General features: G+C 45.3%; 2 protein-coding genes and 1 pseudogene across 2 annotated transcripts; 1 reads left to right on the top strand and 2 right to left on the bottom strand.

Annotated features, from left to right (window-relative positions):
• Positions 1–4,754: 4,754 nt before the first annotated feature.
• Positions 4,755–17,048, bottom strand: LOC140720369 (uncharacterized). The gene is made up of 3 exons (XM_073035243.1): positions 16,894–17,048; positions 15,332–15,479; positions 4,755–7,977 (listed from the first exon to the last, which is right to left on the bottom strand). Exon 3 carries the CDS (start codon positions 7,572–7,574, stop codon positions 6,684–6,686), a length of 891 nt encoding a protein of 296 aa, XP_072891344.1. The 5' UTR covers positions 7,575–7,977; positions 15,332–15,479; positions 16,894–17,048; the 3' UTR covers positions 4,755–6,683.
• Positions 17,049–27,771: 10,723 nt separating this feature from the next.
• LOC140720323 (uncharacterized) lies at positions 27,772–84,741 on the top strand. The gene is made up of 2 exons (XM_073035186.1): positions 27,772–28,488; positions 82,793–84,741. Exons 1-2 carry the CDS (start codon positions 28,066–28,068, stop codon positions 83,954–83,956), a joined length of 1,587 nt encoding a protein of 528 aa, XP_072891287.1. The 5' UTR covers positions 27,772–28,065; the 3' UTR covers positions 83,957–84,741.
• Positions 84,742–107,218: 22,477 nt separating this feature from the next.
• LOC140720322 (uncharacterized) lies at positions 107,219–114,675 on the bottom strand (annotated as a pseudogene).
• Positions 114,676–118,634: the final 3,959 nt, after the last annotated feature.

Raw genomic sequence — 118,634 nt, 5'->3', positions numbered from 1 at the left:
GATGTTGAAAATGATCATTTCATGATAAGGAATGGCTACAAGTGGCGGATGCAACTTGTTCATTATCTGATCCAGAAACACGTAATGCCCAGATTGAAAAAGAATTGCTCAGCATTATGTTTCCTTGTGAGACATTTCATCAGTTTGTGTCAGGGCAATCTTTTGATGTTGAAAATGATCATAAACCTCTGATTGCATTGTTTTATGCGGGGGGTGGAGTGGGAGTGTGGTTTTTCTCTCTGATAGATGCTGCCCGGCCGGCTGAGTTCGGCCAGCGTTTTGTTTGTGTTGCTTTGGATTTCCAGCATCTGCAGACTTTGTCGTGTTTGTGATTTACCTCTCCGTTGTCCCTCCCGCCTCCGGTCACTGGTCCCTCTGTAGGGACCTCCGGCCACGGCTGGTGCAGCCCAGAACCTCCTGCTAAACGCAGGCGCAGTGCCGACTGGAGCTGTCGCCGGCGGTTCTTCTGTTCAGGCGTCCGTGAAGAAGGGTCTGATCTCGGGTTTGTGGAAATCGGGGGCCGGTTGCCGTCGAATCACAACTTTGTGGGCCGAAGGGCCTGTATCGTGCTGTAGGTTTTCTATGTTTCTATGAAAAGTGCCGGGAACGAGCTCTGCCGGACGGCTGGAGGCTCCGGGCTCTCCGGTCCTGTAGCCCCGGTTTTAGCTTTGCGCCCGAGCCCGGGCTGTGGGATCAGTTAGTTGTGGTTCCCAGGCTGGGAGGGGTTAGGGGTGAGGAGGATCTGTCTGTGTGTGTGTGTGGGTAGAGGTTATGGGTGTAGTCGGGGGGGTGGGGATGGGGGGTGTGGTTGCTGTTGTGAGAAAGTGGGATGATCGGACGTTCCGTGACCCGGGTCAAATAAAGTTGTGAACGGGGGAGGATCTGCTCCGTTGTATCGGACGCTCGAGTGTCCTTTCAGGAAGCAGCAATTATCTCTTCAAACGAATTACTGTCTAATCTTGCTGTTAACATTGTGTTTGTTACAAAGCCCCAGTGTCTGGAAGAGCTGTCACCGTCATGGGCTGTTGGTGCAGACTGGGATGGCGGTGGGGTGTCAGTGACCTCTGTATCAGAGAACAACACGGGTTTCTACATCCTCCTGTGAGATATAAATGTCCTCACAGTGGATTCGGATCAGCTGGCATAGCTGGAGTTTGCAGAGGGAAAGGGAATAGTGAAGGGTCTGAGGAGAGAGTGTTTTAGTCAGCAAACAATCGTCCGGGATGGAGGGGTACAGGAGTTGTCTGATAGATCGTTTTACAGTAATTGTATTTTTATATAATCTCACAGACGGTGACTGAGGAAGAAGCTTGTTGAGGGAGGATACCCGGAGGTGAGCAGGTCAGACACGGTATCAGGAGAGTGACGGAGATGTGATTTCCTGTGTCACTGGTACAGACAGTCGTCTCCAGTGAGGAGTTTGTGTGGAGATGCAGCTTCCCTGGAGGTGGAGGAAAGAGGACACACCAACAGGTGGAACCAGCTGTGGGAAGACATGGTTTGTCAGGTCTGACGACGAGCTGAATGTACCATAACCTTCAGACTGAATCAGAAAACCATTCTGAGGGTATTTGAAATGTCAGAAGCAGAGGAGATGTGATCCCATGTCTCCATCAGACCCTCAGTGAGATGGTTCCAGTTATAACGTGCAGGGGTGAAAGCACAGTGTTTGGGGTCTGATTTAATCACTGATTCTGACACAGTGAGAGGGTTAGTTTTGCTGTAAGGCAGCAACATTAATGGAAGACACAGAAACTTCATCAATTGCCAGTTGTTTAGCAAAAGTGATCAATCTCTATGCTACCTTGACAGAAACAGATATTTCCAGTGGTGACAAGAGGGTGCAGTCTGGTTTATTTCAGGTTGGAGAGGGGTGTGGAGTTTTGAAATCAATGCCTTGCGGTGCCACCATCGTTAATTTAGCATGTCCGGAGTGGTGGATCACACAGCACGGAAACAGGCCTTTGGCCGGCCATACCTGTTCTGACCATCCACTCACTGTCTACACTGGTCCCATTTATCAGCACTTGGTTCATAGCCGACTGTATATCGGCAGTTTCAATGCTCATCCTCTTCGTAAATGTTGTGAAGGGACCTGCCTCCACCACCACCTCGGGCAGTGTGTTCCAGATTTCAGCTACCCTCTGAGTGAGAAATCTCTTCCTCAGATCCCTCTAAACCTCTTCATCCTCTGCTTAAATCCATGCCCTCTGATCTGTGACACCTCTGTCCCAGGATCGGGGCCGATCTGGGCATCAGTGAGGCCTTTGATAAGGTTCACATGGTAAGTTGCTGTGGAAAGTCAGATCACACGGGATCCAGGGAGAGCTGGCTCACTGGATACACAGTTGTCTTGATGGTAGGAAGCAGAGAGTGATGGTGGGAAGCTATTTATTGGACTCGAGGCCCTGGCCTAGTGAGTTTCCCCAGGGTTACACCCCATTGCTCTCATTATTCATTGATATTTAATTATATTTGCATTTGCACAGTTGATTGAATTCTGTGCTCTACTTGATCTTTCATTGATCCTGTTATTATTCTAAAGATTTGCTAAGTCTTCCTGTAGGAAAAACTATCTCAGGGTTTATGTGGTATGTGACTATATAAAATTTATGTACTCTGATAATAAAATTTACTTTGAACATCAACCATTGCTACTTGTCATCTCGATCAATAATCTGGTTAAGAATATACAGGATATGGGGAGTAGGTTTGCAGCAAGTTCAAACAATTAGTTTTTCTCAAAAATATTAAGTATAAACACTTCGCTCTGTTTCCCTCTCCGCACTCGACCACCCCTCCCCTTACTGTCTTCCCTCTCTGCCCCGTCCTCCCTCTCACCCTGACATTGGACATAAGTTCAGGGTGAAAGTGAATTATCTGAGGGGAATCTGAAGGGGAATTCTTCACTCGGAGGTTGGTGAGAGTGTGGAATGAGCTGCCTGTGGAAGTGGAGGATGTGGGTTTGATTTAGACACTAAAGAGGAATTTGGGTGAGGACGTGGATGGGAGGTGTATGGAGGCTCTGGTGCAGGTAGCTGGAAATGGGCAGTAACAACAAAAACAGGTCGGCATTGACTAGAAGGGCTGATGGGCCTGTTTCATTGCTGCTTGGCTCTGTGATTCTAATAATATTGTGATTTGTAATTTCCACAGTAAGTACATTGCTACTAATGTCTGAACCCAGAAATCTGCCCAAACAAGAATTGAAAGACTCTTGGCTGGCTACAAAAAGTGTCTACAAGCTGTGATACTTGCCAAAGGGGGTGCTACTGAACATGTAGGGTGCCTAAACATTTGCTTCTGGCCCTTTTCCTTTTGTTGTTATTTTGAAACTGTAATAGATTGAAATAAAAATGTAATCTTCCTTAAATATTAAAGAAATGTGTCATCTCTAACCTTATGCCTTTTGGAAATCAGGTCGTCTTTTACTCGCTGATCTATTGACAGTAGCAGAAATTTTGACAAGGGGTCAAAATCAAGGAAAATCATTGGGAATATCAGATCGCTACTGGAAGAGTGGATTGGGAAAATCAGGTCGGCAATGGATCTCAAGAGAGAGAATTTCTAGAATGTCTACGAGACGGCTTTTTAGAACAGCTTGTTGTTGAGCCCACTAGGGGATTGTCTGTACTGGATTGGGTATTGTGTAATGAAACAGAGGTAATTAGAGAGATGGAAGTGAAGGAACCCTTATTGATGACAACATGATTGAGTTCACTGTGAAATTTGAGAAAGAGAAGCCGAAATCAGATGTGTCGGTATTTCAGTGGAGTAAAGGAAATTACAGTGGCATGAGAGAGGAACTGGCCAAGGTTGACTGGAAAGGGACACTAGCAGGAAGGACGGCAGAGCAGCAGTGGCTGGAGTTTATGTGAGAAGTGAGGAAAGTGCAAGACAGAAATATTCCAAAGAAAAAGAAGTTTTCGAATGGATAAAGGATGTAACCGTGGCTGACAAGAGAAGTCAAAGCCAAAGTAAAAGCAAAGCAGAGGGCATACAAGGAAGCAAAACTTAGTGTGAAGACAGAGGATTGGGAAGTTTTTTAAAAAACTTATGAAAGGAAAGTATGAAGGTCATTAATAGAGAAAAGAAGAACTATGAAAGAAAGTTAGCAAATGATATCAAAAAGGATACTAAAAGCTTTTTCAAGTATATAAAGAGTAAAAGACAGGTGAGAGTAGATATAGGACCAAAAGAAAATGATGCTGGAGAAATTGTAAATGGAGATAAGGATATGGCGGAGGAACTGAGCTGACTCCATGTGTGTATATGCAATTATGATAAGAAATACAGACCAGAAAACTTAAATGAAAAGCTGGCTCAGAAGAATAAATCATCACTCTGGAAGAAAACATTAACCAGTGAAATGAGTATGACCCTCCATGGGAGACATCCCAATGATCTGAGCAGATAAGATGGTGACAAGGAAGCATCGAGCACCTAACTGAGTGTTGACCTCTTCCCAAAAACAGAGGAGTTTCTTGAGGAAATACAGGATGAAGTGGGTAACAAAAGTAAAACAAATCGAAACTTCATGAAATACAAACAAACAAGGCAGTAAGTGCAGAAAAGGCCAAGAGAAACCAGATACAATCCAACACATTCCAGGATCCTGCAGCAGTTTAACTCAATCTGATTACTTACGCAGGTACAATCAAGTGGCAAATATCATTCACCAAAATCTATCTTTAAAATACAAACGGATGAATGACCACAGTAACTTCATTAAGGCACCATAAATTCAAGCCTGATTCAGTTAAGGACATAATCCACCAATTTATATGATAATCAATACATTATTTCAGTTAGGATCATCTCAAATAACCATTTGGATATAATATTACAGGATAAACAGGCAGGAATAACTCCCTCAATAGGTATAACCATTCTCAACACACACATGTGCCCCCACCACAGGCATTGTTCGTCAGTCAGATAGCCAAATTATTTCGTCTGCCAATTAGTGTCCAAATACAAGACAAAGTAGTTAACAAAAGAAAAAAAATGCGGAATACTTGAAATATAAACAAACAAGGCAGTAAGTGCAGAAAAGGCCAAGTGAAACCAGACACAATCCAACACTTTCCAGGATCCTGCAGCAGTTTAACTCAATCTGATTACTTACAAAGGTACAATCAAGTGGCAAATATCATTCACCAAAATCTTGCTTTAAAACACAAACTCACGAATGCCCTCCATCACCTCATGAAGGCACCATAAATTCAAGCCTGATCCAGTTTCAGAGTCAAAATCTTACAAGTTATATGATCATCAATACATTATTTCAGATAGGTCAATCCATCTGGTTATATTACAGGATAAACAAGCAGGAGCAACTCCCCCAATAGATAAAACCATTCCCAACACACATGTTCCTCAACCAGTGGAGCACCTCACCACAGGTAGTGTTTGTGTCATCAGTCAGATAACCTAATTACTTTCTCTGTCAATCTGCTTCCAAATCTCATTGGTTGGCATGCCCTGTTGCTGAATCCCTTCTCCTCATCATACGTTCTTACCCCGACCATCGTCCAGGGCCCGAACCTCTGCTCTGTGCAGACCTGCCTCTGGTTTCTGACCCAGCTTCGTTGAAAATCCAATTGATGGTTTCCCACTCTGCTTTCAGTCTTTAGAGGACAGTGATGTTCGCTAACAACACTTTAGAAGTGGGGAAAGTGACCCATAATGTGGACATGAGTCATGATTGAGGAGGTTAACTCCCAATGTCATTCTTCCTCAGCCCAGAGATTAGAGGGGCAAAAAACATCTCAGACAGATGTGCAGTCAGCTCCACTTCTTCAGTCTGCAGGAAATTCAAGGGAAACCTCTTCGCCCACACAGTGGTGACTATTTGGACCTCATCCCAGGGAGAGTGAGAGGTGAACAACAGGGGAGAATTTGAAAGATCTGTTGTGGAACAGAATCACTGGCAGGGTTCAGCCGGCCTGAGTTGACTCTCTACTGTACACTAAGTGTGTTATAAATTCACTAAGTACCAGAGACAGTGTTTAAGATAGAACTGATTCATTTGACACAGATCGAGTCCCATTAAAGGTGAATATGCAGCAGAAGAAACTCCTCCCATGCCTGGTGAGCAGCAGCAATAATTGCAGAGTTCATCACCTACAGTCACTCTCGAAATTGCATTCAGCAACGGTGATGGACAAATATCCAGCATGCAGCTCATTGAAACTTTCTCCCCTGTGTGAACCTGGTAGTGAGTTGTAAGTGTAACACGCTGTAAGGTTTCACTGTTGATTTAATGGCCTCTCTGTAATGTTTCACTGCTGAGGTAATGGTTTCTCTGTAGCAGAAATGTCTAGTTTACAACTAGAGATAACAGGGTTTTGGAGTGCTGGGCTATCCAATGACAGAAATGTTCTTTCTTGTGAGTCTGGATGAGAGAATTTCATGGGCTTTTTCTGGGGAGAGATGAGAAGCCACGAATGGGGAGAGTGGGCCCTGTTTTTTTTACTTTACTAACCCTATAGTCAAAGTAAGAATTATGAATCACATATTGTGTACTGTTTGTTATTTTGGGGTATTGATTTGTAACAGGGGACACGGCACAGCATCCACCCACATTTGGCCGAGCTAGGGGGCTATCACCCCCTATATTAAGCTGCTAGCTGGAGTGAGAGTTACATAAGGTTAGATGACTGAGTGAATACATTCCCACATTAACAGGAGGTGAACGGCCTCTCCCCAGTGTGAACTGACTGGTGTGTCAGTAGGCGAGATGACCGAGTGAATCCCTTCCCACAGTCTGAGCAGGTGAATGGCCTCTCCCCAGTGTGAATTCGCTCATGTACCTTCAATTGAGATGATTGAGTGAATCCCTTCCCACAGAATGTGCAGGCGAATGGCCTCTCCCCAGTGTGAACTCGTTGATGGACCTTCAGTTGAGATGACGAAGTGAATCCCTTCCCACAATCCGAGCAGGTGAATGGCCTCTCCCCAGTGTGAACTCGCTGATGTACCTTCAGTTGAGATGACCGAGTGAATCCCTTCCCACAGTCTGAGCAGGTGAATGGCCACTCTCCAGTGTGAACTGACTGGTGTGTCAGTAGGCAAAATGACAGAGTGAATCCCTTCCCACAGTCTAAGCAGGTGAACGGCCTCTCGCCAGTGTGAACTGACTGGTGTGCTTGCAGGCTAGATAACTGTGTGAATCCCTTCCCACAGTCTGAGCAGATGAACGGCCTCTCCCCAGTGTGAACTGACTGGTGTGCTTGCAGGCCAGATAACTGTGTGAATCCCTTCCCACAGTCTGAGCAGATGAACGGCCTCTCCCCAGTGTGAACTCGCTGATGTACCTTCAGTTGAGATGACGAAGTGAATCCCTTCCCACAGTCTGAGCAAGTGAACGGCCTCTCCCCAGTGTGAACTGAATGGTGTGCTTGTAGGCCAGCTAATTGTGTGAATCCCTTCCCACAGTCTGAGCAGGTGAATGGCCTCTCCCCAGTGTGAACTCGCTGATGTATCTTCAGTTGGGATGAGTAGGTGAATCCCTTCCCACATTCCGAGCAGGTGAACGGCCTTTCCCCAGTGTGAACTCGCTGGTGAGCCATTAGGTCAGAAGACTGATTGAATCCTGCCCCACAACTTCAGCAGATGACCAGCCTCTGCCCAGTGTGAACTGACTGGTGTGTCCACAGGTGGGAAGACAACTGAATCCCTTCTCACCCACAGAACAGGTGAATGGCCTTGTCCAGTGTGAACTTGCTGATGTACATTCAGTTGAGAAGATCCATTGAATCCATTCTCACAGTCTCAGCAGATGAACGGCCTCTCCCCTGTGTAAAATGACCGCTGTGCCAGTGGGTCAGATGACCAAGTGAATCCCTCCCCACAGTCTGAGCAGGAAGGATGATCAAGTGAATCCCTTGCTCCACTTATTAAATATCTGGACAGAGACAGCAAAATTGGCGTGTTGTGTTCGAGATTCCCGTAGATAAATTCCTTGTTTTTAGCCTGTAAAAAGATTTACAAAATCCATCAATGTGTGTAGGACAACTTTTCATATGAGATCACTTGAGTTGTCAAGGTGTGATCTGGCATCACACTCTTACAGTGAAGTTCAACCCAAGTTGGAGAGAGAAATCATCTAACTGGGCACAGTGCTGGTATCTGGAATGACCATCAAACTCTCTGATGCTCTTCCTCTCTCTATAAGAATGGGGCATCTCTGCCATCTCCAATCTGTGACCTGGCTCAGTTTGACTCTCGCCATTGGTATTAGTCCCTGTTCCCACTGAGCAGCACGGGCTCCTGGCCTCACAGTAACTGAAATACTCTCACACAAATAGCCTGCAGTGCATTCCACGCACCCACCACTCTCTGGGTAAAAATCTTACCCCTGACATCCCCTCGGTATCTATTTCCAAGCACCATAAAACTATGCCCCCTCGTGTTAGCCATTTCAGCCCTGGGAATAAACCTCTGGCTATCCACACGATCAATGCGCCTCATCATCTTATACACGTAAAAAAGGCTCTAAACATAAACAAGGAAATTATACATTGCTTTGGGAAATTGTTAGAAGTATACAAGATTATGAGGGTATAGATAGGGTAAATACAAGCAGCTTTTTCCACTGAGGTTGGGTGGGACGACAACCATAGGTCATGGGTAAGTGGGGAAGTGAAAATTTAATGAGAACATTTGGAAAAACTCTTTACTGAAATGGTCGTGAGAGTGTGGAATGACATGTCAGCACAAGTGGTGAATATGAGCTCGGTTTCACCATTTCAAAGAGGTTTTGAAGGAAGCCTGGATGGTAGGGGTATGGAGGGCGATGGTCTCGGTGCAGGTACTTGCAATAGACAGCTTAAGTGTTTTTTTGGCATTGACTAGATGGGCCAAACGGCCTGTTTCCATATTGAACGTCTCCATGATTCTATGACAGAGAAGCTGGACAAACTTGTTTGGAAGGGAAAAGGTTGGAGTGACAATGAAGCAGCAATGGCTGGAGTTTCTGGGAGCAATTCGGGAGCTGAGCGATCGATACATCCCAAAGAAATGGAAGCATTGGAAAGGCAGGAGGACACAACAGTGGCTGTAATGAGGAGCCAAAGCCAACATAAAAGCCAAAGAGAGGGCAAACAAAAATGCAAAAGCTATTGGGAAGCTAGAAACCAACAGACAACAATGAAAGAAAAAGTTCAGATGAGCTCAGAGCATGGATGATGATTAATGAGTCTTGGTAGCACTCAAATGTCTGAGGCATTTAAAAGAACAAAATATCCAGGGCTTCAATATCTCCTGAAAGCCAAGGTTCCCTGCACCAGTTACATTTCAACTTTTACATTGTTAGGCACATAGAAACTCTACACCCTCAAAATTTCACTTTTGAAGGCCTCCCACTTACAAAGTACTCCTTTATCAGAAAACAGCCTGTCCCAAACCACACCTATCAGATCCTTTCTGACACCATCAAAATTGACCTCTCTCCAATTTAGAATCTAAACTCATGGTCCAGACCTCTCTTTTTCCATCTTTATTTTGAATTTCTTGGCATTATGATCACTAATTTCTGTCGCCAGCCCTGATCATTGCCTAACAGCTTATTGCACACTTCTACATCGGGAATTTTACGTACCGATTCAGGGCACATTTGACAAACTCTATCCTATCTAGTCCTTTTACAGTATGGGAGTCCCAGTCAACACATGGAAAGTTAAAATCACTTACTGAATCAACTTTTGTTTCTTGGGATGGTCTGCAATCTCTCTACAAATTTGTTCCCCTGAATCCCTCAGACTGTTGGGTGCCACCACATCCCAATGATGTCTACAAATTCCCTTTCCTGAACTCATCTGGCTTTCCTACGATGCTTCTTGCATTGTCACATATGGAGCTCAGCACATTCATCGCACCATGCTCAACCATTTGATTGCTGACTCTGTCTGAAGTCTGAACAACATCTGACTGGTATGTGTAGAGATAACATCTGAAGTTTGTGTAGAGATAGCAGGAGCTCTGACGGAGATCTTTCAGGTGTCATTAGAAATGTGGATTGTGCCGGAGGATTGGCGTATTGCTCATGTGGTTCCATTGTTTAAAAAGGGTTCTAGAAGTAAGCCTGGCAATTATAGACCTGTCAGTTTGACATCAGTGGTGGATAAATTAATGGAAAGTATTCTTAGAGATAGTATTTATAATTATCTGGATCGACAGGATCTGATTAGGAGTAGCCAGCATGGATTTGTGTGTGGAAGGTCATGTTTGACAAACCTTATTGAATTTTTTGAAGAAGTTACGAGGAATGTTGACGAGGGTAAGGCAGTGGATGTAGTCTATACGGACTTCAGCAAGGCCTTTGACAAAGTTCCACATGGAAGGTTAGTTAAGAAGGTTCAGTCGTTAGGTATTAATGCTGGAGTAATAAAATGGATTCAACAGTGGCTAGATGGGAGATGCCAGAGAGTAGTGGTGGATAATTGTTTATCGGGATGGAGGCCGGTGACTAGCGGAGTGCCTCAGGGATCTGTTTTGGGCCCAATGTAGTTTGTAATATAAATAAATGATCTGGATGATGGGGTGGTAAATTGGATTAGTAAGTATGCTGATGATGCTAAGGTAGGAGGTGTTGTGGATAATGAGGTGAGTTTTCAAAGCTTGCAGGGAGATTTATGCCAGTTAGAAGAATGGGCTGAACGTTGGCAGATGGAGTTTAATGCTGAGAATTGTGATGTTCTACATTTTGGCAGGAATAATCCAAATAGAACATACAGGGTAAATGGTAGGGCATTGAGGAATGCAGTGGAACAGAGAGATCTAGGAATAACAGTGAATAGTTCCCTGAAGGTGGCGTCTCATGTAGATAGGGTGGTGAAGAAGGCTTTTGGAACGCTGGCCTTTAAAAATCAGAGCATTGAGTACAGAAGTTGGGATGTAATGTTAAAATTGTACAAGGCATTCGTAAGGCCAAATTTGGAATATTGTGTACAGTTCTGGTCACCGAATTATAGGAAAGATATCAATAAATTAGACAGTGCAGAGACGACTTACTAGGATGTTACCTGGGTTTCAGCACTTAAGTTACAGAGAAAGGTTGAACAAGTTAGGTCTCTATTCATTGGAGCGTAGAAGGTTGAGGGGGGATTTGATCGAGGTATTTAAAATGTTGAGAGGGATAGATAGAGTTGACGTGAATAGGCTGTTTCCATTGAGAGTAGGGGAGATTCAAACGAGAGGACATGATTTGAGAGTTAGGGGGCAAAAGTTTAGGGGAAACACGAGGGGGTATTTCTTTACTCAGAGAGTGATAGCTGTGTGGAATGAGCTTCCTGTAGAAGTAGCAGAGGCCAGTTCAGTTGTGTCATTTAAGGTAAAATTGGATAGGTATATGGACAGGAAAGGAGTGGAGGGTTATGGGCTGAGTGCGGGTAGGTGGGACTAGGTGAGATTAAGAGTTCGGCACGGTCTAGGAGGGCCGAGATGGCCTGTTTCTGTGCTGTGATTGTTATATGGTATCAAGAAAACAAACTCTCCCTCATTGTCACAAAAACAAAGGAGCTGATTGTGGAGGACAGGGGGAAAGGAGAGACAGACAATGCTGTCACCCTGTGACAGGTGAACAACCGACAGCTTCCCCAGTTTCCGAATCCCCAGTGGTGGGCACTTAATCTGGACTCCACCGTGTTTGAACCCCTTCTGCCAGCGGCCGACCCCTACGTGACTCTGTGCTATGACCCTACGGGGTGCTCAACTGAGGAAAGCCAATATCATGCACCCCACGAGGGACAGAAGTTCCCAGTCATGGTGATTGGACAGGATTAAGGAGGAGAGGGCAGTGCATTACTGGCCGAAGTTCCGGATTTCCTTTGGCGACAGACAGGACTGGTGGCTCCCCATACCATCGTTAGGGTTTGCCCTGGGTTCAAGCCAAAGAGCCTAGAGTTCCTTGCCTACACCCTGATGAAACAAGCCTCCAGCAACAAGGGAGACTGGCAAGACTTGGCCGCAGGCCAACTCTGATACTGGAAGGAGTCTGAGGTGAAGACAGGACATCTGCTAAGAAAATCTTTTAATATTGACCGAACCCAAGACATTGCACATAATCTCTGCTCAATTTCAGACAATGAAGTTGACAGCACCAAGTGCCCCCCATCCAGATCACCATGAAAGAAGGACAGACTCTCCCATCCCTTCCTCAATATCCCCTCAAGCCTGAGGCAACATTTTCTGAGGATGGAAGCTCTTTTGTGGATCCAGCAGGGAAACGATGCGATAGTGATGGACAGTGAAGTAATTGAACAGGCCTCTTTTGAAGCAGCTGTCTCCGCCCAGAAGGCTGAGCTGTTTGCTCTGACTCGTGCCTGTATCCCAGCAACTGACTAAAGTGGGAATGTTTATACAGACTCTGTTATGCATTTGGAATTGTACATGACTACGGGGATCTCTGGGAACATAGGGATTCCTGACTTCCTCTGGCCACCCCATTAGTAATGCCACCTTTGTAAACAACTTACTCACCGCTCTACAGCTACCTCACGTTTTGGTTGTTATTAAATGACCAGCCCACACCCACATATCCGAATGAGTCACTAAATACAATGCTTTAGCGGATGAGACAGCGAAAAGTGCGGCACAATCCTCGGTAGTTGTAGTCCCCTCGGGTTCCCGTCAAGCATCCCTCTGTGACTTAAGAAGAACAGGTTTGCCAGACATGAGGGAGGTACGTACTTTTCAGGGGGACGTCTCTGAGGAGGAGCGCAAATTGTGGTCCCAGATGGGATGCCAGAAAGAACCCAACCTAGCTTTTTGGATCACCCAACAGGACAGGTTTGTGTTCCTACACAATTTTTACCGATATTGGTCGATCATATACACAATTGTACACCCCTGGGAAAGGAGGGAATGGTTGGTAACCTGTACCCTGCACACCGGGTATGTCTCCCTTGCCAGGTGGATCTTTTTGTGTCTACAAGTTGATTTTATTGAATTGCCTTGAGTACATTGCTATAGATACTGCTTAGTTATTATCTGCTTAGTAGGTGGATTGAAGCTATTCCAACTACCAATAATACTGCTATGACAGCTATGAAGATATTATTACGGGAAATAATTCCCAGGTACGGCCTGCCAGAGATGCAGAGCTCTCACAATGGCCCACACTTTGTGGTGAAAGTAAACAAAGGGGTACGTAACGAACTAGCTATCAAGCAACAATTCCGCTGTGTATACCACCCACGGGCCACTGGCAGAGTGGGAAGAACCAATGGCACTCTGAAGAGTAAACTAGCCAGACTAACAGCAGAGACTGGACTCACTTGGTTGAAGGTCCGACCATTAGCCCGATTCCACATGAGGGTTACCCCACAGGGGAAAACAGGGTTGTCGCCAGCTGAAATCATTTCTGGATGGCCCATGAGGACACCCTGGGAACAAAGTCTCAGGATTAAAGGCAAAGTGAATAAGAATAAGGGACCTTGGTTCTTGAGGGATATTGGAACTCGGATAAAGAAGAGAGAGATGTATGACATGTATAAGAAACAGGGAGCAAAGAAGGTACTTGAGTAGTATAAAAAGTGCAAACAAATACTTAAGGAAGAAATCAGGAGGGCTGAAAGAAGACATGAGGTAGCGTTGGCAGTCAAGGTGAAGGATAGTAAGAGCTTCCACAGGTATATTAATAGCAAAAGGATAGTTATGGGATAAAATTGATCCTCTTGAAGATCAGAGCGGTTGGCTATGCATGGAACCAAAAGAAATTGGGGAGATGTGATATGGTTTTTTTGTGTCTGAATTTCCTCGGGAAACTGGCATGGAGTCAATGGAAATAAGGCAAACAAGTATTGAGATCATGGAACCTATACAGAGAGAAGAGGAGGAGGTGCTTGCTATCTTGAGGTGAGTAGATAAATCTCCAGGACCTGACAGGATATTCCCTTGGACCTTGAAGGAGACTAGTGTTGAAATTGCAGGGGCCCTGGCAGATATATTTAAAAGTCGTTATCTACGGGTGAGGTGCCAGAGATTTGGAGGATAGCTCATGTTGTTCCGTTGTTTAAAGCAGGCTCTAAAAGTAATCTGGGAAATTATAGGCTGGCAAGTTTGATGACGGTCATGGGTAAATTATTGGAAGGAGTACTAAGAGATAGGATTGACAATTATTTAGATAGACAGGGACTTATTAGGGAGAGTCAACATGGCTTTGTGCCATGTTTAACAAATATATTAGAGAGTTTCGAGGAGGTTACAAGGAAAGTGGATGAAGGCAAGGCAGTGGTTGTTGTCTACATGGACTTCAGTAAGGCCTTTGACAAGGTCCCGCATGGGAGGTTAGTTAGGAAGATTCAGTCACAAGGTATACATGGTGAGGTAGTAAATTTGATTGGGAATTGAGAATGGGAGAAGTCAGAGAGTGGTAGTGGAGGATTGCTACTCTGAGTGGAGGCCTGTGACTAGTGGTGTACCACAGGGATCAATGCTGGGTCCATTGTTATTTGTCATCTATATCAATGATCTGGATAATAATTTGGTAAATTGGATCAGCAAATTTGTTGATGATACAAAGATTGGAGGTGTAGTGCACAGTGAATAAGGATTTCAAAGCTTGCAGAGGGATCCGTACAAGCTGGAAAAATGACAGATGGAGTTTAATACAGACAAGTGTGAGGTATTGCACTTTGGAAAGTCAAACCAAGGTAGAACATACAAGGTAAATGGTAGGGTACTGAGGAGGGCACTAGAACAGAGGGATCTAGGAATACAGATACAAAATTCCCTAAAAGTGTCATCACATGTAGATAGGGTAGTAAAGAGAGCTTTTGGTACATTGGCCTTTATAAATCAAAGTACTGAGTATAAGAGTTGGAATGTAATGGTGAGGTTGTATATTGCATTAGTGAGGGGGAATTTGGAGTAGTGTGTGCAATTTTGGTCACCGAATTACAGGAAGAATATTAATAAGGTCGAAAGAGTGCAGAGAAGGTTTACAAGGATGTTGCCGGGACTTGAGAAACTGAGTTACAGAGAAAGGTTGAATAGGTTAGGACTTTATTCCCTGGAGCGTAGGAGAATGAGGGTGATTTGATAGAGATGTATAAAATTATGATGGGTATAGATAGAGTGAATGCAAGCAGGCTTTTTCCACTGAGGCTGGGGGAGAAAAAAACCAGAGGACATGGGTTAAGGGTGAAGGGTGAAAAGTTTAAAGGGAATATTGCAGGGGGGGGAGCTTCTTCACAACTGGGTCTGACTGGTACTGGCATAACTGGTTCTTCTGGGCACATTCTGTCTCACTCACAACTATTTCCTACCTTCCTTTGTACAGGTATGTAATGTCTAAAGGACCAGTGTTTGAGTAAATGAGACTCACCAAACTTTCTCCTGACTGAATCACTGGAATCTCCCGAGTCAGATGGGTTCTCTCCAGTTGATGCTCTCAATCCTCGGGCTGGTTCACTTGTTGCTGTTCCCTTGTCTTCAGTCGTGATTTTTCTTCCAATAAATCTCTCACTGCAGGTCTAACGTTAACATGAAAGATAATGAAGCACGTTAACAATGAAAAGGAGGACCAAACATTTCTGCTTAATGTTACTAGGAACAAAACTCACTGAAATTTAAACGTTGGCAAATATAATTATCTCAGTGAACAATCTTTAATTGTCCCTCACACATCACAAAACAATACGGGATAAGAAGGAGCCATCATTCAGTCACAAGACACAGGAACAGAATTAGGTGATTCAATCCATCTGGTCTGCTCCACCACTCAACCATTCAATCATGGCTGATTTTTATTCCAACACCATATTCCTGCCTTTCTCCTGTAACCCTGAAGCTACTCAGCAATCATCAGTATATTAATCTTCACAAATAGACCCAAATGGCAGCCTCAAACAAATTCTGCGGCAACAAATTCCACATATCAGACATCTTTTGGCCAAAATTTTTTTCTCATCTCAGTTTTAAAGGGAAGCAAGTTTATTCTGAGACCGTGCTGTCAGATCACAGACTCTCTGTCTAATGGAAACATCCTCTCCATGTCCACTGTATCCAGGCTTTTCAACATTTGGTAGGTTTACTTAACCATCCATCCCTCCACCACCCCCACCGTCCCTCTGAACTCCATTGAGCACAGGTCCAGAGCCACCAAATGCTCCTCATACATAAAGCCGATCATTCCTGAGATTATTCATGTGAACCTCATTAGCAACAACTGCACCGGACACATTTCCAGGAATAACAGACAAAGCAGTTCCAGGATAATTTACAGGGAAAAGTTGTGCTTCCTTTACTGTTATACTATCACTCCATTTCCAGGTTAAAACAGGACCATTTCAGGAAATTTGTATTACAGTTCCTAGGATACAGATCTTGTCTTGTCCATACTGGACCGACCGCCGTCGCTGGACTATAAACGTGCAGGAGTAATGTATGGCTCAGCTCTACTGCGGGAAGCGGAGGCTCGAACCATTCTCCCCCTAGACTTCCCAGTCCCTCGGTAAAGCAGGCAATGAAACCAAAGATCCCCACAACCTGGGACGTTCTCCTTTCTCACCCACCCCACTCCGGGAGAAGATACAACAGCCATAAAGCTCCAGAACAAATGCGAGAAGCCTCAGGAAACGAGGCGAGTTCGGGTAAGTTAATGGGACTCAGCGGCCAAAATCACACCACGTGATCTGGCGTCACAAAGCAGAGGGCGGGGCGCATCTGCGGCACACAGTCTCACGTGACCTGACGGCGGGACTTCTATTTCAATTCTGTGGAAACAGACAGCCTGGGCTCCTGGTTTGGATCGTTCAATGCAGATTAAGTGGTCGACACATTTCTGACGAGCCCAGATAGTTGGGAAACAAATGAATTCCTGGCCCACAGTTCGGGGCTCACGGCCAACATCGGATCTCCCCGCTCGGGATCGGTCTCAATACTCACCGATGGGAAAGTGATATCCTCGGCCCGCAGACAGTGATCCCGACGGAAGAGACGAAAGTCTTTCCTGAACACACAGCCGACCCACTTCAGCTCTGAGCGGAGAGGAAAACACCGTCCACCCGGAGACTGTGAACATGCGCGAAGAGATTATTACATCATCGGAAGGCGGGGCCTCGGAAACAGACGCCAGATGCTGCCCATCCGCGGTTAAATGGGAGGGGCAAACGGGATCACGTGTCAGGATTGGTGACCTCGCCCCCCCCCCCCCCCCCCCCCCACAGGCAGAGACTCCAGCTACTCATTAGTCTGTGGAAAGAAGCAAACTTGCCGCTCACATCTCCTCTCACCTTAAATGTATTAGACATTTCAACCCCCCAGGAAAAATATATCCACTCTATCTATTCCTCTCGTAATCTTATAAACGTCCATCCAGTCTCGCCCCAGCCTGCGCCGCTCTGGAGTAAACAACACAAGTTTGTCAAGCCTCTCGTTATAGCTCATGCCCTCTAATCCAGGCAGTGTCCTGGTAAACCTCTTCTGCGCCCTCTCCAAAGCCCCGACATCCTTCCGAGAATGGGGGCGACCAGAACTGTATGAAACACTCCAGATGTGGGCTAGCTAGTTTTATAAAACTGTGTTACGAACTGAAACGTTTTAGAAACGAACCAGCAGCAATAGAGTTCACACTGGAGTCTGGTTTTGATGGTTAAAACACTCTGTTTATTAGTATCTACTTATAATATAGTAACTTAACGAAATAAAGGAAAGTTAACAGTGTTAAGTGTATATATGTGCAAATGTAATTCCCAGTCTATCGAGCCTGAGGGAACAAAGTTTAGAGTCTTGAGATGGTAAGTAGGAAAATTCAGTAATCCACGGAATAAATGACGGGAGAGAGATATTTGTAATCCAGGGTGAAACGTAGAGAAAAGGCCGTTACTTCAAAATAACCGCCGACGAAGTTCTTATCCGTTGAATCCGTCCACAGACGAGTTATCAGCGAAAGTGGACCTGTCTTAGGAATACCGTCTTCCAGGGGTACCACACAACATACCCAGGCAAGGGTTAACACAAGATATTACAAACCCCACTCCTATGGATTATACGAAGTGACAGCCACACACATTCGTTGTGGTTCCGTGTACCGATGATCAACCCACTCTTGTGGGCATAGGAGAGTTCCAAGCCTCAGCTGCGACTAACTGAAGCTATCAGCTTTTCCAGTCTCTCTCTCTCTTTAGACTGGCCGACTGCCTGTCTGCAGATCGCTCTCTCTCTCTTATGGTTCAGTCCACAGTTAGCGCTGTCAGCCCGTGACTGACGTCATAGCCCCGCCTCCTCACGCCGGCGCTCTTAAAGAAACAGTCACAGTACGACCGCAGGCTCGGAACAGCCGCAACACAACTTCCCGACTTTTGAACTCAATGCTTCAACTAAGAAAGACAACCATGTCATTTGCCTTCTTAACCACCCGATCAATCTGTGCAGTCTCTTTCAGGGAGCGATGAACTTGGAGTCTAAGATCCCGCTGATCATCAACACTGTTCAGGGTTTTGCATTTAACAGTGTACTGTCTCATACATTCGACCTACCGAGCTGCCAAGATGATCATCACTAATCAAATCTCACTGAGATTTCTCAGGTCCTGTTGAATTTATTGCCAAGTGCACAAGTACGGGAAGGTACAGGAACAGAGAAACACTGACTTGTGGCGGCATCACAGGCAAATACATTCAGAAAACACACGGAACACAAGTTATACGATTCTCTGTCAGTAACAATCTATAAATATGTTTTATGTCATTAACAATATATAAAATACATTGTGTCATGATCACTATTAAAATGTGCATTTTGTGTCAATAACAGACTTGGAAATGTTGAATGTGCTCCCTGTCTCCATTCCTCCTGTAATCCACAACCAACTCCTTTGTTTTCGTTACAATGAGGGAGAGTTTACTTGACACCACTGCGTCGGGGTGATGACTTCTTCTCTATACGCTGCCTCATTATTGTTTGGGATTCGGCCGATCAATGTAGTGCCGTCAGCAAATCTAATCAGCAGATTGGAACCCGCCGCTGCAGCCCCACAGTGCTCTATGTACTGATTACAAAGCTACGAAATTGCATGTGAATAGCCTCCCCTCCCCCAACTCCACTCTTTCTGCGTCACCAGCAGACTGGTACATCTCACATCTCGCTGCCTCCGCCAGGACATTAAACTGTGAACAACTGTGGTCAGGGACTGATCTCTGGGGTACTCCAAACGCTACCTCCTTCCAGTCTGAAAACGACCCACTCATCCAGACACAAACTACCGGCAGTTTATCGATCTTGTGAGATTCAAAATTAAGATGTGCGTTTCTGATTTAATTATGTCTGGGTTAAGGTCAGAAAACAAATGTGATTTAATTATGTCTGAGTTAAAGTCAGAGGACAAATGTGATTTAATTATGTCTGGGTTAAAGTCAGAGGACAAATGTGATTTAATTATGTCTGGGTTAAAGTCAGAGGACAAATGTGATTTAATTATGTCTGGGTTAAAGTCAGAAAACAAATGTGATTTAATTATGTCTGAGTTAAAGTCAGAGGACAAATGTGATTTAATTATGTCTGGGTTAAAGTCAGAGGACAAATGTGATTTAATTATGTCTGGGTTAAAGTCAGAAAACAAATGTGATTTAATTATGTCTGAGTTAAAGTCAGAGGACAAATGTGATTTAATTATGTCTGGGTTAAAGTCAGAGGACAAATGTGATTTAATTATGTCTGGGTTAAAGTCAGAAAACAAATGTGATTTAATTATGAATGCAGAAGCCCTGACAAGATTAACTGTTTGTGGAATCATTGAAGTCCTGAGATATGGACTATTGTTTTACAGAAATGTGTAAAAAAACAACTCCAAATATGGAATGGGAAAACACTGTGTACCTCCCGAGTCAGGGAGGGGAGGGGTAAGGAAGAAGGATAAAACCTGCTGCCCTGTAAGGTTCAGGGTTCCCTTCTCTGAGGGGGCCCAGCTCTGCAGAACTGTTAATAAACTTTGTTTCCTTGAATTTGTCTTGAAGCCATTATTCGGGAGCGTGGCTCATTTCTGACAGATCTCCAATGAAAAAGCCTAATCACCTACTCCTGAGGTTCAATACCATTGCTGACTCTGAGTTTACCACCGTCAAATGCCAGGAGGGACATAATAATCAGAAAGTCTCCAGTCACAGCCGTGTAAATAAAATGTGATCTCAGTGGGTGTGTGGCGCATGCTCAGAATCCGAAGGAGACAGACAAACTGAGCCAAGTCACAGACTGATGAAGGGGAGGAATGATCCATTTTGACACAGAGAGGGAAGCAGAGAGTTTGATATTGTGCCTGTGTGGTGAACTACATAAACCTGTCTGGACTGCTCCTGTGGCTCCTCCCACAGACCCCTGTATAAAGGCGATTGAGGCCTGAGCCCAGCCTCATTCTCCAGGATGTAGTGTTGTTAATTCTTACAGTCAATAAAAGCCGATATCTCGCTTCTTACGTCTCAGAGTGAGTTATTGATGGTGCATCAGCCTGATTCCGGAACTGTGGCCAGTTAGAAGATGAAGTCTTGTCCCCCCAAATTATTTTGAGTTGCGACAGTGTTTTTCTCAGAAGACACCATAGAAACTAAAATTATCTGAACTGAAATGTTGTCCTTCACCCACTGACGTGGTTTGTAAACTTTTAACAGTTTAGAAAAGTCAAAGGATTTGGGTATGGGAATCACAAACACGTTAGTTGCTTTGTGTTTGCTCGTTAGTTCCGCTGTATCTGTCAGTTCACCAGCGCTTGAATGCCGCCGATCCTTGAATGTGGAGGCGGAGATGGCGGAGAAGACAGCGCCCCACTCGCTACAAGGAGAGCCCGAGCACGTGTCCATGTCCGTGATCTGATTGGATACACCGCCATGCCGTTGATAGCAGTGAGATGTTATTCACTGGCTCTCATTTCGGAAGGGATTCCGTCTGCTATTGCAGATACACCAACAGCTTCGCACTGGGAAGCCGCCGTTCACCTGCTCCGTGTGTGTGAAGAGACTCATTCAGTTAACCCACCTTGTGATGCTCCGGTGAGTTCACAATAAATAGAGGCCACATTTCTGTCCGGAGTGAGCAAAGAGTTTTACTCAATCATCCCAGCTGCTGCAACACCAGCAACTTCACATCAGGGAGGAAGTTCAAATCAGCTCCGTGTTAAATGTTTAACCATCACGGTGACTGAAGGCAGCTGCAGGTTCATGAGGGACTGTTACTGTCAGATTCTGCAGTTCTTGCGGCTGCTCATCGCAACCAGGACTGAACCCTGGTCACTGAGCCTTGGAGGAGTCTGTTCTGCTGATGGTAGCCTTAAACTAGACTGGTGTTTAATATTGTGGGGCTGTGAAGGGTAAATCAGTTTGTATCAAATCCCGTGTCTCAGGTACTTACTGTCTCTACCACACTCACAATGTACACTAGAGAGGCCACTCGGCCCATCTGGTCCCTGGCCATGTTTCTGTTCCGTATCAGTATATGAAAATCTATCCCTGCCGTTCCCCTCTCACTCCCCCTGAGATGCCAGGTTGCAACTAGTCACCACTCCGTGGGATAGGAAATTTCCTTTGAATTCCATAGAATCACAGAAATCTTCAACACATTACAGACCCTTTGGCCCACAATGTTGTGCCGACCATGTAACTTTGCCTCTAAACTGCCTAGAATTACCCTACCGCATCACCCTCTATTTTCATAAGCTCCGTGTACCTATCTAAGAGTCTCTTACAAGACCCTATTTTATCCGCCTCTACCACCGTCGCTGGCAGAGCATTCCATATACACACCACTCTTTGTTTAAAAAAACTTGGCACTGACATCTCCTCTGTACCTACTTCCAAGCAGCTTAAACCTATTCCCCCTCGTGTTAGCCGTTTCAGCCCTGGGAAAAAGCCTCTGACTATCCACACGACCAATGCGTCTCATCATCTTATACACCTGCATGAATTTCCTGCATAATTTTCTCCGGGCTGAATAAGACGTCGAGGTCACTGTGGTTTTGACGTTCTTCAGGGCTCTGGACGAAGATGGTTAAACTCCTTCTTCTCCGCTCTTTTCAATGATTTAGGTAATTTTCACTCATTTCAAAGGACTGTGCTTCAAACTGCTGGGTTGTTACAATGCACCTCTAAAGTCAGACAGCAGACTAGCGAGTCAATCTTCGATGGAGCAGAGTCAGAAACCAAGTTGCCAGTCAGGGTTTTGGGGCTGCAGAAAGAGATGGGGCCTAGAGTTTACAAGGAGGAGGAAGAAGAGGAATCGAACCTGCAGGACGTGGCTACGAATGAAAGATCAGACACATTTGGAAACTTCTTGATTGAAAATATGGGTCGTTAATTTTTGCAAAATACTGGAAGAAATCAACAGATCGGGCAGCAAATGTGGAGAGGAATAAATAGACAACGTTTAGGCTGAGCCCCATTCAGCATGCCTGGACTGTGTACTCCTCTGCTTAGTTGCTACCTGAACTGCACAGTTCCTCCAGCATTTTGTTTGTGTGTCTGGACTTCCAGAAACTGCAGAATCTCTTGTGTTTTATTCCTGCGTTTGTAAGAGGTTTGTACGAGAGGCATTGGATAAATGGAATGCCTGTTGATATTGAGTATATTGTTTTTGGGAGCCGCTTTCTACGTTAAAACAACTGCTAAGTTTTCTACACAGAAAAAAACTCTAAGGTGTGGACATGAAACCTGTGCTTGCAGGAACTTTTAATGGCACCGCGAATACCCATAAACCCATTCGTTTAAAATTTCGCTCCCTCCGAAGCAACGATCAAATACGCAGGCACCAAGGTCGATGACGTCACCGAATAGTACACAAAGGGCCTCAGGAGGATCGGCAAAGGTAAGAATGATTTCCCGGGCTGCTATCTTAAACACCCACTGAGGGACATTTGCTGTGAACTCCGGACATCGTAGACCCCAATCCCGGGACAGTCCTGCTCTCTTCCCTCGCTCTCAGCCCCACGATCCGTACACGGGCCCCGGGGAGCTTACGTCTGATGAGGGAATGGGAACCGATGGATCTCTCAGACAGAGCTGAGATCCAGCTATCTAAATGCAAGGATTAGGAACTGGGAGAAAGGGAACAATATATTTTACATCACCAGTTGAGAAAATCACCTTTGTTCTACCTCCAATCACTAACGAGAGAAAATCTGCAGATGCTGGAAAACCAAGCGACACACACAAAATTCCGGAGGAACTCAACATTAGTACTCGTTTACATAGATGCTGCCTGGCCTGCTGAGTTCCTCCAGCATTTTGTGTGTGTTGCTTGAGCTACCTCGTCTCGTTCTGCACTTTTCTACCGGTGAGAACATGTTTTGACCGATTCTCTCTGGGTACATAATGACATCAAACACCTTTGTCCTGGGCAGCAAATAGCTTTCACATCACAAATGTGCCAGACTCCAATGAGACAGGCTACTGCCCTTCCCTTCATATTCATTGGCGTTGTCATCACTGAGTTCATCACCGTCAGTCACCCAGGGGAGGGTTCAGGGGGAATATTTATGTACAATACGGAAACTGATGTGTGTATTGTGGCGATGCAAAAGTTGCTGGAGAATTTGCAAGTGGGAACAAGTGGAGTGATATTTGGAAATCTGACTTTTTAAAGCATCATTTAGCAAGCAAATCACATATGGACGGTGTGCAAAAGCTCTAGTGAGAAAATCCTTAATAACTCGCAACAGGCCTGTTACATAGTTTGTGTGAGAGTGCAGATGAACTCAATCAAACCCAGGGGAGATAAAAGTTCTTATCGACAGTGATTTGCGAGCTGTTAAAAGAAATACCTCCCTATTTAAAATTCATTGTGCACATGTTGTTGTCAGTGGGTAAAAATTGCACAGCACAAGGTGTTTCAGCACACCGGTCATTACAAATTAGGCGGGACATTGGTGGGAAGGAGGGGAGACCTCCAGTGTCCCTGCTACCCTCACCTACAAGGTATGCATCCAGCTGCAGCCTGTAACCCTGCACTTTAAGGAGCTGGAAATGGATGAATTCTGGATCATCTGGGAGTCAGAGGGGGTGATAGATATGACATCAAGAGAGGTGAGTTACACCCAAGGTGCAGGACACATTAAACTAGGTGAGAGTCAGGAAGGAGAATGAGGTTAAATATTCATCGCAGAGTACTCTTGTGGCCATCTCGTACGACAACAGGTAGACCACTTTAGAAACTGTTGGGGGGATTACCTGGCAGAGGAATGTCAAATGGTTGATAGGGGATTTGTTAGTTTGGGGATTAAAACTAGCAGAGATCTAATATCCTGGTGGTAAGGCTTGCTGTTGCTAGTGTGTGGTGGGGAGGGTGTGTCGTGAAACTAAAATTGCAGGGGGGAATTGGAGTCAGAATGCCAGAACAGATAGTGAAGTGGGTGAAATGAATTGACTTATATCATTCATATACATGAGGAGCAGAAATCTTCATATTACTTCTTCATCAAAATGTGCAATGTGTAATTTATAATAAATGGTTTATACATAGGACAGTGGTTATAACAGAAACACAATTGTATCAGCATAAATTAATCAGTCTGTTGCCCTGATGGAAGAAGCCGTCCAGGAGCCTGTTGGTCCAGCTTTTATGCTGCGGTACCATTTCCTGGAAGGTAGCAGCTGGAACAGTTTGTGGTTGGGGTGAGTTGGGTCCACAATGATCCTTTGGGACTTTTTATGCACCTGTCTCTGTAAATGTCCTGAACAATGGGAAGTTCACAACTACAGACACGCCGGGCTGTCCGCACCACTCTCTGCAGAGTCCTACGATTGAGGGTAGTACAGTTCCCATATCAGGCAGTGATGCAGCCAGTCAGAATGCTCTCAATTGTGCCCCTGTAGAAAGTTCTTAGGATTTGGGGCCCCATCCCAAACTTCTTCAACCGTCTGAGGTGACAGAGGCGCACGGCCACGTACCACACAGCCGGTATGTACAGACCACATGAGATCCTCGGTGATGTTTATGCCGAGGAACTTGAAGCTGTTCACTCTCTCAACCCCAGATCCATTGATGTCAATAGGGGTTAGCCTGTCTCCATTCCTCCTGTAATCCACAACCAGTTCCCTTGTCTTTGTGACATTGAGGAAGAGGTTGCTTTCTTGACACCCAGACAGATGTTGTTCACACCTCGGACAGAGTCAGCAATCAAATGGTTGAGCCTGGTGCAATGAATGTGCTGAGCTGTGTATATCACAATGCAAGAAGCATCGTAGGAAATCCCGATGAGCTCAGGACAGGGAATTATGATATTGTAGCCATTATTGGGACTTTGTTGCTCCCAACACTCTGAGAGATTTAGAGAAACAAACTTTGTAGAGATTGCAGACTATGCTAAGAAACAAAGGTTGATATAGTAAGCGATTTTAACTTTTTATATATTGAATGGAACTCCCATACTGTAAAAGGACTAAATGGGGTAGAGTTTGTCAAATGTGCCCTTAATCAGGACGTAGTATTCCCGACATAGAGGTGTGCAATAAGCTGTTAGGAAATGATCCAGCATTAGTGACAGAAATTAGTGTATGGGAACACTTTGTATCTAGCGATTGTAATGAAATAAGGTTCCAAGTAGATATGGAAAAAGAGAGGGCTGGACCATGGGTTGAGATTCTAAATTGGAGAAAGGTCAATTCTGATGGTATCAGAAAGATCTAACAAGTGTGGATTGGGACTGGCAGTTTTTCTAGCAAAGGAGTACTTGTAAGTGTGAGTTCTTCAGAAGTGAGAGTGTAGAGTTTGTATGTGCCTGCCAGAATACAAGTTGTAAGGTAACCGGTACAGGGAAACTTGGGTTTCAAGAGATATTGAGAGCTCGTATATTTTGTTCCTCTAAATGTCTCAGACTCCTGGGTGCTACCAAGACTCATTAATGACTGACTCATTAATCATCAGTCCAAGCCCTGAGCTTATCTGACTTTTTGTTTAGTCATCTTCTGTTGGTTCCTAAAAGCTTCCCAATAGTTTTTTGTTCTTTCGTCTGTCCTCTCTTTGTCTTTTATGTTGGCTTTGGCTTCTCATTTCAGCCACGGTTGTGTCCTCCTGCCTTTCCAATGCTTCCACTTCTTTGTGAAGTATCTGTCACTCAGCTCCCGAATTACTCCCAGAAACTCCAGCCATTACTGTTACGTTGTCACTCCTACCTTTTCCCTTCCAAACACGTTTGGCCAGCTTCTCTGTTACAGAAACATGGAGAAGTTCAGTAGAGAAATGAGCTATTTGGCCCATCTAGTCAATGGCAAAAAAAAATTTAAGCTGTCTAATGCAACTACCTGCACTGGGACCATCGCCCTCCATACCCATACCATCCAGGTACCTATCAAACTTCCCTTAATTGAGAAATCGAGTTCATATTCACCACTTGTGCTGGCATCTCATTCCACACTCTGACGACCATTTCAGTAAAGAGCTTTTCCAACTGTTCCTGTTAAATTTTCACCATCCCCACTTACTACCCATGACCTCTGGTTGTCATCCTACCCAACCTCAGTGAAAAAAGCTGCTTGCATTTACCCTATCTATACCCTCATAATTTTGTAGACTTCTAACAAATCCACAAAGCAATGTTTAATTTCCTTGTTTATGTTTAGAGCCTTTTTTAGGTTTATGAAATGATGAGGGATGTTGATCGTGTGGATAGCCAGATGTTTGTTACATTGGCCTTTATAAATCAAAGTATAGAGAATAAGAGTTGGAATGTAATGGTGAAGTTGTATTAGACATTGGTAAGACTGAATTTGAAGTATTCTGTGCAGTTTTGGTCACCTAATTACAGGAAGGATATTAATAAGTTTGAAAGAGTGCAGAGAAGGTTTACAAGGATGTTGCTGGGACTTGAGAAACTGAGTTACAGAGAAAGGTTGAATGGGTTAGGACTTTATTCCTTGGAATGAAGGAGAATGAGGGGTGATTTGATAGAGGTGTATAAAATTATGATGGGTATAGATAGAGTGAATGCAAGCAGGCTTTTTCCACTGAGGCCAGGGGAGAAAAAAAAAACAGAGGTCATGGGTTAAGGGTGAAGAGAGAAAAGTTTAAAGGGAATATTAGGGGGTGCTTCTTCACTCAGAGAGTGGTGGGAGTGTGGAATCAGCTGCCAGATGAAGTGGTGAATGCGGACTCACTTTTGACATTTAAGAAAAACTTGGACAGGTATGTGGATGAGATGGGTTTGGAGGGATATGGCCCAGGTACAGGTCAGTGGGTCTAGGCAGAAAAATGGTTCGGCACAGCCATGAAGGGCCAAAAGGCCTGTTTCTGTGCTGTAATGTTCCATGGTTCTGTTGTTGAAATTTCCCAGGGAAGAAATGGCTAACATGAGGGGGCATCATTTTAAGCTGCTTGGAAATAGATACTGAGGGGATTTTGGGGTACTTTTTTACACAGAGAGTGGTGGGTGCGTGAAATGCGCTTCCGGATATTTGTGTGAGATTCCCATCTGCACGTTAACAAAGGCTATTTGCGTCAGAGTGTTCAGTTACTGTGGGGCCAGCAGCCCATGCAGCTCAGTCGGAACAGGGAATAATACCAATGGAGAGAGTCCAACTGAGCCAAGTCACAGATTGGAGATGGCAGAAATGCCCCATTCTTATAGAGACAGGAGGAGCATCAGAGAGTTTGATGGTCATTCCAGATACCAGCACTGTGCCCAGTTAGAAGATGATTTCTCTCTCCAACTTGGGATGAACTTCACTGTAACAGTGTGATGTCAGATCACACCTTGACAACTCAAGTGATCTCATCTGAAATGTTGTCCTACACCCATTGATGGATTTTGTAAATCTTTTTTACAGGTGAAAAATGACAAGGAATTTGTCTACGGGAATCTCAAACACAACACGCCAGTTTTGCTGTCTTTGTCCAGATATTTAAGAAGTGCAGCAAGGGATTCACACGATCATCCTTCCTGCTCAGACAGTGGGGAGGGATCCACTCTATCATCTAACTGACTGGCATGCCCCTCATTTTATATGGGAGTTCACCTGCTCAGACAGTGGGAATGGATTCACTCAGTCATTTCAACTGAAGGTACTTCAGCAAGTTCACACTGGGCAGAGGCTGGTCATCTGCTGAATTTGTGGGAAAGGATTCACTCGGTCATCTGACCTAATGGCTCACCAGCGAGTTCACACTGGGGAGAGGCCGTTCACCTGCTCAGACTGTGGGAAGGGATTCACTCGGTCATCTGACCTAATGGCTCACCAGCGAGTTCACACTGGGGAGAGGCCGTTCATCTGCTCAGACTGTGGGAAGGGATTCATTTCGTCATCTAAACTGAAGATACATCAGAGAGTTCACACTGGAGAGAGGCCGTTCACCTGCTCAGACTGTGGGAAGGGATTCACTCAGTCATCCTACCTACTGGTACACCAGTCAGTTCACACTGGGGAAAGGCCGTTCACCTGCTCAGAGTGTGGGAAAGGATTTACTCAATCATCCACCCTAATGGCTCACCAGCGAGTTCATAGTGGGGAGCGGCTGTTCACCTGCTCGGACTGTGGGAGGGGGTTCACTCGGTCATATAAGCTGAAGGTACATCAGCGAGTTCACACTGGAGAGAGGCCATTCACCTGCTCGGACTGTGGGAAGGGATTCACTTGCTCATCTCAACTGAAGGTACATCAGCGAGTTCATACTGGGGAAAGGTCGTTCACCTGCACAGTCTGTGGGAAGGGATTCACTTTGTCACCTCACCTACTGAGACACCAGTTAGTTCATACTGGGGAGTGGCCATTCACTTGCTCAGTCTGTGGAAAGGGATTCACTGAATCATCTTTCCTGCAGAGACACCAGTCAGTTCACACCGGGAAGTGGCGGTTCACCTGCTCAGACTGTGGGAAGGGATTCAATCGGTTATCTCACCTGCTGTCACACCAGTCAGCCCATACAGGGAAAGGGCCGTTCACCTGCTCAGTCTGTGGGAAGGGTTTCATTTCGTCATCTCAACTGAAGATACATCAGCGATTTCACACTGGGGAGAGGCCGTTCTCCTGCACAGACTGTGGGAAGGGATTCACTATGTCATCTCATCTGAAGGTACATCAGAGAGTTCACACTGGGGAGAGGCCATTCACCTGCTCAGACTGTGGGAAAAAATTCTCTCAGCCAAATCCACCAAATGTGTATCACTGTTGACACTGGGGAGATTCCGTTCACCTGCTGTGAATGTGGGAAGCGATTCACTCAGTGAATTAACCTTGCGTAACTCTCACTTCAGCTAGCAGCTTAATATAAGGGGTGATAGACCCCAGCCTGGCTAAACTTAAGAAATCTCGTTTGGATGGATGCTGTGTGATGTGTCCCCTGCTACAAATCAGTACCCTGAAATAACAGTAAACAATATGTGATTAAACAATTGAGCTTTGTAATTCTTACTTTGACCAGAGGGTTAGTAAAGAAAACAAATAAAAAAATGATAAAGGGCCCACTCTCTCCATTTGCATTTTCTCATCTCTCCCTGGCAAAAGACCATGAAAATCACTCTTCCAGACTCACAAGAAAGGACATTTCTGTCATTGGACAGCCCCACACTCCAAAACCCTGTTATCTCTAGCCATAGCCTAAACATTGCTGCTACTGAGAAACCATTACCTCAGCTGGGAAACATTACTGAGAGGTCGTTACATCAGCAGTGAAACCTTACAGCATGTAAGACTTGTGACACACTGCCGGTTTCACACTGGGGAGAAAGTTTCAATGAGCTGCATGCTGGATATTTGTCCATCACCGTTGCTGAATGCAATTTCGAGAGTGACTGTCGGTGCTGAACTCTGCAATTATTGCTGCTGCTCACCACACCCAGTTCTGCACCCTGGTCACTGCGCATGGGAGGAGTTTCTTCTGCTGCACATTTACCTTTAATGGGACTGGAGTTTAATATTCTGGATCTGAGACAAATAAATCAGTTCTATTTTAAACTCTGTCTCTGGTACTTACTGAATTTATAACACACCTAGTGTACAGTAGAGAATCAACTCAGGCCAGCTGGACCCTGCCAGTGATTCAGTTCCACGACAGTCCTTTTAAATCCTCTGCTGTTGTTCATCGCTCACTCTCCCTGGATGGTGAGATCCACCACTGGATCCATCATCCAGTGGTGATGGATTCCAAACAGACACCACTCTGTGGTGAAGAGGTTTCCTTTGAGTTTTCTGCAGAGTGAAGAAGTCGAGGAGAAGGAAATCAGAAGTGGGGTGTGGCAATGTCAGAGTAGAAACATTTTGAAGCTGATTGACAGAGAAAATCTTTTGTTTGACTGATGACACGAACAATACCTGTGGTGAAGTGCTCCACTGGTCGAGGAACATGTCTGTGTTGGGAAATGCTTTATCTATTAAGGGAGTTGTTCCTGCTTGTTTATCTTGTAATATTGTATCCGGATGGTTATTATTGATTGTCCTACCTGAAATAATGTATTGATTAATGTATAATTTTGTCACCATCTCATCTGCTTAGATTGTTGGGATGTCTCCCATGGAGGATCATTCTCGTTCCACTGATTAATGTTTCCTTCCATATTTTTATTTTAAAAGAAGTCGATGTCAGTATTGATGAAAGTGTTTGTTGCCTGTGTTGTATTTGTTAATTACTGAGCTCTATTTGGTAGTTTTTTAAAAAGCCTTGAACTGAATTTTGTCAAAGGTTTTCCCTATTTTGCACTACTTTCTATTTTCTTCGCTTGTTGATATTCCAGATACATGGGGATCAAGAGTGAAGGGTCTTGGCCCGAAATGTTGATTCCCATCCATAGATGCTGCCTGACATGCTGAGCTCCTCCAGCACTTTGTGTGTAGTTCTCTAGATTTCTAGCATCTGCAGGTCCTTTTGTTTCCCAGATACTTATATGTTTCTTGAAAGAAGAAGCCAAGAACAAGCTGGTAGTGGGGTTGTGTGGCTCTGTTGGTAAAATATTAAATAAAATCATTAGAAAGAAGTGTAAAATCTGTGGGTAGAATTAAGGAACAGCAAATGTAAAAAAGAATCCCTGATGAGAATTGTACAGAGACCCCCAAACAATAGTAAGAATGAGGTCCTCAAATTACAATGGGAGATAGAAAATGCGTGCCAAGAGGGCAATGTTACAGTAGTCATGGGGATTGTCATGCAGGTGATTAGGAAAATTGGGATGGTGTTGGTCTCAAGAGGAGGAATTCCTTGAATGCCTACAAGATGCTTTTTTAGAGCAGCTCGTGATTGGGGGTCAGCTTTTCTGGATTGGGTGTTGTAATAAACCAGAATTAATTAGGTCACTTAAGTCCAAAGAAACTTTAGGGGTAAGTGATCTTAATGTGATCAAATTCACCCTGACATTAGAGAAGGAGAAGCTAAAGTCAGATGGAATAAAGAGAATTAGAGAGGCACGAGAGAAAAATTGGTCAAAATTGATCTAAAAAAACATGGGCCGGAACGAAAACAGAGCAGCAATGTCTGGAATTTTTGGAAGGCACAGGATATATACAGTGGCATGCAAACGTTTGGGCGCGCCTGCTCAAAATTTCTGTAACTGTGAATAGCTAAGCGAGTAAACAATGACCTGATTACAAAAGGCATAAAGTTAAAGATGACACATTTTTAAATATATTTTAAGCAAGATTACATTTTTATTTCCATCTTTTACAATTTCAAAATAACAAAAACGGAAAAGGGCCCGAAGCAAAAGTTTGGGCGCCCTGCTTGGTCACTACTGAGTAGCACCCCCTTTGGCAAGTATCACAGCTTGTAAACACTATTTGTAGCCAACCAACAGTCTTTCAGTTCTTGTTTGAGTTAATTTCTGGGTTCACTCATAAGTAGCAAAGTACTGACTGTGGAAATTACAAATGAGAATATTATTCGAGTCACAGAGAGCAGCAGTACCGAAACAGGCCCTTCTAGTCCATGCTGACCCGTTTTTGTTGTTACTGCCTGGTTCCAACTACCTGCACCAGAGCCTCCATACACCTCCCATCCACGTCCTCACCCAAATTCCTCTTTAGTGTCTAAATCAAACCCACATCCTCCACTTCCACTGGCAGCTCATTCCACACTCTCACCAACCTCCGAGTGAAGAATTCCCCTTCAGATTCCCCGAAAATAATTCACTTTCACCCTGAACGTATGTCCAATGTCAGGGTGAGAGGGAGGACGGGGCAGAGAGGGAAGACAGTAAGGGGAGGGGGTGTTCGAGTGCAGAGAGGGAAACAGAGTGAAGAGTTTATACTTAATATCTTTCAGAAAAAAGTAATTGAACTTGCTGCAAACCTACTCTACATACCCTGTACATTCTTAACCAAATTATTGATCCAGATGACAATAATGGTTGACGTCCAAAGTAAATGTTATTATCAGAGTACGTATATGTCACCACATACAACCCTGAGATTGTTTTTCCTACAGGAACACTTAGAAAATCTTTAGAATAATAACAGGATCAATGAAAGATCAAGTGGAGCATAGCATTCAACAAACTGTGCAAATGCAAATATAATTAAATATCAATGAATAATGAGAGCAATGTGGTGTAACCCTGGGGAACCTCACTAGGCTGGGGCTTCGAATCCAATAAACAGTCTCCCAGCATCACTCTCTGCTTCCTACCATCAAGACAACTGTGCATCCAGTGAGCCATCTCTCCCTTGATCCCGTGTGGTCTGACTTTCCACAGCAACTTACCATGTGAACCTCATCAAAGGCCTCACTGATGCCCATATTGGCCCCGATCCTGGGACAGAGGTGTCACCGATCAGAGGGCATGGATTTAAACAGAGGATGAAAAGGGTTAGAGGGATCTGAGGAGGAGATTTGTCACTCAGAGAGTAGCTGAAACCTGGAACACACTGCCCGAGGTGGTGGTGGAGGCAGGTCCCTTCACAACATTTACGAAGTGGATGAGCATTGAAACTGCCGAGATACAGTCGGCTATGAACCAAGTGCTGATAAATGGGACCAGTGTAGACAGTGAGTGGATGGTCAGAACAGGTATGGCCGGCCAAAGGCCTGTTTCCGTGCTGTGTGATCCACCACTCCAGACATGCTAAATTAATGATGCAAGGCATTGATTTCAAAACTCCACACCCCTCTCCAACCTGAAGTAAACCAGACTGCACCCCTTTGTCACCACTGGGAATATCTGTTTCTGTCAAGGTAACATACAAATTGATCACTTTTGCTAAACAACTGGCAATTGATGAAGTTTCTGTGTCTTCTTCCATTAATGTTGCCGCCTTACAGCAAAACTAACCCTCTCACTGTGTCAGAATCAGTGATTAAATCAGACTCTGAACACTGTGCTTTCATCCCTGCACGTTATAACTGGAACCATCTCACTGAGGGTCTGATGGAGACAAAACCATGTCTTCCCACAGCTGGTTCCACCTGTTGGTGTGTCCTCTTTCCTCCACCTCCAGGGAAGCTGCATCTCCACACAAACTCCTCACTTGAGACGACTGTCTGTACCCGTGACACAGGAAATCACATCACTGTCACTCTCCTGATACCGTGTCTGACCTGCTCACCTCCGGGTATCCTCCCTCAACAAGCCTCTTCCTCAGTCACCATCTGTGAGATTATTTAAAAATACAATCACTGTAGAACCATCTATCAGACAGCTCCGGTACCCCTCCATCCCGGACGATGGTTTGCTGATTAAAACTCTCTCTCCTCAGCCCCTTCCCTACTCCCTTTCCCCTTGCAAACTCCAGATATGCCAGCTGATCTGAACCCACTGTGAGGACATTTATATCTCAGAGGAGGATGTAGAAACCCGTGTTGTTCTCTGATACAGAGGTCACTGACACCACCACTCAGCCGGCCGGGCAGCATCTATCAGAGAGAAAAACCACACTCCCACCCCACCCCCCGCATAAAACAATGCAATCAGAGGTTTATGATCATTTTCAAGTTCTAAAGTTCTAAACCATGAGCTTTGGCCATATTTCCCTTGTTTTGAACCTTCCATTTTTCCTCCTTTGTCTCCATCTCACTCTGAGTGTCTGTGTCTTTGGTTAAAACTAAACAAGCTGCAAGTCAGACTGATTCACCTTCTTAATCTCTCTCTCTCTCTCAAAATGACAGTCCACAGTAAACGAAACCTAGGGAATCCTAACAACGGCCACTCCCCATTGTGAGCTGACAGGTGTGCCAGCAGTTGGGATGACTGAGCGAATCCTTTCCCACATTCTCAGCAGGTGAACGGCTTCTCCCTGGTGTGAACTCGCCGATGACTCTGTAGGTGGGATGACTGAGTGAATCCTTTCCCACAGTCTGAGCAGGTGAATGGCCTCTCCCCAGTGTGAACTCGCTGGTGTCTCTGTAGGGCGGAAGAGTCAGTGAATCTCTTCTCACAGACTGAGCAGGTGAATGGTTTCTCCCCAGTGTGAACTCGCTGGTGTTTCAGTAGTTTAGATGACAAAGTGAATCCCTTCCCACAGTCTGAGCAGGTGAACGGCCGCTCCCCGGTGTGAACTCGCTGGTGTGCCATTAAGCTAGCTGAAACAGTGAATCCCTTCCCACAGTCTGAGCAGGTGAATGGCTTCTCTCCAGTGTGAACTCGCTGATGACACTGCAGGTTGGATAACAGAGTGAATCCTTTCCCACAGACTGAGCAGATGAACGGCTTCTCCCCAGTGTGAACTCGCTGGTGACTCTGTAGGTAGGATGAATCAGTGAATCTCATCCCACAGACTGAGCAGGTAAACGGCTTCTCCCTAGTGTGAACTCGATGGTGTCTCCGTAGGGTGGAAGAATGAGTGAACCCCTTCTCACAGACTGAGCAGGTGAATGGCTTCTCCCCAGTGTGAACTCGCTGATGACTCTGTAGGGTGGAAGAGTTAGTGAACCTCTTCTCACAGACTGAGCAGTTGAATGGCTTCTCCCCAGTGTGAACTCGCTGGTGTCTCTGTAGGTGTGATGACTCAGTGAATCCCTTCCCACATTCTGAGCAGGTGAATGGCTTCTCCCCAGTGTGAACTCGCTGATGATTCTGCAGACTGGATGACTGAGTGAATCCCTTCCCACAGACTGAGCAGGTGAACGGCTTCTCCCCAGTGTGAACAAGCTTGTGTCTCTGTAGCGTGGAAAAGTGAGTGAATCTCTTCTCACAGACTGAGCAGGTGAACGGCTTCACCCCAGTGTGAACTCGCTGATGTGTCAGTAAGCGAGAAGATAAAGAGAATCCCTTCCCACAGTCCGAGCAGGTGAACGGCCGCTGCCCGGTGTGTACTCGCTGGTGAGCCATTAGGTCAGAAGACCGAGTGAATCTCTTCCCACAGTCTGAGCAGGTGAACGGCTTCTCCCCAGTGTGAACTCGCTGGTGACTTTGTAGTTCAGACGACCAAGTGAATCCCTTCCCACAGTCCGAGCAGGTGAACTGCCTCTCTCTGGTGTGAACCCGCTGGTGTGCCATGAGGTCAGATGATGGAGTGAATCCTTTCCCAGAACTTCAGCAGATGACTAGCCTCTGCCCGGTGTTAATTGACTGATATGTCCAGAGGTGGGAAGACCAATTGAATCCCTTCCCACACACAGAACAGATGAATGGTCGTGCCCAGTGTGAACTCGCTGATGTACCTTCAGTTGAGATGACCGAGTGAATCCATTCCCACTGTCTGAGCAGGAAGGATATTTGATTGAATCCCTTGCTCTGCTTCTTAAATATCCAGACAGAGACAGCAAAACTCGCATGCCATGAGTGAGCTTTCTGGAGACAAATTTTTGAACCTGTAAAAACATTTTCAAAATCCATCAATGGGTTTAGGACAACATTTCAGATGAGATTACATGAGTTGACAAGGTCTGATCTGGTATCACACTGTTACAGTGAGGTTCAACCCAAGTTGGACAGAGAAATCATCTCCTGACTGTGCAGAGTGCTGGTATCTGGAATGACCATCAATTCCCTGATGCTCTTCCTGTCTCTATAAGAATGGGGCATTTCTGCCATCTCCAATCTGTGCCTTGGCTCAGATTTACTCTCTCCATTGGTATTATTCCCTGTTCCTGCTGAGCTGCATGGGTGCCTGGCCCCACAGTAACTGAAACAGTCTCACACAAATAGTCTCTTGACGTGCAGCTGGGATTTTCTTTTATGTATTGTTAACTTAAAGTGCCACAGTTTTAATGCCATATAAAAAATTCCTGCTGAGATGAATGGTTGGTTCGCACAGCTGTTAAAAGGACTTATAGAGTGAATTTTTGTATTATTTTAGGTTCTTGTCACAGTCCAACACTGAAACAGGCTCTTTGGGCCATCTGTTTTGTGCTGAACTATTTAAACTGCCCACTCCCATACCCCTACCATCCAGGCACCTACACGAACCTCTTAAATGTTGAAATTGAGTTTGCATGCACCACTCGTGATGGCTGTTCATTCCACATCCGGATGACCGTCTGTGTAAAGAAGTTTCCCCTCATGTTCCCCTTAACGTTTCACCTTTCACCCTTAACCCATGGCTTCTGGTTGTAGTCACACACCATCTCAGTGGAGAAAGCCAGCTTGCAGTTACCTCCATCAAAATCAAGTCTCCCCCAAATCTCTAATTTTCCAAGGAATAAAGTCCTGACCTGTTCAATCTCTGCTTATAACCCAAGTCCTCCAGACCTGGCAACATCTTTGTGAATTTTCTCTGAACTCTTTCAACCTCTTTTACATCATTCCTGTAGGTTGGTGACTAAAACTGCACACAATACTCCAAATTAGGCCTCACCAATGTCTGCTACAAGTCAACATAACATCCACTTATTGTTGCCAGTACTTTCGTTCATGAAGCCCATTGGGCTGAAATCTTGCTTTCAATCACTATCTAACTGTGACACCACTTTCAGTGAATTAAGGACTTGTATTCCCAGGTCTCTTTCTTCTACAACACTCCTCCATGCCCGACCAGTCACTGTGAAAGACCTCCCTTGGTAGGTCAGACCAAAGTGCAACAACTCACACTTGTCTGCATTAAATTCCATTTTCCATTTCTCAAACCATTTTCCCAGCTGGTCCAGATCGCACTGCAAGCCATGATAGTCTTCCTCACTGTCCACTACACCACCAATCTTGGTGTCATCCACAAATTTGCTGATCCAGTTAACCACACTATCATCCAGATTACTGATATAGATGACAAACAACAACAGATAAAGCACTGATCCCTGTGGCAACCACTGGACACAGGCCTCCAGTCAGAGAGGCAACCATCTGCTACCACACTCTGGCTTCTCCCAAAGACCGTGTCTCATCCACTTTACTATCTCATCTTGAATGCTGAGTGACTGAACCTTCTTGACCAAACTCCCAATGAGACTTTGTCAAGTGCCTTCCTCAAGTCGATGTAAACAACATCCATTGCCTTGTCTTCATCCACTTTCTTGATAACTTCCTCAAGTAGCTCCATGAGATTGGTTAGACATGACCTACCATGCACAAAGCCATGCTGTCTATCCTTAATCAGTCCACATCGATCCAAATACTTATATATCCGGTTCCTGCACATATGTTCTAATAACTTTCCCACTACTGATGTCAAGCTCACTAACGTAACATTTTCTCATTTATCCTTAGAGCCCTTCTTGAACAGTGGAACAACATCGGCTGTCCTCCAATCCTCCAGTACCTCACCTGTCACTAAGGATTATTTAAATATCTCTGCTTGGACCCCGACAATTTCTGCACTTGTCTTCCACAGGGTCCTAGGGAACAACTTGTCAGGCCCTGGGGATTTATCCACACTAATTTGCCTTAAGACAGCAAACACCTCCACCTCTGTAATCTGTACAGGGTCCATGAAGTTGATGCTGCTTTGCCTCACTTCTATAGACTCTGTGTCCATCTCCTGAGTCAATACGGATGCTAAACTACTATTTAAAACCTCCCCCATCTATTTTGTCTCCTGTATAGATTACCATTCTGATTGTCCAGAGTGGGCATGTTTCTGTTCTGACCTTCTCCATGTTTCTGTGACAGAGAAGCTGGCCAAACCTGACTGGAAGGGGAATCTGGTAGGAGTGACGATGGAGCAGCAATGGCTGGAGTTTCTGGGAGCAACTCAGGAGGTGAATGATAGACACATCCCAAAGAAGTGGAAGCATTGGAAAGGCAGGAGGACACAACTGTGGCTGAAATGAGAAGCCAAAGCCAACATAAAAGCCAAAGAGAGGGCAAACAAAAGAGCAGAAACTATTGGGAAGCTTTTAAAAACCAAGAGAAGACAACTGAAAAAATTGTCCGATGAGCTCACAGTGTGGAATTATGATATTGTAGTCATTAATGAGTCTTGGTAGCACCCAACAGTCTGAGGCATTTAGAGGAACAAAATATCCAGGGCCTCAATATCTCTTGAAAACCAAGGTTCCCTGCACCAGTTACCTTTTAACTTTTAGTTTTGCAGGCACGTACAAACTCTACACCCGCAAAATTTCACTTCTGAAGAACTCCCACTCACCAAGTACACATTTGCCAGAAAACAGCCTGTCCCAATCCACATTTGTCAGATCCTTTCTGACGCCATCAAAATTGACCTCTCTCCAATTTAGAATCTCAACCCGTGGTCCAGACCTCTCTTTTTCCATATTTACTTGGAATCTCATGGCATTATGATCACTATTTTGTGTCACCAGCCCCGGATCATTTCTTAACAGTTATTGCACACTTCTACATTGGGAATTCTACATCCCGATTAAGGGCACATTTGACAAACTCTACCCCAACGAGTCCTTTTACAGTATGGGACTCTCAGTCAATATATGGAAAATTAAAATCACTTAATATATCAACCTTTGTTTCTTGGCATAGTCTGCGATCACTAGAGAAAAAATTGTCCCTCTAAATTCCTCAGACTGTCGGCTGGAACCAAGTTCCGGTCATGGCTACAATGTCACAATATATGGTCCATACATACTGGTTGTGTGGTGAAAAAAACACAACAGTGCCTCTTTCACGTCAGAGCATTGAAAAGTTTGAAATGAGGATCTAAATCCTAAGAACTTTCAACAGGGTTACAATTGAGAGTATTGTGACTGGCTGTGTCACTGCCTGGTATGGGGACTGTACTTCCCTCAGTCGCAGGACTCTGCAGAGAGTGGTGCGGACATCCCAAAGCCAGGACCAGCAGGCTCCGGGACAGCTTCTTCCACTAAGCCATCAGACTGATTAATTCATGCTGATACAACTGTATTTCTATGTTATGTTGACTGTCCTGTTGTACATACTATTCATTATAAATTACCATAAATTGCACATTGCACATTTATTCAGAGACATAATGCAAATATTTCTACTCCTCGTGTATATGAAGGATATAAGTAATAAAGCCAATTCAATTCAATTCTATTCAATTAACCCCCTCCATTATTTGTTCTGTCATTCTGGCTCCCACCCTGCCTGCAATTTTAGTTTAACTCCCCCACTAGCACTTGCAAGCCTTACCACTAGGATATTAATCCTCTTTTAGTTATGTTCCCCTAACTATCGAATCCCCTATCACACCTTTGACTTATCTCTGCCAGATAATTCCTCCCCCAACAGTTTCTAAAGTGGCCCACCTGTTGTTGTGTGGGATGGCCACAAGAGTACTCTGCGATGGATATTTAACCTCATTCCCCTTCCTGACTCTCACCCAGTTTCCTGTGTCCTGCACCTTGGGTGTAACTCACCTCTCTTCATGTTGTATCTATCACCCCTTCCGACTCCCAGCTGAAATGAAATTCATCCATTTCATGTTCCAGCTCCTCAAAGTGCAGGGTTGCAAGCTGCAGCTGGATGCGCATCTTGTAGGTGAGGGTATCAGGGACACTGAAGGTCTCCCCACCTTCCCACCAATGTTCCCTCCAATTTGTAATCACTAGGGTGCACAGAAATCTTGTGCTGTGCAAATTTTTGCCCAGTGACAACAATATGTACACACTGAATTTTATATAGAGAGGTATTCATTTCTACAGCTAGCAAGTCACTGTCAATAAGCACTTTGATCTCCACTGGGTTTCACCGACCTCATCCGCACTCTAACACAACCTACGTAACAGGCCTGCAGCAGTACTGAGGGATTTTCTCGCCAGTGCTTTTGCAAACTGTATATACATTGGTAGGCAAATGTTTGGGCACCCTGTTCAAAATTTCTGTTATTCTGAATAGTTAACTGAGTGGACGATGAACTGATCTCCAAAAGTCATAAAGTTAAAGATGAAACATTCTTTTCAACATTTTAAGCAAGGTTAGTATATTATTTTTGTTTTAACAATTTTAGAGTGAGAAAAAAGGAAAGGAGCACCATGCAAAAGTATGGGAACCACAAGAGATTTGAGCTGTCAGATAACTTTTACCAATTACCTTTTTAATTACCTTGTTAGGGCTATGGCTTGTTCACAAACTTCATTAGGAAAAGCCAGGTGTTGCAAATTTCAAAGCTTTATAAATACCCTGACTTCACAAACCTTGTCTCAACAATCAGCAGCCATGGGCTCCGCTAAGCCCCTGCCTAACTCTCTGAAAATTAAAATACATGATGCCCACAAAGCAGGAGAAGGCTATAAGAAGACAGCAAAGCGTTTTCAGGCAGCCGTTTCCTCAGTTCGTAATGTAATTAAGAAATGGCAGTTAACAGGAATGCTGGAGGTCAAGTTGAGGTCGAGAAGACCAAGAAATCCTTCTGAGAGAACTGCTCGTAGGATTGCTAGAAAGGGAAATCAAAACCCCCATTTGACTGCAAAAGACCTTCAGGAATATTTAGCAGACTCTGAAGTGGTGGTGCACTGTTCTACTGTGCAGCAACACCTGCACAAATATGACCTTCATGGAAGAGTCATCAGAAGAAAACCTTTCCTGCATCCTCACCACAAAACTCAGCATCAGAAGTTTCCAAAGGAACATCCAAACAAGCCTTATGCATTTTGGAAACAAGTCCTGTGGACTGATAAAGTTAAAAAAAGAACTTCTTGGCCGCAATGAGCAAAGGTATGTTTGGAGGAAAAAAGGTTCAGAATTTCATGAAAAGAACACCTCTCCAACTGTTAACCATGGGGATGGATCGATCATGCTTTGGGCTTGTGTTGCAGCCAGTGGCACGGGGAATGTTTCACAGTTAGAGGGAAAAATGAATTAAATTCAATACCAGCAAGTTCTGGAAGCAAACGTCACACCATCTGTAAAAAAGCTGAAGATGAAAAGAGGATGGCTTCTACAACAGGATAATGATTGTAAACAGACCTCAAAATCCACAATGGACTCCCTCAGGAAGCGGAAGCTGAAGGTCTTGCCATGGCCCTCACAGTCCCACGACCTAAACATCAACTTAATCTGTGGATAGACCTCAAAAGAGCAGTGCATGCAAGACAGCCCAAGAATCTCACAGAACTAGAAGCCTTTTGCAAGGAAGAACAGGCAAAAATCCCCAAACAAGAATTGTAACTCCCTTAGCTGGCTACAGAAAGCATTTAGAAGCTGGGATACTTGCCAAAGGGGTTGTTACTAAGTACTGACCATGCAGGGTGCCCAAACTTTTGCTTTGGGCCCTTTTCCTTTTTTGTTATTTTGAAACTGTAAAAGATGGAAATAAAAGAGTAATCTTGCTTAAAATATTAAAGAATGTGTCATCTTTAACTTTTGCCTTTTGGAAATCAGGTCATCGTTTTACTCACTTAGCTATTCACAGGAACAGAAATTTTGATCGGGGTGCCCAAACGTTTGCATGTCACTGTATGCAATTTTCTTGCTAAATGGTGCTTTAAAAAGTTGGACTTCCAAATATCATATAACCATATAACAACCACAACACGGAAACAGGCCATTCCGGCCCTCCTAGTCCGTGCCGAACTCTTAATCTCACCTAGTCCCACCTACCCGCACTCAGCCCATAACCCTCCACTCCTTTCCTGTCCATATACCTATCCAATTTTACCTTAAATGACACAACTGAACTGGCCTCTACTACTTCTACAGGAAGCTCATTCCACACAGCTATCACTCTCTGAGTAAAGAAATACCCCCTCGTGTTTCCCTTAAACTTTTGCCCCCTAACTCTCAAATCATGTCCTCTCGTTTGAATCTCCCCTACTCTCAATGGAAACAGCCTATTCACGTCAACTCTATCTATCCCTCTCAACATTTTAAATACCTCGATCAAATCCCCCCTCAACCTTCTACGCTCCAATGAATAGAGACCTAACTTGTTCAACCTTTCTCTCCTCTTCTTCCCACTTGCAAATTATTCAGCAACTTTTGCATGACCACAATGCATACAGGTAACACCAGTTTCTGTATTTTACATAAATATTTCCCCTGAACCCTCCCTCAGGTGACTGACAATGATGAACTCGGTGATGACAATCCCAATGAATATGAAGGGAAGGGCAGTAGACGGTCTCAAAATCCACAATGGAGTACCTCATGGGGCACAAGCTTAAGGCTTTGCCATGGTCCTCACAGTCCCCCTGACCTAAACATCATCGAAAATCTGTGGATAGACCTCAAAAGAGCAGTGCATGCAAGACGGCCCAAGAATCTCACAGAACTAGAAGCCTTTTGCAAGGAAGAATGGGCAAAAATCCCCAAACAAGAATTGAAAGACTTTTAGCTGGCTATAGAAGGCATTTAGAAGCTGTGATACTTGCCAAAGGGGTTGTTATTAAGTAATGACCATGCAGGGTGCCCAAACTTTCGCTTTGTTTGCTTTCCCTTTTTTGTTATTTTGAAACCGTAAAAGATGGATATAAAAGAGTAATCTTGCTTAAAATATTAAACAATGTGTCATCTTTAACTTTTGCCTTTTGGAAATCAGGTCATTGTTTCACTCGCTTAGCTGTTCACAGGAACAGAAATGTTGACCAGGGGTGCCCAAACTTTTGCATGTCACTGTATGCAATTTTCTTGTTGAATGATGCTTTAAAAAATCGGACTTCCAAATATCGCTCCCCTTCTTCCCACTTGCAAATTACCCAGCAAATTTTGCATCACCATAATACACACAGGTACCAGTTTCTCTATTGTTCATAAATATTTCCTCTGAACCCTCCCCCAGGTGGCTGACGGTGGTGAACTCCGTGATGGCAATGAATATGAAGGGAAGGGCAGTAGTTTGTCTCACTGGAGTCTGGCACATTTGTGATCTGAAAGCTACTTGCTGCCCAGGGCAAAGTTGTTTGATATCATTATGTACCCAGAGAGAATGGGCCAAAACATGTCCTCACGTGTAGAAAACTCCAGAACAAGAGCAGGCAGAACAAGCAACACACACAAAATGCCGGAGGAACTCAGCAGGCCGGGCAGCATCTATGGGAAAGTGTACTGATGCTGAGTTCCTCCGGCATTTTGTCTGTGTTGCTTGGATTTCCAGCAGCTGCAGATTTTCTTTTGCTGCGGTTGGAGGCAGAACAAAGGTGATTTTCTCAACAGCTGATAGAAAGATTTTGTTCTCTTTTTCCGAGTACCTAATCCTTGCATTCAGATAGCTGGAGCTCAGCTCTGTCTGTGAGATCTATCTGCTCCCGTTCCCTGATTAGCCGGAAGCTCCCCGGGGCCCGTATACGGATCTTGGGGCTGAGAGAGGAAAAAGACCTGGCCTGTGCCGAGTTTGCGGGCCACAGTCTCCGGTTCTCACAGCAATGGTCATTCAATTCGAGTCGAAAAAGTCCTTACCTTTCCGCTCCTCCCGACATTTTGTATACTGCGCGCATGCGTAGTTATCGGACACGGCAGCAACACTGCGCCTGCGCATTTGATCGGTGCTTCAAACGACAGCGAAATTTTACATGCGCGGCTTTATGGGTAATCATGGTGCCATTAAAATTTTCTGCAAGCACCTGTTCCGTTTCCAGATCTCAGTTTTTTTTTGTGTGTAGAAAACTCAGTAGCTTTTTTAACGCAGAAAGCAGCTCCCATAATCGATACGCTCAATATCAACAGGCATTTAGTGTATCTAATGCCAAAGTACAATCCTCTTACAAATGCAGATGTGAAAGAAAAGAGATTCTGCTTTTGCTGGAAATACAAAGACGCACACACACAAAATACTGAAGGAGCTCTGCAGTTCAGGCTGCAACTAAGCAGAGGAGTACACAGTCTAGACATGCTGAAGGGGCTCGGATTAAATGCTGTCCATTTAACTTGACAGATAGACCTCAGTATGTGCGGTTGGGAGACTGTAGGTCTGACACGGTGGTGAGCAGCACAGGAGCGCCGCAGGGAACCGTACTCTCTCCGGTCCTGTTCACCCTGTACACATCAGACTTCCAATATAACTCGGAGTCCTGCCATGTGCAGAAGTTCGCTGATGACACGGCCATAGTGGGGTGTGTCAGGAATGGACAGGAGGAGGAGTATAGGAAACTGATACAGGACTTTGTAATATGGTGCAACTCAAACTACCTGCGTCTCAATATCACCAAGACCAAGGAGATGGTGGTGGACTTTAGGAGATCTAGGCCTCATATGGAGCCAGTGATCATTAATGGAGAATGTGTGGAGCAGGTTAAGACCTACAAGTATCTGGGAGTACAGTTAGACGAGAAGCTAGACTGGACTGCCAACACAGATGCCTTGTGCAGGAAGGCACAGAGTCGACTGTACTTCCTTAGAAGGTTGGCGTCATTCAATGTCTGCAGTGAGATGCTGAAGATGTTCTATACGTCAGTTGTTGAGAGCGCCCTCTTCTTTGTGGTGGCATGTTGGGGAGGAAGCATTAAGAAGAGGGACGCCTCACGTCTTAATAAGCTGGTAAGGAAGGCGGGCTCTGTCGTGGGCAAAGTACTGGAGAGTTTAACATCGGTAGCTGAGCGAAGGGCGCTGAGTAGGCTACGGTCAATTATGGAAAACCCTGAACATCCTCTACATAGCACCATCCAGAGACAGAGAAGCAGTTTCAGCGACAGGTTACTATCGATGCAATGCTCCTCAGACAGGATGAAGAGGTCAATACTCCCCAATGCCATTAGGCTTTACAATTCAACTGCCAGGGCTTAAGAACTTTTTTTAAAAGCTATTATTAATGCTTTTTGAGTTAGTGATTTAGATGCATATCATATTATTACTGAGTTAAGTATTGTATGTAATTAGTTTTTGCTACAACAAGTGTATGGGACATTGGAAAAAAGGTTGAATTTCCCCATGGGGATGAATAAAGTATCTATCTATCTATCTATCTATCTTATTCCTCTCCACATTTGCTGACTGATCTGCTGATTACCTGCAATGTTTTGTAGAAATTAACCATTTTGTTTTTCAATTAACCAGTTTCCAAATGTTTCTCATCTTTCATTCATAGCCACATCCTACTGGTCTGCTTCCTCTTCCTCCTCCTGCTCGTAACCTCCAGACCCCATCTCTTTCCGGAGCCCCAAAGCCCTGACTCAGGCTGGCAACACTTTGGTTTCTGACTCTGCTCCATCGAAGATTCACTCGCTAGTCTGCTGTCAGACTTTAGAGGTGCATTGCAACAGCCTAGGTGTCTGAGGCACAGTCCTTTGAAATTGGTGAAAATGACACAAAATTTGAAAAGAGCAGGGAAAAAGGTGTTTAACCACCTTAGTCCGGAGCCATGGGGAAGGTCAAATACTCAGCGAGCTCATCGTGTTAATTAGCCTGCGGAAAATCATGCAGGAAATTCATGCAGGTGTATCAGATGATGAGAGGCATTGATCGTGTGAAAAGTCAGAGGCTTTTTTCCCCCCAGGGCTGAGCTGGCTAACACGTGGGGGGCATAATTACACACACAACGCTGGAAGAACTCAGCAGGTCAGGCAGCATCCGTGAGAAAGGAGTAGCCAACGTTTCGGGCCGAGACCCTTCATGAGGAATGGGGGGGAAAGAGAAGGCCGAAGCCCAGTAATAGAGATGGGGAGGGGGAAGGGCTAGAGGTGCCAGGTGGAAAACCAATCAGTGGAAAGATAAAGGGGGAGGGGATAAGCATGAAAAGGGGGGAGGGCATAGTTAAGGTGCTTGGAAGTAGCTCAAGGGAGATGTCAGAGATATATATTTTTCATACAGAGAGTGGTGTGTGTGTGAAATGCACTGCCAGCGACGGCGGTACAGACGGATACAATAGAGTCTTTTAATAGAATCTTAGAGAGGTACATGGAGCTTAGGAAAATAGAGGGTTCTGTGGTAGGGTAAATCCAGGCATTTTCTAGAGTTGGTTACATGGTCGGAACAACATTGTGGGCCGAAGGGCCTGTAATTTGCTGTAGATTTCTCTGATTCTAAGAAATTCAAGGGAAATCTCTTCTCCCACGGAGTGGTGACAAGTTGCAACAGGGAGAGTGAGAGATAAATTTTAAAATACTAATATGGAACAGAAACCTGGGCAGGGAGCAGATGGGCCGAGTGGCCTCTCTAGTGTACATTGTTAGTTTGGCAGTGACAGTAAGTACCTGCGACTTGGGATTTGATACAGAATTGATTTATCTTTCACAGATCCACAATATTAAAAACCAGTCTAGTTTAAGGCTAACATCAGCAGAACAGACTCCTCCAATGCTCAGTGACCAGGGTTCAGTCCTGGGTGCGATGAGCAGCCGCAAGAACTGCAGAATCTGACAGTAACAGTCCCTCATGAACCTGCAGCTGCCTTCAGTCACCGTGATGGTTAAACATTTAACACGGAGCTGCTTTGAACTTCCTCCCTGATGTGAAGTTGCTGGTGTTGCAGCAGCTGGGATGATTGAGTAAAACTCTTTGCTCACTCCGGAAAGAAATGTGGCCTCTATTTATTGTGAACTCACCGGAGCATCACAAGGTGGGTTAACTGAATGAGTCTCTTCGCACACATGGAGCAGGTGAACGGCCGCTTCCTAGAGCGAAGCTGTTGGTGTATCTGCGATGGCCGACTGAATCCCTTCCAAACTGAGAGCCAGTGAATGACATCTCACTGCTATCAACCACATGACAACGTATGCAGTCAGATCAAGGATATGGACACGTGTTCGGGCTCTCCTTGTAGCGAGTGGGGCGCTGTCTTCTCCCGCATCTCCAACTCCACATTCAAGGATCGGTGGCATTCAAACGCTGGTAAAGGCAACACGTACAACACACTGAAGGAACTCAGCAGGTCGGGCAGCATCCATGGAAACGTTGCGTAGAGGGGGTTTCTTATTAGGTTAAGGGGGTTTCTTCTTTGTGAGGGTATTTTTTTTCTTTTTTGTTACTGCGTATGTTAATCAAATGGCTTCTTTGTTTTGTTAAAAGTAGGAATGCTTCTTTGTTGCGAGAGAGTGCTGGAAGCTTGTTTGGGTTAAATTTACTGATAACGAGAATTGTATTCATTTGTTAACCAATTGGGATTAATGTTATTCTCTCTCTTCTGGGTCTGTAAGCTATTGTTGGTGGGCTTTTGGGGAGTCAGCACGAGGGGGGTGAGAGAGAGAGAGAGGACGCGATGCTGTAAGCTGGGTGAGGAACGGACTCCGAGTGGGGGTCCGAGGCCAGGAGGTTCGGCGAGGAGAGGAAAAGAGGACTGATGTGCTTGGTTGATCACTTCGGGTGGCCCCGAGCTACTAGTCGAAAAGTTCGGAGGGGATCAAATGGTGGCCAGAAGACTGTTAATTGAGCTCCAACGGTTGTGCACGAAGTGGTTTGGACTTTGATAAGTTTGGCGCCTTTTCTTTATTTTCTTTTCCTTCATATATACTGTATCATTATTAATCACTTAGTTCTAGTAATATTTATAAAGTGTAATCATTTAATCGCATATGGTGTACTCTCTGTTATTTGGCGAGTTGGGGGACATCACACAGCATCCACACAAGCTGACTACCTAGTTTGGCGGGGCCGAAGGCTGCTCCCCCTAGACGGAAGCGAGCTGAACGAGCCTGAGGCCTGCCAGGGGCTACATTGTGGGGGCTCGTCTGGGATTGAAATTTAGCGGGAGCTATGTGATCCCCCTCTTCAACTTATGCATGCTGCAGTGATGGAATACTATTCTGCTTCTGCTGGTGTGCGATTGCTGGTTATCACTGCACGCGTGTTCGGTGGGGTGGCTGTTGTTAGCCCGGAGGTCGTTGTTCGAGTTCAGACTAGCGCTGACGAAATGGTGGTGGGACCATGGGCTGTCCATACTGTTAGGAGAGTAAAGAACGACAGGTCGGGATATTTCAACTCTGATTGTAGGAACACGGTTGTAGGAATAATGTCCAGCCCTAAAATGGCGGAGGCGTGGGCGGAGCGAACCTCTCAGATGTTAGGCGAGTTGCAGTGCTTGGCTGAGGGAAAGCGACAGGGATTGGTTGAGAGTTTGAGTAGGCACGCTGGTGACGTTGTTAGAACTGTCTGTTCCAGTTACCTGGAGGTGACAGCTGCCAGTTATGGGAAAGCGGGAGAAAATGCGTTTGGTTCGACTGGAATTCAAATGCCACAGCTGGGGGGCTTACCATATCTGTGGCAGGAAAATGGTGGAAAGTTTCCAGGGTACCGTCTTTGGCTAGGGGGGCAGATAAATTGCTTGCGGTGCCAGGGGGATCTGTGAAGGGGATCAGCTCCTCCCTCAGTTGTTCAGTTGATCCAAGAGGTGTCAGGAAAATTAGAGGCCCAGTGGCGGAACGGCTTGGGGTATCTGTGGGAGCACGTTCCCAGCAATGTACCAAGGAACTTCCGAAAGGAACAGACCCTATTCCTGAAGGCTTAGAGGGACCACGCACTCAGGTGTCGTTACGGATGGATGGATGCCACGTTAAAGCCATCCTCGACACCGGGGCGGTCAATTTGCTGTACAGTTTGTTTTACAACCGGTATTGGAAGCATTTACCCTTGACGACAATGAGGGCACTGGAGATTTGGGGTACCAGTGCCGGTGATTATCCAGACGACGATTATTGTTCAGTGAAAATGGAGTTCTTAGAGGCCAATGCGGGGAGACTGAGGTTCGTGAATCGTCAATGCTGATGTGTCCGGACAATGTTGAGACGGGAAGCGTTTCGATTCTGGAGGGGACCAACACCCTGCTGGTGTGCAGGCGCCTGGGGGCCTGCCCGGAGGAGGCGGGTGAGAGCTGTTTGGAGGCATTGTCGATGCACCCAGAGTTTCGAGCTGCTTGTGAGGACTTGTGTAATAGCATTAGGCCGGTACCGACTTCAAACGAGAGCCGGTGGTGGTACGGCCTGGAGGAAGTATCTGAGGGTGAGACCCTCTTAGTGGACGCTGCGAAAAACCACGAGGGAGGGGAGTTGACCGCTGAAGACACCTCGGTGAGAGAGAGAGGTTGCGGCGACTGGGCCCTGAAGCCGTGGGAGACGTAGGCAGCGTGTGTGTGGATTATATTGCGCTGAAGAGGCGCACTGTCAGTGACCAGAATACGGCCCTGAGGGCCGAAGAGGCGATGGCCTGTCTGAGTGGTGCGAAGTGGTTTAAGGTGCTGGATCTGAGGAGCGGATGTTGCCAGATCCCGATGAGTGAGGCCGACAAGGAGAAGACGGCCTTTATAGGTCCCCTAGGATTCTTCCGGTACGAAAAGATGCCAGAGGGCATATCCGGAGCCCTTACAACCTTCCCGCGGGGCATGTGGAATACCATGGGGGATGTGGGGGTGTCTGGAGTTTTGGCGTATGTGGATGTTCTCCTGGCATTTGGATTTGCCTCGGGAGAATCTGAAGCGAGACTGTTGCAGGAGCGACTGAGAACTAAAGAGCTAAAGCTTTCTCTGGTCACGTGTCAGGTCTGGCGAAGGTCGCAGCTCGTGAGTGACTGTCTCTACGGAATCAAGTTTGATGTGGAGATGGAGAGGCCAAATTCTCATCAGAAACCGGAGAAAGAGATCCGGAATCAGTTGGGAGAACAAGAAAGTTATCTGATTAAGAGTAACAGCAAACTGAGAGCCCGGAGACGGGAGTTTGAGGAGGTGAAGCAATTGCGGACAGATCTTGGAAGAGGGAAGCGGAAGTTTGAAGGGAACCTGAAGATGACCATCGACAGTCCAAATGAAGTGGAAACCCTGAAGGTTGTCCTTGAAGAAGTCATCAGGAAGGAAAAGCTGGAGATAAGTGCAGTGAATACAGAATTGTTGAGACTGTGGCGGGAGTTGGAGGAGCCAGAGAGGAAGCTGATGTCTCGATTGCGGGAGGCTGAAGAGGCTGGGGGAGCAGTGCAGGCCACGTGCTTCCGTTTGGAGAAGATCAAACAGCAGCTACCGATCGCAGAAGTGAGGAAGAATACGGATTCGAAGGATGATGCGCTGGATGTGTGGTACATGCTGCCTTTTGCCAACTTCCCCTCGATTGAGGAAGAGACCTTTGGCCCTTCTACCACTGAGTCAGGTGTAGTGGGGAGGGTTAGCCGTGGACAGCAGGCGGATCAGAGTTGCAAGGGGTTATGAGTGAGAGATTGAGAGAGGAGTTGGCAAGCGGACCCGAGGTATCCCCGGTTGTGTCCGAGCCTGGAGGGTTTTGCTGAAGGGGTACGGAGGTCTCGGAGGGTTAAGGAACTCCCAGATAAGTTGACCTATGTAGCGCCTGAGGAACAGGGCGTGAGGTCTACTGTTTGGGGAGCAATGTCACTGTTTGTGCCTGGGTTAGGGTGTGTATTGGCAGGAAGGGTTGGGGAGTTATTTAGAAGTCATGAGGACATGACTTTTATTTGGTGGGAGCGGAGTGTAAAGGGCGTTTCTTCTTTGTTACTCCGTCTGTTAATCAAAATGGCTTCTTTTTCTTGTTAAAAGTAAGAATGCTTCTTTGTTATAAAAGAGCGCTGGAAGCTTGTTTGGGTTAAAATTTACTGATAACGAGAATTGCATTCATTTGTTAACCAATTGGGATTAATGTTATTCTCTCCTCTGGGTCTGTAAGCTAGTTTTGGCGGGCTTTTGGGGAGTCGGCCCGAGGGGATGAGGGAGGGAGGACGCGATGCTGTAAGCTGGGTGACGGAACCGAGGCCACGTTGTAGATGTACATCTGTACAAAAATGACAGGAAAAATATAAATGGACCGTGAGCAATGGCTACAACCGCGACAGCGCAGGGATCTATCTGCAAATTAACTGTGATTGTGCAGGTAGTTCATTGCATTAGTTTCCATTCAATAGTACCGATTACAGAAACAACATACCATCTCGATTTCAGACCAAACCTAGGTTCAGCAGCAGATTCTATTGGTGCCAGATATTGTTTCAATCAGAAACTATTTCTGCCCAATCAATTCTAAGCGCTGACTATAGACAGCGCAATGCGACAGATTATGTGACCACAGGACAGGGCCTTTCTGTGAAGTTTCTGTCCATATTCAACTTCAATCGACCGCTTAAACGTCGAAGTTTTGCAATTCCCGCGATGTGCTCTTCGGTCAGATTAAAGAATGTTTCAGTGTCGTCAGGGACAGTGAATATGGAGTACAGAAACAGATATAACGGCGGTCTGAAGTTATTTATTTATAAGTCAATTTGCCAGATATTTAAAATATCCATTTTAGTAATGCAGCGAATAATGTTCCATGTTTGCCGGAGCATAGAGAGCAGGTGTTACTGAGGTTAAAGTAATGGAGAACCCTGTCTGTTTACCTATGTCAGTAACCGAGGGATATACTGTGCCCATGATTGTCAGCAGGTTCCTCAAAGTCGTTCTGCACAGCAGCCGCTTCATGTGACGTCACCGCCGACTGTGCGGTGAAGCTCCTGAAGTTTTGAGAGGTAGTTATGCCTCTCAGAATGCAGAATTCTGAGCAGCGCCAGTGTGACCACGGAGTTAATGTTACAATCCGCAGCCGCTTGCCATACTACAATTACCTATCATGGAGCATGAGAGTCTGTGGAACGCTCTGCTACAGTCTGCGGTGGAGGACAAGTCTTGCTTACATCTCAAGCGCAAGTCTATCGTTTCCTGAACGGTCAGGGCATCAAAGGATATAGTGTGAAGACAGGTGTATGGGGTTGCGTGGAATCCGGGATCAGCCATGAACTGGCGGAGCAGACTCGATGGGCTGAATGGCCCAATTCTGACATTTCGTCTTCTGATCTTATGGTCCTCTGGAGCTAGAACTGGAATATGGAGAGTCCTTCATATCCCTCCCGTCCATATGTATTTGGTATTAGATTAATAAATCGGGAAGATGGGGAGTTAGAATCTCTGCTGAAGTTAGAGAAAACACGTTCGACAATTAACTCCCACTCAACAGGAACAAATGTTGACAGTTATTTTCTCAGTGATTCTAGAACTAAAGGAGTCTATTCACGTTCATTATTTAACACAAACATTAAGCCATATTATAGCCATACCATCCGGACAACTGCTGTCGCAAGAAACGCCCTCCTCCGCGGTAAACAGCGGGTTACATTTCACAAGCAGGGGTTGTTGCCCCCACCCAACCGGAATCATTTGTGGAATTTGTCTCCCTGAAAGTCCACGAGACAAAATGACCATAAGACATCGGTGCAGAATCAGCCCATCAGATCCATCGAGTCTGCGCCGCCATTTCATCACGACTGATTCCGTTTCCGTCTGAGCCCCAGTCTCCTGCCTTCTCCGTGCATGCATTCATGCCCTGACCAATCAAGAATCAATCAAACTCTTCCTTAAATATACATAAAGATTTGGCCTCCACAGCAGCCTGTAACAAAGAATTCCACACATTCACCGCTTCCTGGCAAAATAAATGCCTTCCAGAAGGACGCCTCTCCATTGTGAGGTTGCGTCCTCTGGTCTCAGACTCTCCCACCAGAGGAATCATCCTCTCCACATCCACTCCGTCAAACTCTTCAGTCAGGCTTCAATGACGTCACCTCTTATCCTTCTGAAATCCAGTGAATACAGGCCCAGAATCAAACACTTTTCATATGACAAGCCGTTCAATCGCAGAATCGTTTTCGTCAACTTCGTCTGAACTCCTTCCAGGTTCACAGCACTTTTTCTAAGGTAATGGCCTGAACTGCTGACAGTGCGGCCTCACCAGTGCTTTACAAAGTCTCAACAGGACATCTTTGCTTTTATATTCTATTCCTCTTGAAATGAATGCTAATATTGCACCTGCCTTCCTCACCACAGACTCACCCGGAAAACTCACCTTTAGGGAATCCTACACAAGGACTCCCAAATGCATTGGCGCCCTCGTGCTTTTTTCGTAATTTCCCTCCGTTTCGAAAATACCCAATCCTTCCACTTCTTCAACCAAAGTGCCTGACAGTACATTTGCAGACACCGTGATCCAACTGCCATTTCTTTGTCCACTCTCCTAATCTGGCTGTCCGTCCCCCCGTACCTCCTCAACTTCCTCAAAACTACCTGTCCCTCCACCCTTCTTCATATCACCTGAAACTTTTCAACAAGGTAATCAGTTACATCATCCAAATTCTGGCATACAACGCAAAAAGAAGCAGTCCCAACACCTGTCCCTGTGGAACACCACTGGCCATCGCCAGCTAACCAGAATAGGCTCGATTTATTCCCGCTCTTTGCCGCCTACCAATCAGCCACTGATTTATCTATGCCAGAATCTTTCCTGTAATACCACGAGTTCGTTACTTGTTAAGCAGCCTCAGTATAGGAAGGATGTGGAAGCATTCGAAAGAGTACAGAGGAGATTTACCAGGATGCTGCCGGGTTTAGAGAGTATGGATGATGATTAGAGATTAAGGGAGCTAGGGCTTTACTCTTTGGAGAGAAGGAGGATGAGAGGAGACATGATAGAGATGTACAAGATATTAAGATGAATAGATAGAGTGGACAGCCAGCGCCTTTCCCCCAGGGCACCACTGCTCAGTACAAGAGGACATGGCTTTAAGTTAAGGGGAAGGAAGTTCAAGGGGGGTATTAGAGGAAGGTTTTTTACTCAGAGAGTGTTTGGTGCGTGGAATGCACTGCCTGAGTCAGTGGTGGAGGCAGATCCACTAGTGAAGTTTAAGAGACTACTAGACAGGTATATGGAGGAATTTAAGGTGGAGTGTTATATGGGAGGCAGGGTTTGAGGGTCGGCACAACATTCTGGGCCAAAGGGCCTGTAATGTGCTGTACTATTCTATGTTCTATGTATGGAATCTTGTCAAAGGCCTTCTGAAAATCCGAGTACACAGTTTCGATCGATTCACCTTTGCCTCTCCTGCTTGTTATTTCTTCAGATAATTCCAACAGATTTATCAGTCGAGATTGTCCTTTGAGGAAACCATGCTGACGACGGCTTATCTTATCACGTGCCTCCAAGTACCCTCAGAGCTACTTAATAATAGACTCCAACACCTTTCCAACCCGAGGTCAGCCTAACTGGCCTACAATTTCCTTTCTTCTGACTCTTTCCATTCTGGAAGAGTGGAGTGACACATGCAAACTTCCAGTGTTCTGGAACCTTTCCAGATCCTAGTGCTTCTTGAATGATCATTACTAATGCTTCCACAATCTCTTCAGACACCTCTTTCAGAATCCTGGGATCTACACCATCTGGTCCAGGTGGCTTATCTTCCTTCAGACCTTTTAGTTCCCCAACAACCTTCGCTCTAATGATGGTAACTTCACACACTTCATGAACCATGACACCGGGAAATCCCACCATATTGCTCGTGTCGTCCACAGTGAAGCCTGATGCAAAATACTCAATCAGTTCGTCCGCCATTTCCTTTCCCCATTACTATCTCTCCAGCGTCTTTTCCCAGCGTCCGACACCTAGTCTCGCATTTTGCTTCCGACTGTATGTTTCGAAAGAAACTTTCGATATCCTCTTGGAATGTCGCTTATTCCAAAGGGCCAAATGATTTAACACGGGAAAGAGTGATGGGCTGATCCAAAATGGGAACCATGGAGGGAGTGAGGGAAGAACCTCAGTAAGAATTGTTGTCAGAATGTCGTCTGGGAGGGAGAGATGCACTCACTGAAAATCTTCACCTACGTTAAAATGCCCGAAGGGAGGGTATGACGACCTGATTGACAATCAGCGAAGGAGTGAGCCGCGGATTGAAAATGGCCACCCGTGATGAAATGCACTGACCTCTCCAGGCTGTGGACCCGGGAAGGTGTCTTCAATGGATTTCTGTGCCAACTGGAGGCGAGGTTTAAAGGTGCGAGTTGGTTAGCGTCAATCAAGACCATCTTCTACAGGGGACATGGAGAGCGGGAGAGGGTGATGAGAAGAGATTGGGGAAGAGAGTTGGGAAAGCGAAGTGTAGAAGAGGAGGAAAGATGAGTGAAACCATCATCACCCCTGTGTCCTCCATCTCCACCCTTCACATTTCTGTCCCTCTCTCCACCAGTCTTTCCACTCACTCTGCACTCTCTCAACCCCCTCGCTCTCCGCCCACACTCTCGCCTCTAGTTCTGCACCGCTCCGTCAGCACCCCTCTAACCACCACTATACTCTCCTCTGCACATCCTTTGTCCTTCATTCCCCTTTCCCCCGGTCTATCCCTCTCTTCCCATCCCTCCGCTCCATTAACCCTACCTGTAAGCCTCATAATTTGTATAATCTCTATCAAATGTCCCGGAAATCTACATTCCAAGGAATAAAGTCCGAACCTATTCAATCTTTCCTTATAACGTAGGTCCTCCAATCGCGGCATCAACCTTGTAAATTTTCAAAGTATTCTTACAAACCTATTTACATATTTCATGCAGTTAAGTGACCAAGACTGCAGACAATACTCTACATTAGGCCTCACCAACTTCAACATAACATCCCATCTCCTGCACCCAGTACATGAAGTCCAATGCGTCAAAACATTTCCTTACGACCCTATCCATATAGGACGCCATTTCCAACGCATTGTGACCTTGTATTCTCCGAACCCATTGTTGTACACACTCATCAGTGTCCTACTTTTAATCTGTAAACCCTAGCCTCCTGGTTCCTACCGAAGGTCCATTTGCTATTTATCCAGCTGATCCAAATCCCTCTGCAAGATATGATGGCCTCCTTCGCTGTCCAATATACACTCACTTGGTGTACATACAGAAACTTGGTTAAGTACATGGATGGGAGGGCATGATCTGACGGATTTACAGTTCGACACAATGATCGGGAGCAGTGCGTGGAAATCGCAATACCCCCAACCCCCCGCCTCACCCCACAACACCCCCTACCCCACCCCAGCGTCGGGTTGCAGAACCGGGGCCATGTGCGGTAAAGGTTTCGCTGTGGGATTCCGAGACGAGGGCCACAATCTCAACCGTGACCAACATATTCGCCACTGTGGATAAATAACTGGTTAGTTTAATCATTCTGACCAGACGCACCACCTCTCACTCATCCATGACTCCTCACTGCCGCTCCCCTTCACAGTGGACTCTTCTTCCAGACTCTCCCTCTTCCCTTCCAAATCGCTCCACTCTCCTCGCCACCCAAAACACTGAACCCTCCTTTCTATGAACCCGGTCAGTTTACCACACCCTCCACACTGCACTCATTCACTCATTTACGCTGCAAACTCATCTCCCCCTCTCCTTCTTTGACGCCATGTTCACTCACTTCACCTTCCTCGCCACCCCTATAGCTCACCCCCACCACCTCGGTATCCTGCACACCCATCCTTCCTCACCCCTTTCTGTAGCCCACCACGCCGCCTCCCACCCCCCCCACCAATTCCACCTTTCCATCCCAGTCTCCGTAAAAAACAAAAACCCTCCCACTCCCTTTCTTTTAGCCCTCTATCCCTTTCTCTCTACCTCGCTCTCCAGCTCTCTCCCCTGGCTCCAACCATCTCTGAATCCCCCTCTCTATATCCCCCGTGACTGTCCACTCTCAACATCATACATTGCCAGGTATGATGATGCGGCCATCACTGAATCGTGGCTGAAGGATGATTGCAGTTGGGAGCTGAATGCCCGAGGTTACATGTTATACAAGAGGGATAGGAAGGCAGGCAGAGTGGGTAGTGCGGCTCTACTGGTAAAGGTAGGAAGATGTTACATAGGACCGGAAGATGTTGAATCCTTGTGGATTGAGTTAAGAAACAGCAAGTGTAAAAAGACGCTGATGGCAGTTATATCGAGGCCTCTAACAGTGGCTGGGAGGTGGACCACAGGTAACAACAGGTGATAGAAAAGGCGAGTCAAAAGGGCAATGTTATGGCAGTCATGGGACATGTTAACATGAAGGTCGACTGGGAAAATCAAGTTAGTAATGGATCTCAAGGTCATGAGTTTGCTGAATGCCCGAGGGATAGCCTTTCAGAGCAGTTTGTCGTTGAGCCTACTACGGAATCAGCTGTACTGGATTGGGTGCTATACAATGAACGGGAGGCGATTAGGGAGCTTAAAGTAGAAGAACCTTTGGAAAATGTGATCGCAACACGAGTGCGAGCAACTAAAATCATTAGAAGGGAAAAGATGAAATATGAAAGCAAGCTAACAAATAATATCAAAGTGGAATATAAAAGTTTTTGCCCAAGTGTATATTAAAAATAAAAGAGAAATTGGAGTGGATCAAGGACCGCTAGAAAACGAGGCAGGAGAAATAATAACCGGGGACAATGAGATGACTGATGAAACTAATTGAGTATTTTGCATCATTCTTCACTGTGGAAGACACTAACAACACGCCTGATGTTGTGGTGTGTGAAGGAAGAGAAGTGGGTGCAGTTACTATTACAAGAGAGAAGGTGCTCAAAATACTGAAAGACCTAAAGGTACACAAGTCACCGTGACCAGAAGAACTGCACCCAGGGGTGCTGAAAGAGGTAGCATTAGAGATTCTGCTGGCATTAGAAATTATCTTGCCATAATCATTAGACTCCAGCAAGGTGTCGGAGGACTGGAAAATTGCAGCTGCCACTCCACTCTTTAAGAAAGGAGGAAGGCAGCAGAAAGGCAACTATAGACCAGTTAGCCTGACCTCAGTTGTTGGGAAGATGTTAGAATCAATTGTTAAGGATGAGGTGATGGAGTATCTGGTGATACAGGACAAGATAATACAAAGTCAGCATGGTTTCCTTCAGGGAAAATCCTGCCTGAAGACTCTTTTGGAATTCTTGAAGGAGATTACAAGTAGATTAGATAAAGGTGATGAATTGGATGCTGTACATTTGGAACTCCAGAAGCCCTTTGACCAGGTGCACACACATGAACTGCTTACCAAGTGAAGAGCCCATAGTATTACAGGAAATTCACTAAAATGGTTAGAACATTGGCTGATTGGTAGGATGTACGGAGTTAAAATAAAAAGGACCCTTTTCTGGTTGTTTGCCAGTCACTAGTTCCACAGGGTTCAGTGATGGGACCGCTTCTTTTTATGCTTTATATAAATTATTTCGATAATGAAATAGATTGTTTTGTTGCCAAGTTTTCAGATGATGCGAAGGTTGGTGGAGGGGCAGTAGCGTTGAGGAAACAGGAAGGATGAAGAAGGATTTAGTTTAGGAGAATGGGGAAGAAAGTGGCAAATGAAGTACAATGTGGGAAAACGCAGGGTCATGCAATTTGGTAGCAGAAACAAATGTGCGGACTATTTTTTAAATTGGGAGAAACTCCAGGAATCTGAAATGCAGAGGGAGATGGGAGTCCTTGTGCAGAACACCATGAAGGTTATCTTACAGGCTCAGTCGGTGGTGAGGAAGGCAAATGCCATGTTAGCATTCATTTCAAGAGGTCTAGCATACAAGAGCAAGGATCAAATGCTGAGGCCTTAAGGCACTGGTGAGGCCTCACCTGGAGTATTTTGAACAGTTTTGAGACCGTCATCTTAGAAAAGATGTCCTGCCATTGGAGAGGGTCCAGAGGGAGTTCACAAGGATGATTCCAGGAATGAATGGGTTATCACACGAAGAGCGTTACATGGCTCTGGGTCTGTACTCACTGGAATTCAGAAGGATGAGGGGGAATCTCATTGAAACCTTTCAAATGTTGAAAGGCCTGGACAGCGTGGGTGTGGAAAGGATGTTTTCCATCGTGGGACAGTCTAGGACAAGAGAGCACAGCCTCAGGATGGAGGGGCGCCCTTTCAAAACAGATCCGGAAAAATTTCCGAGCCAAAGTATGTTGAGTGTGTGGAATTCGTTGCCACATGCAGCGGTGGTGGCCAGATCATTGGGTATGTTTAAGGCAGAGATTGACAAGTTCTTGATTAGACATGACAATGAACATTACGGGGAGAAGAGCGGGAACTGGGATTGAGGAGGAGAGGAAAAGGTTTAGTCATGATTAAATAGCGGAGCAGACTCGTTAGGCCAGATGGCCTCATTCTACTCCCATGTCTTATGGTCTCTCTTTCTCCTCCTCCCTTTTTCCCACCATCTCTCCACACACTCACTTTCATCTGCAGCTACCCGCTCTCTACTTTCCACACACAACTTTCTCAACACCTCACTCTCCTCCCATTCCTCAGCAATGTAGGGAGGTAGCGTTCTACCTCTACCTCCACGCTCATATAAAGATCACTTAACAAGTCAGTAGCTCTGTAACCGCGAACGCTGCAGATTCCAGATTCTCGGTAATGTTCGTTATATTGAGGAAATCACAGTTAGGAACGCCACGGGCTGGTTTATGTATGTTGCCAGCGGGGGGGGGGGGGGGGAGGGGGGACGCTGGTAGCGGACCCAAATGCAAGACACAGACACTGAAGTACTGGGAGCAGGGCTAAGATTATCCAGAATGCAACGGAAGTCAGGAGGAAGTGACGCTGGACATGGATACAGGCCCTGGACGAGACAAGCACACCGAGCCTGGTCTAGGACTCAGAATGTGAAAACGGGACCTGGATGAGGAACTTGGAACTAGATGTCTGGACTAGGACTCCGAGATAGAGACTGGACAGGGACCCGGAACATGGGTCTTGACTCGGGATCGGAACCCGGATCCAGTCGAGGACTCGGGACTAGGAACAGACTAGACACAAGATAGCACTGGGATCACAGGGACGTGGCTTGGACTAGACCAGGATCTTGGACGTGGCTAGGGCTGGACGAGGAATCCCCAGCACCAGGCTGGGCGAGGTACTCCTGGGCTCAGTGAGGCACCAGAACTGGATGAGGACACGAAGCTCGGACTTGGACGGGGCTGGAACATGGCGCCCTGACTTGATCTTGGAACACAGAGCCTTGGTGTTGGAATACAGGGTCACAGAGCCGGGATCCCTCCTTGGGAACAGGTCTGAGAGCTGGAGTTCTACACAGAACACAGAACCAGGACCCCTCCTTGGGAACAGGACTTAGGGCCGGGGATCTGTACAGAGTCAGGACCCTCCTAAGGCCGGGACTCTTTCCTTGATGGACACTAAACACAGGGGCACAAAGAGACAGATCCAAACTCAGCAATAGATAGGTCCATATCTTGGCATGCCGAGGCTCCAGTCTCACTCCGGCGGTTGAACTTGACGGCAATACAGGCAAGGTAGCAGGCGCAGGAAACTGACGAAGGTTAGTGCCAAAATAACTGTTGATATAAGATGCCGAACTGACTGCCAGAATTTCAGAAGTGCAGGGACAGGAAGAAAGGAGAGAACAGTCCAGCAGACTGAAGATGAATCCCGAAGCAATTTATGGAGCCATCACAAAACGAGAATCAGGTGCCTCAATTAAGGCAGCCACTGGACCCAGGGAAAACAGGAAATCCCGGAATGAGGATCGATGAACCGGACCGTAAACCGGAATGCGGATTTCACGGACCGGACCATGGCACTCACTCCAGTACAATCGCATGTTTATTGTGATTCTTTTTCTCAGTTAATCTGAGAGGGGGTAAGTTCAAAGAAGATGTGAGAGGCAAGTTCATTCACACAGAGATTGGTGGGTGTCTGGAATGCCTGGGGTGATGGTAGAGGCAGATATATTAGAGACTTTTAAGAGTCACTGAGACAGGCACATAAATGTGAAGAACATGGAGGGAGATGGACATTGTGCAGGCAGAAGGAATCAGTTTAGTGGCCATTTGGTTGCTAATTTACTTGGTTGAGCTCAACATGATGGGCCGAACTTTGTTGACGTACTTTGTTACGTCAGCAATATTTCAATGTTATTTTCAGTTCGGTGCATTGTTTTACCGTACCGAGCTGCAGAAATTCTTTCAGCCTTTTGTCCAACTTTGCCAACTCATTCCTGATTCCCACATCACTCTCTGGGACTGCGAGCCTTTCCCCATCACCAGGTCTGAGGAAAAGCAGGGAATCCTCTGTCACGGTTTCCTTCTCTGTGTGCTCTGTGATTTCCTGTAAACATGGAAGGTGTTGAGTGATGGACTGAGTGAAAGAGAATGGAGAAGACATTATCTGCTCAATGATGAGACGTCCCAGTGACTTTGATCAAGGGAACAGTCACTGGGCAGCCTCTACACCCATGCTGTAAATTACTGGGTTCGATAATTAGCAGCAAAGCACATGACTGTGGAAATTACATATCAGAATATTATTAGAGTCACAGAGCCCAGCAGCACTGAAACAGGCATTTCGGCCCTTCTAGTCAATACCGACCCGTTTGTGTTTTTACTGCCAACTACCTACATACACTTCCCATCCATGTCCTTACCCAAATTTCTCTTTAGTGTCTAACTCGAACCCACATCCACCACTTCCACTGGCAACTCATTCCACACTCTCACCAACCTCTGAGTGAAGAATTCCCCTTCAGATTCCCCAAAAATATTTCATCTCTCACCCTGAAATATCAAGTGTGACAGTGGGAGAGTGGGTATGGAACCGAAGGAAATAGCAGAGGTACTTAATGAATACTTTACTTCAGTATTCACTATGGAAAAGGATCTTAGTGATTGTACTGATGACTTGCAGCAGACTGAAAAGCTTGAGCATGTAGAGATTGAGAAAGAGGATGTGCTGCAGCTTTTGGAAAGCATCAAGTTGGATAAGTCGCTATGGATATGAACATTTGGAGAGGTATAATGTGATTAGTAATAGTCAGCATGACTTTGTGAAGGACAGTTCGTGCCTTACCAGCCCGATTGAATTTTTTTGATGATGTGACTAAACACATTGATGAAGGAAGAGCAGTAGATGTAGTGTATATGGATTTCAGCAAGGCATTTGATGAGGTAACCCATGTAAGGCTTATTGAGAAAGTAAGGAGGCATGGGATCCAAGGGGACATTGCTTTGTGGATCCAGAACTGGCTTGCCCACTGAAGGCAAAGAGTGGTTGTAGCTTGGTCATATTCTGTAGGGAGGCCGGTGACCAGTGGAGTGTCTCAGGGATCTGTTCTGGGACCCCAAGTCTTTGTGATTTTTATAAATGACCTGGATGAGAAAGTGGAGGGATGGGTTGGTAAGTTTGCTGATGACACAAAGGTTGGATGTTTTGTGGATAGTGTGGATGGCTGTCAGAGTTTACAGCGGGACATTGATAGAATGCAGAACAGGGCTGAGAAGTGGCAGATGGAGTTCAGCACAGGTAAGTGTGAAGTGGTTCATTTTAGTAGGTCAAATATGATGGCAGTGAAAATGTCGGGACTGAGATGAGGGGAAATGTCTCCACGCCAAGGGTGGTGAATGTCTGTAAATCCACACCACAGAGGGCGGTGATGACTCGGTGATCGTCCTCACATAAAACAGAGGCAGGCAGATTTGTGGAGACCGAAGGGATTGAGAAAATGAGGATCGGTAGAAGCATGTGGCTGAAATGGGAGAGTAGCCTCCATCTTGCTGATGGTTAAAGGGGCCGAATGACCTCCTCCTGCTGTTTCTCACTTAATGCTTCAGTGTTCCTGTCCAGTGAGGCCAGAGGAATGTGAATAGAAATGAGTGTTTATAAACATAGACTGATTTAAATGACAAACACGAGGAAATTTGCAGATGCTGGAAATTCAAGCAACACACACAAAATGCCGGTGGAACGCAGCAGGTTAGGCAGCATCTATAGGGAGAAGCGCTGTCCACGTTTCGGAACGGTTCAGGACTGACGAAAGGTCTCGGCCCGAAGCGTCGACAGTGCTTCTCCCTATAGATGCTGCCGGACCTGCTGCGTTCCACCAGCATGTTGTGTGTGTTGACTGATTTAAAAGAAACCTGCTCATTTTCTGTGTGGGTCTGAATTGTGTGTCGGGATGGGAAGTGAATCAAAACTATAACTCTGAGAACTCTGTGACCTGGGGCTGGAGGGAAAGGGATCAGGGAAGATATGGAAGGAAAATCTAAATACGTATGGAAATGATATAGGGAAATAATGAAATAATGTGGGAAATGCGGCGGTGGGTAGGGCAGTATGTGAAGGGCGAGGAACAGTCACCGGTCACATGGGAGACCCTCCAGCGAAACATGATCATGTTTTACCGCAGATCGGCAGCATTTGCGGGTTTGTTTCCGTGGCCCCGCCCACCACCTGTGACGCAAAAGAAGCACATTGCGCATGCTCACAGGCCCGAGCCGGGCAGTGATGTTTTTTTCGTTCTTTGTGTAAGTGGGTCAGCGGCGGGTCCGGGTTCGGGTTCGGGTTCGGGTTCGGAATCGGGAGGGGGTCCTCGCCCCCTTGGACGGGGAGCCGGAGACGGATTATTCTCTGCGGGGCAACACCAACAATTTCCCTTCGGTGAGTATTGAAGCCGGTTCCGAGCGGGGAGGTCTGACGTTGAGTGGTGAGTTAACTTTCCCGAACTCAAACAAGAGAAAATCTGCAGATGCTGGAAATGCGAGCAACGCGCACAAAATGCTGGAGGAACTCAGCAGTCCGGGCAGCATCTAGGGGAAGAATACAGTCGACATTACCGGCCGAAATCCTTCGGCAGGACCGGAGAATAAAAGGTGGGGGTGGGGAGGGGAGAGAGAAACACAAGGTGATCGGTGAAACCTGAAGGGGGAGGGGATGAACTTTCCCGAACTGGCGGCCTCGCCTCGCTTCCTTCACAGAATCTGCCGGGGTCGGTCCGGGTTGTGAGACCTTCACACCGAACCGTCTGAGATGAGCCGCCGCTCAGCCCCTGTTGTTCTGGTCCTATTAGAAGGATGAAGTAAAACATGTTTCTATCTTGTTACTGACAGAGAATTGTATAATCTGTGTTCCGTGTGTTATCTGAATGTACTTGCCTGTGATGCTGCTACAAGTCAGTGTTTCTCTGTCCCTGTACCTTCCCGTACTTGTGCACTTGGCAATAAATTCAACAGGACCTGAGAAATCTCAGTGAGATTTGATTAGTGATGATCATCTTGGCAGCTCGGTAGGTCGATTGTATGAGACAGTACACTGTTAAATGCAAAACCCTGAACAGTGTTGATAATCAGAGGGATCTTAGACTCCAAGTTTATCGCTCCCTGAAAGAGACTGCACAGATTGATCGGGTGGTTAAGAAGGCAAATGGCATGGTTGTCTTTATCAGTTGAAGCATTGAGTTCAACAGTCGGGAAGTTGTGTTGCAGCTTTATAAAACTAGTTAGCCCACATCTGGCGTGTTTCACACAGTTCTGGTCGCCCCTAGTCTCGGAAGGATGTCGGGGCTTTGGAGTGGGCGCAGAAAAGGTTTACCAGGATATTGCCTGGATTAGAGGGCCTGAACTTTAACGGGAGGTTGGACAAAATTGTGTTGTTTTATCTGGAGCCGTGCCAGCTGGGGTGAGACTGGATAGACGTTTATAAGATTACCAGAGGATTAGAAGCCATGTCTCAGAAAGGCAGCGTCCATTATCAAGGACCTCCAGCACCCAGGGCATGTGGTTTTCTCAATGTTACCAGCAAATAAGGAGGTACAGAAGTCTGAAGGCTCACACTCAGTGATTCAGGAACAGTTTCTTCCCCTCTGCCATCCGATTGCTAAATGGATATTGAACCCTTGAACACTACCTCACATTTAAAATATATAGTATTTCTGTTTGTTGCACGATTTTTAATTTATTCACAGAAACATAGAAAACCTACAGCACAATACAAGCCCTTCGGCCCACAAAGTTGTGCCGACATGTCCCTACCTTGGGAATTACTATGGTTACCCATAGCCCTCTATTTTTCTAAGCTAGTATTTCTTTATTTTTCTCCAGTGTCTCCAAAAGACCATATTCTACCCACCTCCACCACCGTTGCCGGTAGCCAATTCCACACATTCACCACTCCCTGAGTAAAAAAACTTATCCGTAACATTTCCTCTGCAACTACTCCCCAGCACCTTAAACCTGTGCTGTCTTTTCATAACCATTTCAGACCTGGGAAAAAGTCTCTGACTATCCACACGATCAGTGCCTCTCATCATCTTATACACCTCTATCAGGTTACCTCTCATCCTCCGTTGCTCCAAGTAGAAAAGGCCGAGTTTACTCAAACTATTCTAATAAGGCATGCTCCCCAATCCAGGCAACATCTGTGTAAATATCCTCTGCACCATTTCTATGGTTTCCACATGCTTCGTGTAGTGAGGCAGCCAGAATTGAGCACAGTGGGGTGTGACCAGCGTCACATATAGCTGCAACATTACCTCTCGGCTCCTAAATTCAATCCCATGATTGAAGAAAGTCAATGTATCATAGGCCTTCTTAACCACAGAGTCAACCTGCGTAGCAACTTTGAGTGTCCTATGGACTGGGACCCCAGGATCCCTCTGATCCTCCACACTGCCAAGAGTCTTAGCATTAATGTTATATTCTGCCATCATGTTTGACCTAACAAAATGAACCACTTCACACTTATCTTGTTTGAACTCCATCTGCCACTTTTCAGCCCATTTTTGCATCCTATCAATGTCCCACTGAAACCTCTGACAGCCCTCCACACTATCCACAACTCCCCCAACCTTTGTGTCATCAGCAAACTTGCTAACCCATCCATCCACTTCCTCATCCAGGTCATTTATCAAAATCACAAAGAGTAAGGGTCCCAGATATGCTGTAAGTGATTTAATTGTTTATTTTTATTATTTTATTTTGGGTTTTTTTCCTTCTATAATATGTATTGCATTGAACTGCTGCTGCACAGTTTTCAAATTTCATGACACACACCGGTGATAATAAACCTGATTCTGATTCTGAGTGGACAGATAAGCTATTTTTCCTGGGGGTTGAAATGTTTAATATAATTAAGGTGAGAAGAGATGTAAGCAGCAAGTTTGTTTCTTTACACAGAATGGTGGGTAGCTGGAAAACTCTACCTCGGTGGGAGACCCGACTGGTCACGTGATCCCGTTTGCCCCTCCCATTTAACAGCAGATGGGCAGCTCCTGTGCATCTGTTTCTGAGGCCCTGCCCTCCGGATGATGTGACACTCACTTCGCGCATGTTCACTGTCTCCGGCCGGGCGGTGTTTTCTTTTCCGCTCAGTGCTGAAGTGCATCATCTGTGGGATCGAGCGAAGGGTCCTCACCTCCTGGGTGGGGGAGCCAGGGGTCTGGATCACTGTCTGTGGGCCGAAGATATTGCGTTCCCATCGATGAGTACTGAGACCGATCCCCAGCGGGGAGATCTGATGTTGGCCGTGAGCCCCGAACTGAGAACCAATTACTCATTTATTTTCCGATTATCTGGGCTGGTCAAAAATGTGTAGACTTCACTTAATCTGCATTGAATGATCCAAACCTGGAGCCCAGGCTGTCTATTTCTGCAGAGTTGAAATGGAAGACCCACCAACAAATCACGTGAGGCTGTTTACTGCAGATCTTCCCTACCCTTCACTTTGTGATGCAAGATGACGTGGTGTGTGCTCAGAGTCCCTGGCTGGGTCAGGATGCTTCCTCTATGTTGTGTTGGGGAATCTGATGTTGGTCACTGAGTCCCGTTAACTTCCCCCAACTCGCCTTGTTTCCTGAGGTTGCTCACATTTGTCCTTGAGCTTTCAGGCTGTTGTGTCTTCTCCCGGGCTGGGGTGGGTGAGAAAGGAGAACGTCCCAGGTTGTGGGGATCTTTGATTTCACTGCCTGCTTTACCGAGGGACTGGGAAGTCTAGGGGCTGAATGGTTTCTGTGATGTGCACATGGCCGAGTGGTTAAGCAATCTGAAGGTCATGAGTTTGAGCCTCAGGCCAGGCAGTGTGTTGTAGCCTTGAGCATGGCACTTAACCACACATTGCTCCTGCACGTTTATAGCCCAGATGGATCAAATCACCAAATCCTGTTCCTGTGTCTTATGTATTACCATGACAGAATGATGGCTCCTTCTTATCCCATATTGTTTTGTGATGTGTGAGGGACAATAAAAGATTGTTCACTGAGATTATTATATTTGGCTTCAACGTTTAAATTTCAGTGAGTTTTGTTCTTAGTAACATTAAGCAGAAATGTTTAGTTCTCCTTTTCATTGTTAATGTGCTTCATTATCTCTCTGGTTAATGTTAGACCTGTGGTGAGAGGTTTATTGGAAGAAAAACCCCAACTGGAAGCAAACCATGACTTAAGATGTGGGAACAGCAAGAAGTGAACTGGCCTGAGGACTGAGAGCATAAACTGGAGAGAAGAACTCTGAATCAGCTGACTTGGAGTTCCCAGTGAGTCAGTGAGGAGGAAGTTTGGTGTGTCTCATTTACTCAAACACTGGTCCTTTATACATTACATACCTGTACAATAGAAGGTGGGAAATAGTTGGTGAGACTGAATGTGCCCAGAAGAACCATTTATGCCTCTGTCAGGCACAGTTGCAAGCACTCCAGGTCTGGTAATGTGCTTCCAGCAGCCCAGCCCTTTAAAATCACTTGCATTTTGTGGAAGTCAAATCTGGATAAAGTGGTGGAAATCGGGCAGAATCTCAAGTTGCTGGAGATCTGCACTAAAAACTGAAAATGTTTGAAGTCATCCTGACAAAATGTTATTAACCAGAATTGTACAGATTGTTCCTCTCCCCACAGCTGTTCCTTACATGCTGAGCAGTTTGGTAATTCCAATTTCTTTTTATTACATTCACTCTGGATTGGTTTATGTTTCCTGAAATGTACCGGTTTTAATGTGGAAGTGGAAATGGCTCACTCTGTGATAGTTGAACAATAAAGTAACCACAACTTTTCCCTGAAAATTACCCTGGTGCCAATTAGTTTGTTATTCCTAGAAATGTGTTCAGTACAGTTGTTGTGAACAAGGTTTACAAGAATAATCTCAGGAATGTTCGGTGTTATGTATGAGGAGCATTTGATTGTTTTGGACCTGTGCTCAATGGAGTTCAGAGGGACGGTGGGGGTGGTGGGGGATGTTTGGTTAAGTAAACCTACCAAATGCTGAAAAGCCTGGATGCAGTGGACATGGAGAGGATGTTTCCATTAGACTGTGATCTGACAGCACAGTCTCAGAATAAAGGAGCTTCCCTTTAAAACTGAGTGGAGAAAAAAATTTGGCCAGAAGATGTCTGATCTGTGGAATTTGTTGCCACAGAGGTTGGTTGAAGTTGCCATTTGGGTATATTTATGACAGAGATTAACATATTCCTGATTGCTGAGTAGCTCAGGGTTACAGGAGGAAGGCAAGAATATGGTGTTGGAATGAAAATCAGCTGTGGTTAAATGGTGGGGCAGACCAGATGGATCGAATCACCTAATTCTGTTCCTGACTGAATGATGGCTCCTCCTTATCCCATATTGTTTTCTGATGTGTGAGTGACAATAAAAAAATGTTTACTGAGATCATTATATCAGCCTTTAACGTTTTGTTCGTAGTAACATTAACTAGAAATGTTTGGTTCTCCTTTTTATTGTTATTGTGCTTCATTGTCTCTCTGGTTAAAGTTAGAGGTTTATTGGAAGAAAAACCCCAACTAGAAGCAAACCACGGCTGAAGACGAGGGAACAGCAACAAGTGAACCAGCCTGAGGACTGAGAGCATTAACTGGAGAGAACAGCTCTGCCTCAAGAGACTCGGAGATTCCATTGATTCAGTCAGGAGAAAGTTTGGTGAGTCTCATTTACTCAAACATTGGTCCTTTAGACATTACATACCTGTATAAGGGAAGGTGGGATATAGTTGCAGTGAGACTGAATGTGCCTAGAACAACCAGTTATGCCTCTGTCAGACACAGTTGCAATCACTCCAGGTCTGGTAATGAGCTTCCAGCAGCCCAGCCCTTTAAAACCACTCCCATTCTGTGGAAGTCAAATTCGGATAAAGTCACTCAGAGACCGTACAGTACAAACTCTTTATTCCAAGCACCCGGGGCTTATTTAGTTAGTCGCTCAAACAGGAACAGTCTGTGACTGTTCCCACCCAATCCACTAACTGACTAACAATTCCCCTTGCACCACAGATATATCCATCCAGATACCCCCACACAAGACAGGCTGGAGCCAAAGATATTTACTACATGACAGGCTGGAGCCCCTAAAGACAAAGTACAAAATAGTCATAATGGTTTACACACACAGAACAGACTGAAGCTGTCCTATCTCTACATGTGAATGCGCAACGAGATAGGCATCTTGAAACCCTAGCTAGCTACCCGCAAGAAGAAACATGGCTCAGCACATCGGTTGATCATCAGCAGTTTCTTTCAGAAAAACAGGCTGCTATTGTTTAACGAAGTGTTAACCATTTTACAGACTTTATCCTTCCCTCCTTTTGATCATTACATTATCAACAACGCAGTAACTTTTTACAGAGATAGCAACTGATGACAGCATTGACTTATCAGTGGGTAAAGACTGGGTACAACAGTAATTGTAACAAAGATATGTACAACTATCAGGACATAATGCAGTATCATGCCCCACATATTACCAAACAGGCCTTCAAAGATCACCATTTCGACCCTTCGGTGAACCCGTGTAAATCCTGCCCTACTTTCTTGATGCTGTCAATCTCCTTTGCAGTGTGCTTGGAGAGGGGTGTAATGTTAGTAGATTCATCAGGGATATAGGTGCAGCATTCTGTGTCAATAACAGCACAGGTTCCCTCTTTCTCAGCTGGGATAAACTCTAAAGCTGTACGATTCTGTATGACTGTTTGCCAGATTGCAATCATTTCAGTGGATATTTCTGTTACTTGGGCCTGTGTTTCTGTCAGGGCCCCTGCAGTATTGTGGCCAGCTCCTCAAGTGCTTGTAGCCAAATTGATGATCTCTCGTGAATTCCTGGCTACTCCATAGGAGAGAAAAGTAATCATCCAAAATTAATCAGTCTCAGTTGTTCCTCTCGGCTGCTGGGCACCTGCGGTTCTGGCTAGGATGCATGTTTCCCAGTACAGGAAGTTCCGTTTGATGGGGGCCTGAGACACCATCCCTCAAAACACTGACAGCCACAGTCATCTCTGTCTGGACCACAGATCCTCATCTCACTTCCCCGTATGTTATTTGAGAAAGCCCAGGCTGAGAGTTCCTCACTCTGGTTGAGCAGGATTACTGACATTGGAACCATAGTTTTACAATGCTGTGGAATTTCAGCACAAACCCAGCAGGACCCTAGTTCTACCTGTTTGGCATAGGTATGACAGAAAGATGGAAATGTGTTAACATGGGGGCCCCCGGATGCTGGGGCGAGCCCTCTCAAAGGCATAAACATGAACACCACTAACAACCAATACATTTTCCATTAGTCCGAGAGAGACCTTCTACTCAGTTCCTTCAGTAACATGTTTGGCGCCTAATGATGTATCCACTGAGATTGCCCCTTCAGTTTCACAGCCGTGGGAGTGGTCGGTAACACATGATATGGTCCTCTCCTCCGAGGTCCGAAATTCCCTTAATCCCAGTTCTTCATCAGGAAAAAAAATCCCAGGTTCCATGGTGCAGAGTAGTTCTCTTCCTTGTAAGCCTGTCATACCTGTGAATGTATGCTTGGAAAATCTTGGTTAGTTGGCATTTATATTTCCCCATGTCTTCCCTTCGCGTATGAATATCCAATTTTGCTGGTAGACTTTCTGGGAGCAATGATACACAAGGTCTTAGTCCCCAGGGTGTTTTCATGGGCCATCCATAAATGATTTCAGCTGGTGACAACCCTGTTTTCCCCTGTGGGGTAACCCTCATGTGGAACTGGGTGACGGTAGGACCTTCAACCGAGTCCAGTCTCCACTGTTAGATTGGCCAGTTTACTCTTCAGAATGCCATTGGCTCTCTGCACTGTGCCAGCGGCCCGTGGGTGGTGTACACAGTGGAATTGTTGCTTGATAGCTAGTTCGTTACGTATGCCTTTGTTTACTTTCATCACGAAGTGTGGGTCATTGTCAGAGCTCAGCATCTCTGGCAGGCCGTACCTGGGAATTATTTCCCGTAAAAATACCTTCACAACAGTCATAACAGTATTATTGGTAGTTGGAACAGCTTCAACCCATCTACTAAACACATCTATAATATCTAAGCAGTATCTATAGCAATGTACTCTAGGCAATTCAATAAAATCAACTTGTAGACACAAAAATGTCCACCTGGCAAGGGAGTCATACCCGATGTGCAGGGTACAGGTTACCAACCATTCCCTCCTTTCCCAGGTGTGTACAATTATGTATCTAATCGACCAATATTGGTAAAAACTCTGTAGGAACACAAATCTGTCCCACTGGGGTGATCCAAAAAGCTAGGTCGGGGTCTTTGGCACCCCATCTGGGACCACAGTTTTCACTCCTCCTCAGAGGTATCCCCCTGAGAAGAACAAAACTCGAGGTAGCTGTAGAGTGGTGAGTAAGTTGTTTACAAAGGTGGCATTACTAATGGGGTGGCCAGAGGAAGTCAGGAATCCCCATGTTCCCAGAGAGCCTCATGGTCATGTACAATTCCAAATGCATAACGGGAGTCTGTGTAAATGTTCCCACTTTAGTCTGTTGCTAGGATACAGGCATGAGTCAGAGCAAACAGCTCAGCCTTCTGGGCGGAGACAGCTGCTTCAAAAGAGGCCTGCTCAATTACTTCACTGTCCATCACTATCGCATCGTTTTCCTGCTGGATCCACAAAAGAGCTTCCATCCTCAGAAAACGTTGCCTTGGGATTGAGGGGATATTGCTAAATGGATGGGAGAGTCTGACCTTCTTTTGTGGTGATCCAGACAGGGGGCAGTTGGTGCGACAGACTTCTTGGCCTGAAATTGCACAGAGATGGGGTACAGCGTCTTAGGATCGGTCAATATTAAAAGGTTGCCTTACCAGATATCCCGTCTTTACCTCAGACTCCCTCCCGTATTGGACTAGACCCACGGCCAAGTCTTGCCAGTCTCCCTCGGTGCTGGAGACTTGTTTCGTTAGGGTGTATGCCAGGAACCCTGGGCTCTTTGGCTTGAACCCAGTGCAAACCCTAATGGTGGTATGGGGAACTACCTCTGTCTGTCGCCAAAGGAAATCTGGAAATTCGGCCAGTAATGCAATACCGTCTCATCCTTTAACCTGTCTAATCACCGTGACTGGGAACTTCTGTCCGTTGAGGGGTGCATAATATTGGCTTTCCTCTGTGGCGCACCCTGTAGGGTCAAAGCACAGAGTCACATGAGGGTCGGCTGCTGGCAGAAGGAGTGGAGTCCAAATTAAGTGCCCTCCACTTGGGGGTCGGAAACTGGGGAAGCTGTCGGTTGTTCACCTGTCAAGGGTGACAGCATTGTCTGTGCAAAGAATCTCGATTTCCAACAGACAGAGCAAGTCTCTCCATGCTAGATTACACCCCCTGTCTGGTGGTGACTGTAAATGAAACCTCACACTGGCTCCCCTGGAAATCCACCTGCAGTGGCTGGGTACGTGAATACGTACGTTCCATGCCTTCAAACCCTGACAGAGTGATTATAACGTCTGATAGCTGGAATCCCTTTTCCGATACTATTTCCTGATCGAGAGTGGTTGTGGTTGCCCTCATATCAATCATAAACGGAACTGGATTTCCAGCAACTTGCAATATTACATTGGGCTCTTCCTGAGGGTTGGCACTCATGGTTGGAATCATCTTCTTGTCAATTTCTAAATGGGTAGTTGCCCCCACCTGTCCCTTGGTAGGTTTTTGCTCCCATTTCTGTTCCTCAGATATAGCCCGCTCGCGTCCTTCTTCCCGCTGAGCATATTCACCTTTAATATTAGTTCCCTTCGGGGTTGATCGAGATTCGAAAGTTGGGTCCTAATGATATGTCAAAGCTCGTCGCATTTGATTTCGGTCATTGTCAGGCCAATCCATATTATTTGTTTTAATCATGTTGGCTAACTTAGTTGGTAAGCATTGGAGCAGTAGGGCATTGAACTGGGGGGACAGATTCCCATCATTAAAGTCTTGGTCTCCTGCGAAGGTGCCGTAGCAGGCCACAAATCGCTCTCAATAGTCTGGTCCCGATTCCCCAGGCTTAGGTTTGCATTCAGGTACTTTAGTGATGTTTACAGGTTGCTGGAGAGCCCTTTACAAAGCTTGAATGATCTGGTCTGTCTGTTCATTCTCATTATGTTTTCCCACCTGTAATTCCTGATAGGTTTCGTATCTCAATTCTGCCTTCCATTTCCGCCCCTCATCAGCTGAGAGAATCATGCAGGAGAGACCGAATAAATCTTGCGGAGTCGCATTAAACATTTGTATAGTACTGTGGACACACTGAGCAAACTGTGCTGTTTTTCCTTTCTATCTGGGGCCTGATTCATGATTATTATCATTTCTTGAGGCTTCCAGGGTGCATACACAGGAATCACTGAGGGCTGTCCCTCCTGCTAGTCCTAGGGGGAGCGTTTGCTACTGCTGTTCAGGAGGATTTAAACTAATGTGGCAGGGGGATGGGAACAAGTGCAGAGAGACAGAGGGGGGCAAAATGAGAGTAGAAGCAAAAAGTAGTGAGGTGAAAAGTCAAACTGGCAGGCAGTCAAATCCAGGGCAAAAATCAAAAAGGGCCACTTTTCAACATAATTGTATAAGGGCTAAGTGTGTTGTAAAAACAAGCCTGAAGGCTTTGTGTGTCAATGCAAGGAGCATTCGTAATAAGGTGGATGAATTGAATGTGCAGATAGTTATTAATGAATATGATATAGTTGGAATCACAGAGACATGGCTCCAGGGTGACCAAGGATGGGAGCTCAACATCCAGGGATATTCAATATTCAGGAGGGATAGACAGGAAAGAAAAGGAGGTGGGATAGCGTTGCTGGTTAGAGAAGAGATCAACGCAATAGAAAGGAAGTACATTAGCCTGGAGGATGTGCAATCGATATGGGTAGAGCTGCGTAACACTAAGGGGCATAAAACGCTGGTGGGATTTGTGTACAGTCCACTAACAGTAGTAGTGAAGTTGGGGATCGCATTAAACAGGAAATTAGAAATGTGTGCAAAAATGGAACAGCAGTTATAATGGGTGATTTCAATCTACATATAGATCAGGTGAACCAAATTGGTAAGGGTGCTGAGGAAGAGGATTTCTTAGAATGTGTGAGGGATGGTTTTCTGAACCAACATGTCGAGGAACCAACTAGAGAGCAGGCCATTCTAGACTGGGTATTGAGCAATGAGGAAGGGTTAATTAGCAATCTTGTCATGCGAGGCCCCTTGTGTAAGAGTGACCATAATATGGTGGAATTCTTCATTAAGATGGAGAGTGACATAGTTAATTGAGAACCAAATGTTCTGAACTTAAAGAAGGGCAACTTTGAAGATATGAGACGTGAATTAGCTAAGACAGACTGGCAAATGATATTTAAAGGGTTGACGGTGGATAGAAACATAGACACATAGAAAATAGGTGCAGGAGTAGGCCATTCGGCCCTTCGAGCCTGCACTGCCATTCAGTATGATCATGGCTGATCATCCAACTCAGAACCCTGTACCTGCATTCTCTCCATACCCCCGATCCTTTTAGCCACAAGGGCCATATCTAACTCCCTCTTAAATATAGCCAATGAACCGGCCTCAACTGTTTCCGGTGGCAGAGAATTCCACGGATTCTCCACTCTCTGTGTGAAGAAGTTTTTCCTCATCTCGGTCCTAAAAGTCTTCCCCTTTATCCTTAAACTGTGACCCCTCGTTCTGGACTCCCCCAACATCAGAAACAATCTTCCTGCATCTTGACTGTCCAATCCCTTTAGAATTTTATACGTTTCAATAAGATCCCCCATCAATCTTCTAAATTCCAGTGAGTATAAACCTAGTCGATCCAGCCTTTCTTCATATGAAAGTCCTGCCATCCCAGGAATCAGTCTGGTGAACCTTCTTTGTACTCCCTCTATGGCAAGAATGTCTTTCCTCAGATTAGGGGACCAAAACTGCACACAATATTCTAGGTGCGGTCTCACCAAGGCCTTGTACAACTGCAGTAGAACCTCCCTGCTCCTGTACTCAAATCCTTTTGCTATGAATGCTAGCATACCTTTTGCCTTTTTCACCGCCTGCTGTACCTGCATGCCTCCCTTCAATGACTGGTGTATAATGACACCCAGGTCTTGATGTACCACCCCTTTTCCTAATCGGCCACCGTTCAGATAATAATCTGTTTTCCTGTTCTTGCAACCAAAATGGATAACCTTACATTTATCCACATTAAATTGCATCTGCCATGAATTTGCCCACTCACCTAACCTATCCAAGTCACCCTACGTCCTCTTAGCATCCTCCTCACAGCTAACACCGCCGCCCAGCTTCATGTCATCCGCAAACTTGGAGATGCTGCATTTAATTCCCTCGTCTAAATCATTAATATATATTGTAAACAACTGGGGTCCCAGCAATGAGCCTTGTGGTACCCCACTAGTCACTTCCTGCCATTCTGAAAAGGTCCCGTTTACTCCCACTCTTTGCTTCCTGTCTGCCAACCAATTCTCTATCCACATCAATACCATACCCCCAATACCGTGTGCTTTAAGTTTACACACTAATCTCCTGTGTGGGACCTTGTCAAAAGCCTTTTGAAAATCTAAATATACCACATCTACTGGCTCTCCCCTATTCACTCTACTAGTTTCATCTTCAAAAAATTCTATAAGATTCGTCAGACATGACTTTCCGTTCACAACTCCATGCTGACTTTGTCCGATGATTTCACCTCTTTCCAAATGTGCTGTTATCACATCTTTGATAACCGACTCTAGCATTTTCCCCACCACCGACGACAGACTAACTGGTCTATAATTCCCCGGTTTTTCTCCTCCTTTTTTAAAAAACAGGGTTACATTAGCCACCCTCCAATCCTCAGGAACTATTCCAGAATCTAAGGAGTTTTGAAAAATTATCACTAATGCATCCACTATTTCTTGGGCTACTCTGGGATGCAGACCATCTGGCCCTGGGGATTTATCTGCCTTTAATCCCTTCAATTTACCTAACACCACTTCCCTACTAACATGTATTATCCTCAGTTCCTCCATCTCACTAGACCCTCAGTCCCTTACTATTTCCGGAGGGTTATTTATGTCCTCCTTAGTGAAGACAGAACCAAAGTAGGTATTCAGTTTGGTCTGCCATGTCTTTGTTCCTTATGATCAATTCACCTGTTTCTGACTGTAAAGGTCCTTACATTTGTCTTGACCAATCTTTTTCTTTTCACATATCTGTAAAAGCTTTTACAGTCAGTTTTTATGTTCCCTGCCAGCTTTCTCTCATAATCTTTTTTCCCTTTCCTATCTAAGCCCTTTGTCCTCCTCTGCCAGTCTCTGAATTTCTCCCAGTCCTCCGGTGTGCCGCTTTTTCTGGCTAATTTATATGTTTCTTCTTTGGACTTGATACTATCCCTAATTTCCCTTGTCAGCCACGGGTGCACTACCTTCCCTGGTTTATTCTTTTGCCAAACTGGGATGAACAATTGTTGTAGTTCATCCATGTGATCTTTAAATGCTTGCCATTGCATATCCACCGTCAACCCTTTAAGTATCATTTGCCAGTCTATCTTAGCTAATTCACGTCTCATACCTTCAAAGTTACCCTTCTTTAAGTTCAGAACCTTTGTTTCTGAATTAACTATGTCATTCTCCATCTTAATGAAGAATTCCACCATATTATGGTCACTCTTACCCAAGGGGCCTCGCACAACAAGATTGCCAACTAACCCTTCCTCGTTGCTCAATACCCAATGTAGAATGGCCTGCTCTCTAGTTGGTTCCTCAACATTCCTATGCAATGGCAAGCATTTAAAGATTGCATGGATGAACTACAACAAGTGTTCATCCCAGTTTGGCAAAAGAATAAACCAGGGAAGGTAGTGCACCCGTGGCTGACGGGAAACTAGGGATAGTATCAAGTCCAAAGAAGAAACATACAAATTAGCCAGAAAAAGTGGCACACCTGAGGACTGGGAGAAATTCAGAGTCCAGCAGAGGAGGACAATGGGATTAATTAGGAAAGGGAAAAAAGATTATGAGAGAAAGCTGGCAGGGAACATAAAAACTGACTGTAAAAGCTTTTATAGATAAGTGAAAAGAAAAATATTGGTTAAGGCAAATATAGGTCCCTTACAGTTAGAAACAGGTGAATTGATCATAGGGATCAAGGATCTGGCAGACCATTTGAATAACTACTTTAGTTCTGTCTTCACTAAGGAGGATATAAATAATCTTCTGGAAATAGTAGAGGACCGAGGGACTAGTGAGATGGAGGAACTGAGGGAAATACATGTTAGTAGGGAAGTGGTGTAGGTAAATTGAAGGGATTAAAGGCAGATAAATCCCCAGGGCAAGATGGTCTGCATCCCAGAGTGCATTAGAAAGTAGCCCAAGAAATAGTGGATGCATTAGTGATAATTTTTCAAAACTCCTTAGATTCTGGATTAGTTCCTGAGTATTGGAGGGTGGCTAATGTGACCTCACTTTTTTAAAAAATGAGGGAGAGAGAAACCGGGGAATTATAGACCGGTTAGCCTCACATCGGTGGTGGGGAAAATGCTAGAGTTGGTTGTGAAAGATGTGATAACAGCACATTTGGAAAGAGGTGAAATAATAGGACAACATCAGCATGGATTTGTGAAAGGAAAATCATGTCTGGCGAATCTTACAGAATTTTTTGAGGATGAAACTAGTAGAATGGATAGGGGAGAACAAATGGATGTGATATATTTGGATTTTCAAAAGGCTTTTGACAGGGTCCAACACAGGAGATTAGTGTGCATTCTTCAAGCACACGGTATTGGGGGTATGGTATTGATGTGGATAGAGAATTGGTTGGCAAACAGGAAGCAAAGAGTGGGAGTAACTGGGACCTTTTCAGATTGGCAGGCTGTCACCAGTGGGGGACTGCAAGGCTCAGTGCTGGGACCCCAGTTGTTTACAATAATGATTTAGATGAGGGAATTAAATACAGCGTCTCCAAGTTTGTGGATGACACGAAGCTGTGTGGCAGTGTTAGCTGTGAGGATGCTAAGAGGATGCAGGGTGACTTGGATAGGTTAGGTGAGTAGGCAAATTCATGGCAGATGCAATTTAATGTGGATAAATGTAAGGTTATTCACTTTGGTTGCAAGAACAGGAAAACAGATTATTATCTGAATGGCCGATTAGGAAAAGGGGAGGTGTAACGAGACCTGGGTGTCATTGTACACCAGTCATTGAAAGTGGGCATGCAGGTACAGCAGGCGGTGAAAAAGGCAAATGGTATGTTGGCATTCGTAGCAAGAGGATTTGAGTACAGGAGCAGGGAGGTTCTACTGCTGTTGTACAAGGCCCAGGTGAGGCCACAGCCGGCGTACTGTGTGCAGTTTTGGTCCCCTAATCTGAGGAAAGACATTCTTGCCATAGAGGGAGTACAAAGAAGGTTCAACAGATTGATTCCTGGAATGGCAGGACTTTCATATGAATAAAGACTGGATCGACTAGGCTTATACTCGCTGGAATTTAGAAGACTGAGGTGGGATCTGATTGAAACGTATAAAATTCTAAAGGGATTGGACAGGCTAGATGCAGGAAGATTGTTTCCGATGTTGGGGGAGTCCAGAGCGAGGGGTCACAGTTTAAGGACAAAGGAGAAGCCTTTTAGGACCAAGATGAGGAAAAACTTCTTTACACACAGAGTGGTGAATCTGTGGAATTCTCTGCCACAGGAAACAGTTGAGGCCGGTTCATTTGGCTATATTTAAGAGGGAGTTAGATATGGCCCTTGTGGCTAAAGGGATCAAGGGTATGGAGAGAAAGCAGGCACAGGGTTCGGAGTTGGATGATCAGGCATGATCATACTGAATGGTGGTGCAGGCTTGAAGGGCCTAATGGCCTACTCCTGCACTTATTTTCTATGTTTCTATGTGTGGAAAATTAAAATCTCCCACAATCACAACCTTGTGCTTACTACAAATATCTGCTATCTCCTTACAAATTTCCTCGCTCCCAATTAGGTTGTTTATAATACACCCCTATAAGTGTTACTATACCTTCCGCATTCTTCAATTCCACCCAAACAGGCTCCCTAAATGAGCCCTGTAATCTATCCTGTCAAAGCACCGCTGTCATATTTTCTTGGACAAGCATTGCAATACCTCCCCCCCCCCCCCCCTTGCCCTTCTGATTCTATCACACCAGAAGCAATAAAATATTGGAATATTTATTTGCCAATCACACCCCTCCTGCAACCATGTTTTACTAATAGATACAGCATCATATTTCCAGTTATCAATCCATACTCTAAGCTCATCTACCTTTCTTACAATGCTCCTAGCATTAAAATAAATGCATTCAAGAAACTTTCCACCTCTTCCTCTCTGTTTATCCGTAACGGTGCAAATAACTTTGTTATCTCTTTTCTTGCCTTCTCCCCTACATCTTCAGTCTGAATGCTCCTACATCAGGGAGGAAGTTCAAATCATCTGTGTGTTAAAAGTTCAGCCATCATGGTGACTGAAGGCAGCTGTAGGTTCATGAGGGACTGTTACTGTCAGATTCTGCAGTTCTTGCGGCTGCTCATCGCACCCAGGACTGAACCCTGGTCACTGAGCATTGGAGGTGTCCGTTCTGCTGATGTTAGCCTTAAACTAGACAGGCGATTAATATTGTGGAGCTGTGATATATAAATCAGTTCTGTGTCAAATCCCGTGTCTCAGGTACTTACTGTCTCTACCACACTCACAATGTACACTAGAAAGGCCACTCAGCCCATCTGGTTCCTGCCCATGTTTCTGTTCCATATCAGTATATCAAAATCTACCCCTGCTGTTCCCCTCTCACTCTCCCTGAGATGACAGGTTGCAACTAGTCACCACTCCGTCGGATAGGAGATTTCCCATGAATTTCATGGAAACATATAAATGCACAACACATTACAGATGCTTTGTCCCACATTGCCGTGCCGATCATGTAACTTACTCTAGAAACTGCTCAGAATTACCCTGCCACATAGCCACCTATCTTCCTAAGCTCCATGTACCTATCTGAGAGTCTCTTCAAAGACCATATTGTATCCGCCTCTACCACCGTCGCTGGCGGTGCACTCCACACACACACAACACTCTTTGCTTAAAAAGTTAGCTCTGACATCTCCTCTGTACATACTTCCAAGCAGCTTAAACCTATTCCCCTCATGTTAGCCATTTCAGCCCTGGGAAAAAGCCTCTGACTATCCATACGACCAATGCCTCTCATCATCTTAGACACCCGCATGATTTTCCTGCATGATTTTCTCCAGGCTGAATAAGACTATGAGCTCACTGTGGTTTTGACGTTCTCTCTCTCTCTCTCTCTCTCTCTCTCTCTCTCTCTCTCCTTGTGTCTGACGTCACAGCCCCGCCTCACTCAGGCACTTAAAGCGACACTCACAGTAAATGAACCCGCGGTCTCGTAACACAATGCGCCTCTAAAGCCTGACAGCAGACTAGCGAGTGAATCTTCGATGGAGCAGAGTCAGAAACCAAAGTGTTGCCAGCCTGAGTCAGGGCTTTGGGGCTCCAGAGAGAGATGGGTTCTAGAGTTTACCAGGAGGAGGAGGAATCAGACCAGCAGGATGTGGCTATAAAAGAAAGGTCAGAAACATTTGGAAACTGGTTGACCGGAAAAAAGGAGGTTAATTTCAGGCAGCAATTGTGGAGAGAGGAATAAATAGACAACGTTTAGGCCGAGCCCCTTCAGCATGCCTAGCCTGTGTACTCCTCTGCTAAGTTGCTCTCTGAATTGCAGAGTTCCTCCAGCTTTTGTGTGAGTGCGTCTCTGTATTTCCAGCAACTGCAGAATCTCCTGTGTTTTATATCTGCATTTTACTTTGGCGTTAGATACACGTTGGTATTGAGTATATTGTTTATGGGAGCCGCTTTCTGAGTTAAAACAGCTGCTGATTTCTTCTATACACACAAAAAAAATGAGGTATGGGCATTGAAGAAATGTTGAAGGAAAGCTTGCAGAAATGTTTAATGGCACCGTGATTACCCATAGGGCCACGCATTAAGAATTTCACCGGTGCTGAAGCGCTGATGAAATGCGCAGGCGTCAGGCTGAGGACGTCCCTGAGTTTCATGCATGCGCGCAGTACACAGAAGGCCTTGAAAATGTCGGGTGCAGGTAAGAGCGATTCTCCATGTTTTTATATTAAACACTGACTTCGGGACAATTCCTGTGAAATCCGGACACCGTGGCCAACAATCCCAGGGCTGTCCTGCTCTCATCCCTCTCTCTCAGCCCCACGATCTGTATACGGGCCCCGGGGAGCTTCCGGCTGATGAGTGAATGGGAACCGATGGATCTTTCAGACAGAGCTGAGCTCCAGCTATCTAAAGGCAAGGATTAGGAACTCGGAGAAAGCGAACAAAATCTTTTACATCACCAGTTGAGAAAATCACCTTTGTTCTACCTCCAATCACTAATAAGAGAAAATCTGAAGATGCTGGAAATCCAAACAACTCACACACAAAATGCCGGCAAAATTCAGCATTAGTACTCTTTTCCGTAGATGCTGCCTGGCCTGCTGAGTTCCTCCAGCATTTTGTGTGTGTTGCTTGTTCTACCTCCTCTTGTTCTGGACTTTTCTACCCGTGAGAGCATGTTTTGTCCCATTCTCTCTGGGTACATGATGATATCAAACATCTTTGCCCTGGGCAGCAAGTAGCTTTCACATTACATATGTGCCAGACTCCAGTGAGACAGACTACTGCCCTTCCCTTCATATTCAGTGGCATTGCCATCACTGAGTTCACCACTGTCAGTCTTTGTCTGATGTGTGTATTGTGGCGATGCAAACAGTGCTGGAGAATTGGGGGAGGCTTCAGGGGAATATAGAAACTGAGTTCACCACTGTCAGTCAATGAGTGGGGGAGGGTTCAGGGGAAATATTTATGTAGAATACAGAAACTGGTGATACTTGTGTGTATTGTGGTGTTGCAAAAGTTGCTGGAGAATTTACAAGTGCGAAGAAGTGGAGTGATATTTGGAAATCTGACTTTTTAAAGTGTAAATTCGCAAGCAAACCACATATGGACAATATGCAAAATCTTTGGTGAGAAAATCCTCTAATACCCATTACAGGCCTGCTACATAGGTTGTGTGAGAGTGCAGATGAACTGGATCGAACCCAGAGGAGATCAAAGTTCCTATTGACCGTAATTTCCTAGCTGTGAAAAAAAATACCTCTCTATAAAAAATTCACTGTGCACATCTTGTCACTGGGTAAAAAAAATGCACAGTGCAAGACTTATGTACACACTGGTTATTACAAATTAGAGGGGGTATTGGAGGGAAGATGGGGAGACCTGTAGTGTCCCTGATGCCCTCACTTACAAGAAATGCATCCAGCTGCAGCTTGTAACCCTGCACTTTAAGGAGTTGGAACTTGAAACGCATATGGGGATTGATGGTCATTCCAAATACCAGCACTCTGCCCAGTCAGGAGATGATTTTTCTTCCAACTTGGGTTTAACCTCACTGTAACAGTGTGATACCAAATCAAACCTTGGCAACTCAAGTAATCTCATCTGAAATGTTGTCCTACACCCATTGATGGATTTTGTAAATCTTTTACAGGTTAAAAAAGGGAAGGAATTTGTCTCCAGGAATCTCAAACATGACACACCAGTTTTGTTGTCTCTGTCTAGATATTTAAGAAGTGGAACAAGGGATCCTATCAACCATCCTTCCTGCTCAGACTGTGGGGAGGGATTCATTCGGTCATCTGAGCAACTAGCAAGCCCGGCATTTTACACAGGAGAAAGGCCGTTCACCTGCTCAGACAGTGGGAATAGATTCACTCGGTCATCTCAACTGAAGGTACATCAGCAAGTTCACACTGGGCAAGGCCATTCACCTGTTCTGTGTGCGAGAAAGGATTCAGTCGGTCTTCCCACCTGTGGACACACCAGTCAGTTCACACTGGGCAGAGGCTGGTCATCTGCTGAATTTCAGGGAAGGGATTCTCTCGGTCATCTGACCTAATGGCACACCAACATGTTCACACCAGGGGGCAGCCATTCACCTGCACAGTCTGCGGGAAGGGATTCACTCATTCATCCAACCTACTGAGTCATCAGCGAGTTCACACTGGGGAAAAGCCATTCACCTGCTCAGTCTGTGGGAAGGGATTCACTCATTCATCCAACCTACTGAGTCATCAGCGAGTTCACACTGGGGAGAGGCCATTCACCTGCTCAGTCTGTGGGAAGGGATTCACTCAGTCATCCAACCTACAGAGTCATCAGCGAGTTCACACTGGGGAGAGGCCGTTCACCTGCTCAGTCTGTGGGAAGGGATTCACTGATTCATCCCACCTACTGAGTCATCAGCGAGTTCACACTGGGGAGAAGCCATTCACCTGCTCAGAATGTGGGAAGGGATTCACACAGTCATCCCACCTACAGGGTCATCAGCGAGTTCACACCGGGGAGAAGCCGTTCACCTGCTCAGTCTGTGGGAAAGGCTTCACTCAGTCATCCAAACTACTGGTCCACCAGCAAGTTCACACTGGGGAGAGGCCATTCACCTGCTCACCATGCGGGAAGGGATTCACTAGCTCATCTAAACTGAAGGTACATCAGAGAGTTCACACTGGAGAGAAGCCATTCACCTGCTCAGTCTGTGGGAAGGGATTCACTCAGTCATCCCAACTACAGAGTCATCAGCGAGTTCACACTGGGGAGAGGCCGTTCACCTGCTCAGAATGTGGGAAGGGATTCACTCAGTCAACCAGCCTACAGAGTCATCAGCGAGTTCACACTGGGGAGAGGCCGTTCACCTGCTCAGAATGTGGGAAGGGATTCATACTGTCATTCTACCTACAGAGACACCAGCGAGTTCACACTGGGGAGAGGCCATTCACCTGCTCAGTCTGTGGGAAGGGATTCACTCAGTCATCCAACCTACTGGTACATCAGCGAGTTCACACTGGGGAGAAGCCATTCTCCTGTTCAGTCTGTGGGAAGCGATTCACTCATTCACACCATCTGCAGAATCATCAGCGAGTTCACACTGGGGAGAAGCCGTTCACCTGCTTACACTGTGGGATAGGATTCACTCAGTCATCACAACTACTGGCACACCAGTCAGTTCACAGTGGGGACGGGCCGTTGTTATGAATCCCTGGGTTTCGTTTGCTGTGGACTGTAATTTTAAGAGAGAGAGATTAAGAAGGTGAATCAGTCTGACTTGCAGCTTATTTACATCACTCACTGCTTGTTTAGTTTTAACCGAGGACACAGACACTCAGAGTCAGACGGAGACGAAGGAGGAAAAACTGAAGGATCGAAACCAGGGAACTAGTGGCCAAGGGTCACTGTTTGGAACTTTCCTATGCCCACAAGGGTGGGTTAATTATCCATTCACCGTACATCGAATGTGTGGTTGTCACCTTGTTTGATCCATAGGAGTGGATCGGATTTGGCGCATCCTGTGGAGACCACTTATGTGTTAACCCTTGCCTGGCTGTGGTGTGGCTGTTCACTTGAAGACAACACACCTTGTGACAAGTCACTTTCGGTGATAATTTGTATGTGGATTTGAAGCGATGACGAATAAAATCTACAGTGACTGTTCTCTTGTTTTACCACTGTGGAACCTGTGGAATTCTAGATATTTGCGTTCTCTCACCATTTACCCTGGATTACAAATCTCTCTCTCTGATCGCCTATTCTGTAGTTGAACTGAACTTTCAGACTCCAAGCCTTGTTTCCCCCGAGCTCAATAGTTTGGGAGTTATATTTACACACATTTATAAACTTAACACTGTTAACTTCTGTTTATCTTGTTTAAGTTGCAATATTACAAGTAGATTCTAATAAAGACAGATTTAACATCAAAACCAGACTCCAGGTGTAGTCTATTGCTGCTGGCTTGTTTCTAAAGCATTATGGTTCGTAACAACTTTGGGGCGTGCGTCTGGGATATGAACAAATTTGGGGGCTATTGATCGAAGAATTATCGATTTGATTGGGGAAATCCCTTTTGATTTATTTGTGTGTGGAAATCAGCAGCAGTGGACATTTAAAAATTTCTGGAAGCGCCAACCCCTGAGGCATTAGGAAAAGCCAAAAAGAATGAATTGCTGACTGTTGCTACTGGGCTGAATCTTAAGCAGGTAAGGGGGTGTGAAGGACCAGGGCAAGCATAAAACTGGGAGAGGAGGTAAAGGTAAAACAATAGGGGTTTTATTATAAAATATAGGCATCCACCCCCTTTTTCAGAGACTGGGATCCCTGTTTCAACCGGTAATGATGTGCATTTCAATGTGTTCATCTCTCAGTCCTCGATTCTCTAAATGAAAGGGTTATCACATTTGATTTTTCTTCATATGATGACCCAACCATTTCAGGGATCGGTCTATTGAAACTTCATTGCACTCTCTATAACAAATACTCTCTAACCACTTTGTTAATCCTCTGTGCAAAAAATGTCCATCTTCTGTAGCCCCGTGTTGCCCCAACCACTCACCTCCTACCCCTGTCATTGGCCCCACTTGCAGGTCAACCGTCTGCCGGTGTTTCGCCCCCAATGTGAATCCCTCTGCTCGCCACCAGCGTGGGTTCAGACATTTCCACAGATTTCCACCGGGACACACCATCTTTTTCCTTTCAATAAAATCCCTCCTCTCCCTCCCCAGGGAACTGGCATCAAACCGACGGGCCGAGCGGTCTGCTCCTACCTCCCGGCGACACATCAGACTCCGGCCACAGAAGACGCTTCACAAACCCCCCAAGTTCCCTTGGAGGAAAATGGAAATAAATCAAAAAACGGACATTTACTCCGTTGTGATGTGGAGTTTGAGGCCGGAGCGGGAGGCGAACTCAGCGGGGGTAACGCCCTCTGAACTTGTCCACCTCTGCGACTGGTGGTAACAAGTGATTGACATCGCTTTGCACCAATGGGAATAGCGCAGCCCCTGAATCCTCTGTTGACAGCAGTGGGGAAGGGCTGGTCACGTGATTATTAGCCCAGCTATTAAACTGATAAAGCCCGAGCTCACCAGCGCATGGATGACGTAAGACGCTGTGCACGTAAGGGCAGATCCCGATGTGGGAAGCCCATGCGTGACGTCATGCGCGAGGGGGTTTTGTGTGACGTCACCTGTGGGATGCGCTCGCATTTAAATGCACCTTAATGTGCGTTTCTTATGATTTGAGAGGGACAACAACATTAATCACGGGTTTCATTACTGAATCCAGTGTTGTGGGATGTAAAGTCCCCTGTTATGTGTCCGGCTGTGCCGTTTTGTTTGGGGGCTATTGATCGATTAATTATCGATTTGATTGGGCATATCCCTTTTGATTTATTTGTGTGTGGAAATCAGCAGCAGTGGATATTGATAAATTTCTGTGGGTTGGATGACTGAGTGAATCCCTTCCCACGTACTTCCTCATCCAGGTCATCCACTCTTGGTCTTCCTGGAATCATTCTTTGAAACTTCTCCGGACCCACTCCAATACGAGCACATCCTTTGCTCAGATAATAAGTCGGAAGTACAGGTCGGAATCTGCTCACCATACACCAACAGTGATCTGCCCAATGCGTTATAAAGCTATAGTATCGCATCCTTGCTCTTATATTGCTAACATTGCAGTTGTCATCCTTAATCAACTCAATCTGCAAGCAAACCTTTAGCGCCTCTTGCTCAAGGACTCACAAGCACTTATGCTCCTCTAATTTTTTCAAGTTTCTCCCATTTATTTTTTTTCTACGCCCAGTTACTTCTACCAAATGTACATGACTTGCATACACTGTATTTCAACTGCTACTTTGCTGGCATTCTCCAGACCTATCGAAGTCCTTCTGCAGACTCACGCTTTGCTCTAAACTACCTGTCCCGTACCTATCTTTGTATCAACTGCAATGTTCGTCACCAAGGTATCAATTCCATCATCCATATCATTCAGATTTAACATGAAACGATGCGGTCTCAATACTGACCCCTACAGAACAGCATTAGTTACCGACAGCAAAACAGAATTGCCGACATTATTCTGACTCTTTCTCCCTTGTCAGTACAAGTTTCTTTCCTGTAATTCCATGAGCTGTGATCCTGTTCAGCAGCCTCACGTGCAGCACCTTAGAAACATAGAAAACCTGCAGCACGTTACAGGCCCTTTGGCTCACAAAGCGATGCCGAACATGTCCTTGCTCTAGAAATGCCAAGGGTTACCTACAGTTCTCTATTTTTCTCAGCTCCGTGTACCTATCCAGGAGTCTCTTAAAAGACCCTATCGTGTCCGCCTCCACCACCATTGCCGGCAGCCCATTCCAAGCACTCACCACTCTCTGTGTAAAAAAACTTACCCCTGACATCTCCTCTGTACCTACTTCCAAGCATCTTCAAACTATGCCCTCTCGTGCTAGCAATTTCAGCCCCGGGAAAAAGCCTCGAACTATCCACACGATCAATGTCTCTCATTGTTCAATGATCATTGATCAATGTTTCAACATGCAGGTGAACTGGGAGAATCAGGTTGGTGCTGGACAACAGCATAGGGAGTTTGTAGAGTGCCTATGGGATGCATTCTTGGAACAGCTTGTACGGGAGCCGACCAGGGACAAGACTATTCTGGATTTAGTGTTATGTAATGAACAGGATTTGATAAGTGATCTCGCAGTAAAGGAGCCATTAGGAGGTAGTGATCACAATATGATAAGCTTTTATCTGCAATTTGAGAAGGATAAGGGCAGCTCGGAGGTGTCAGTGTTGCAGATGAACAGGGGAAACTATGGAGCCATGAGGGAGGAGCTGGCCAAAGATGACTGGAAGGATAGCCTAGCAGAAAAGACAGTGGAACAGCAATGGCAGGTATTCTTGGGAATAATGCACAAGGTGCAAAATCAGTTCATCCCCCAGAGAAGGAAGGATTCAAAGGGGGGAAAGGGGCCTCAGTGGTTGACAAAGGAAGTCAGAGACTGCATAGCATTAAAACAAAGGAAATATGACAGAGCTAAGGTGAGTGAGAGGACAGCTGATTGGGAAGTTCTTAAGGAACAACAGAACTTAACTAAAAAGACAATACGGGGAGAAAAAAATGAGGTACGAACGCAAGCTAGCCAGGAATATAAAGGAAGATAGCAAAAGCTTTTTTAGGTATGTGAAGAGAAAGAAGATAGTTAAGAACAATGTTGGGCCTTGGAGAATGAATTGGGTGAAATTGTTATGGGAAACAGAGAAATGGCAGAAGAATTTAATGAGTACTTTAGATCTGTTTTCACTAAGGAAGACAGAAGCAATCTCCCAGATGTATGGATGGGCCAAGGACATAGGGTAACAGAAGAAATGAAACAGACTGACATTCGGAAGTAAATGGTGATGAGAAGACAGATGGGACTGAAGGCTGACAAATCCCCAGGTCCAGATGGTCTGCACCCTAGGGTACTAAAGGAGGTGGCTCTGGAAATTGTGGATGCATTGGTAATCATTTTCCAATGTTCCTTAGATTCAGGATCAGTTCCTGAGGATTGGAGAATGGCTAATGTTATCCCACTTTTTAAGAAAGGAGGGAGGGAGAAAACAGAGAACTATCGACCTGTCAGCCTGACATTGGTGGTGGGAAAGATGCTAGAGTCCATTATTAAGGATGCAATCGTGGCATATCTAGATAGCAGTGTTAGGATTGGGCCAAGCCAGCATGGATTTCCCAAGGGAAAATCATGCTTGACTAATCTTTTGGAGTTTTTCGAGGATGTAACCAGGAAGTTAGACGGGGGAGATCCAGTGGATGTAGTGTACCTCAATTTTCAGAAGGCATTTGATAAGGTCCCACATAGAAGATTGGTGGGTAAAATCAAAGCTCAGGGCATCAGGGGGAAGGCGTTGACATGGATAGAAAACTGGTTGGCAGATAGAAAGCAAAGGGTAGAGGGGAATGGGTGTTTCTCGGAATGGCAGGTGGTGACTAATGGGGTGCCACAGGGCTCGGTATTGGGACCACAGCTGTTTACCATTTATGTTAACGATTTGGATGAAGGCATAGAAAATAACATCAGCAAATTTGCTGATGATACTAAGCTGGGTGGCAGTGTGACATGTGATGAGGATGTTAGGAGAATTCAGGGTGACTTGGATAGGCTGGGTGAGTGGGCAGATACTTGGCAGATGGCGTTTAATGTGAATAAGTGTGAGGTTATCCACTTTGGGAGTAAGAACAGGAAGGCAGATTATTATCTGAACGGTATCGAGTTGGGTAAGGGAGTAATACAAAGAGATCTCGGAGTCCTTGTTCATCAGTCACTGAAGGTGAATGAGCAAATGCAGCAGGCAGTGAAGAAGGCTAATGGAGTGTTGGCCTTTATTACAAAGGGAATTGAGTACAAGAGCAAGGAAATCCTCTTGCATTTGTACAGAGCTCTGGTGAGACCACACCTGGAGTATTGTGTACAGTTTTCGTCTCCAGGGTTAAGGAAGGACATCCTGGCTGTAGAGGAAGTGCAGCGTAGATTCACGAGGTTAATTCCTGGGATGTCTGGACTGTCTTACTCAGAGAGGTTAGAGAGACTGGGCTTGTACACACTGGAATTAAGGAGATTGAAAGAGAATCTGATTGAAACATATAAGATTATTAAGGGATTGGACAAGATAGAGGCAGGAAATATGTTCCAGATGCTGGGAGAGTCCAGTACCAGAGAGCATGGTTTGAGAATAAGGGGTAGGCCATTTAGGACAGCATTAAGGAAAAACTTCTTCTCCCAGAGAGTTGTGGGGGTCTGGAATGCACTGCCTCAGAAGGTAGTGGAGGCCAATTCTCTGGATGCTTTCAAGAAGGAGCTAGATAGGTATCTTATGGATAGGGGAATCAAGGGATATGGGGACAAGGCAGGAACCGGGTATTGATAAGGAATTGATCAGCCATGATCTCAAAATGGTGGTGCAGGCTCGAAGGGCTGAATGGTCTACTTCTGCACCTATTGTCTATTGTCTATTTTCTTGAACACCTCTATCAGGTCACCTCTCATCCTTCATCACTCCAAGGAGAAAAGACTGAGTTCACTCAACCTATTCTCAAAAGCCATGCTCCCCTATCCAAACAACAACCTCGTTAATCTCCTCAGTACCCTTTCTATGGCTTCCACATCCTTCCTGTAGTTTGGCGACCAGAACTGAGCACAGTACTCCAAGTGGGGGCTGACCAAAGTCCTATATAGCTGCAACATTACATCTCGGCTTTTAAACTCAAGCCTGCGGTTGATTAAGGCCAATGCACAGTATGGCTTCTTAACCACAGAGTCAACCTACATAGCAGCTTTGAGTGTACTATGGACTCCGTCCCCAAGATCCCTCTGTTCCTCCACACTGCCAAGAGGCTTACCATTAATACTATATTCTATCATATTTGACGGAAGAAAATGAACCACATCACACTTCTTTGGGTTGAACTCCATTTGCCACTTCTCAGCCCAGGTTTGCAGACTATCAATATCCTCCTGCAACCTATCCCAACCTTTGTGTCATCAGCAAATTTACTAACCCGTACCTCCACTTGCTCATCCAGGTCATTTATAAAAGTCACAAAGGGTAGGGGACCCAGAACCGATCCCTGAGGCAGACCACTGGTCACCGACCTCCATGCAGAATATGACCAGTCTACAACCACTCTTTGTCTTCTGTGAGCAAGCCAGTTCTGGATGCACAAAGCAATGTGCCCTTGGATCCCAGGCCTCCTTACTTTCTCACTCAGCCTTGCATGGGGTACCTTGTTGAAGATCATCTGAAAATCCGAGCAAACAACATACACTGCCTCTGCTTTATCTATCTTGCCTGTTATTTCCGCAAAGTATTCCAAGAGATTTGTCAGTTAAGATTTCCTTGAAAGAATCCGGCTGACTTTGGCCTACTTCATCATGTTTCCCCAATTACAGTACCCAAAAAACACACTCTTTGTGGAGTGGCATTTGCAAATTTCTGGTCCACCAGAACCGTTCCAAAATCTAGTGCTTTCTGATAGATCATTACTCATCACTTGAAGAGAAAACTAAGGGGGAACTTCTTCATTCAGAGGCGGAGAGAGTGTGCACCGAGCTGCCAGAGCAAGTGGCAGGGACGATTGTAATCTTTAAGAGAAGTTTGCTTAGGTCACTGGATGAGAAGCATATGGAGGGCTATGGTCCAGGTGGAAGTTGTTGGAACTCGGAAGATTAATGCTTTAGCACGGACTAGACTGGCCGAATGGCATTTTCCTGTGTTGTAGTATTTTATGACTCTAATGCCTTCACAATCTCTTCAGTTACCTCTTTCTGAATTCTGCGGTGTCTTATCTACCTTCAGGCCTTTCAGCTTCAAAAACACCTTCTCTCCTTGGTAAAAGCATGTATCCTCACTTCTGCCCCAGGTCCTGCTGAATCTTTGGCATTTATGTAATAAATTTAATGACACAACTGTAGTGGGTGACTTCAATCTGCAGGAGGATTGGGAAAGTCAGATTGGCATGAGATCGCAAAAGAGGGGATGTATTGAATGCAAACGAAATGGCTTTGATCATAATATGATTGAATTCCTACTGCAATTTGTGAGGGAGAAGCACAGACAAGATGCATAGTATCTCAATGGAATGAAAGGGAATTTCAGAGGCGTGAGAGAGGTGATTCCCCAGGTGGATTGGAGAAGGATGCTGGTGGAGATGATGCTAGAGCAGAAATTGCTGACGTTTCTGGGAATAGTTCATAATGTACAGGATAGATATGTCCCACGGACATAGTTCTCAAACAGCGGGGCTAGGCTATCGTGGCTGACAAAGGAAGTTAAGGACTGTATAAAAGCATATAAGGTATTAAAAGTGAGTAGTAGGTTGGATAATTGGGTAGCTTTTAACATCCAACAACAGGCAAATTTAAAATAAAAGCTATAAGGGGAAAGGTGAAATATGACAGCAAACTATACAATAATATAAACCAGTTATAAAAATATACGAAAGGGAGGCGAGAGTTGATATTGGACCACTGGAAAATGATGCTCATGGGGTACAAATGGGGAAGAGATGGTAGATGAACTTGATAGGTACTTTGCATCTGTCTTGTCTGTGGAAGACACCACCAGTGTGCCAGAGATCCGTGAGTGTCAGGGAACAGTAGTGAGTGTCATTGCTATTACAAAGGAAAACGTGCTAGGCAAACTCAGGTTCTTAAAGTGGATAAGTCACCTGGACCAGATGGACTATATCCCAGAGTCCTGAGAGAGGTTGCTGGAGAGATAACAGATGCATCGGTCATGACACGTCAAGAATCACTTGATCCTGGCATAGTCCTGGGGGACAGGAAGATTGCAAATGTCAATCCACTCTTTGAGAAGGGAGGAAGGCAAAGTAAAGCAAATTCTAGTCCAGTAGGCCTAACCTCAGTGGCTGGGAAAGCGTGGAGTCATGATAACAGTTGAGGTTTTGGGGTAGTAGGAGACTAATGATATAATAAGACAAAGCCAGCATAGGTTCTGTAGAAGGAAATCTTGCCTGACAAGTCTGTTACAGATCTTCGAGGAAGTCATAAGCAGGATGGACAAACGAGAGGCAGTGGATATCATTTACTTGGATTTTCAGAAAGCATCTGATAAGGTGTCACACATGAAACTGCTTAACAGGATAAAAGTCAGAAGTAATACTGGCATGGATAGAGGAATGGCTGGCAGCCAAGAGGCAGTGAGTGGGAATAAAAGGGGCCTTTTCTGGTTGGCCAGCAGTGACTCGTGGTCTTCAGGGGTCAGTATTCGGTCCGCTACTTCTCACATGGTTTGTCAGTGATCTGGATAATGGAACTGATGGGGTTGTGTGGCTCAGACTGTGGGAAGAGATTCACTACATCATCTCACCTAGTGACTCACCAGTCAGTTCACACTGCAGTGAGGGATTTCACCTGTTCAGTCTGTGGGAAGAGATTCACTCAGTCATCTAACCTACAGAGACACCATCATGTTCACACTGGGGAGAAGCTGTTCACCTGCCCAGACTGTGGGAATGGATTCACTCGATCTTTCAACCTACAGAGTCACCAGCGAGTTCACACTGGGGAGAGGCTGTTCACCTGCTCAGACTGTGGACAGGGATTCACCAAATCATCTCACCTAGTGACTCACCAGTCAGTTCACACAGCAGAGAGGGATTTCACCCGCTCAGATTGTGAGAAGGGATTCACTCAGTCAGCTGATCTGCTGGCATACAAGTGAGTTCCACTGGGGAGAGGCCTTCGACCTGTGAATGTGGGAAGGCATTCACACGATCATCTCATCTATTAAAACACCAGCGAGTTCACACCACTTAGAGGCTGATCGTCTGCTCAGACTTTGGGAAGAGATTCTGTCAACCGTCTCCACCAAGGCTGCATCATTGTGTTCCACTGGAGAGAGGCCGTTCACCTGCTGTGAATATGGGAAGGGATTCACTCAGTAATCTAACCTTGTAACACACGACCGGGTTCACATTGGGGAGAAAGTTTCAATAAGCTGTAGGCTGGATATTTGCCCATACCCGTTGCTGAATGCAATTTCGAGAGTGACTGGGGGAGTCTAGTACAAGAGGGCATGACTTAAGGTTTACAGGGCGCCCATTCAGAACAGAGATGCGAAGAATTTTTTTTAGTCAGAGAGTGGTGAATCTGTGGCATTTGTTGCCATGGGTAGCAGTGGAGGCCAAGTCATTGGGTGTGTTTAAGGCAGAGATTGATAGGTATCTGAGTAGTCAGGGCATCAAAGGTGGGGGAATTGGACTAAAGGGCAGATTGGATCAGCTCATGATGAAATGGTGGAGCAGACTCGATGGGCCGAATGGCCGATTCTGCTCCTGTGTCTTATGGTCTTATGTGATTTTTTTTCTCATTTGTGTTATTCCTCTTCCTCCTTCTGTCCAAAGTCGTGTTAATCTCAGTGGGTTTGAGTGTAAATATTCTTTTCTAAACTTGTTATTTCAGTTCTTACTTATCTTTGTAAATTTTACTGATTGAAATGGGACTAAGATATTTTCATTAAAAAAAGTCACTGTCGGTATTGATGGAAGTGTGTATTGCCTTTGTTGTATTTGTTAACTATTGAGCTCTGTTCGGCAGTTTTTTAAAGCCTTGAAATAAATTTTGTCGACGATTTTCCCAATATTGCACTACTTTCTGTTGTTTTTGCTTGTTGATTTTTCAGATACGTGGTTATCACGAGTCCCGGTGAAGGGTCATGGTCGGAAATGTTGATTCCCATCCATAGATGCTGCCTGACCTGCTGAGCTTCTCCAGCACTTTGTGTGAATTTCTCTCGATTTCTTGCATCTGCAGGTCTTCCTGGTTCCCAGATATTTATATGTTTATTGACAATAACAAGCCGGCCGTGGGGTTGTGTGGTTCTGTTAGTAAAATATTAAATAAAATCATTAGATAACAGGTGGCATAGGGTTGGGCAGTGTAGAATCTGTGGGTAGAATTAAGGAACAGCAAATGTACAAAAAAATCCTTGATGGGAATTGTATAGTGACCCCAAAACAGTAGTAAGTATGTGGTCCACAAATTTCAATGAGAGATAGAAAATGAGTGCCAAAAGGGCAATGTTACAATAGTCATGGGGGATTGTCATGCAGGTGATTAGGAAAATTGGGATGGTGTTGGTCTCAAGAGGAGGAATTCCTAGAATGCCTACAAGATGCTTGTTTAGAGCAGCTCGTGGATGAGCCCACTTGGGGATCAGCTGTTCTGGATTGGGTGTTGTAATGAACCGGAATTAATTAGGTCACTTGAGACCAAAGAATCCTTCGGGACAACTGATCTTAATGTGATCAAATTCACCTCGACATTAGAGAAGGAGAAACTAAAGTCAGATATGAATAAAAAGAGAATTAGAGAGGCTTGAGAGAAAGATTGGTCAAAATTGATTTGGAAAGAACACGGGCAGGGATGAAAACAGAGCAGCAATGGCTGGAATTTCTGGAAGCAATCTGGAAGTGACGGGATATACACATCACAAAGAGGAAGTAGTATTCTAAAGGTAAGGTGACAAAACCGTAGCTGCTAAGAGAAACCAAAGACAACATAAAGACCAAAGAGGGCACAGAACAAAAATTACTAGGCAGTTAGAGAATTGGGAAGTTTTAAAAATGAAAAGAATGCAACTAAAATCATTAAGAAGGAAACGATGGAATACATAGATGAGCTAGTCAGTAATATTAAAGAGGATACCATTTTTAATTTCAGGTACATATAATGTAAAAGAGAGACAGAAATGGATATCAAACCACTGGAGAATGATGCTGGAGAGGGAATAATGGGGTGAGGGTGAAAGGTGATGGCTGATGAACTGAATAAGTATTGTACTCACTCTTATCTGTGGAAGGCACTAGCAGGAATATGGAAGTCCCAAATGTCAGTGGTCAGAATGTGTAAAGTTACGTTACTCGGGATTAAGTAGAAGGAAAGGCGATGGGCTGTGATTTTTTTACTGGAAGGAGAAATTGATATTCATGCCTTCAGGTTGGAGCTGTGCAGGTGGAATATGATGTGTTTCTCTTCAACCCTGAGGCTGTCAAGTGGAGCAACTCCAGCCATTGCTATTCTGCCATCATCCCTGCCAGTGTCCCCTTCCAATCAACTTTGGTAAGCTCTTCTCCGGTGCCTCCGTAGTTCCCCTCACTCCACTAATAATGATGCATCTTGTTTTACCTTTCCCCTCTCAAAGTGAAGGGTGAATTCAGTCATGTTATTATCAATGTATCCACATGCTCCCTTTACCAAAAGCTCCCCAATCGAATCTGGTTCATTCCCAAATTAACTTTTCCCTAGTGGGCACAATTGCAAAGGGAAGGTAGGTCACATGCGTAACTTTCAATTTAGCGGGCGATTTCCTCTGACGTATTGGGAAATCGTGTGTGAGGTTAGTTACAGCAATGGCTTGCCATTGTTGTATTTGCCTTCTGCCGGGTGAGATTTTTTTTATTAAGAGATCACCAGCTCTTAACCCAGCACAGATGGAGAGCATACAAGGGTGCCGGCTGGATTCAAACTCAGGACCTCCCGCCACTGATGCCACTACGCCACCAGCCGGCTGCATAATTCCAAGCTGTTCTAAAAGGCATCTCATTGGTATTTTCCAAATTCCCTCTCCTGAGATCAAGCACCGATCTTATTTTCACAATCTACCTTCACCCATCCCACTCATGGACTATTTGTCTCACTCCCATCGGGGGTAGATACGCAGCGTCCTCACCAGGACTACCAGCCTCTGGGACAGCTACTTTTCCCAAGCAGTAAAGCTGATAAATATCTCTACACTCTAACCCACCCTTCCACAACACCAAACACCTCTATCATTTCCTGTCTGTCATCTTATATGCAGGCATCCTATGCCGAGCGTCACTTTATGAACATACAATCAATCCGTGCACTGTATATAAGCTATGTTGTTACCGTTGTGTTTCTGTGTTGCATTGGAACCGGAGTAATAATTATTTCGACCTCATTTACACGTGTCTGCTGGAAATGGAATTAAACAACCCTGAATCTTGAAGAAACATTTCAGCAGGCTGCAGCGTCACATTTCTGTCTCTCAGCGTTGTTGCGCCAGAGCGCCACCTGGTGACAATGGAGTCCACAAATCAGGGGGTCCTGTTATTGTGGTAAATCACCACGATAAGAATGGGTGTAGGGGCTGGACGCCAACTGCACGTGGATGAAGTGCCAGAGATGCCCCTAACCTCTCTCCTCACCACTAGTCAGGGTCCTAAACAGTCCTTCCATATGAGGCAACTTTTCAACATCGTGCTTGTTGGGGTCATCTACTGTTTCCAGTTTTGCAGGTGTGGCGTCCTCGACATTAGAGAGACCCGATGTAGTCTCTGCATTCTGCACTCTGTCCCGATGCGATTCTGCAGATTTTGGAGATGCAGAGTAACATATACAAAATGTTGGAGGAAGTCAGGAGGTCTGGTAGCTTCTATAGAGGGGGTAAAGCCAAAGAGAGATTTCCTGCCGAGACCCTTCATCGGGACTGGAAGTGGGGAGAAGCCGGAATATGATGGTGCGGGGAGTGGAAAGAGTCCAAGCTGGTAGATGATAGGTGAAGCCAGATAAGAGTGAAGGTGATTGGGTGGGGGAGGTGGGAGATGAAGTGAGACGCTGTGAGGGTGTAGGTGAAAAATGCAAAGGGCTGAAAAGGAGGAATCTGATAGGAGAGCAGAGCGGACAATGGGGAAGTAAAGGGAAACCAGAGGGAGACGATCCTCAGTGGAGAAGAGAGAAGTGAGGAGACAGAATGGAAGAGACTGGCGTGTGGGTTGATGAAATGAAAACGTTGAGATAGAAGTTAAAGATATCGATGTTCATGCCATTGAGGTGTAAACTACCCGGATGTAATATGAGTTGTTGCTCCTCCAACCTGAGAGTGCACTCATCGTGTTAGTTAAACAATGAAACGGAAGGGAGAGTGGATTAATAGTTTTCCCCTGGGATACCTATTAACTCAATCCTCTCTCACCTTAAACCAGTCCTCTCTGGTTGTTGATTCCACAAAAATGGGGTAAAAGAAAAAAATAAACATAGAAAACCTACAGCATAATACAGGCCGTTCGGCCCACAAAGTTGTGCTGAGCATGTCCCTAAATTAGAATTTACGAGGGTTACCCATAGCCCTCTATTTTTCTAAGCTCCATGTACCTATCCAGTAGTCTCGTAAAAGACCCTATCGTATCCGCCAGCTGCCTGCAGCACATTCCACACACTCACAACTCTGAGTAAGAAACTTACCCAGGACATCTCCTCTGTACCTGCTCCCAAGCACATTAAACCAGTGCCCTCTGTGGCAGCCATTTTAGCCCTGAGGAAAAGCCGCTGACTATCTACACGATCAATGCCTCTCATCATCAGTTTGCTGATATATAACATTGAGGAGGTGGGATACAAGGCGGACTGAGGATGACCCAGATGGGAGATGTATATCACTGAAGCGGGGTTGGGTGGTGTGAGGAGACTGCACAGAGGTTGAACAAGATGAGCAGATGGAACCAGGTGGGAGAAGGTATCAAGGACAATCACTGATGGTCCTCCAGCAACACATAGGTACTGAATGAATAGTACATACTATTGTATAAAAGATTCTAAAATGACAGAATTAGCAAAAATAACAAAAACTTTGCCAGATATACTTTGACCCTCACCAAAATTATATCAACACACCATAGGACACTTCACGCTTTGCATGGTAACTACTTCGCCCGTGACTGCGAGGAACTGCAGAGACCTTTGGATCCAGATCAACACATCACAGAAACCATTCTCCCCCCTAGACTTCCCAGTCCCTCGGTAAAGCAGGCAGTGAAATCAAAGATCCCCACAACCTGGAACGTTCTCCTTTCTCACCCACCCCAGTCCGGGAGAAGACACAACAGCCATAACGCTCCAGGACAAATGTGAGGAGCCTCAGGAAGCGAGGCGAGTTCGGGGGAAGTTAACGGGACTCAGTGGCCAACATCAGATTTCCCAACACAACATGGAGGATGCGTGACCGCCCACCTGGAGATTGTGAACATGCACAAAGAGATCGTTACATCTGCGGTTAAATGGGAGGGGCAAATGGGATCACGTGACCGGTGGGGTCTAACATCCCAGGCATAGACTCCAGCTCCCCAGCATTCTGTGGAAATAAACAGACGCCCCTCACATCTCCTCTCACTTTAAATGTATTCGACATTTCAAAACCCAGGAAAAATATATCGTCTGTCCACTCTATCTATTCCTCTCGTAATCTGAAAAACGTCCATCCAGTCTCACCCCAGCCTGCGCCGCTCTGGAGAAAACAACACAAGTTTGTCCAGCCTCTTGTTATAGCTCATGCCCTCTAATCCAGGCAGTGTCCTGGTAAACCTCTTCTGCGCCCTCTCCAAAGCCCCGACATCCTTCCGAGAATGGGGGCGACCAGAACTGTATGAAACACTCCAGATGTGGTCTAACTAGTTTTACAAAGCTGCAACACAACTTCCCGACTTTTGAACTCAATGCTTCAACTGATAAAGACAACCATGCCATTTGCCTTCTTATCGACCCGATCAATCTGTGCAGTCTCTTTCAGGGAGAGATGAACTTGGAGTCTAAGATCCCTCTGATAATCGACACTGTTCAGGGTTTTGCATTTAACACTGTACTGTCTCATACATTCAGGGGTGCAGTGCTACCAGAGCTCACCGGAGAGCCGCTCCGACACCTCTGTAAAAAAGTCAAAATAAACAAGCACGGAATTTAACAACCCCGGATATTAAATTGAGAGAATTTTACGGAAGAGGGGGTGTTGGCTGGTGGGGAAAAATACCACTCATAACATTAGGATATTTTATCGTTTTTGGTGAAATCCTGGAGTTGTGATTGTTTTTAATTTAGGTATTTGTGAAATTCTTTCTCACTCGACCCGTTGTCCAAAGAAGCTGGGAAATACCTGTACACAAATGCAAGCATTTTTCCGCTCTTTCCAATGGGTACCATTGGATACCAGGAAGGAGCTATATTAAGCACGGAATGAACATCGAAACCTATGTTTAAGCGTCGAAAATAATGAAAGAAAAATTCAGTGCTCGCTCATCTTCGGCCTGATTTTGATGAGATATTCAAGGTAATCATCCAAAATCCTCTTCTACACATGGATAAATTTAGTTTTGTTTTGGAAGCCAAATGGAAAAAAAATTCTAGGCTACAAACTAGTTTTACGTCATTTCATATCATTAGAAGCTGATTAACTCCTTGGCCTCGCTCCACCAACTGTAGTTGATTGAAAAGAGGCTCTTTTTCTCTTTGTGTTGATAGGAAAAAGAGTAATTTAGTGTGGCAATGAACGAGATGAAATGCATTTCCAAACCTCCCAAATGGTTGCTCTCCTCCCGTTAACATTTGTCACTTCCAAAACACAATATTTTCTATTCGTATAGTTGCGATAATAATTTATGTAAAGATTCAAGCTTCTTTAACTTTTTATATATTTAAACACTAAACAGGATGTACAAAGTTCGAACCATGTAACACCTGACGTGTGAGGATATTTTGAGTATCGACACTCACAGGTACACTTCAATATATTGAGAAAGGGATGGAGCAGTGGACCCAGAGTGAAGTGATAAGTAGGTGAGAGGACGTACAAAGACAGAGAGGATGAGAGGGAGTGGGAGGGAGGGGTGTGAGGTAAATTTGTTCACCGGAAGGGGAAATCGATATTCATGCCATCAGGTTGGGTGGGGGCACCCAGAAGGAATATAAGTTGCTGATCCTGCACCCTCAGGGTGACCTCATCTTGGCAAGGGTTGGGATGACACGTCGGAACGGGAATGGGAATCGGAATTGAAATGTTTGGACACCAGGAAGTCCCGCTCGGAGTGGAGAGTTCAAAGGTTAATTTATTATCAAAGCAGGTATTCATAAATAACGCTGTTTTTTCCTTCTCCAGAGAACCACGAAACAAAGAAAGCATGAAAGTCGTTCAGAGAGAGAAAAAAATGAAACTCCCTCCCCACCCCCCGCATCAAAAAGGACGGCATCCCTATCATCAACCCCCAAAACCCACCCCTCTCGCACAAATGGGAAGAAAAATATCGAAACCCGTTAAAAAACATTCCTACCCGGTACAGCTGCGGAGGAGCCGGTGTCACCAGTGTCGAGGCGGCCGCATCGGGAGCAGCGGACACAACAGGCGATCCCGGAAGATTCACAGGTGAAGTGTCGCCTCACCTGGAAGGATGTTTGGACAACGGAGAGAGTTCGACAGTCCGGCCCTTTCACTGTGACACCCCGAACTCCACATCAAATCCGTCCAAACGAATTTGGGTGAACTTTAATGACCAATAAATATAATTCCTCTCTGCGATCAGCTGTCTGAATGATTCCCTGACTCTGAGAGGAAGGGGTGTCTATGATCCACACTGTCAGGGTGTTGAGTTTACCAGGAGACAAAGACTGCAGGGACGAGAGGTTTTCTGTTGACTAATACACTGTGTGTGGACCCCGCTGGCAATTCTGGTGTTGTGACCCGAATCGAGACGAACACCACGCTGCCCATTCCACTAACAACACGGCACAGCCGGACACAATACAGGGGACTTTACATCTCACAACACTGGATTCAGTGATGAAACCCGTGATTAATGTTTTTGTCTCACCGAAAAGTCCATTAACCCCAACCCTGCAATATGCTGTAAAATCCCGCTCCCCATATTAACACGGGTTATACAGACCAAAGAACAAACTGCCGGAGGAACTCAGTGGGTCGGGCAGCATCTGTGGAGGGAAATGGACCGTCAACATTTCGGGCTGAGACCCTCCCTCTGGACTGAGAGTGGATGGGAATTAGTCAGAGAAAAGAGGTGAGGGGTGGGGATGGGGCAAGAGCTGGGGAGTGAGAGGTGGATCCAGGTGAGGGAGGAGGTGGAAGGTGAAAATAGTGACAAGGGTGGGAGGTGAGTGGTGGGGGCAACACGGGGCTGCAGAAGATGGAAATTAATTCCATAGAGGATGAACAAAGAGGTTAGAGAGTATTTGCTATAGAGAGTGCAATGAAGATTCACCTGACTGATCCCTGGAGCGGTGGGGTCATAACCTGAAGAAAGATCAAATGTGATAACTCAAAATGTCATTTAGAGAGTCGAGGACTGAGAGGTGAACACATTGATATGCACAGCATCTTTAGCGGTTGAATCAGGGATCCCAGTATCTGAAAAAGGGAATGGGAATCGAGCCCGTGACTCTGTGACCTGGGGGTGGAGGGAAAGGGATCGGGGTAGATATGGTGTGGAAAAGTAGACATGTATCTGGTGTAAATATGGAATAATGTGGGGAATGCGGCGGATGGGTCGGGCAGTGTGTGAGGTGAGAGGAGCAGAGTCACCGGTTCAGGTGGGAGTCCCTCCACCCGTCACCTGATCCCGTTTCCCGTTCACGTTTTTCTGCAGATCTGCAGCATTTGCGGGTCACTGCTCTACGTGTACGTGTAGCTTCACCTTTGTACCCTTCATTCAACGCAGTGACATCCGGATCAAATAGTTCCACACAATTAAAATAGTTTATTACATTTACACAATTAGAATAGTTTACAACATTTTTATTTTTTTCTATTTTTGTACTATATATATACTTATTTTAAATCACAATTGTTAAAATCTTTTGTTAAGAATTAGGTTCTACTGCTACCGCAGAGACAACGAATTTCATGGCATATGCCGGTGCTATTAAACTTGATTCTGATATTGATATGGGAGCCCACCACTGGTCACCTGATCCCAGTTACTGCAGATCGTAATGAGAGATTGAAGCATTTTCCATATATTTGCTTTCCACAGAAATGACAATAGGTCAGTTTCCTTCTGTGGTTCCGGAGCAGAAGCTCAGTCTGTCTAATATTTCCACACAATTAAAGTGGGGAATGTGTTTATTATCATCACGTACTGAGCTACAGTGAAAATCTTGCCTGATGTACCATCCACACAGATCGATCCATTACAACAGTACATTGAGCTCATATACAACAAAAAAATAACTGTAACAAAGCATTATGGCTGCAGAGAAAGTGCAGTGCAGATAGACATATGGTGCAGGGTCACGTCGAGTTACATTGTGAGGCCGAGTCCATTTTATCATTCATTTGGCTTATAACCACAGACAGGAAGCCATCCTTCAGCCTGGTGGTACACCAGGTACACCTTTAAGGCTTTTGTATCTCTCTGCCAAGGTGGGAGCGGGTTTGCAGCAAGAATGTCCAGGTTATGAGGTTCTTTGTGTACATGGCCTGCTTTTCCAAGGAAGGGGAAGTGTAGGGAGAGTCCATGGAGTGGAGGCTTGTTTCTCTGATGTTCTCTGCTCTCCAAAGTTATCTGCAGTTCCTTGCAGTCATGGGCAGAGCAGTAGCCATACAAAGGCATGAAGTATTGACAAGGAGCTCAGAGACCTCGGCCTTCATCCTGCCTTGTGTAGCTGGATCCTGGACTTCCTGTCAGATCGCCAGCAGGTAGTAACAGTGGGCTCCATCTCCTCTGTCTCGCTGACCCTCAGGACACGTAACCCACAGGGTTGTCTCTTTAGCCCTCTCCTTTACTTTCTGTGCACCCATGACTTGTGTTGCCACCCACAACTCCAATCTGCTAATTAAATTTGCTGAGAATACTACATTGATTGGCCTAATCTCAAATAATAACTTTCAATCGATCAAATGCCTCCTGACAAGGTTCAGTCCAAACAAACTTTTCACCCTTCTTCAGGAGATTAGTCAGAGGAAGAGTGATAGCAGCAAAGTTCTTACAGAACTTACGATAATATCCATCCATTTCCAGAAACCTTCTAAGAGCCTTCTTAGCAGTCAGAATAGGAACTTGAGAAATTGCCTGGACTTTTGCCTGAACAGGAGCCTACAACACAGCCAAGACAGGTCACAGTGGCATGGCCATATTCACTCTTAGCCAAGTTAACTGTAAGGCTGGGCTGGGAAAGCCTGTCAAACAGCTTTTCTACTGCAGAGATACGCTCTTCCCAAGTGTCACTCCCTGTGACTCAGTCATCAATATAGACATCTGTGTGTTCTAACCCTCGAATTTCAAAATCAATCATTCTCTGGAATGTTCCTGGAGCATTTTTCTTTCCAAAAGGCAAAACATTGTATTCATACAACCCAGATGGTGTCACAAATGCAGAAATTTCTCTACCTCTGTCCGTCAATGGAACACACCAATACCCTGTCAACAGATCAATCTTTGTAAGAAATTAGCTATTCCAACCTTATCGATGCAATCATCCACCCTAGGGATAGGATAGGCATCTGTTTTTGTTACTGCATTTACCTTCCCATAATCAGTGCCTCTGAGACCTACTGAATCTGTTTCCACACTTACATATTGCTCAGCCAATATACATTTTCTACGTTCATGCAATATGGGTGTTGTTTAATCGGTTTGGCTTGACCAATATCTGCGTCATGTACTGAGACCGCGGTTTGCTTGGGAACATCGGGAAATAAATCTTTAAACATCAGAATTAATTCCTTCAGCTGTTGTTGTTGCTTTGGCTGCAGATGAGACAACCTGTTATCAATGTTTTCTGGAACAACGGAGTTCATTAGTCTAACTGGGACCATGTTCGGCTTGTGAAAAGTCTCAGACGAGTCAATTGTTTCATTCTCAGGGTTGCCAGATTCATATATTTTGACAACAACATTCACAGATGGTGCCTGATTGTCAAAATAAGGCTTTATCATATTTATGTGTACCAGCTGTGTTAGTTTACATCGGTCGTGTGTTGTAATAACATAATTCACATCATTAAATTGAGAGACTATTTCATACGGTCTATTGAATTTCACCTGAAGTGGATTCGTCAACATAAGGCAAGCACCTTATCCCCCACCCGGTATTTTCTTTCGCAACCCTGCTTCTCAAACCAACACTTCATTTTGTTTTGAGAAATCCTCAAGTTTTGTCTCGCTAGACTACAGAATTGGTGTAGTTTATTTTTGAACTTTAAAACATAGTCTAACAAATTAACATGTACATCCCCATCAATCCACCGCTCCTTTTACAAGGTCAAAGCTCACCTCACTCTGCGACCAAATACAAGTTCAAATGGAGTAAAGCCCAATGATTCCTGAACCGACTCTCTTACTGCGAACAAAAGTCGTTTCCATTTTCAACACAGTATGTCTTAATCATTGTTTTGGGGGTAGAGTGAAATCTTTCTAAAGCCGCTTGTGGTTCCGGATGGTATGTAGATGATGTAATTTGTTTTGCTCCCAGTTCATAAACTACCTGCTGGAATAACCCAGATGTAAAACTACTTCCTTGATCAGACTGGATTTCTTGAGGCAAATCGAATAAAGTAAAAAAAAAACCTCGGTAAGAGCCTTTGCCACAGTTTTAGCTTTAATATTTCTGAGAGGTATTGCCTCTGGGAATCTGGATGCAGTACACATAATAGTTAGCAGATACTGATGGCCAGCTTTAGTCTTTGGCAATAGGCCAACACAAAGCACTATAACTTTGGAAAACGGTTCACCGAATGCAGGTATAGGCTGGAGTGGGGCCACTGGGATGACCTTATTAGGTTTAGCCAAAACTTGACAAGTGTGACAAATCCCAGCATTAATTTCTGGTTTACCCTGGTTATCCCTGCTACTCTTTTCAAAACTCTTATTCAGGGTAAACATAACCTTATGGGTTAAAGCAAACTGATCTGCTAATCTAGCAGACTCCTGCATAGTGGCAGCATAATTTCCATCTAAATACGTCTTTATGTCATCAGGGACACACTTTTTGAATTCTTCAATTAAAACCAACTCTTTCAAGCTGTTAAAATCATCATGTACATTTTTATATGTGCACCAGCGGGCAATACAAACAAATTTCTCATAAGCAAATTCCATATAAGTTTGGCTCACAGATTTCTTCAAATTTCTAAACTTTTGCCTGTATGCTTGTGGGACCAACTCATCAGCTTTGAGCGCAGCCTGCTTCACGAGGTCATAATGTGTGGTGCGTGACCATGTGGTTAAGGTGTTGAACTAGCGATCTGAAGGTCATGAGTTTGAGCCTCAGCCGAGGCAGCGTATGTGTCCTTGAACAAAGCACTGAACTACACACTGCTCCTGCACGTTTATAGCCCAGTAGCGACAATGGGGGGGGGGGGGGCGCGCGCAGCATAAATAAAAAAATAATCAGCTGCTTCAGCAACTGTCAAGGCAGAATAGGCTTGCTAAGCCTTCCCCTTAATTACACTTTGTAAGATAATTTTCTGTCTGCTTAACTGCCTCTGCATTTCCACAACCTCCATCTTGAATTTTTCTAACTTCTACTGGAGCTCAAGCTCACGAGGTTTACTTTCAGGAAACACCTCCAACTCATCCACTTTAAACACACCCTCGGATACATAATGTTCAGCTTTTATCCTCTGCATCTCTGCCCTCCTCATTGTCAATTTCACCTTAGCAAGTTTTAACGTTTTAGCAATACTCAACAACTCAATCCTTCTGGTGTCCTCTAATGCCTGAGAGGTTCACACTTCCAGATATCTATCAAAATCCATTGCTGCTGATTTTCCAGGCACAAATAAATCAATAGGGATTTCCAAATGATATCGATAATAAATAAATCCTTAAATGTGTTCATATCCCAGACGCAGCCCCATTTTGTTACAAACCGTAACGCTTTAAAAATGAACCAGCAGCAACAGACTACTCCCAGTGGCCACACATTTTAATTCCACGTCCCATTCCCATTCTGATATGTTTATCCATGGCCTCCTCTGTCAAAACGAATCCAAACTCAGGTTGGATGAACAACACCTTATATACCAGCTGGGTAGCCTCCAACCTGATGGCATGAACATTGACTTCTCTAACTTTCGTTAATGCCCCTCCTACCCTTCTTACCCCATACCTGACATGTTTAGTTGTCTGCCTGTTCTCCACCTCCCTCTGGTGCTCCCCCCCCCCGCCTACTTATCCTTCTCCCGAGGCCTCCCATCCCATGATCCTTTCCCTTTTCCAGCTCTGTATCACATTCGCCAATCACCTTTCCAGCTCTCAGCTTCATCCCACCCCCTCAGGTCTTCTCTTATCATTTTGCATTTCACCCTCCCCCAACTACTTTCAAATCTCTTTCTATCTTTCCTTTCAGTTAGTCCTGACGAAGGGTCTCGGCCCGAAACGTCGACAGTACTTCTTATAGATGCTGCCTGGTCTGCAGTGTTCCATCAGCATTTTGTGTGTGTTGTTTGAATTTCCAGCATCTGCAGATTTCCTCATGAGTGTTATGTGTATATATGTGTGTAAATATAACTCCCAAACTATTGAGCTCAGGGCTTGGAGTCTTGAGATGGTAAAGTATTAAAGTTCAGTTCAACCATGGAATACGTGATGAGAGAAAGATATTTGTAATCCAGGGTAAATGTTGAGAGAAGGCAATTATGTCGAATTCCACAGATTCCATGGTGGTAAAATGAGAGAACAGTCACTGTAGATTTTATCCATCATCTTTACAAATGTACATACAAATTATCACCAAAAGTTACTCGTCATAAGGGGTATCATCTTCAAATGAATGACCACACCACAGCCAGGCAAGGGTTAACACATAAGTGGTCTCCACAGGATATCCCTAATCAGATCCACTCCTATGGATCAAATGAGGGGACAACCACACATTCGATATATGGTGAATTGATAATTAACCCACCCTTATGGGCAAAGGAAACTTCTAAATAGTGACCCTTGGCCACTAGTTCCCTGGTTTTGATCCTTCCATTTTTCCTCCTTCATCTCCACCTGACTCTGAGTGTCTTTGTCCTCGGTTAAAACTAAACAAAGCTGCGAGCGATGTAAACAAGCTGCAAGTCAGACTGATTCACCTTCTTAATCTCTATCTCTCCCTCTCTCTCGAAATAACAGTCCACAGCAAACAAAACCTAGGGATTCATAACAATGGCCACTCCCCATTGCGAACTGACAGGTGTGCCAGTAGGTGCGATGACTGAGTGAATCCCTTCCCACATTCTCAGCAGGTGAACGGCTTCTCCCCAGTGTGAACTCGCTGATGACTCTGCAGGTGCGATGACTGAGTGAATCTCTTCCCACAGACTGAGCAGGTGAACGGCTTCTCCCCAGTGTGAACTCGCTGATGTCTCTGTAGGGTGAATGACTGAGTGAATCCCTTCCCACAGACTGAGCAAGTGAACGGCTTCTCCCCAATGTGAACTCGCTGATGACTCTGTAGGTGAGATGACTGAGTGAATCCCTTCCCACATTCTGAGCAGGTGAATGGCCTCTCCCCAGTGTGAACTCGCTGGTGTCTCTGTAGGTTGTAAGAGTGAGTGAATCTCTTCCCACATTCTGAGCAGGTGAACGGCTTCTCCCCAGTGTGAACTCGCTGGTGACTCTGTAGGGTGGATGACTGAGTGAATCCCTTCCGACAGACTGAGCAGGTGAACGGCTTCTCCCCAGTGTGAACTCGTTGGTGACTCTGTAGGGTGAATGACTGAGTGAATCCCTTCCCACAGACTGAGCAGGTGAACGGCTTCTCCCCAGTGTGTACTGGATGGTGTTTCTGCAGGTCAGATGACTGAGTGAATCCTTTCCCACATTCTGAGCAGGTGAATGGCTTCTCCCCAGTGTGAACTTGCTGATGTCTCTGTAGGGTGGAAGAGTCAGTGAATCTCTTCCCACATTCTGAGCAGGTGAATGGCTTCTCCCCAGTGTGAATTCGCTGGTGTCTCTGTAGGGTGGAAGAGTCAGTGAATCTCTTCCCACATTCTGAACAGGTGAACGGCTTCTCCCCAGTGTGAATTCGCTGGTGTCTCTGTAGGTGGGATAACAGAGTGAAACTCTTCCCACATTCTGAGCAGGTGAATGGCCTCTCCCCAGTGTGAACTCGCTGGTGACTCTGTAGGTTTGATAACTGAGTGAATCTCTTCCCACAGACTGAGCAGGTGAACGGCTTCTCCCCAGTGTGAACTCGGTGATGACTCCGTAAGTCGGATGACCAAGTGAATCCTTTCCCACACACTGAGCAGGTGAACGGCCTCTCCCCAGTGTGAACTCGCTGATGACTCTGTAGGGTGGAAGAGTCAGTGTATCTCTTCCCACATTCTGAGCAGGTGAACGGCTTCTCCCCAGTGTGAACTCGCTGATGTCTCTGTAGGGTGGAAGAGTCAGTGAATCTCTTCCCACAGACTGAGCATGTGAACGGCTTCTCCCCAGAGTGAATTCGCTGGTGTCTCTGTAGAGCGGAAGAGTCAGTGAATCTCTTCCCACATTCTGAGCAGATGAACGGTTTCTCCCCAGTGTGAACTCGCTGGTGACTCTGTAGGTGGGATAACTGAGTGAATGTCTTCCCACAGACTGAGCAGGAGAATGGCTTCTCCTCAGTGTGAACTCGCTGATGTCTCTGTAGGGTGGAAGAGTCAGTGAATCTCTTCCCACATTCTGAGCCGGTGAACGTCTTCTCCCCAGTGTGAACTCGCTGGTGACTCTGTAGGTGGGATAAATGAGTGAATCTCTTCCCACAGACTGAGCAGGTGAACGGCTTCTCCCCAGTGTGAACTTGCTGATGTACCAGTAGGCGGGATGACAGTGTGAATCCCTTTCCACAGTCTGTGCAGGTGAACAGCTTCTCCCCAGTGTGAACTCGCTGATGTACCAGTAGGGTGGATGACTGACTGAATCCCTTCCCACAGACTGAGCAGGTGAATGGCTTCTCCCCAGTGTGAACTCGCTGGTGACTCAGGAGGGTGGATGACCGAGTGAATGTCTTCTCACAGACTGAGCAGGTGAACGGCCGCTCCCTGGTGTGAACTCGCTGGTGAGCCATTAGGTCAGATGACAGAGTGAATCCTTTCCCAGAAATTCAGCAGATGACCAGCCTCTGCCCGATGTGCTGTGAACTGATTGGTGTGTTCACAGGTGGGATGACCGACTGAACCCCTTCTCACACACAGAACAGATGAATGGCCTTGTCCAGTGTGAACTTGCTGATGTACCTTCAATTGTGATAACCGAGTGAATCCATTCCCACTGAGCAGGAGAACGGCCTTTCTCCTGTGCAAAATGATGGTCTTGCCAGTTGGTCAAATGATCGAGTGAATCCCTCCCCACAGTCTGAGCCGGAAGGATGGTTGATTGAATCCCTTGCTCCTTAAATATCTAGACAGAGACAACGAAACTGGTGTGCCATGTTTGAGCTTCCTGGAAATGAATTCCTTCTCGTTTTTAACCTGTAAAAAGATTTACAAAATCCATCAATGGGTGTAGGACAACATTACAGATGAGATTACTTGAGTTGCCAAGGTTTGATCTGGTATCACACTGTTACAATGAGGTTGAAGCCAAGTTGGACAGAGAAATCATCTCCTGACTGGGCAGAGTGCTGGTATCTGGAATGACCATCAATCTCTCTGATGCTCTTCCTGTCTGTATAAGAATGGGGCATTTCTGCCATCTCCAATTTGTGACCGGCTCAGTTTGACTCTCTCCATTGGTATTATTCCCTGTTCCTGCTGAGCTGCATGGGTGCCTGGCCCCACAGTAACTGAAACAGTCTCACACAAATAGTTTTTCTTGACGTGCAGCTGGGATCTTCTTTTATGTATTATTAACTTAAAGTGCCACAGTTTAAACGCCACATAAAAATTCCTGCTGAAATGACTGGTTGGTCCTCACAGCTGTCAAAAGGGGGTTAGAGTGAATTTTTCTATTATTTCAGGTTGTTGTCACAGTCATAAAAAATTTCAACACAGAAACAGGCCCTTTGGGCCATCTAGTATGTGCTGAACTATTTAAATTGCCCACTCCCACACCTCTACCATCCAGGTACCAACACAAACCTCTTAAATGTTGAAATCGAGCTCACATGCACCACTCGTGCTGGCTGCTCATTCCACACTCGGATAACTGTCTGTGTGAAGAAGTTTCCTCTCATGTTCCCCTTAACATTTCACCTTTCACCCTTAACCCATGGCCTCTGGTTGTCGTCCCACCCAATCTTCGTGGAAAAAGCCAGCTTGCATTAACACTATCTGTGCCTCTCTATCACAATCAAATCTCCCCTCAATCTTCTGCATTCCAAGGAATAAAGTCCTGATTTGTTCAATCTTTCCTTATAACCTAAGTCCTCCAGACATGGCAACATCCTTGTGAATTTTCTCTGAAATCTCTGAACTTCTTTTACATCTTTCCTGTAGGTAGGTGACCAAAACTGTACACAATACTTCAAATTAGGCCTCACCAATGTCTTCTAGAAGTCAACATAACATCCATCTATTGTTATCAGTACTTTGGTTCATGAAGGGCAATGGGCTGAAATCATTCTTTCCATCCCTATCTACCTGTGATACCACTTTCAGTGAATTAAGGACTTGTATTCCCAGGTCCCTTTCTTCTACAACACTCCTCCGTGCCCGACCAGTCACTGTGAAAGACCTCCCTTGGTAGGTCATACCAAAGTGCAACAACTCACACTGGTCTGCATTAAATTCCATTTTCCATTTCTAAAACCATTTTCCCACCTGATCCAGATCACACTGCAAGCCATGATAGTCTTCTTGCAGTCCGCTAAACCCCCAGTCTTGTTGTCATCCACAAATTTGCTGATCCAGTTAACCACACTATAATCCAGATTACTGATGTAGATGACAAACAACAACAGATCCAGCACTGATCCCTGTGGCACACCACTAGACACAGGCCTCCAGTCAGAGAGGCAACCATCGGCTACCACACTCTGGCTTCTCCCAAAGACAGTGTCTCATCCGATTTACTGTCTAATCTTGACTGCTGAGTGACTGAACCTTCTTGACCAACCTCCCATATGAGACTTTGTCAAGTGCCTTGCTGACGTTCATGTAGACAACATCCACTGCCTTGCCTTCATCCACTTCCCTGATAACTTCCTCGAGAGACTCTGAAAGATTGGCTAGAGCCATGCTGTCTATCCTTTATCAGTCCACACCTATCCAAATATTTACAGTATATACTTGGTCCCTGCACACACATTCCAATAACTTTCCCAGTTCTGATGTCAAGCCCACCAACGTATAATTTCCTAGTTCATTTTTACAGCCTTTCTTGAACAGCAGAACAACGTTGTCTGTCCTCCAATCCTCCAGTACCTCACCTGTCACTAATGATGATTTAAATATCTGTGCTTAGGCCCCAATAATTTCTGCACTTGTCTTCTGCAGGGTCCTAGTGAACAACTTGACAGGCCCTGGGGATTGATCCACACTAATTTGCCTCAAGACAGCAAACCCCTCCACCTCTGTAATCTGTACAGGGTCCATGAAGTTGATGCGGCTTTGCCTCACTTCTATAGACTCTGTGTTCATCTCTTGAGTAAATACGGATGCAAAAAAAAATCTCCCCAAGTCTATGTTATCCCTTCATATGGATTACCATTCTGATCTTCCAGAGAATTATTTTTTTCCCTTGCAACCTTTTTGCTCTTAACAAGTCTGCAGAATCCCTGAGGATTCTCCTTCACCTTGTCTGCTGGGGCAACCTCATGCCTTCTTTTGTTTCTTTCATAAGTGTTCACTTGAATTTCCTGTATTTCATAAGTACCCCATTTGTTCCTATCTGCCTTTACCTGGTATGCACCTCCTTTTTATTGTTCTGGGAGAGGAAAGCCAAAGGGGTGAATGATATGCATGGTGGGAGGTGGGGGTAAGGAGGGTTAAACTAAAGTTGCAGGGGGAATGGGAGCCTGAATAACAGAACAGATAGTGGAGAGGTTGTGGAGACAGATGTTGTTCAGGCCTCAGACAAAGTCAGGAATGAAAAAGTTGAGCATGGTACAGTGAATATGCTGAGCCCTGTATATTTCAATACAAGGAGCAGCGTAGGAAAGGCGGATGTGTTCAGGACATGGATCAACACCTGGAATCAACACTAGGATCTGGCAACTGTGGATTGGGACAGGCTGCTTTATGGCAAAGGTGTGCTTGGTAAATGGGAGGCCTTCAAAGCAAAATTTTGAAAGTAGTAAGCGGGTATGTCCGAATAAAAGGTAAAGATAGAAACTGTAGGGAAACTTGGATTTCAAGAGATATTGAGACCCTGGTAAAGCACAAAATGGAATTGCATAACAGGGATAGGCAGTCAGTTTCTTATGGAGTATAAGAAATGGAAGAGAACACATAAGAAATAAATCAGGATGGCTAAAAGATGGCATGAGGTTGCTGTCACAGAAAAGGTGAAGGATAATCCTCAGGGATTCTAGTGATAGATTAAGAGCAAAAGGATTGCAAGGCACAAAGTTGGTCCTCTGGAAGACCGGAATGACAATCCACGTGTGGAAACAAAGCAGATGGGGGAGATCTTAAATATTTTTCAAACTCTATTTACTCAGGAGATGGACAAAGGGTCTATGGGAGTGTGGAAAAGCGGCATTAACCATTTCAACCCTGGGGGAAAAAAACACTCCTCTGGCCACTCACACGCTCAATACCCCTCATCATTTTATACACCAAAACATGTCTCTAAATATAAACAAGGAAATTATACATTGCACAATCTACTTTCCACGATTCAGTACATTTACACGGACAGGTGTGTAAAAAGGGCCCAACGAATATCAGGGACAAACAGGCCCAATTCACCCCATCCACAAACTGTTCCTGCTGCTACCATCCAGGAAATGGCATCACAGCAAAAGGAGCAACAGGCTCCGGGACATCATCTTCCACCAGGCCATCAGACTGATTAATTCATGCTGATACAATTGCATTTCCATGTTATATTGACTGTCCTATGAGCAAACTATCTATTATAAACTACTATAAATTATACATTGCACATTTAGATGGAGATGTAAGGTAAATATTTCTACTCCTCATGTTTATGAAGTATGTATCTAATAAAGTCAATTCAATTCACCCTCTCCACTATCTGTTCTGTCATTCTGGCTCCCATTCCCCCTACAGCTTATTTTAACCACATCACCCCCTCCCCTGCTCACTACCACTAGCAAGCCTTACCACTAGGATATTCGTCCCCTCTTGTTCTGTTCCTCTAACTAACGAATCCCCTATCAGCCTTTTGACTTTCCTCTGCCAGGTAATATCCCCCAACAGCTTCTAAAGTGGTCCACCTGTTGTTGTGTGAAATGGCCACAAGAGAACTCTGCGATGGATATTTAACCTCATTCCCCCTCTTGATTCTCACTCAGTTTCATCTGTCCTGCAGCTTGGGAGTAACTCACCTCTCTTCATGTCATATCTATCACCCCCTCCAACTGCTGGATGATCTGGAATTCACCCATTTCAAGCAGCTCATTGAAGTGCAGGGTTACAAGCTGCAGCTGGATGCACATCTTGTAGGGGAGGGCATCAGGGACACTGGAGGTCTCCCCTCCTTCCCTCCAATACCCCTCTAATTTGTAATAATCTCCCCTCTAATTTGTAATAACCAGTGTGCAGATAAATCTTGTACTGTGCATTTTTTACCCAGTGACAAGATGTGCACAGTGAATTTTATATAGAGAGGTATTCATTTTCACAGCTAGCAAATCACTGTCAATAGGAACTTTGATCTCCTCTGGGTTTGATCGAGTTCATCTGCACTCTCACACAACCTATGTAGCAGGCCTGTAACGGGCAATGAAGGATTTTCTCACCAAAGCTTTTTCACATTGTCCATATGTCGTTTGCTTGCTAAATTATGCTTTAAAAAGTCAGATTTCCAAATATCACTCCACTTCTTGCCACTTGCAAATTCTCCAGCAAAAAATGCAAACAGGCATCACTAGTTTCTGTATTCTACATAAATATTCCCCCTGAACCCTCCCCCAATGACTGAGGGTGGTGAACTCAGTGAATGCAATCCCAATGAATATGAAGGGAAGGGCAGTTCTCTGTCTCACTGGAGTCTGGCACATTTGTGATGTGAAAGCTACTTATTGCTCAGGGCAAAGGTGTTTGATATAATTACGTACCCAGAGAGAATGGGACAAAACATGTTCTCACCGGTAGAAAAGTCCAGAGCAAGAGGAGGTAGAGGAAGCAACACACACAAAATACTGGAGGAGCTCAGCAGGCCAGGCAGCATCTACGGAAAAGAGTACTAATGCCGATTTTCTCAACTGCTGATGTAAAAGATTTTGTTCCCTTTCTCCGAGTTCCCAATCCTTGCATTTAGATAGCTGGAGCTCAGCTCTGTCTGAGAGATCCATCGGTTCCCATTCCCTCATCAGCCGGATGCTCCCCGGGGCCCGTGTACGGATCGTGGGGCTGAGAGAGAGGGAAGAAGGCAGGACTGTCCCGGGATTGCTAGCCACGGTGTCCGAAATTCAGAGGAATTATCCCAAAGTTGGTGTTTAAGTTAAAAACACGGAGAATCACTCTTACCTGCAACCGCCATTTTCAAAGGCTTCTGTGTACTGCGCGCATGCGTGAAACTCAGGGGCGGCCTCAGCCTGACGCCTGCGCATTTCGGCGCTTCAGCCCCGGTGAAATTCGTAACGCATTGCCCTATGGGTAATCACGGTGCCATTAAACATTTCTGCAAGCACCGGTTCAATGTCCATACCTCATTTCTTTTTATCGTGTGTATAGAAAAATCTGCAGCTGTTTTAACGCAGAAAGCGGCTCCCATAAGCAATATACTCAATATCAACGTGTATCTAATGCCAAAGTAAAATGCAGATATAAAACACAGGAGTTTCTGCAGTTGCTGGAAATACAGAGACGCACACACACAAAACGCTGGAGGCACTCTGCAATTCAGGCAGCAACTAAGCAGAGGAGTACACAGGCTAGGCATGCTGAAGGGGCTCTGTCTAAACGTTTTCTATTTATTCTTCTCCAAAATTTCTGCCTGATCTGTTGATTTCCACCTGTGTTTTGCATAAATTAACCACCTTTTTTTTCGATCAACCAGTTTCCAAATGCTTCTAATGTTTCACTTTTAACCACATCCTGCTGGTCTTATTCGTCCTCCTCCTCTGGACCCCATCTCCCTCTGGAGCCCCTGACTCAGGCTGGCAAATCTTCGGTTTCTGACTCTGCACCATCGAAGATTCACTCGCTAGTCTGCTGTCAGACTTTAGAGATGCTTTGTGTTACGAGACCGCAGGTTCGTTTACTGTGAGTGTCGCTTTAAGTGCCTGAGTGAGGCGGCGCTGTGACGTCAGACACAAGCTGCGGCAGCCTGAGGGAGCGGGAGCGGGAGAGGGAGAGGGAGACAAGCTGTTGGAACTTCAGCGTGTGACTGCTATAGGCTGCAACTCTTCCATGCCCAAAACGTTGGGTTAATCTGATCATCGGCACGCAGTGCACAACGGATGTGTGACTGTCACTTCGTATCATCCATATGTGTGGATTTGCTGGAGTATCCTGTGGTATCACTTTTGTTGGCCCTTACCTGGAATCGGGGTGTTCTGTGGTAACCACTTGAAGACGATATTCCTGTCACTGTCACCTGGTGATATTTCTAAGAGGATTTCGGAACTGATCGACGGATCAGATCTTCGGCGACTGTTATTTCGTTTACCCAGCGTGGAATGTGTGTGGAATTCTTCGTAATTGCCTTCTCTCTACATGTTCCTGTGGATTTACAAATATCTCCTCTCACTCACTTATTCCGTGGATTACTGAACTTTTCCACTTTACCATCTGAAGACTTTAAGCATTGTTTCCCAAGCTTGATAGTTTGGGAGCTATATATACGCATAACACTGTTAACTTCTGTTTATTTCCTTTAATGTTTTATATTTGGAGTAGATACTGTTACGTACCCCGTGACGGGTCAAAGAACCAGCAGAAATAGAAAACACCGTGGAGTCTGGTATTGCTATAAACTAATGCTATTTATTAGTAACTACGCGATACAGCAATATAAATGCAGATATATCAAACAGGTTAGCAATGATTATATGTGTGTGTGTGTGTGTGTGTGTGTGTGTGTGTGTGTGTGTGTGTGTGTGTGTGTGTGTGTGTGTGTGTGTGTGTGTGTGTGTGTGTGTGTGTGTGTGTGTGTGTGTGGAAATAGGAAAGCCAAGCTTCTTCACGCCTCGGGGTGAATGGATACCGTCTTACGGTGATGAGTGAAGTTCGGTTCAGTTCGTGGGATTGAGTCGAGTAGTGATGGAGAGAGAAAGAGGGAGAGTTTTGAGTCTTCAGGTAAGCTGGACGCCGTCGATAGTCCCCGTCGTTCCTCCGAAATCCTTTGGAAGTCACCGACTGTGACACTACAAACCGGGACCGTTCTTCTGTGGTGGAGTTATTAACCCAGGCGAGGGATGGGCACCACGAATAACTCCCCACCGGTCACAGCCTTTTCACACTGCGAGAGCCACTGATCGATGCTCCTGATCGATCTTCCAAAGCCCCCACCTTTTTCTGTGGACACAACAAAGCTCATTCAGTGTCCAAAACCATGTGTCTGGAGGTCTAATCAGCGGACCTCCTACTTATCTCACCGTGCTGAGCCCCAGCTGTCCATCAAAACAGTTCCTCCCTTCTCTCTCTGTAAGAACACAGAAGCTGACAGTGTCCTTGTAAAAGTGTAAACAACTTGCAGATAAACCATAACACCATCTCCGAGCAGTCCCTCTCTCTCTCTCTCTCTCTTCTCTCTCTCTCTCTCTCTCTCTCTCTCTCTCCTCTCTCTCCTCTCTCTCTCTCTCTCTCTCTCTCTCTCTCTCTCTCTCTCTCTCTCTCTCCTCTCTCTCTCTCTCTCTTTTTTTCAAAAACACAGTTCATAGGGGGGTCCATTCAGGACCCCGTCACAATACTAATGAAGATAGTGGGTTTTAAAAAATTTTTTTTTATTAGTTTTTCAAACATTTTACAAAATTAAAAACCCCAAATCCCAATGAGGAGCATTAATACAGTGCAAGATTAAGCATACAATAACAATATGCTACAAAGGAAGAGACTTTAACAAAAAAAGCACCTAAATTAAAGACAAGTGAGCTTAGTGTCCTCCCCAAGCCCCACAACACAAGAAAAAAAAACAACAACAACTCCAGACCAACCACCACACAGTACAAAGAGTATAAGTCCGGACAGTCAAACTCCCAGACTGTGAATACACTTAGCAACAGAGGATAATAATGCCTACTACCAGAAAAAAAAGGGAGCTGAAAGCAAGGGACCGAAAAGAAGGGAAAAAAAAGAAAAAAAAAACCCTAGTCAAGAGGGAAGGTTATGAAAGTACTCGATAAAAGGTCCCCAGACCTTATGGAACTTTAGATCCGAATTAAGAACTGAATAATGAATTTTTTCGAGGTCCAAGCAGGCCATAATGTCGTTAAGCCATTGCGCATGAGTGGGCGGGGCAAACATCTCTCCATCTAAGGAGGATCAAGCGTCTCGCCAGGAGAGAGGCAATGGATAGTATTCGGCATTTGGTCAGACCCCAGACATAAATCTGTCTCGCCCCAAAAACCGAACAGAGCAATTAAGGGGGTTAGGTTCTAGGTGCTGATTCAGAATACCCGATAATGTAGTGAAGACATCTTTCTAGAATTTCTCCAAACTAGGAAAGAACCAGTACATATGGATGAGAGAGGCCACGCCCCTCTTGCATTTATCACAGAGCGGACTAATGCCAGGGTAGAATCGAGATAGTTTAGATTTAGACATATGGGCTCTATGAACAATCTTAAACTGTAAGAGGCAATGGCGAGCACAAAGGGAGAACTGAGTCCCAGCTCTCCTCGGATAAGGAGATATTTTTTAATCCTGCTCCCAGGCCATTTTAATTTTATCCACAGGGGCCCGTCGTAAGGCTGCTAGTTTATCTCGGATAATTGAAATTAAACCTTTACCTACTGGATTAATGGAAATAAATAGGTCCATAGCATTTTTCGCAGGCATTTCAGGAAAGTTAGGAATTAAAGGAGCAGTAAAGTGTCGGATTTGGAGATATCTGAAAAAGTGAGTGTTAGGCAGGTTGAACTTAACGGAGAGCTGCTGAAAAGAAGCGAAGCGATTATCAATGAAGAGATCTTCAAAATGTCTAATGCCAAGATAGTGGTTTTAACATCGAAACCAGACTCCATTAGTGATCTATTGCTGCTGGTATGTAACAATTGCAACAACCCAGCTGTCTGAGGCACAATCCTTTAAAATTGGTGAAAATGACCCACAACTTTGAAAAGAGCAGGGAAGAAGGAGTTTAACCAACTTCGTCCAGAGCCCTGAAGAATATCAAAACCTTAGTGAGCTCATCGTCTTATTCAGCCTGGAGAAAATCATGCAGGGAATTCATGCAGGGGTATAAGATGATGAGAGGCATTGGTTGTGTGGATAGCCAGAGGCTTTTTCCCAGGGCTGAAACGGCTAACACGAGGGGGAATAGGTTTAAGCTGCTTGGAAGTATGTACAGAGGAGATA

Source organism: Hemitrygon akajei, unplaced genomic scaffold, assembly GCF_048418815.1.
Source record: "Hemitrygon akajei unplaced genomic scaffold, sHemAka1.3 Scf000041, whole genome shotgun sequence".
Lineage (NCBI taxonomy): Eukaryota > Metazoa > Chordata > Chondrichthyes > Myliobatiformes > Dasyatidae > Hemitrygon > Hemitrygon akajei.
Note: the sequence above shows the minus strand (reverse complement) of the source record. Positions and strands in the feature narration are given on the sequence as shown.

Bases quoted from the DNA above. Each gene is read 5' to 3' on its own strand.
- LOC140720369 (XM_073035243.1), bottom strand. From the start codon at position 7,574: ATGGCTCACCAGCGAGTTCACACTGGGGAAAGGCCGTTCACCTGCTCG.
- LOC140720323 (XM_073035186.1), top strand. From the start codon at position 28,066: ATGGCTCACCAGCGAGTTCACACTGGGGAGAGGCCGTTCACCTGCTCA. The intron at 28,489-82,792 runs GTACATCAGCGA...TGAATTTCAGGG, and splicing joins CTCGGTCATATAAGCTGAAG to AAGGGATTCTCTCGGTCATC.